We start from the raw sequence: 143,723 nt of genomic DNA on the forward strand, positions 1-143,723 counted from the left end.
AAATGATTTGATTGTTTGAAAATATGTTAAGGCAGTTGGTTTAAAGTTTTTGGCTAGTAAATGTTCCTCAAAGCAAGTGTCAAACATTGCTTTTCCCTTATAAATGGACATTCATTTTACATTCTTTTTTTTTTTTTTTTTTTTTAGAACTGGGACATTTTGAGTAGTGTCATGTGCCATCTCTGAATTTCTCCTCCAAATCATTGCTGCTTGTGTCTAAGTGAATCTTCTGAGCTCCCTGTTCACATAGAATTCTATGCCTCCCGGACTGGCTTCAAACTCCTTCGCAATCCTCCTGCCGCAGCCACAACTTCTAGGGCTGGAACTGGGATCCAGCAATTGAACTCATTTTAGAAGAATCTATTTCATTAGATTTGTAGACCGGATTTGCCAGAAATTTCCTTAAATATGTGGAGCAAAACAAACAAAACACAGCACAAAGTTCCTTTCAGAATGGCTCTGTGGCCTGGCACTGCTTCAGTGCTTAGCTAGGCACGGCTTGAAGGTCAGGGAGTGCAGGGAGGGGTTGGGGAGGGCTTCCCAAGGCTTTTCTGAGCCTGCCCCAGGCGTTCTAAGTCCCCTGGAACAGAAAGTGTCTTCCTTGAGGTGTGTTTTCTCTGACCTCTTCATTTCTAGGCCTTTTAGTCAACTAATCCTCCCTGTAGTATCCCTGCCCCTGCCGATAAAAGTTTATTAGCATCTGCTTCAAATATTTTCCAGCAACTCCACCAGGAAGTGGTCTTACCCCCTGGAAGCTCCGAGGCAGGTGCCACAAAGACAAGCACATCCTCTAGAGGGCTTGCTGGGTCCAGGCACAGGACGGTCATTTCCTGAGAAGCTCCTTATTTGGTACCAGCGTCTAATGCAAGCTTCCACCCTCAAGACTGCAGTCAAGTAGCCAGGCTGGGAGAGGAGAGAAGTTACCAGAAGAATGCAAATGGCCACAGAACTCTTAGGGGAAGGAAGCCCTGCCCTGCTAGCTATATGCTTTTGCTTAGGTTATAGTATTGGGAAAGTGATCAGTTTTGAAAGCCCATTCATTTGCTTTGTGAAGGTTTAAGTTTTTTGTTTGTTTGTTTTGCTTTTTGAGACAGGGTTTCTCTGTGTGTAGCTCTGGCTGTCCTGGAACTCTCTCTGTAGACCAGGCTAGCCTCTAACCCACAGAGATCCTCCCACCTCTGCCTCCCAAGTGCCGGGATTATAGGCATGGACCACAACCACCCAGCAAGATTCAGTTTCATGGTTCTTTTCTTGGCTAATTCCTCTGGCAGCTGTCCAAAGGAGAGACTAGAGAGATTCACTTGCTGTCAATCCATTGGCTGTGAGTCTAGCAAGGCTGGATACTCATGTTCCTGTAGGCTAGCAGTTCCACCAGAATGTAAACTATAAAAGCTTTCGTACATGATGAGGAGACACCCATAAAGATGTTCCTAACAAGATGGAAACTGCGCGTCTACCTTTCCCAGAGCGCTAGAGGCAAAGGTTTGCCTCCTTTGCTGAGCACTTAGAACTTAGTTGCAGGTGTAATTCCTTCATGAAGGCTAAAGGACAAAGAAGGAAGGGTTTCTTAAAATGACTTGTTCTCTTTTTTACTCTGGATAATTTTAACATATCATCTGACTAACAAGTCACCTTTAATAAAATAGAACTGGAAATAGATTTTATTTATTTCTCTTGTCTAGACTAATTTTATTCTCTCCTGTCATTGTCTACTCCCCAGAGAAGCAACTGAGTGTGAAATTTGTGGGAAGGATGCTATCCAAAGTTTCATTTTGTTGCAAAGTAACCTAGGGAAAAATCCAGCAGAAAGCAGAGATTTCTAGAGGATACTAAGAACTTTTTGAAAAATAGACAGGTCACACACAATTTCACTAAACTAGAGTATTCGACCATTGAGGTTAAAAGTTGAGGCTGGGCATGGTAGCACATGACTTTAGTCCCAGAGGCAGGTGGATCTCTGTGAGTTCGAGGCCAGCCTGGTCTACAGAACTAGTTCCAGAACAGCCAGAGCTACAAAGAAACCCTTGCTCAATAAATAAATACATAGATTAATTAATTAAAAAGAAAGAAAAAGAAAACTGATTAAGCAAATGGATGACATAAATGAGTTGTTGATTCAAATGTGATTTTGATGAAGTGGAAACAACTGACCTTGCCATATGTTTCTAAGGAATCAGTAGCCTTGTTTGGAATACTTCTAAAAGTGATATCTAATCCCCGGTTTGGCAGGGGAGGAGTTTGGTCACCGTTCTTTACAGCCCTTTGGACTGTAGTGCTAATATACCTGGAAAGCACACCCTGTGGTCTTCTGTTGAGAGACGGACCATGAGCACAGGGCTGGGGCTCTCTGAAACTTAGACCCTACCCCAGCCTACTGAGTCAGTCTGTAGCTGAGGACAGTCTCAGGTGACACAGCTGACACATGAAATTTGAAAAGCACCAGGCAGGCCAATGGTGGTGCACACCTTTGATTCCAACACTCGGGAGGCAGAGGAAGGTGGATCTTTGTGAGTTTGAGGCCAGCCTAAAGATATATCTATAAATCTATATTTATATCTGTCTCTATCTGTCTGTCTGTCTATATGCTCTTTTCTCTTCCAGAAAATTCCAAACAAGCTAGGCTAGTGTAATACAAAAGGTACCCGCTGTGTAAGTCATACTGGCAGCTATTTCCTCTTCTTTTGAATTATTCTGAAGCAAACCCCAGCTACCAGCTCATTTTATCAAGAAACTTTTCTATATACTACTTTAAAATAACCAAATTTCAGTACCACACTTTCCAAAGTGACCAATAATTCCTTGATTATCTTCAACTACTGATCGCATTGCAATTTTTTTTTTTTTTTACAATTTTGAAATGACATTTAAAATTTGTATGTTAAGAACAAGGGTTCAGGCCGGGCGGTGGTGGCACACGCCTTTAATCCCAGCACTCGGGAGGCAGAGGCAGGCGGATCTCTGTGAGTTCAAGACCAGCCTGGTCTACAAGAGCTAGTTCCAGGACAGGCTCCAAAGCCACAGAGAAACCCTGTCTCGGAAAAAAAAAAAAAAAACAAAAAAAAAAAAAACAAAAAAAAAAAACAAGGGTTCAAGTAAAGGCCACTTAGGATTTTTCTTTCTGTTTTTTTTTTTGGTTTTTCGAGACAGGGTTTCTCTGTGGTTTTGGAGCCTGTCCTGGAGCTAGCTCTTGTAGACCAGGCTGGTCTCGAACTCACAGAGATCCGCCTGCCTCTGCCTTTTCTTTCTGTTTTCTAGACTTCTTTTCATTTATGTGTTTCTCCGAAACTTTTGTTGCCCTTGGGATTTATTTGTGGAGTAAATCAGTTGCGACTGTGGTGTACCTACGGTTTGGATTTTGTTCACTGTGCTCCAGGGTGTTATAGTAATGTTTATTTCCTCCTATTTTCTGCATATTATTCAGCGTGATAAGGACAAAAAAATCAAACCTGTCAAGTTCTAACAACACCCCATGGGTTGGAGTGAGGGCGGTGCTGAGTTCATGAAGGGGTCATGTGTGTTAAGGTACTCAGTTCTAGCTAAACCAGGACCCCGGTTGGAGGCTGAGGTTGTCGGCATGGGTGTGTGTGTGTGGGGGGGATGGCACGGGTTCTGCCTGCTCTTTGCCTTACTTCTCTGAACCTCTCATGCAGAGTGACTGTGGTGAAGCTGTAGGACCTGAAGTTCCCGCTTTCAGGCCTTTCCTGAGGAGGCTGTAGATCAGCAGGTCCTTTCTGGGTGGTTCCATCCTAGTACACAGATCTGTTAACAAATCTGGCCCACTCTTCTCTTCCTGTGTTAAGTAGCTTCTAGAAAGTCCCTGAAAGGCCATGGGTTTCTGTGGAGAGATCTAGAAATTAGAGAGAATTCCCCTTGCCCTTCCCTCCCAAAGCAGCCATAAAAGTTAGCTGGCTGCCCTCTGGGACCCGTATCATAAGAGCTTCATTTCAGAGGAGCCCTGCCCTGCTCTGGGTAAAGGAATGAAGCCCAGGCATTGAATCTGAGTAGACAGGCTCTGCTAAGTCCCCCAGATTGTTACCATTGGATCAGACTTGTGTTCTTTCAATCATAGTTCTCTGTACAACTGTCCATGAAAATACAGTTTCCACCAGGCGGTGGTGGTGCACGCCTTTAGTCCCAGCACTCGAGAGGCAGAGGCAGGCGGATCTCTTGAGTTCTAGGCCAGCTTGGTTTACAGAATGAGTTCCAGGACAGCCAGGGCTACACAGAGAAACCTTATCTCAAGCAAAACAAAACAACAACAACAAAAACAGTTTCTAGGGCTGAAGAGATGGCCCAGTGGTTAAAAGTATCTCCTGCTTCCGCAGAAGACCCTGAATTGGTTCCAGCACTACTTTACTGTGCGTGTCCATGCATGATGTGAGTATGGGGCCATGTCACGGTGCTGTGGAGGCCAAAGGACAGCCTTGTGGAGTTGCTTCTTTCCTTCCACCCTCATGTGGGTTCCAGAAATTGGACTCAAGTGTCGTTGCCTGCTGAGACATCTCTCTGGCCCCCATGTTGCATAAAATCTACATTCAAAACATTACTGTGTACTCTTCCGTTGTTGTTCTATCCTGTTCTAGGGTCTTGGCTGTGATGGGTGAGGTAGAGACCTCTTCCCTCTTCCCTCTGAGATACCATTTAAGCTTTACAATGAATGAATGGTTTTCACAGTGGGCTATTGACATTATGTAGGCGTTTGTGGCCCAGGGCCTGACGTTTTAATAGCCCCAAGCTGCATTTTTTTTTTGCAAATTAGTTAATTTTATATGCATTGGTGTTTTGTCTGCATGTATGTCTATGTGAGGATGTCAAATCCCCTGGGACTGGAGTTACAGACGGTTGTGAGGTGCCATATGGGTGCTGGGAATTGAACCCAGGTCTTCTATAAAAGCAGCCAGTGCTCTTAGCCACTAAGCAATCATCTTTCCAGCCTCCCAAGCTGCTTTTTAAGTGGAAAAAAAAGTCAGCAGTAAAATAGGCGATAGGTTTGGTGTTTTGGCACCTCTGCTTGCTAGATTCACATCCCCTGTGGAGTCTGATGGTCAGGCTTCATGTACTTTGTGTACTGCGTCTTGGACCTGAGAGTGCTTCATACTGTTTCCACTCAGAATTGGTAGTTTCATGGTACCCAGGAATTAGGTTAGTGCCAAAGTCAAAACATGATTTCAGTTGCCTCTACAATCCGAAGACTGCTAAGCAATTATTAGGGTCAGATAGTTACTATCTCTCACTTTTTAAAAATGTCCCCACAAGACTGTAGGAATAAGTCCCGCCCCTTAGGGGGCGTGTTCGCCTCGGGCTAATGTTTACCTATAAATCTGGAGAGCGTGTTCGCAGCACTTGCTTCTGCTTTCCTGGTCTCCGCGGGAACGGTGGTTCTGTAAGTCTATTTCCCCATTAAAGCTGTATATATTTTTACAATCTGTCTGCATTCGTTTACGTCGTTACAAAAGACCCTTGGAACTTCCCTAGCGTAGGACTTTCAAGGACTTCCTTGACATTCGTGTGTTACCGATATCCTAACTCTTGTCTGCTCACTAGGTCCAGTTCTAGGCATTCTTGCTGTCGGTGGCATGGATCAATGTGGCTGTGAACTACTCAATGAGGTCCCAGAGGGATTGTATGCTAACAGGGGGTTGATTCTGCCTGAGACAAGTCAGGGGCCATGTCTGCCTTGATTGTGAAGGCAAAGTGCATTCTGCTTCTTTCACTGAGAGAAAAGGGCAATAAAAGCATTTCTAGATCATTAGCCACAAACTGGGTGCCAGGGTGTCTCCTTGAGCATTCCACCCATAGCAACCACACTGAGAGAAACCCACAGTGGTAAATATACAGCCTCATTTGACCACCACTTCCCATGTCCTACTGGGATCTCCAGATAGCCACATCCAGGGAAAGCAGATCCTATAGGTCAGCCTGTGGGACTCAGGAGAGGAGCGGGATTGTGGGAGAGGTTGCAAGCAGAAGCCACCCACAGTGCTGGCATAGTCCATCGCAACCAACTGATAAAGGAAACAACACGCACACACCCTGCTCTGATGTTAAGGGCTCCTTTCTCAGATGAGTCATGGCACCTGGTTGGGGGAAGCTCTCTGGGTCCCAGGATGCACGGGTTCACATGCTCTGGAGCAGGGGTCCCAGGATGCAGGGTACTCGTGCCCTGGAGCTGGGGTCATAGCATGCACAGGTTCACATGCCCTGGAGCTGGGACCACAGGATGCATGGGTTCACATGCCCTGGAGCTGGGGTCATAGCATGCACGGGTACACATGCCCTGGAGCAGAGGTCACAGAATACATGGGTTCACATGCCCTGGAGCTGGGGTCATAGCATGCACAGGTACACATGCCCTGGAGCAGGGGGTCACAGGACACATGGGTTCACATGCCCTGGAGCAGGGGTCACAGGATGCACGGGTTCACATGCTCTGGAGCAGGGGTCACATGTAGGAGCACTCTAGGATGTGAGATTCTGGGAAACTCTAGTGTCCTCTTTTGATTCACCATCATTTCAACAATCTTGTTAGTGGTTAGAACTTTGACCACAAAAGATGATTCTGCTTTTAAGTCAGGCCCAAGTATGTTCTTCCTTTTGGAATTTAGCAGAAGGAATTGGTTATTGAGACAATATGGATGCTTGGAATGGGGAAGCATGTTTGTCCGTCAGCACTGAGAATTGAGAGGGGCTGCAATTCTAGGCCAGTCTGGATAAACAAAACAAAACAAAACAAAACAAAATTAGCACCCATGGATGATTTTTATGGACATCACACTCAAAGAAATAAGTAAACTGTTCAAAGACAAACACTAAAGAATTCCATCTTCATTTGCCTGTTGTGGGTATGTCAAGCAGTGAGCTGAACTTGCAATAGTGTTCACTGATGTCAAAAGCTCACCCACCGATCAGACACTCACAGTCCTAATTCAAGGTTTGGTGGTTTCCATAGGTGTGAGTGACCTTTAAGTTCCCGAGAGACAACTTAGACAATGGTCACCATCAGCGCTCACACGTCAGAAGTACCCTAATAGGCTATGTGATTCTAAAGTTGGCAATTCGGGACTGGAGAGGTGGCTCAGTGGTTAAGAGCATTGGCTGCTCTTCCAAGGAACTCTGGTTGGATTCTCAGCAGCCACCTGGCAACCAACAACCCACGTGTAGCTGCAGCTCCCAGTCATCTGTCAACCCCTTCTGGCCTCTGTGTGCACCTACACTCATGGTCACCCCACCCCCCATAATTAAAAAATAAAATATTTTTTAAAATCTTGAGCACTCACAAAGTTTATTTCTACATATGCTTTTCTCCCAACACATAGCCGAGGATGTCTGCCTTCTGAAACAAATTGGAGCCCAAAGCAGAGGGGAGCCATGGAATTCAAGAAACAGGGAATTAAGTTAGGAACTAAAAGGGAAATCACAGGCATTAATATGTCACAGGCTTAAAAAACTGTAAGATCAAATTAAAACAGGAATGGAAAGACCTCTCCCCCCCCCCCAAGACAGGGTTTCTCTGTAGCTTTGGAACCTGTCCTGGAACTAACTCTTGTAGCCCAGGCTGGCCTCGAACTCACAGAGATCTGCCTGCCTCTGCCTCCCTGAATGCTGGAATTAAAGGCGTGTGCCACCAGCACCCAGCTAAGAGAAATTTGAAACTGTGTGGAAAACATTTTGTATACAAAAGTCCAATATAAATATAAATATAAAACTAAATAACCCACTATACACACACACTGTATGTGTGTGTGTGTGTGTGTGTGTGTGTGTGTGTGTATGTGTAGACTTAAGGTGCCACCAGAACCACTGACTTGTTTAATTACCCCTTGCGGGGAACAACTAACAGTTTTTCTTACTTTGTTTCAGAGAATCATACAAGAGTATGTCCACCGCTCTTCTGAACCCTGTGCTGGCACACGCTCCCAGCCCTAACCTCTGTGACTTAAATTTTTGGTTGTGAGCCTAGCCTTAAATGGCTGAGCCATCCCTCCAGGCCCTAGCCTCTGTGACTTAAACGAACTATAAGGTGCCTGGGGATGAATTCAGAGAAAGCCACTAAGATGACTTATAGCTCAAAACAGTCACCTTCGGGGAACAGGAATGAGTCAGCCAGGACAAAAGATGTCTAGAGGGTGACTGAACAAGGATTCCTTATACAAAGGACTGGAAGGACACAGAGGCAGGGAAAATGGAAGCCACTGGTCCAGTCCCGGGAGGCCTACCACGTTAGACAACCAGGCTGCCTCTGAGCACAAGCCCAGCCCTGGTTTTGTTTTCTGATACAACCTCACTAAGTAGCCTAGGCTGGTCTTGAACTGACTATGTAGCCCAGGCTGGTCTTGAACTGACTATGTAGCCCAGGCTGGTCTTGAACTGACTATGTAGCCCAGGCTGGCATCTAACTTGTTATCTCCTTCACTCCCAAATGTCAATATTTTTAGTTCTATACGGCCACACCTGGCCTTGTGGAATCCCTTTTGAATGCTGAGTATCCACCATGTTCCCCATGTGTGCAAGAGGGAAGGCAAATTCAGGAAAGGATGGGCTGGGCTGATGACAAGAGCCACTGGTGGCGGGGTGGGTCTAGGCCTTTCTGTGTTGGTGCTCCTCTCAGTGCAATGTTCTCTCTTTCCATTGATGTGTTTGCAATTGACTGATAATCAAATTCGTTTTGAAATTCCATAATCCAGTACTCTCTTCTGTACTCTGTCAAAATTATTCTCTCAAGTTGCCACACATGAGCTTTCCTATTTCATGCTGAGCATTTTTGGAATCATAAAAATGTTATTCTTCATAGACGTATATGAATTCTGGAAAGTAGTTATGCAGCGACTCACATCTGGACTCGGGATGGAAGAGAAGGAGATATAAAATGAAAGGAATTCATCAGCTTCAAAGTAATACTTGGGGATGTTATGTATGAATTAAGTTACAAATGAGGCTGAATGAAAGTTTTTTTTTTTTTAAGTTTCCTTTTATAAACTAGAGGATGCGCATTAAAACAAAATCCTTGTCAGGCATGGTTGAGCACACGTGCAATCACAGTGCTTGGGAAGAAGTAAGAGGAACAGAAATTTAAACACAACCTGGGATATTTGAGACCCCCCCAGCTTGAAAATCCTAAAAATAAATAAATAAAATGTCATTTTAGAAAATTGAACATTTTTGTTGTTGTTGTTGTTGTTTTTTTCAAGACAGTGTTTCTTTATGTAGCCCTGGCTGTTATGGAACTCGCCCTGTAGACCAGGCGGTCCTTGAACTCACAGAGATCCGCCTGTCTGTGTCTCCTGAGTACTGGGATCAAAGACGTACACTATCACTTGGCCAAAAGTTGGACGCGTTGATTATGAAACCTCTCTCTCTCACCTTAGGTCTGGCCACCTAGCCTATGCTGGCCTTGACTCATGATTTCCGTGCCTCAGCCACTGAGTCCAGGGATTCCGGGCATGTGCTATAAACACCTGGCATAAACGACTCTTATTAGTCCTTTTTGTTATTCTGTTATTTCTAAGCAGGAGACAGCAACATCCATGCCCATTTCAAGCAGCTGGTATGGTGGCAATCAGCCCCAATCAGACCACGCAAGCCCCCTGCCTCTGTGAGATACTCAGAGGGCAACCCTACTATCCTTTCAACTGAATCTTGCAGAGGGCACTTATCGCCCAGTGCCCAGTGAAAATCCTACATATCATGACCTCCAGTCACCTTTGCAAATTCTGAGTCATCTTTTACTGATACCTTATGACAATAACACCATTTATGACCATATAAGAACTATTTTTTTTTCCGGTAGAAAAACTAGCTATTCATTTGTGGCATATGCCTTTAATCCTGGCAGAGGCAGGCAGATTACTGTGAGTTTGAGACCAGCCTGGTCTACAGAGTGAGTTCTAGGACAGCCAAGGTTACAGAGAGAAAGCCTGCCTTGGAAAACCAAAAGAAATTAAGAAAAATCTGTTACCCAAATAATAGACCATGATGAACTAAAAAGAGACAAATTTCATATTTTTATTACAAACATAAAAATGAACTTTGCTATGACCGACACATGTTAGATAAAAAAGAAAAGGCAAACTATAAATTTATAGAAAAAATTAAGATAAAAATAGAAAACTTTCAAAAAGAACATTAGGAAGCTAATGTTCAAGGACAGTAGAGGGGCCAGCAAAATTACAGACATGTAAATTACAAAACCAGGAAGTGCAGATTGTTAAGGAATATGTAAAGTTGCTATCCTGAGCAAGCAAAGAAAAGCAAGGTGAAAGGGGAGATGGTTTTAAAAGTTTCCTGCTAACAAATATTTGAAAACAATACCCTGTTAAAGAGAAGTGAGGGAAGAAGAAGACCTCTGCTCCTGTCTGGGGGAGAATGTCCAGGTTTTTTCCAGAAGCTATGAGCCCCCGCCTTCTACTGAAGAGAGGGGACGCGTTCGGACTGTCATCACAAGCGTGAGGCAGTGGTTGGATGGCTAGAGTTGACATTAAAATTGTTTGTTTTGAGCCAGGATCTTTACTGTGTAGCCCTGACTGCTCTGGAACTTAAGGTGTAGACCAGGTTGCCTTGAACTCCCAAAATTGTGATGGTGTGTGTTTTTAATACCAGCCCTTGGGAGGCAGAAGCAGGAGGATCTCTGTGAACTCAGTGCCCTGCTCTTCATAGTGAGATCCAGGACAGCCAGGGCTATGTAGATATGTAGAGAGAACCTGTTCCAACACAAAACAACATGAAAAAAGAGTTCAAAGTAACCCTTGATTATGTAGCAAGTTTGAGCCCCTCTCAGGTTATAGAAGATCCTGACCTAAATAAATAAATTAGAAAGAAAGAAAACCCTTCCCGAAGGCAGCTCTGACCTGAATGGAGGTATGTTACTCTGCACTCATTTATGACTTCCTCCCCTATGACAGAAAATTCAGAAAGAATTAAGCATCAACTTGCCATATGCTAAGGATGCTTCTGAACATGTTACAAAGATATGTTACACTCAAGAGAGACTGGCTCAGTGGGTAAAGGTGCTTGCTGCCAAGCCTGATGCCCTAAATTCAATCCCCAGGACTTAGGTTATCTTCTGACCTCCACATGTGTGTCTCCACATATGCACACACAAAAAGTAAATAAATGATTGGAAAAAAATTCTGAGAACACAGACACGAGAACCTGGAAGCATGATGCTCAGTGGTTAGGAGTGCTCATTGCTCTTACAGAGGAACCAGGTTTAATTCCCTGAACCCACGTGGCCGGCCGGCTTGTAACTGTCTGGATCTCCAATTTTAGGGCACTTGATGCCTCTTGTGCCCATGGGTTCCTGCATGCACGTGATGCACATAAATACACTAAGATGTACACATGTACACATAAAAATTAAAAATGCACACTATAAAAAGAATGACGATTCACCCTGGTTCATACAGATATATAGTGACACGTAAAAGGCAGAGGAGACATAGAAGGTACAACTCGTTTTCCTTGCAAGATATGTCTTTCTCGGGACTTCGAACAATCCTACAGATCTTGAGGGAGAGAGAAAGACATGCCAGGAGAATGAAGAGCAACTGTAGCCTGACTCCTAATCCCTTGCCAAAACTCGGGTTCCCCTGAATGATAACGGGAGCTGCTGTAAGGACAGGAAAAACAGTTGTAAACAGACCATTCAAGCAACTGTGGGCAGAGGTGGAGGCTAATGGAAGCACCCTGGAAGGCAATCGACTTCAGGACGTTGGAATGAATGTGGAGGTGAACGGGGAGAGTGATGGTGCGGGAGTGGGGGTAGGGCTGCAATGAGAACTGTGTTTCTTCAGCAGGGAACGCCATGACCAGATCTGCATCCGGGGACAATGGCGGGGCAAGCATGTAGAGAAAGGACAAGAGGAGCACGGCCTGGAGGAGAAGTGGGGCAGAGGCTGGTGCAGTGAGGTGCTGGGGAGCCACGAGGTCCTGATCTCAAGTAGTATGAAGGTGGGGGTTCCGAAGGCAACGGCTCCATCACGAGAGACTCCAGAGAAGGGAATCGGGAATCACGGGCAGCCAGGGGAGACAGAGCTGGGAAGTCAAAAAAGAAACGGATGGTGCCTGTTTCCAGCTTGGGTGCCTGGTGGCTTCTGCCCAACTCCCCCCCAAGGTGCTCTAAGTAAAGAATGACCTCAGCCGCTTGGCTGACTCAGAGGGTCCACAGTGAGAAAGACTTACAGGAAGCAAGTGGCCAGCTCAGCGGCTGAATCACAAAACCCAAGGAGTGAGCACTATTGGTGAAGAAGGGGTGAAGGTACCTCTCTGGGAGCCGGAAGGTCCAGTATCATGAAGTAAGGAGGCAGATAGGCCTGGCATCAGGCTCCCAGAGCCTGTTTTATGCTACACACAGGCAACCTCATGCATTGTTTCTTCTGTATCTTTAAGCCATGACCCTGACGGCGACAGGTGATCTCCAACAGGTGATCTGGGAAAAAACGGGAAGGACATGGAAGATGGGGGCAGAACAGGAGATTCTGTAAGAAAGCCAAAGCAGTGAAAGTGATGGGTTCTTTGGATGTGCAGAGGATGAACAAACTCAAATCCACTACTTGGCATTCTGTCTTATCCGTAAGGGGGGGGGGGGTGTTTACTACTGTTTTCTGATTGTTGCTTTCTGTTGTGGAAGCACATATACCTCATGTAATAGTTACCGTTTTGGCTATTTGCAGATACATGATTCATTGGTTTTGACTGGGTATGGTCACCCATGCCTTTAATTCAAGCACTTGGGAGGCAGTGGCAGGCGATCTCTGTGGGCCAGAGACCAGACTGATCTACAGAGTGAGTTCCAGGACAGTTAGGCAGGACTATGCAGAGAAAACCTGTTTCAAAACAACAACAACAAACAAACAGACAAAGCAAGAGAAAATATCTGTGGGGCTGGAGAGATGGCTCAGTGGTTAAGAGCACTGACTGCTCTTCCAAAGGTCCTGAGTTCAATTTCCAGCAACCACATGGTGACTCACAACCATCTGTAATGATGTCTGGTGCCCTCTATTGGCCTGCAGGCATACACACAAACAGAATATTGTATACATAATAAATAAATAAATATTTTTTTAAAAAAGAAAGAAAATATCTGTGATTCAGTGGTTTTAAACATATCCACTGTGTTTTGTAACTTTGTAACTGTCACCTCGGTAGTCACTTGGAACGTTTTCATCTATAATGCCTCCCCCAGCGCAGATGCTGAAGGCTGGGTCCTTATCCTTTGGCGCTCTTGGGAGGTGATGGAAACTTGAAGAAGTGACAGTGGAAAAGAGTTATCTTTCCGGGGCTGGGTCCTTCAAGGGAGTATTGGGTGTTTCTCTTTAATTCTCCACTGCAGTAAAGTGTCTTGATCTCCTCTGCCACATGTTGCCATGGTCTCCCGTGTGCCACCACAGGCCCAAAGCAATAAGGGATCAGCTGATGAAATCTCTGGAACTGTGAGGCAAAAGAAACCTCTCTTCTTTATAAGTGAACTAGCTCATGTATTTATGTCATAGTGAAGGAACACTCGCACAAATCGTAACCTTTAAACGCTTTATTGCTAGCTAAATAAATACATTTTCAAAATGAAATGCTAAAGGAAAGCTTCCTTTACTCTGCTCCCCAGGCAGTCATTGTTCACATCTGAATCCATACTGTTCAACATTCTAGATCCAAGTTTGCATCTATTACCATCAATGCCATCATGAACGTTGTAGAAACTAGAAGTGTCTTTGGGGACAGTTTGTGCCAGGTGGTAAGCAGGCAGGAGACACAGCACTAGACTTGAGCTGTGGAGGGTTGACCTGAAAGATCAATTTTAGAATGTCTGGTATAGAGGCCAAGGAGATATCTTAGAAGTTAGGAATACTTGATGCTCTTGCAGAGGGCCTGGGTTTAGTTCCTAGCACCCATCCATATCAGGTACCTTACAACTGTCAGTAACTCCTGTACTAGGGTCTCTGATGCCATCTTCTGGCTTCTTCAGGAACTGCATGCACGTGGTGCACATAAACTCACACACATACGCACAACACACATAGGTAAATAAAAATAAACAAATCTTTTAAAAACAAATACAGTTTAATATTCCACTTGTACCATTCAGACTTGTACCATAAAGCAGATGCATACAAGTTGCTCCTGTATGTAATTCTGGTTAAAAACAAGTAAACATGGGTGTCCAAAGCAGAACGGAAGAGAAATTTCCAAGGAATTGGAGAAGACTAAAGTCAGTTCCACGAAAAACACAAAACAAAACCTGGAAAAGTCTAAGTGCTTCAGAAGTCACTTGCTCTTCCTCCGGGATGTGCTCATGTGACAGATCATATGGTGACTGATCCAGTCTCATTTCTGTCTGTGCCTTGAGGCTAGGACACTGAAAACAACTGCAGCTGGGTGGTGGTGGAGCATACCTTTAATCCCAGCACTTGAGAGGTAGGAGGCAGGCAGATCTATGAGTTCAGAGCAAGCCTGATCTACAGACTGAGTTCCAGGACAGCCAGGGCTACCAAAGGAAACCCTGTCTCAAAAAACCAAACCAAACCAAACCAAACCAACAAACAAGCAAAAACCCAAAACAAACAAAACAAAACATAATCACAGAGAAATTTCTGGGTTTGTTTCCACAATAACATCTTCCTTATGGCAGGCAGTGAGAACCTGTTGCCTCTGCCTGGTTACACACACACTTGAACTCTGACATTGCCTTTTAGGACTCTTTAAGGGTTCTACCTCCTCTTTTATGGGCTCTGACTGCTCTATAAGAGAAAGATCACACTTTCTACACATGAATTAAAGAGCAAGCATTCATTTGCCTCTCTGAAGAAGGTTAGCTATGAGCCAGGTGTGGTTGTGTACAATATCTCAGCACTCAAGAGGACATTTGAGGCCTTTCTCAAAACAAAACAGAAGAAATAATTTGTGCTCTAGTAATTTAAAAATATTGTTATATAAATATGCCTTGCAATTTTTTTTTTTTTTTGAGACAGGGTTTCTCCGTAGCTTTGGAGACTGTCCTGGAACTAGCTCTCATAGATCAGGCTGGCCTCAAACTCACAGAGATCTGCCTGCCTCTGCCTCCCAAGGGCTAGGATTAAAGGCTATATATACGCATACTAGAATAGTGTACCAAATCTCATTACAGATGGTTGTGAGCTGCCATGTGGTTGTTGGGAGTTGAACTCAGGACCTCTAGAAGAGCAACCAGTGCTCTTAACTCCAGAGCCATCTCTCTAGCCTGACTTATAAGTTTTTAAAGTATACATTTGTGTTGTTCAAACTTAAATTTTTTTTTTTGTTTATCAAGAAGATAACTTACACACAGTTTTACATAGGTTCTTGTACTTCGATGTGTATGGATACTTTCTTTGCCAAATCTATGTCTGTTTGCCATGTGTGCGCCTGATGCTCTCTGGATGTCAGAAGAGGGAGTCAGATCCCCTGGACAGTTGTGAGCTGCCATGTGGTTTCTTTGTGTAGCTCTGGAGTCTGTACTGGCACTCGCTGTGTAGACCAGGCTGGCCTTGAACTCACAGAGAACCACCTGCCTCTGACTCCCGGGTGCTGGGATTAAAGGCGTGTGGTATGCCATTACTGCCCGGTTCAAAACTTAAGTTTTAAAAAGTGTGACTGGAGAGATGGCTCAGAGGTTAAAAACATTGACTGCTCTTCCAGAGGACCAGGGTTCAACTCTCAGCACCCACAGTGCAGCTCACAATTATCTGTAACTCCAGTTCCAGGGGACCTGAAACCCATAGTAAAATACTAATACACATTTTTTTAAAAGTTTAGAAAAGTATGTGGTAAAAATGATTTCAGTATTGTCTTCCAGTTCTCTCACTTCCAGTTCCTCCATTCAGAAAATCATTGCACAACTGACTATCTAACAGTGCTCTCTCTTTCTCTCTCCCTCTCTCTCTCTCCCCAGACATGTTTGTGTGAGTACACAATGTGTGTGTGTGTGTGTGCATGTGTAGGCCAGAGGCTGATGTCTGGTATCTTCATCAGTCTACACTGCGGGCAGCTGAGGAGGCCCTGAGTGTGAGGTCCCGAGTAAACGGGTCTTGTTGAGATGGGTACAGTCCTATCCAGGAGACGCAGAGAAACACTAGCAAAGTCTTCCCTCTTGTCCTGAGATATTGACAGTGTGCGCAAAAAGAAAAGAAAAGAAAAGAAAGTCCGTAGTTGCTTTCTATGTCACAGAAGTTTACAGCCTGAAGACTGCTCCTCTCTAGAGACCGCTTTCCTCTAGAGACTGCTCCCCTCTAGAGACTGCTCCCCTCTAGATTAGCTAAACCTGTCCACTTAACCTACCTGTAACCTGTAAACCTGCCCCCTTGTGACCTGCCTGTAACAAGCCACCTCCTTTTTCAATTGTATGCATAATCCCACCTCTGTGTTCTACTCTAAATAAACTGAGCTTCCTAGAGACCAAGGTTTCTCTAGCCAAGTCTGGGCCTCCCAATACCCATTTTCTGTTTGCGGGTGTGTCTGTCTTTTCTTCATTCCCTCATGGCCCCTGTTAGGTCCATCCCTGGAGCTCTGCTGGATACAGTGCTACACCTTATCTTTTGAGGTAGGGTCTCTCACTGAGTCTGGAGCTCACTGATTTGGATGACCAGCAAGCCTTAGGGACCTGTTCCCACCTTCTCACTTCTGGGGTTGCAGTTATACATGCTTGTGCCTTGCTCTAGTGCAAGCGCTAGGATCGAACTCAGGTCCTTGTGCTTGCATAGCGAACACCTTTATCAATTTGGTCAGCTTTGGAGCGCCAGAAATTTCTTTATTTTCTGTATTTCTGAATTTTTTTTTGACATTGCTGTGTCTTGCTATTGTAATCATGTACTTTTTTTTTTCATAGAAAGAAGTGGAAGGGACAACAGTCCATTACCCCTGAGGACCCTGCTTGAACATTTTTGGAATTCTCCCAGGGGAGCACTGCCACTCAGCAGGCATCTTCCGTGGGCCGATGAAGGTCAGGGGGAAGGAAGGCTGGTGGGTGTCAATGTAAAAATCTAAATGTGGATGGGACAGTGGCAATGTGATAAGTCAGAGCCCAAAGTCTGCATGGCATCCTAAGATTCAGTTAAACTTGTGTCTCAGCAGATAGAAGAAAATCAGCCTGTGGAGGAGAAGAGGTGAGCTGCACTGAGGGAGAGTTTGAGTTCCGGAAGCTAAACAGCTGTGCTCAAGGCTTCCTCCCACTTGGGGGATTTTGTATTTCCAGAGTTATTTGAGTTGAGCAAAATGAGGAAGAAATGGGGAAACAGAAGCCCGAAGAACACAGAGAGGTCAGCAGGATATCACCAGGGCCAGAGGAAGCTTCACATTTATTGTGCTGGCTGGAGAAGCAAATGCCTTTATATATCCGAATTATCTTATTCCCCCTCAGTAGCGGGGATTGAACCCAGGGCCTCCTTCATGCTAGGCAAGTGGGATACATTGGGCAACATCTTAAGTCCAGAGTTTAGGGTTTCTCTGTGTAACAGCTCTGGCTGTCCTGGAACTGGATCTGTAGACAAGCTAGTCTCAGAGAGATTCGCCTGCCTCTGCCTCCTAAGTGCTGGGATTAGAGGCATGCACCACCACTGCCCGGCCTCAGAATTTAATCTTTATCTGCTGTGGAGTCGGACATGCATTTATATCAGTTTTGATTCATTCGATAACAACTATTTACTGAACATGTACTATTCTCTCTCAGTTGCTGTGAACAAAAATACCAATCGACAAATTTGACATGTAGGTTGAGATCTGATGAGGAAAGTCTCCTATGCTACAAAGCAGGGGAGGGGGCGAGTTCTAGAGAGGAGGAATGGTGAGTGTGGACACTCAGAGGCCCTCTGAAACTTGTTGGGATCTGAGGGAAAAAAAAATGGAGAGACCAGTGGGTGAGACAAGGGCCCTATGAGGGGAGGGTAGGAAGATAGGAAAGGGAAGGATCATAAGTGGGGGAAGAGGAGGGACACTGAAGAAGAATGGAGAGCATTGGAGAGATGACTCAGTGGTTAAGAGCACTGACTGCTCTTCCAGAGGATCCAGGTTCAATTCCCAGCACCCACATGGCAGCTCACAAGTGTCTGTAACTCCTGTTCCAGGTGATCTGATACAGACAGATATACAGGCAAAACACCAGTGTACATAAAATACAAATAAATTATTGTAAAACAAAGCAAAAGAAAGGGGGAAAGATAGAAGTAAGGGGGATGCTGCCTATGTGTGTTCAGTGGATGACTTACAAAGGAGAGTTATGTTTTCAGTGAACCCCATCATGCTAGAAACCACAATTGGCACTTGTCTAATCTGTCTCAAATGAGGATGTTGCCTGAATTTTTCAGAAAACTCCCAGCCCATGAAACTTGTCTCTTCAACTGGATAGCACAGTTTTGAAAAAGTCATTCTCTCTCTCTCTGTCTCTCTCTTTGCACTCAGTAGACTAGACTCACCTTGAACTCATAGAGATCCACCTGCCTCTACCTCTTGAGTGCTGGGATTAAAGGCAAGCGCCACCACCGCCTGAGATAGGTCTTCACTATCTTGCTGTAGACCAGGCTGACCCCAAACTCACAGACTCTCCTGCTTCTGCCTCTCAAGGGAAGCCTCCGACAGCTGTGCAGTTTTTTAAACCCCGCCCACTTTGGTTAATATGTGAAGGCTGTTTTATGTACTGATATCGCCCAGGTCAGAAATATTTCTCAGGGGGGTTGGGAGAGGCTGTAGATGAGAGATGTCCAAACACTGCTGCCCCCAGATCACCCAAACGATTGATACTGTAGCTTGGATTTTGACACCATTTTCTGTGCTTTGACAGGCCTGTTAGTTTGATTTCTTCTCTAAATTCTTTGCCATGTTTAATTTTGATGAACTGCAACGCTAAGATTCCAACGATATCATGAAAAACAAAGAACAATTTGTTTTTAGTTTTTTTTTTCCTGGTAGCATGGTTGGCCTGGAACTTGCTGCAGGTTTTAGGATAGGCAAGTGCCTCCACTGACCCCTGATGGATAATGACAGTGGCGGTCCCAGAGACTGTTGTTTAAGCTGGCATCACCGAGGGCCAGACTGTCCCTTTGATATTTGTATCGTCCGCAAGTCACTTGGCAGCATACCCTGCGACAGCTGCCGACAGTCCCCATGGCTTCGTCCAGCATCCCACCATGCAGTTTCCCCTTTGCTGGGACACCTCAAGCTTCCCCTCACCATTCCATGTTCCAGATGGAGAAGCTGCCTCAGCTTGTGCCTCCTGCGGAAGAGCTACACATTTTTCATAAATTAATGTCTCTTGCAACAAAGCCTGACCTTTCTGAGGGATGACGATTTTTCTTATTAATATATGTATGTGTATGTATCAATTATATATATAATCATATATATGTTATATATGTGTGTGTGTGTATACACACACACACATATCCCAAAGCATAACACGGGAACCACTTTATTGCTATTAGGTACAACCTGGTCCCTCACTGTATTGTCTCTTTCTCCATGCATCAAGTATCTTCAGTGGCCCAAAGCCCCTCCAGTGCTGAGGATCTGCTGGCCCAGAGGCAAGGGACACAACTTGACTCTTGAGCTTGCTGCTAGCCAATCTCTCTCATTCACGCTCTACCTTCTTGCACACCAAATCAGTAAATATGGCTTCAGGCATGGCCCAGGACAGCAGTGACAGATCTGTAAATCAGGAGCCAGATCCAATCACCCAGATCCTTCCCAAGCTTAGGTAAGTCTGATAAGCAAAATGGGCTGACCTTTGCCACATGTTATCAAAAATTCCAGATCCTGAGCTCCAGTCACCCTTGGCTCACATTTAGGCCTAGGTGGCAGATGGCAGGGTCCAGTCCTCTCTCCAGACTCCTCTGATGGAGATTACAGTTACTAGTTCTTTCTAGCTGCTAGGGTTGGGAGATGAGTGCAGATGTGTGTGTGTGTGTGTGTGTGTGTGTGTATGCATGAACACATGCTTGAAGGTCTGCAGTTAGACTGTAGCAGTCTGTCCAGTCCAAAGACTTGGATCAGTTCTGTCTTCCTGACAATCATGAGGGTCTTCACCAGTCTGTGTGGTGAGGTCATGGAAGGCTGCCCTGTTAGAGAAACCTACCTAGTTGAAACATCCCAAGCCACCTGGCAGGGCCAGTGAGATGGCTTAGCAGGTAAGGACACTTCCAAGATTAATGACCCGAGTTCAGAGTTCAACCCCCACCCCGATCCATATGGTAGAAAAAGAAGAAACTACTGCGCGCGCACACACACACACACACACACACAACTTACACAACTTCCAGGTCATCCAGCAGATCAAACTAAGCAGAGGCCTCCTGTTCGGTTCCAGAGAGGACAGAATGGCTGAGTTCCTCAGATCAGGAAATAGACACACTTCCTAATGGTCTGAATCATGCCATCTGGCTCCACAAGAGTGGAGATCTGTAGGAGAAACCTGGTGTGTGTGTGTGTGTGTGTGTGTGTGAGACCAACCAGAAGACACCTCACCCAAGGAGGCACCTACATGCACTCACTGATGAGCAGCTCCTGGTATGGATGACCACAGCTGCAGAGAGTGCCAGCAAGCAAAGCATGACTGGAGGGGTAGCTCAGGTTCTGTTGCTGGGCCTTCTGCTGGGTCTCCAGCAGGACCCTCTATGTCTGCTGAACTACGGTCTGTCTGTGCAGCCTGTGCAGAAGGCAGTTGGCAGCAGGAAGGACCGTAGATCTTCAGGGTCAGAACCGCCTTTTCAAAGGCAGAGCAGTTCAGCTGTTCTAACAGCTGAGGCCTGTCCAGCACTTTCTCAGTGCTCCTGAGTGTGCAGGTGAGACCTATGGGGTATACACCATGAGCAGCAGGACCTCAAGGAAGGAGATGCGGGAGTAGAGGTAGCAGAGGACGTGTCCCCCAGAAGTCACGGGGTGATTTGCTGCTGGCCTTGTTGCTGCCCACTGAGGCTGATAAAGAACAACGAGGAGTACCAACCACTGCCACCGACGAGGAGTCCCAACACCACTGCCATCAGACCTGGCCCGGGACATCTTTCTGGAGCCAGCAAAGCCCTCAGACTCCATGGAGAAATATCCAGAGGGCATGAGGAAGATGAGGGATAGGCTGGAGAATAGGGAAACACGGTTCTAGAGGTCCCAGCTGCCGGATGTGACAAGGCTTTCTGCAGCGGGGTGGCCACAGCAGACTACTGTGGATGGAGAAGCGGGGAACGGCAGAAGCAGGTGAGCTCCCAGGGTGACCACCAGGATACAGACACACAGCTCTCGCACCATCTTGTTGACTGGGACATCTTCACTACTCACTGTGGTGGTAAACTCAGCCATCAGAAACATGTGGCAGAAGATGTAGTGTCACCCATGGAAATATCTAGACGATGCGTCCTGGACCCTGTTGTGAAATCACTGCTCTCATCCAGATAGCACTTTGCAGCCAGCTGCTTCTGTATTTTGCTCAGCATGACTGGAGTGGAAGTGAGGTGTAAGGAGGGGTGTGGGGTGAGATGTGCGTGTGTTGAGGGTGGTGGGGTGTTGGGTGTGGGGTGTGGATTGTTTCTGAGCTCAGGGAAGGACCTTCAGGGATGAGGAAGCAATGCCTGCCAAACACCGGGACTCAGCCAAGAAGCCCTTACCCTAGTGTCAGTGACAGACACCTGATATAATCTCAATATATATACAATGAACGAAACCATGTTTCAGTTTTAAGTAGAGTCTGATAACCCCCTTCTTTTAGTTAAGTTACATCCCTAATTTTGACACTGGGGACTGACCTGTGTCAGTCTTGACCTTGCTAAGTATATGCTCTACCACTGACCCACACCTTACTCTCCCTGCGCCTTTCTTTAAATCTGAGTTTAAATACTGACATGATTTCAGACCTACAGGTTTTATGTCATTTTGAGCCTATATAAGACCTACACCCATAGTATAGATAACTCAACGTTATTTGCTGGATTAGAAGGAAGCCTTGAAAAGTCATTGCACCGGAGGTGTAACTCAATGGTATAATGTCTGCCTAGCTTTAAGAAGGTCTTGGGTCCCATTCCCCACACTGACTTAAGACTACCACTATTTTGATTGACACCTACTAGCAGCTGTACACACTCAGACCATATTAATAAATGCAACTAAGGAGGTTGATTCATTCGACTGTCTAGAGGTAGAGATGGGGGACCACAGACTGCAGAGACCGAGCCTGTGTAAGAGCGGTTTCTGTACCCAGCACCCTCGTGGTGACTCACAACCACCCGTAACTCCAGTTCTATGGGATCTGATGCCTTCTTCCAGCCTCCACGGGTACTGCATGCATATGGGCACACAAGCCGCTCATACATATCAAATAGAAATAAATTAAGTCTTAAAAAAGAAAATGCATTCAACAGACCACCTGTCATATGCTGGGGATTCTGAAGTGGCAAACTAAGCTTGAGGGTTTCATTTCTTTACCATTTTAATTAATTGTTGATGTTTTACTAATTCGTTTTTGACAATTTCATACGTGTATTATTTATTCTTTATATTTTTGATGCTGGGTCTCCCTATGTAGTTCTGGTTGGTCTGTAGACTTGCTATGTAGACCAGGCTGGCCTTGAACTCACAGAGATTCACTTTTCTCTGTCTTTCGCGCTGGGGGTGGGGGTGGGGGTGGGGCGGCTATTACAGGTGTGTGCCACTAACAGCAACTGACCATTTATTTTTTGAGACAAGGACTCAAGTGGTCCAGGAAGGCCTTGCTTGAACTCACTACATAGCTGAGGATGACCTTACCATATCAGGGTTTATAAAGCGCTGGGATGGAACCAAGGACCGCCTACACACTACACAAACTCGTTGCCAGCTAAGCCATATGTCCAGCCCCCACCCTGACCTTTAAAACATAGACGGTGTAGGCCCGTGCTCTCTACTCCATGGAGACCAGAGAGCCCAAGTAAGCAGACAAACACTGCATAGACTTGACTGGCATAAATCGGAGTCCAAGCTCCTGGCATGGTATCTACAGTAAAGAGGGAGACCCGGGCTCTATACAGGAAGGCACCTGGAGAAGAGGCAGCAGCCAGAGGAATTTAGCTGTACTCAGTGGTGTCCCCCTCCCCCAACGCTTACAATGGAATTGCTATGGAAACAGCATTCACGTACCAGGAATCTGTTTCTTGACTAAATTTTGTTCGAATTCTTTGGTTCTTGAATGCTTTGTATGAAGTGAGGCTTACCCGATTTTAGAGCTTTGCCCGAAGTTCCACAGATGGGGTGGGGTGGGGTGGGGTGGGGCGGGAGGCAGAGAAGGTTCCTAGCCTTAGACCGCCAATCAAAATAAATTACAGGCTTTCTAATGTAGCAATTTTTAAAGTTATCTCATGAATTTTCTGCCGGTAGAAAATAGGAAGGGGCTGTCCACTGCTAACACTACGCATGTGCTCCCCACATGCTGGCTGCTGCTTCTCTCTTTGGACATCACCCACCCACCCCTTTAAAAATTCCCACTGTTGATATCCCACTGTCAAGCAGGATTGACTCCCCTTCCTCTCATCCTCCCCCCCCCCACTACTATTAATTCAAAGAGTTAAGAAATTTGTATTTTTTTATCTAGTCTTTTCTTAAGAAGTTTGGCCCAGATGATTTCACCCCAGAAAAACATCAAGTTGTTTGGGACGCTTTGGCGGGGTTGCCTTCCAACCCATCCATACACAGTTTCCCAGACGTAGCCTTCGTTTTCTGTTTCAGCAGTGGGGCTGGTTGTACTTTAGAGCTGTGGGTCAGTCGTTCGGAAGGATGCTTGAGGTCACTGACGCCGCAGGGCAAAAGCATCGCGCTTTTCCCTCAAGACACGCTCACTCAGCTAAGGCAATGGCTGCGTGCCCGCGCTAGGACCCAGCAGCAGGCGGGACGCGGCGCCCGTCTCGCTCCGCCCCCGACGCGCACTGGGTGGAGCCGTCGGCTTCGAAGCCCGCTCCCTCGAGGGAGGGCGGGGCAGCATGGGCGTGGCACAGCGGCGGTGGGCGTGACGGCGCCGGAGTGGGCGGGGCTGCACGACGCCGGCAGGTCGGCCGGGCGGAAGGGCCTTGCGCGGTACTAGCTCCCTAGCGCGCTGGGCGGGGTGTGCGGCGAGCGGCTTCCCGGGCAGACGCGGGCCCCGAGGCGGCGGCTGCGCCGTGCGCCGGGGCGGAGCCGGGGGCGGGCGGGCCGGCGGGCGGGGGCTGGGCCGGAGGAAGCCTGAGCGCCCGCGGCGACGACGGCAGCGGCGGCCCAGCAGGCTAGAAGCGTGGGTCCACGGCGGCTCCGGGTGCGGCCGCGGGCTGCGGAGCGAGCGGGTGGCCCGGCTCCCCGCGTCCCCCGCCCGCCGCTACTGTCTGGAAGATGGCGCCGGGCGGATGGAAATCCTAATGACAGTCTCCAAATTCGCCTCCATCTGTACCATGGTAGGTGCGGCGGCAGCGCGGCCCGGGCGGCGGGTCCCCGCCTTCGAGGCGCCGCCCGCCGGCCTGCTCCTGAGCGAGCGGAGGGCCGCGGGGCCGAGCGGCCGCGGGAAAGGCGAGCAGGACGCAGCAGGCGGGGCCGGGACCTACCGGGACTCGGAGCTGGGGACGGGGAACTCGGGATCTGGGGACCGGGGATTTGGGAACTGTGGCTGGGTGCTAGGGCCTGGGGACTTAGGGACGGGGGTTGGGATAAGGGCTGCGGACTGGCTCTAGGGATTAGGGGTGGGGACTGGGGATGGGGACTGAAACCGGGGACTTTAAACTGAGGACTGGAGATGGGGACCAAGGGCTGGGGACTGGGTCGGAGGACTGCTGACTGTGGATAGGGTCGGGAACTGAGTACTGGGATCTGGTACCGGGAAGCCAGGGGACTTGGCCAGGAGACGGGACGCTGCAGCCGCTGCGTTTCCGTGGGGCCGAGCGCGGGGTAGGGCGGGGGTCTGCGGCAGGAAGGAAGGGTCTCGGTCCTGCGGGAGGACGGAAGTCCTGGCAGAGTTACTCCTCCGGCTAGGTGGAGCCCCGGGGCCCCGGCTCGGGAAGGGGGCGTGTGACGGTGGAAACTTTTAAGAGTGCTGTTGAAATGTTCTCTATTTTTTACTCGCCGGGGAAAAACGAACTCTTGCGGTTTCCAACCTGTGTCCGTCCAGATGGCAGCCTTGTCGCTGAGATTTCGCGTTCATCTTGAAAAGCTGCATTAACTTTCCTGTCATTTGTTTACTTTAATATTGCAGACGCGGCTGTGTGGGGTTGAAGTACACAGACCCCCGAATAAAGCGAAACGTGGGTGGGGTTCAAACGTTTTTGTGCATTGTCAAAAGCACCACGGTTCCCCACATGATGTGACAAATTCATTAGCTTCTTTCTGAACTTCTACGTAGAAGTTGCGATTTATATATTAATCACCGAAGAAGTTATTTGCAATGTGGACCTCGAGTTACATTACCAAAGATTTGAACCATTCAGTTCCGTTTTTATGTCCTGGATTTCATCTAGGAGATCCCCAGACTTTCCACTTGAAAGTGATCTGTGTTTTTCTTTAAGGAGTGGAGAATCAGATAGGAAAAGTGGATTCTCTACTGTATTTTGTGGAAAAGTATTAAAAAATGGATGGAATCCGTGGGCTTAAAAATCCACAGCATCAAAAAAGTCATAGCAAGATGGACTCATTGAAGAATCCATTTTCCCACATGGGTAATTGTTCTTTCCTGGTCTTCAAAAGGGGACTATATCAACAGTTTCTGGGATTGGTTGTACTAATTACTTTTCGACCTGCCACATGGGATGATCGAATCTTTACAGTGATAATTTTTACCAGATTGCTGAACTACAACACACCTTTTGGGGTCATAGTTCATTGTCAAAGTCTAGGGCTTCAGGAGTGGTGTGATTCCGGTAGACTGCTCATTCACTTAGTTGTGTCAGGTATACATCTAGCCCCTGCTGACCAGCACTGCGGTACAGATATGATCCTGACAGTCCCTGGCAGGACTTCATAGACATGCTTCAACGTCCAGGACTCTGGATGCAGAAAGATCACAGGTTCCAGGCAGGTGGAGTTATACACAGTGAGACCCTGTCTCAAAAGAAAACACAAGACAGCCCCTAGTTTCATGGTGTTTACATTCTATTTGAGGGAGACAATTCTCGTTTATATAATAATATAGTGTAGCTGGGCAGTGGTGGCGCACACCTTTAATCTCAGCACTGGGGAGGCAGAGGCAGGTGATGAGTTCAAGGCCAGCCTGGTCTATAGAGGAAGTTCCAGGACAGCCAAAGAAACCCTGTCTTGAAAAAAACCCAATAAATAAGTAAATAAATAAACAGTAAATAAATAAAAATAGTGTAATCAAATAAGAGCAACACAGGACAGACCTGCCAAGGTTCTGTAGCGAGTGAGACATTGATGTCAAGGATGTCCACTCCAAGCTCACTTAGGGCTGCTGCCCAGGGGCACTAATTGCACGTGGTGTGTGTATGTGTTTCGGCAAATATATAGACATCCATTTCTAGCCTGAGTGAGATTGTTCCAAAGGTGCTATTAAGATAGGGCGTGTCTTGTTCGTACTTGAACCAATTCTACTTCTCTCCCTGAGAGTAGGCCCTGGGTGTGTCAGAGTGATTTGCACTCTTGAGTGTGTGTGTGGGGGGTTGCTGTCCATCTTCTGACAATTATCAAAGTGAAAATCAGGAATGCAAAGGCCCTGTAGGTTCTGTTTTGCTTGGAATGAGAACTGTCTGTCAATCCATCGAGTATGTTAACTGTCTCTTACGGAGTTTGTCTGACCTGAGCACCACTCTGTCCAATAGCTTCATACAGTTGCACAGCGTTTTTGTGATCTCGGAAGTACTGTGCTGTATATGTCCCCCGCCCCCCAATCTTTTATTAGATTATGAATTTGTTTGTTTATTTATTTTTTTTCCTTCCTTTGCTTTGTTTTGAAACAGGGTCTTCCATAGGTCATACTGTGTTTGAATTTGGTGCTTAGTGATATCTGGCCTTGAACTCCCAATTCTCCTTCCTCTACCTCCCAGCCCCTGGGATTTCAGGTGTACACCACCACACCAGGTTTAGACTGTGAGGGCTTGAAAGTTAAGACCTTACCTGCCATTTTGATCAGGAGCATTAGCTTCTGCGTATAATGGGAAGCGTCCTTCATTTAGTCACAGGAAGAGTTTGAAGTAGAGGTAAGGCTGGGTGTGGAACAGCGGAGAGAAGGGGCCTGGATTTAGGATTGGATGCTGCAGAGAGTCAGCAGCTGCGAAAACATTTAGAGAAACACTTAGGGTGAATTGAAATTTTATTCTGTAAATATGGAAGTTTACATAATTTATTCACTTGTCAAAATAAGGTGCAGAATAAAACTGCAGTAGCTTAATTGGGTGAAGTAAATTAAAAATAAGTCTCTTCAGTTATGTCACAGTTTAGATCCCTGCATTTCTGCCTTCGTGTGAAAATGGGTTTCTCTTGGTACTGTAGCCTGGCTCAGAGAGTGTCTTTAGACACACTGAAGGTGCTCTGGAGAGACCCGCTTATCTGTCCACTGTTAGTGCTCCTGCAGGTTCATGTGGTGCTCTTAATGCAATTTCTGTTTTCACTGCCTGGTGCAGCTCATGAGATGGCTTTAGTTCTATACTTACTAATTGGCAAACAATAGGGAAAGTGGCTGGACATATGCAGAGGGGCTCTGGGTGGAAGTCAGCAGCATCTTGTGGCTAATCCTGGTGTTTGGGCATGTCTGCTGGAGACTCGTGCTGTCCACTGGGAGTTCATAGAGAGTGTGCTGCCGCTGGCCACAGTCTGGTTGTGAGTCCCAGTTGGGAAAGACTGGGGAGGGGAATTGGTTATAGCAGAAGTGAGGAGGTGAATGGTTTCTCATGAGATGGCACTGGTTTGGCTGCTTGCCTAGCTCAGTCACCAGGGAGGTGTGTGTGTCTGTGTCTGTGTGTGTGTGTGTCTCTGTGTGTGTCTGTATGTTAGACCATTAGAACATGGTGTGAAGGAAGTCAAAGCCACAAGGTAGGTGCTAGGTCAGTCTGTTAAGTTGTGCTTCTGAAAATACCCGTGCCTAGAACTGAATTCTGAAGTGAAAACTTTAAGCTCTTTCCTGACGCAGTCTCAGGTAAAGCTGACTAATTTGCTGCCTTTGGACTGCCAGGTAAATGTGTGAGTATGTGGGCCTGCATCTTACCACCCTTTCAGAAAAGGAGGAGACGTGGAGCTCAAAGCCTATGCTTTTTTTTTTTTTTTAAAGGAATGTGGAGAGAGAAAGGGATCCTTGCTTTGCCTTCCCATCCTCTGCTTTCCCTCTCCCTCTCAGTCTCCCCTGCCTTTTGTGTTTGGAGACAGATTTTCATATGGCTCAGACTAACCTCTTGTTTGCTACACAGCAGAGGGTAATCTTGAACTCTGTTTTTCTGCCTCCCCACCCCCATTGCTTAGATTATAGGGGTGCACTGCCATTCTCGGCTTTAATTCCTACTTGAGATCGGCAGGATTGATGCTTTGATTTTATAAGTATGGTGAGAAGTGAATCACATAAACATGTAGTGTGAAATGGCAGAAATATGTTTAGGGCCATGTAAGAAACTCTTAGACGCTCTGCCCTGATCCCAAGTCAAAATCCACTTTAATGGTGTGTCTGTGTGTGTCTTGGCGTGTGGAACAGAGGATGGAACTTGGGTGCTACATCTACCTGTCTTTGAGAGTGTGTCTTCATTAGCCGGGAGCTTTCTGATGAAGTGGGTGTTTGATTTTGGAATTAATTTTGGGTGATTGTTTACTCATAAACCCTTGACTCTTGCCCAGTTTGTCACAGCTGTCCCAGATTCAGTTCTAAGACCGTAGCCTGGAGACCCAGGTGAAGAAGCCTGCTGCCCCTTGCTGTAGTCTGAGTAAACCTGTTTTCTGCCCTTTTCCCCAAGCCAGGCTCTAGGTAGCAGTTCAGGTAGTCCCATCAGTGGCCATCATGTTGGTTTCAGAATTCGCTCAATAAGCATGGAGAGTTAAATGCTCTAATATAATAATTCGGCGAGGTCGACTGAGCTATGGGGGCAGATAATTAGGTGGCGGATAACTGTGTGTTTATGATAGAGCCGTGGTTCTCAGCCTTCCTAATGCTGTGACCCTTTAATACAGTTCCTCGTGTGGTGACCCCAACCATAAAATTATCTCGTTGCTACTTCATAACTGTAATTTTGCTGCTGTTATGAATCCTAATGTAAATATCTGATAGTCAGCCCTGTGTGGTCGCCACTCAGGTTGAGAACTGCTGTATTAGAGGGTAAAGTGATACAGTTACTAGACATGAAGTTGAGTATAAGATACCAGCTTTTGTTAATCTTGCACTCTTACGTAGATAGAGGTTCCATGTGAACCTGCAGTACAACAGTGCAATGTGGGATACATAAGGGGGTACATAAGGTGGCCCGGCCATACACCCTGTGGTCTTCTGGTGGGCTCCTTTCACCCACCTCTCACTAACACTTTTGTAGGAGATTCTGAGTTGGTTGATCACTGCCCTGTCCTGATCCACTGGCTAACTTCTCAATCACTGCATGTCAACTTTTACTCTAGGCCTTTTCTTTCTTTTTCTTTCTTTCTTTCTTTCTTTCTTTCTTTCTTTCTTTCTTTCTTTCTTTCTTTCTTTCTTTCTTTCTTTCCTTCCTTCCTTCCTTCCTTCCTTCCTTCCTTCCTTCCTTCCTTCCTTCCTTCTTCCTTTCCTTTCTCTCTCTCTCTCTCTCTCTCTCTCTCTCTCTCTCTCTCTCTCTCTTCTTTCTTTCTTTCCTTTCTTCTAGGCTTTCAACCAAGCTACTGCAGATCCTGGTCCCTGACCATATTCCTTTTTCCCTTCCTGTAAAGTCATGTTAACCTCCCTCTTCTGCACCTTACCGCCTCAGGAAAGACTGCACGTCATGTAATTCCAGAAACCTTCACCTCCCCCCCCCAGATTTAAACACTTGTTTTGAGGGTGGGGGGTGTCTTTCAGTAGTCACTTCAGAAACTTCTTTTTTGTTTTTCCAGGCAGGGTTTCTCTGTGTACCACTGACCGTCCTAAACTCACCCTGTAGACCAGGCTGTTCTCGGACTCATAGAGATCTGTCTGCCTCTGCCTCCGGAGGGCTGGGATTAACGGTGTGTGCCACCACCCAGGCCACTTCCAGAAACTTAATAGACTGTTTTATTATGTATTCTGCAGCATGCTCTAGTAAAAGAGACCTGTTGAGCCAGAAGGTAAATTCTAGATTTTGACATTTAGATGTTTGTGAGAGAGTGTTCTTACAACTCTGAGCTGCTTTTTTTTTTTTTTGGTTGTTTGATTTTGTATTTGTCATCTGTGGATGTAAGGATTGAGTGTCAGACATTTATTTATTTGTTTGTTTGTTTATTTAGGTTTTGTTTTTCGAGACAGGGTTTCTCTGTGTCTGGGCTGTCCTGGAACTCACTCTGTAGACCAAGCTGGCCTCAAACTCACTGAGATCTACCTGCCTCTGCCTTCTTAGTGCTGGGATTAAAGGCATGCACCACCACCACCCAACTCAGACATTTCTTTTAATTAAAGCAGATGACTGTTAGTGTGTGTACATGATGAGTGTGTAAGCATGTGTGCCCTGGTGAGCACGTGGGTGTCAAAGGACAGCATTGTGGAGTTGATTCTCCCTCCCATACATAGATGGACTCTGGAGATTGAAGTTAAGATTGTCAGGCCCGGTGACCGGCACCTTTACTTAGGGGGCCATCTTGCTACCCAGATTAGACAATTTTTGGTAAGCGTTGCATTGTTCCTTTTAGATCTGAAATTGAGGGCTCTGGTCCCTTGGGAATTTGTAAAAGGCTGGTGATGCTCACTTTAGGAGCTCATAACCATTTTTATTTATTTTTTTACTTCCTAGTGTTGCAAAATTTATGCAAAATCGCAGTCCAAAGTAAACATGTTTTTTCTTCCTTTCAAAGTCTTCACTGTAGCTTGGTGATCACAGTACTTCAGTCACCCACAGACAAATCCACATAGCTGCTTACTGCCCCCCCCATCATGGGATTCGAACTCAGGACCTTGTATGTGATAGGCATGCAATGCACTCTACCACTAAATTACATCCTTGATGCTTTGTTCTGGTTTTGGTTTGAGATAGGGTCTTGGTGTATAGCCCAGGGTGGCTTCTAGCTTGTGATCACTGCGTCGGCTCCTGAGAGCTGGAAGTAGGGGTGCACAGTTGTGTACCCTCACACTTGGTTCACTCAATTTGGACACCCTTTGCCTGTACTATTGGAAAGAAAAGCTTGCATTTGAATTGGTTCCCTTAGTTGAGGGTCTGCATCTATTTCCTAATTGTGAACATGTCTTTAGACAATGACTTCTTGAGCTAAGACAAGCTGCCGCTGAGAGGGCTCTGCACAGTACCTGGTGCACTGCTCATACTGTTCCTGCCACTTCCTCCCATTGCCCTGGTGAACCCTGTAGCCCAGCGAGCACTCGGCCAGAGTTGGAATTAATCAGTCCATCATTTGTTTATTAGCAGCAGGTGCCTTTGAGGAAGCACTTACTTATATCTAAATTAAATCGTAACATTAAAGCTAAGAATGAAATCGAACATCTTCTGCTTTGAATAGTTTATAGCAACTACTCTGTCTCATCTGGCCACAGCGGTGACTATCCAGTTTGTGAGGAGACAGGCCGATGCTTGCTTCTCACCATGTTGAGGGTTGAACCCAGTGTTTTGTATATGCTAAGCTCATGCTAAGCATATGCTCTGCCTCCCAGCAACAGCCAGCCCTACTTACTGAACACCGCTCTTGTCATTATCAGAAGAGGCCTGAGTGCTGCAGTCAGCCTTGGACTTCCTCCGGCATGTTCTGTTACTAGACGCAAGCCATGGCTTATACTGAGCTGCCTCATTGTCCATCCTTGTCTTCCTCGAGCCCTGTTCTGCTGGTTTGTGTTGCACCTGTTCTTAGGCACGTCTTGGGTTGAAGAGTATTTAAATACCTATATGTTACCTTGAGGTATTGGGAGAAACATAGTTAAGTACTAGATGTGAATATGGGCCACTCATTTGAGTACTCAGAGTCAGTGTTGTGGGAAATCCTTGAAATATCTGATTGTTTAATATGCATAGAAATGAAAATGAAATTTATGCCCTGGCCATGCTGAAGCATTGGCAGCCTGTGTGTGTGTGTGTTCTGTTGAACTTGTCTGTGTTGGGTTTCATGGTCTAAGTTGACGAGAATGACTGACCTCGAGAGGGCACCAGACCCCATTACAGATGGTTGTGAGTCACCATATGGTTGCTGGGAATTGAACTCAGGATCTTTGAAAGAGTAAGCAGTGCTCTTAACTGCTGAGCCATCTCTCCAGCCCTTAACATATATAGGATTTGTGTAAATGGAGGTAGGAGTGCTGTAAAGTGTTTGTTTTGAAAGAAAATCATCAAGGCGTGGCTTCCCATAGAACCCTGTTGAGAAGAATAAAATGGGATGTGGTGCCTTAGGCCTGAGACTGAGGCAGGAGGATCATGAGCTTTACCAGGAGGCCAACTTGGGCCGTGTGTTGAGACCTGGTCTCAATGGTGCAGTGTGAGACAGAGAGAGCCGTGTGTCTGAGGAGGTGCGAAACACTTTTATTTTAAATGTGGAGTTGGTACTTTGACTTGGTTCTTTGGCTGATACAACAAGCAGTTAATCTCTCTCTCTCTCTCTCTCTCTCTCTCTCTCTCTCTCTCTCTCTCTCTCTCTCTCTCTCTCTCTCTCCTTTGGAGCCTTTCCTGGAACTCACTCTGTATACCAGGCTGGCCTTGAACTCAACAGAGATCCACTAGCCTCTGCCTGCCTCCCAAATGCTGGAATTAAAGGCATGTGCCATCACTGCCTAGCAACCTTTTTTTTTTTTTTTTTTTTTTTTTTGTTCTCAAATGTTCGTGGCTGACCTAGAATTTAGTATGGTAGCTGAGGATGTTCTTTGGTAAAAAAGTTTGTGCTTTTGTGTGTATAGACACACACATGTCACAGTGCACATATGTGACACAGTGGAGGTCCGAGGACAGCCTTTCAAATTTGGTTCTCATGGGGTCTGGGGGTTGAAGTTAGGTTGTCAGACTTGGTGGCGAGTGTCTTAACTCATTGAGTCATGTTGCTGGTGTTTTTCTGAACTTCTGGTCCTCTTATGTGTATATCTTGAGTGCTAGAACTATAGGCTCGGACACCTTGCTTGCTGGCTTTATGTGGTACTAGGAATTGAACCCAAGACTTCGTGAATGTGAGGCAAGCGTTTTACTAATTGAACTGCATCTCCAGCCCAGGAATAGTTAGCCTCTGATGTCAGCAAATTTCCTATACCGGTGGTAACTTTTATTTTATTTTTTGAGGCAGGGTTTCTCTGTATAACAGCCCTGGCTGTCCTGGAACTTGCTCTGTAGACCAGGCTGGCCTGAAACTCACAGAGATCTGCCAGTCTTTGCCTCTGGAGTGCTGGGATTAAAGAAGTGTGCCACTCACCCAGACTACTAATATGTACAGTATTGGTCTACCTGGGCCTTCCACGGAATGATTCTTGAATAATTCCTCCAACTTAGAAAGTACCTTTGTGTGTCAGGAAAGCGGTGAGGAGTCCAGGGGCAAGGAGAGGATGGAGCGATGTCATGTGTGGAGCAGAAAGTCTGCTGAGAACTGGAGACTTTAGAATAGGCATCCTTGTGCTTTGTGGGTGATGATGATCTTAGCCCATCATCTCTGTTATGACTTGGAAGACATTTCTTTTTTCTAGAATTTTAAAATGTTTTACACATACACACACACAACACACACATTGTTTGTCTGTGCACCACATGTGTATAGCACCCATGGGGACCAGAAGAAAGCATCAGATCCCCCTGGAACTAGAGTTACAAAAGACTGTGGTCTGTATGGGCACCAGGAATGGAACAGGTCCTTTAGAAGAGCAACAAGTGCTCATCATAGCCATTGAGCTGTTTCTCCAGCCCCAATGTTTTGCTTTTGTTTTTTCCTTTGCTGACATTGCAAGGATTTGTTGTTGTTTTATTTGCTTTATGAAGATGAGCATGGTCCCTGGGCAAAGCTACTACACAAGTTTGTGATGTGCTCCATATTTTTATAGATGAAGTAATGTGAAATAGAGTTGAGTACTTTCCATGCTAGAATGGCATGTGATATGTTAGTGGATGAACACGCAGGCCCCCAAACAGATGAGAGTCACCATCAGACTATGCACTTGCAAAGTTTTTCATTTCTTTCTTTCTTGAATTTTATTTTTTAGATAAGGTCTCTCTACATAGTCCTCACTGTCCTTCCTCTCATTCACTATGTAGACCAGACTAGCCTCATCAGTGATCCGCCTGCCTCTGCCTCCCGAGTGCTGGAATTAAAGATATTGTGCCACCACATCCAGCAATTTCTATTTTTTAAAACAAACATTTTGAGGTCATATATTTCTTAAGCCTGTTTGTTTAAAAAAGCAACCAAATTCTTAAATATGTAATTCAGAAAGGTGAGCTAACTGTATACTTTTAAGTTTTTAAGATTATTAGGGAGCATTTGTTTGTATATGTAATGTCTACAGTAAACTGAAACATTGTGCGCGCATTAATTTCCACTGGCTCCTGTAACAGAGCACAGTAGTAGCTCACAACAGTATGTCCACCCATGTGCTCACTGCAGCCCATTTCTGCCTCTGATGTGGAGACCACAAGTTTGAAGTGGGTCAGTACCCATGTTCTTTGTGAGGGTTTGGGAGTTGCATGTTTTCTCTGTCTTCTGTTCTCATAGGCTGCCCTTGTTCCTTGGCCTCAGCCTCCCCTGTGTCTTAAGGTCAGCAGTGTTTGGTCGCTTTTACATCCCTCAGATACCAACTTCCTGTTACTCACTTAGACTTTACGAGGCCCTGTACTACACTTTGGGGTGGGCACTGGGGATGGTGTTCATCTGGACAATCCAGGATAATCTCCAAACCAAGGCCATTTGATTTTAGCAACCTTAAGCCCTTATGTAACCTTAATTTCCCCTTGCCCTGTAACGTATCTTGTTTGCATGTTAGAGGGGATTAGAGCATGGACACGGGTGGGGGAGTCTTTTCTGCTACCGTAGTCTGTGTACTGAGGACTGTAGAACGGCCTAGCGCCCGCTCTCCTTTACAAGCAGAGCAGAGATTACTTGAGTCCTGGTAGCACACTTAGTCACAGCAGAACAGTCTTTACTGAGGGGAGCCGTCAGGAAATCAGAAGCTCGGATTTTCTTTTTTTCTTCTTCTTCTTTGAAACAGGGTTTTCCCTATGCAGCCCTGACTGTCCTGGAACTCAGAGATCACCTATTTCTGCCTCCTGAGTCCAGGAATTAAAGGTGTATGTCAGCACCGCCTAGCTGAAGTTGGGATTTTTTTTTAATTAAAGATTTTATTTTTATTTGTGTGTATGTATTTGAATGTGTGCACATACCCACAGAGAGCCAAAGAGGGTGTTATGTTCCCTGGGATTGGAGGTGTCCTTTGTGGGTGATGAACCACTGAGCCGTCTTCTAGCCCTGAAGCTGGGATTATTGATTTACACTGAATAAAAGAATTATAGGACAAATCAGTGTGAACAGAGAGTTGGAAATTATTAAGAAAATGTTTCAATACAAACGGAACACGTGTTAAGGGAAGAGAGAATCGCATTTAAATGTTTTAGCCATAGGTGTATATATGAAGTTGGCAGCTTTTGAAGTTACACTATCCAAAAGATTTGAAAGATTATTTCATAGGAACTGGAGAGATGGCTCAGTAGTTGAGAGCACTGGCTGCCCTTGCAGAGGGCTGGATTTGGTTCCTAGCACTCCCATGGCATCTCGTAACTGCCCATAACTCCAGTTCCAGAGGATCCAGTGTCTTTTCCTGGCCTCCATGGGCACTAGGTGCACACATGGTGCATGCCACAAAACACTTATACAAAAACTAAAAGTAAACCTAGAACAGTGTTTTGATATGCTTGTTTTCGACCCAAGGAGCACTTCTTTAGTGAATGGGACTGTAAGGTGGCTGGAGGTTCATCTTGAAAGGTTTTGAGATTGTAGACCAGGAGTTATTAAGACTGATGTGGGTCAGAAAGGTCAAGAGAGTCCTTACTGTAAGCATGGCTCTCAATCTTGTGATACCTTCAGCCAGTGGGAGTAAGGCTCTCCTTCTCATGCCTCCTAATTTTCTTCATTTTTCTAACCAGTTTTAAAACTTCATATTGATCAAATGATGGGTGGGTTTCATTAAAACCTACCCTGAGGTTAGTGGGAAGACCGAACAAAAACCGTGCCTGTGTGGATGGCAGGGCAGGAAGAGGTGCTTGAGGTCTCAGGGTGAAAGGTTCCAAGACTGCCATGGGGAAGGAGGTGAGTTCCAATAGTTGTCAGCTGTTAGGACTGTCAGGATTAGATTTGGAATCTCAGTAAAGCTACTAGGCTAGGATGAAGCTGTAGGCAGAGTTTTCCTGTCCTGACCATACTCAGCAGCTGCTTCCCTAATTATCAACAGAGGCTTATATTAGTTGTAAATGCCCAGCCAATAGCTCTGGCTTGTTACTAGCTAACACTTACATTTAAATTAACCCATTTCTATTAATCTGTGTATTGCCACTTGACTCGTGTCTTTACCTGTGACTGGCTGGTTGGCTGGCATGTCTCCTGATTCTGCCCTCTTTCCCATCAGTTTGGCTTTCTTGCCTAACTTCCTACCCAGCTACAGGCCTGTCAGCTTTTTATTATCCAATGAGAGTAATACATATTCATATTGTAGAGGATTTTTTCTACAGCATGAGGCAAAAATTACAACAATTAGCAACTTAATTTTTCTCATTTTCCTTTTAAGTCTAGAAGAAATTCAACAAAGTAGGAGAGACTAAGGAAAAACTATTAAGGGGCGAGAGAAAACCTAGTAAATGGCTGTGTCTGAAGTGGGTGAGGACGAGCATGCTGGAAGATGAGAGGCAGTGGATTCTCGTCCAGCAGAGAGCAGTGTCACCAAGCGGCTGCTTCCTGAGAGTTTGGGAGGGGACAAGTTATAAGATCTGTAGCTGGACAAACTAGTGGGTGGTAGGCGCCTTTCACTGTTCCAAGCAGGGTGTCCATTCTTGTTAACCCCACTTTTAGAATTTATAGAACTTTTCTTTATTTATAATTGTGTGCTTGTGTGCATATGTACCTGTTGTGTACACAATTAATATATATTGAAGACTAAAACTGGATTTGAGTTTGGACACATTAAGTTTTAAACACATTGGATGTAGGACCTTGGGGAACATTGGATAGTTGGTGCCCATATTCTTTCTTAAAATAACTCCTCTCTGCTAATGGGGTGTTGAACCCTATAAACCCAGGTCCTTCCTCCTTCACCATACAGGTGCTCTCCCACCACGTTACACCTCCTACCTTCTTTTGGGGCAGGGATTTATTTATTTAATATTAAGGACAGGATCTTGTATGTAGCCCATGTTGGCGTAGAAGTGTATATGCCGCTGAGGAGGGGCCTTGAACTCCTGATCCTTCTGTGTCGCCTCTCAAGTTAGGATTACGAGCGTAAGTGCCGCTCCAGCCCTCTTCCCCCTGGTTTATTTTGAGAAGGGTCTGACTGAGTTGGCAAGGCTGGCCTTGAATTTGCCATTCTTCTCCCTCAGCCTCCACTAGCTGGGGTTACAAGCCTGTGTCATCAGGCTCAACCCTGAAAACATTCAAGTACATTTACACACCATATAGTTGTCTTACGGGATATAGGTCAAGGACTTAGCATAGTAACAGTCATGCAGTTATTGCAGTTATTGTCAGCTGTAGAGCATTTCTTCATTTCAGAAGACATTTCCTACCCTTGAGCAGCAGTCCTTCCACACCGTCCTTCCCCACTCTCTTCCCTTCCAGCCTTAGGCAGTTGTCCTTTGCATATTTTTTATATGCATGCTGTGACTGGCTCTTTGCATTTATATAATTTTCAGGATTCATCTATGTTATAAAGTGTACCAATATTTTATCACTTTTTTTTTCTTTTTTTTTTTTTTTGGTTTTTCGAGACAGGGTTTCTCTGTGGTTTTGGAGCCTGTCCTGGAACTAGCTCTTGTAGACCAGGCTGGTCTCGAACTCACAGAGATCCGCTTGCCTCTGCCTCCCGAGTGCTGGGATTAAAGGCGTGCGCCACCACCGCCCGGCTATTTTATCACTTTTTAAAATTTATTTATTTTTATGTGCATTAGTGTTTGGCATGCATATGAGGGTATGAGGGTGTCAGATCCCCTGGAGCAAGAAAGATAAACAATTATAAGCTGCCATGGAGGTGCTGGGAATTGAACCCAGGTCCTCTGAGAGAACAGCCAATGTTCTTAACCACCAAGCCATTTCTGCAACCCCAGTTTTTACTGTCTCTTATCTGTTGCTCATTGATGGACATTGATGGGTTTGAGTTGTTTGTGCCTTTTGGTGGATAAATGCTGCTATGAAGTCAGGACAGTAAGTTTTTGTGTAGCTAAGCATTTTCCCTTCTCTTGGGCATCTGCTTAAAATTGCTGGGTCAGGGACCATGAGAAGGTTCAGCACACATGCACGCACGTACGTACGTGTACACACACACACACACACACATACACACACACACACACACACAGTGGGATGGAGAAGGCAGGCTATTTCCTACCTAATAGCTTTAGCACTCTTGCTGAAAACAAGTTAACCAGAGATGTATGAATATGTGGGTTTATTTCTGGGACTTTGGCTTTTGTTTAGGGTGTTTTTTTGTTTTTGTTTTTCAAGACAGGGTTTCTCTATGTAACCCTGGCTGTCCTGGAACTAGTTCTTGTAGACCAGGCTGGCCTCGAACTCACAGAGATCTGCCTGCCTCTGCCTTCCTAGTGCTAGGAGTAGAGGTGTGCACCACCACCACCCAACTTGTTTTGTGTTTGTTTGTTTTTTTTTAAAATATTTATTAATTATGTATACAATATTCTGTCTGTGTGTATGCCTGCAAGCCAGAAGAGGACACCAGACCTCATTACAGATGGTTGTGAGCCACCATGTGGTTTCTGGGAATTGAATTCAGGACCTTTGGAAGAGCAGGCAATGCTCTTAACCTCTGAGCCATCTCTCCAGCCCTTGTTTTTGTGTTTTTGAGGCAGTGTCAAGGCTGTCCTCAAACTTGTTATGCAGAGGATGACCTCACAAATGCTGGGTGCCAGGTACGCACCTCCACTCCAGCCAAAATCTCGGCTCTCATGCGTTGAACTGTCCTGACCTGTCCGTGGGACCTTCCTCTAGTGCCACACTGTTTGGATTATGGGTGCTTAGTAGTGAGTTTGAAATCAGAAAGTAAGAGTTCTCAAACTTGGTTCTTTCCATGATCCTTTTAACTATTCTGGGTCTCATAATTCTGCATGAGTTTTAGAACCAGCTCATTAGTGTCTAAAGAGCTGGAATTCTGGTAAGAATTATATGGAATCTGTTAATTTGTAGAGTACTGTCATTTTAACAGGGTCTTCCAGGCAGTAAGTGGGGTAGTTTTCTGCTGTTCCCCTCAATAGCCTTTCATTGCTTTGAGTAACTTTGAGAGTTTGGAGAGTACAGGTCAGTTTTATTTTGTAGTCATCTAACAACCTTTTTTATTGCTTCTCTGTCTATTACAACAAACATCTAGTGTTATAAAACAGTTGTTAGAAAGGATTTTGGGGCAGCTAGCCCTTTGTGACAAATAAGTATTGATCATGCTTCACAGTGATGAGCAGTTTCTAAGAGAACCCAGCCTCATAATTTGGAGTAAGTTCTTTTGGAGCTGGTCTATGCTAGGTTATTAATTTGCCTTTCCTTCTGAAAAGCTACCCATCCGGAACAGCAGACTGGAAGAAAATGGGCATGCAGGAGGCCATCAGCTAACCAGTCGATTACCAAAGATTCTTTTCTGTAGAAAGTGTGTAAATTCAGTTCCTTGGCCCAGAGGCTTTTATCTGCATTGTTGCTTGAGTTTGATGGAAAGATCCATTGAGGGCTACCTCTGTCAGAAGGCAGCAGTGCGGCAGTTAACCTGCTGTCCTCTGGAAGGAAACTCCCTGGGAGCTTTGACAGCCACTCCGAAGGGAAGGAAGTTGCAGGATCTATTTACTATAATTACCATGGACTCCGGGATTGATCCGGCAAAGAGTAAGGCATGATGCCAAAACAGAAGGGAGGCCAGAGAGGTGAAGTTGCAGGCAGCAGGGACTGTGTGCTTTTAAACGGCTACAGAGCAATGTACACAACAGTTGGATTCTAGGATTAGTTGTTTTCTGGTACACAAGATGGCTGGACCGTCCCCGTGCCACCTCCACCATAAACTAGTACAGTTATTTATGTATAGAAGTCCTCAAGCAGAGGGACTTTGACCCATGGAGCAGCTGCCACTGCCATCAACTTTTCCAGACTATTCAGGGCCTGCCAGGGGCCAGTGCTCAACTGTCCGAGTTCCCCCATCTCCTGCTTAATAACGCCATTGTGTGTGACACACACACACACACACACACACACAGAGAGAGAGAGAGAGAGAGAGAGAGAGAGAGAGAGAGAGAGAGAGAGAGAGCTGGTATGCAAGTGCTTGTGTGTTTGGAGGCCAGAAGACAACCTCTACTGTAATTCATCAGGCATCATCCACTGCTTTTTTTGGGGGGGGGGGGGGGCTTTACTGATTTGGAACTACAAGAAGTAGGCTCTCAGTGTCCACCTCCGCATTACCCAGTCTGGCATTATAAACACACAGCACATTCTACCATGCTGCGTCTTTATTTTATTTATTTGTCTTTTTTGAGACAGTCTCTTTCTAGTCCTGACTGTCCTGGAACTTGCTATGTTGAGACTGGCCTCAAGCTTACAGATTCATCTGCCTCTGCAGACCCCCTGCCTACCCCTCCCCCTTGCTGTGTTAAAGGTTTACACCACACCACTATGCCAGACTTTAATTTTATTTTTACACATGCTTTCTGTGACTTTTAGCTCTGGTCCTCACGATTGTTTAGTAACCACTGACTGAGCTATCTCCACAGCCCACGTCTCCACTTCTTACCTCCTGTAACCTAGTGCGACCTCTTTTTCCATGTTTAACATGGCTGTTAAGCAGTTGGACTGGTTGTCAGACTGAGGACTCTCTGGGTTTGAGTGTTTCCTGTGGTCTTTTAATTTTCTTCTCTGCTCTTTGATTTACTGTAAAGTGGAAGTAGGTGCAGAGGTCCAGCACATTCTGGGAAGAATGCTTGGTGACTCATTGTGGGACAGAATGGGAGTATCACTACTGCCAACCAGGTGGAAACCATAAGCGTCTTCTCTTTCAGATAGCCAGCCGTCAAGGGCTTGCCCCTTGGCTTTGTTCCACAGGGCACGGAAAGAAGAAACACAGTAATTGGTTATTGAGTCAGCAGCCAGCTACGAACCTGAATAAGTGCTCCAGCATGAAATTAAAAATGAGTAGGCAGACTGGTAAAGGGAACTTAGCCACAGCATCTGTGAGCCGGAAGTGCCCACCAGTTGCCCACAGTAAGACTGGAAACTGGGGACTTGCGGCGAAGCTCCTCATGGAAGACGTCCACCAATCAGTATGGAAGGAGGAGAGTGGAATTGGGCCTGGGCCATTCCACAAAACTAGTGAAAGACTAAATCTGCCCTGGCCATGTGCTAAGAAGCAGTGCAGGATCTTGTGCATGCTAGTCACATTGATTTTTCATGCACAGTTTCTTCCAGGTTATGAATGGAGCCTCCTTCAGGGTGGCAGCTGTGTTAATCTAATCTGAGGTTTCAGGAAAGTTGCAAGTGTTGTATGAGAACTTCTTGGACATCCTCTACTTAGGTTACTGTTTTTATATTTTGCTAAATCTGTTTTGCAAATATTATGTTTGTGCATATACCTAGTTTCTTGGACCATTTGGTAATGTCTTTTTCATAGCCATTCCCAGCAGTTTTGGTCTCAGTTGACCTTGACATTATGAGCAGAACAAGCCAGCCATTCTGTGTGCTGTTCCTCAGTTGGCTTTGGCTGATGTTTCGTCATGATTAGATTTGGATTATACTCTTTTTCCAAGTAGGAATACTGGTTCGTCAGGTTTTTCCCCTGCGAAGTTATTACTGTGTTTTACTTTGTAATTAATTTCTAGGGAGATACTTTTGAGATGAAGGTAAATATATTGTTCCTCATCAAATTTTACTTACTAGATTTAGGGCTTTCCATGTTTAGTTAGCAGTTCATTTTAGGAAATAGAGTTCCTGTCCATTCATTCATTCATTCATTCATTCATTCATTCATTCATTCATTCATGTATTTAAAGCAGCTCGGACTTTGCCTGTACAGACTGTGATCCATGTCAGCATTGATGATAAAGGCTCAGATTGTCCCTTATAGGCAGCAGGCCTCAAAGGGCACTTTGCGCATCTCCCTGTTCTGTTTTTCTCTTGTAACTGCCCACCCCCCACCCCAGGCCTTGCACTCTGCAGCCCCCTTCAGTGGAGAATGGTGCTTAGAGACTGAGATGCTTCCTGGGGGTGTACTCCTCCCTCTCTCCCTCCCTCCCTCTCTCCCTCCCTCCCTCCCTCCCTCCCTCCCTCCCTCCCTCCCTCCCTGTGAGTTCTTCATAATTTCAAGTCACATTAGCATTAGTGACTGTTTTAGAAGACTTGTTGTGGTCTTCTGAAAGTCAGCAATACTCTGTTGTTTTGGCTGGATAGTCACCGCCTCCTTTCTTAGAGCAGATGAACATTTTGAAATTTGAAAATCTGTGTTTCAAGTAAAAATGTCAGGATTCATTATATCAAAATAATTTTTATTACAAAGTGAAAAAAGAATGTAATAAAAATTTGTTAGAACTTAACTAACAGAATACTGGTTTGTTATATATAAAATTAGGATCTTTAAAGAAGTTGTTTTGAGGATTAATTTTCAAAATTTTTTTTGTGGGTGCTACAAATTTATTCATTTGATAATAATTTTTTATTATTAAATTTTTTTAATTAAAAATTTCCGCCTCCCCCGCCTCCCTCGCCTCCCTTTTCCATCTCCCTCCCCCCACTTCCCACACCCCACTCCTCTCCCCCCTCCCTCTCCAGTCCAAAGAGCAGTCAGGGTTCCCTGCAAATTTTAAGGTGATGTATATAAAGTTTGTTTGTGTTTCAAATTCTGTGTCTGTCTGCTTGCCAGTCTGCCAGCTTGCTTTCATGTGGGCATGTGCAGTGCTTGTGAGAAACAAAAGAGGGCCTCAGATCCCCTGGAGGTGCAGTTTTAGGCAGTAGCCACCTGACGTGAGTTCTGGGAACTGAACCTGGGTACTCTGCAAGAGCAGTAAGCCCTCTTTGTTGTTGTTGTTTGCTTTGTTTTTTGTTTTCTCCTGAGACAGGATTTCCTCTGTTTAACAGTCCTAGCTGTCCTGGAACTTGCTAATTAGACCAGGCTGGCCTCGAACTCCCAGAGATCCGCCTGCCTCTGCCTCCCAAGTGCTGGGATTAAAGGCATGTGCCACCACCGCCCGGCTGAGCAGTAAGCATTCTGTCATATCTGCACCATCCCCCTTATATTTCTAATATATGATAGTTTTTCTATTATAGATGATTATTATGCTTATAGGCATAACAAGCATAAAATACATGTGTAATGTACTTGGTGATCATGGTAGTGTGAATGTAATTGGACCCCATAATCTCATAGGAAGTGACACTATTAGGAGGTGTGACTTTGTTGAAGTGGGTATGGCCTTATTGGAAGAAATGTGTCATATAGGGTCAGGGTTTGAGGTTTCTTATGCTTAGGATACTGCCCAGTGTCTCAGTGGTCTTCAGATTAAGATGTCTGCCTGCCTGTGTGCCACCGTGCTCCTTGTCATGATGATAATGGACTGAACCTCTGAAGATGTAAGTGAGCCACCCCAGTTAAATGTTTCATTTATAAGAGTTGCTGCGGTCATGGTGTCTCTTCACAGCAATAGAAACCCAAACTAAGACAGTGATATGTAGATTTAAGATCTCATAGTCTAAAACTTAACATACTACTTGACAGTGAAAACTTCACATAAACATATACCTCAGTGAGTTTGGGACTAAATAGACCTGTGTGACTAAGTCTCCTCACTTCAGACATAGGACTTGGAGGATGTGATCTGGGTCGAACCTGAAAGACTCCGCCTCCTTGAGGACAAGCTTTCATAGTACTGGAAGTGCTCTGCGGGCTTCCAAGGGAAGGGAGCAGCCAGTAGTGCTGCCCGACTGTCATGCCTATGAACCACAACACCGTCCAGCACGGCAGGGTGCAACAGTGGAATGCACATCTTGGGGGGAACTAAATGTAGCCAACTCCCTGTGGCTAGTGACATAGTGAACCCACCTCTACCTTACTAAACCACAGATGCGTGTAGCTCTTGCACCTCATCAGATAATCTTTACATAGGTAGAGACATTACAAAACCCACAGCTGATCAAAATGCAGAGAAAACTTATCAAGGGATAAGCCCCATCTGCAACACAATTGCTTGCCACTAAGGCTTAAGGATCATCACTAAAGCAGGTGTGGGAAGACTGTAAGAGCCAGAGGACCAGGAATTCTTGAGGTTGTGTCTCCGAAATGACATGGAAGTTTCAACATTACGGCTGCCTAAACAATACCAAAACAAGTACAGCAGTAATCAAAAGATTTTCCAACATGGAATGGCACATCTCACGGGGTTCACCCCTAGGTAAAGGGACAGAAAACTAATAACTACTGAGAGGAGAAGTTGTCTTCTCAGGGATGAGCCCCTAATTGGTTATCCAGTACCAGTTGATCAGCCCTGGAATGGTATACACACAAGTAACATTGTATGGACTAAGCGAGTTATCTTTATATATTTATGCATATGTGTGGCCATGAGTTTGAGAGAGCAGGAGGGGGCAGGGTTAGGTAGCATGTGGTCAGCCCCTCATGATTCCATCTTTTGCTGTCATAGAAGGTTGAAGGTGAATCTTAGTTCTCTTAGCAGTGAGTTGTATAGGCAGACTTTGCTCTGAGCTTCTGAGTCATTAGTTGGAAGGATGCACCTTCAGTACACATTTGATGGGAACTTTGAATTTGTAGTAGCTCTTCAGGTTTGGGAGTTAATATTGTATACCTATTGTTTTGTTGCTCATTTCATTAATGAACTATAAAAGGACACAAATGTCACTTGTTGCTTCTTTGTCACACCGTGTGGTGGTATGTATTCTACTGTTGGATGAGAATGAAAACATGGAGGACTAGGAATTAAATTTACAGTCATTTAACCATGAGTTTAGTCACAGATTACGGTTTTCTGAGTTTACTGATGGGATTTACATGCTCAGTATTCCCATGTACTGCTCTGATGTGATAGAAGAGAAAGCAAACCACTTCAAGTGCCCTTTGAGAAGATAGCCATTCTTAAAAACTGGGAAGACTTGCAGGAAACCTTCCCTGTGGGGTTGGAGGTTTTTGGGGTGTGATGGACAGTAGGCGGAAAGGTGAGATAAATGTGTATACACCCTATGGGAAACAATTAGGTGGCTTCTTCCTGCATGCAACCACTATTCAGAAGGCCTTGGTAGCAGTAGACTCAGTGATTATCATCATAGAGCTCGGTGATGGCCTGTATAGTGTTTGATCTCCCCCAGAGACAGCACCGTTTGCCGATGTAGGCTTTGCTCCATGTGTATGCTTTACCCAGGATTGCTTTGTGCTAAGTGAGTTCTCATTCTGGGATTGTTTATATTCTCCACGATGCCTACTGGGACACTGGGCACGTGCTCTCTTCTTCCTTTCCATGTTTCCAGAGAAGTGATGATTAGAGTTCTTTACTCTGCTTTGTAGCTCTGTAAATATGGAGCTCAACGTTCCTACTTGAGCTGTGTCTATGCTACAACACCATTTAGGATTCTGTGTGGTGTGCTGTGGGCTTGTAGTGCATTCATAGATCTAGTCTCTTTCTTACCGGGGAGGAAACCGAGACCACATGGCTGTTCCCGGTGATGCTGTGGTTCATGTGAGAACTAGGTCAGGAGTGCAGCCTCAGGATGGGCAGCTGTCGTTCTGCCAGTCCACTGCCAGCCTGCCTGAGGGCTATATGGCAGGGCCTTCATTTCCCAACCAAGAAGCTGTAGTAAACTTCCCCAAAGGGAAGACCCTGGCCTGGCTTATGTACTCTCCAGATGCACCAGAGCGCAGTCTACTGTCTTCACAGACTGGAATGGTCAGAGCACAGGCTTTTCTTTTTCCTTCCTTCCTTCCTTCCTTCCTTCCTTCCTTCCTTCCTTCCTTCCTTCCTTCCTCCCTCCCTCCCTCCCTCCCTCCCTCCCTCCCTCCCTCCCTTTCTTTTTTTCATAATTGTTTTTAATCATATGTGCATTAGTGTTTCGCATGTATGTATATCTGTGTGAGGGTGTTGAATCCCCTGGAGCTGGAGTTACAGACAGTTGTAAGAGGCCTTGTGGGTGTTGGAAATTGAACTTAGGTCTTCTGGAATGAGCAACCAGTGCTCTTAACCACTAAGTCATCTTTCCCGCCCCCTGTTTGGTTTTCTTTTTCTCTTTATTTATTTTCCCTGAGACAGGGTCTCAGTATTTAGCTGTGGCTGACCTGTATCTTATTACGTAGGCCAGATTCATGGAGATCTCCCCACCTCTGCCTCCTGAGTGCTGAGATTAAAGGTGTGCGCCACTACATGCAGCACTTTCGTTTTTTGTTTTTTGAGACAGGGTTTTTTTTTGTGTGTGTGTGGCTTTGGAGCCTGTCCTGGAACTCTCTCTGTAGACCAGGCTGGCCTCAAAATCACATAGATTGGCCTTCCTCTGCCAGCCAAGTGCTGGGATTAAAGGTGTGCACCACCACTGCCCAGCTAAGATTTTAATTTCAAAGAACATAGTATTTATACTAAAGTAAGTTAATTATTTTTATGAAAACATTGCAGTGTATCAGCCTGCTTTCGTGTGATTTTGTATTTCTATAAAAGTAGAGGAAGGCTTATTGACTGTGTTTTCTTCCCTGTGTCAGTGAGGGAAACCGTAAAATGGCATCCTTGCTTTGCCAGCAATGTCAGCCTGTTACTACTTTCTTATTGTCAGAGTGACAGGCCCCAGGTGTCTCTGCAGTTCTACTGTTAGCCTTTGGTGTCTGTCCTGGGTAGTCGAGAGGCACGCCTGGCACTTGTGACCTACAAATTCTTAATGTCTATGTACCTTAATTATTTATACCTAATATACTTTAGTATCTTAATATTTATAATAATTACATCAGCTTGTGATGCTGGCTCCTCCCTGTCTTTTGTTCTGGACTTTGGTTGTCGGTGGACTGTCTTACATTGTACCATCCATGTGTTAACGAAGTATCACAATCTGATATATCTCCCTGGGGAGGTATATGTATTTGATATATCTCCCAGATGGAGACGTATCCCTTCATCACTTGATGTTGTGGCCCAGGCCAGACTCTGGCCCATAGCTTTACAGCTCGGTGGTACCCTAGGAAGCCTGGTCTCTATAGCCCTTACACAGTGGAGTCATCCTTTCACGGGATCTTTTTTGTAAAACATTTCTAATTTTAATGAAACTTGTTTTAGTTGGTCACATGGCGACAGGAAATGGATTAAAGCTGTGACACAGTACCAACCTTGCTTAGTTCTTAGACATCACGGGTGTTATTGTAACTGCTAGGAGTGTTCCCAGAGTTCTAAGAACCCGGTTGATCTTTAGGGTCTTGGGCTCATGCCAAGGGGCTGCACATTGTTGGCGGCTTTCTCTCTGTGCTACTCTGGGCACTTCTGTCCCTTGCAGCTTTGTGATCTCTTGAGCTTGGGGCTTTGTTGCCTCTTACTCTTTATACTTTCTAGCCTGTGTTGGTAATTTTTGACTCTGAGTTTCAATTTCTTAGTGTTTTGTTTGTTTGTACTTCTTTGTGATGAATTGAATTCACTTTCCACAAGTGTGTTGATAGTTTTGCCGTTTGTGGGGTAGGGGAGCACTGCTCATTTAGGGCGTCATTGAACTTCATGTCCTGTGTGGGTTTGCTGCTGCTGCTGTTACATTGCACAGCCACACAGATTAGTGCCATGGGTTTTCATGAGGGTTAGCTTGCGGTTATGAATTGTTGGAAGGGATTTGTTTCTTCTTCCTGTTATCCCAATGGCAAGCACAAGTCGGGTACATTTCCTTGTTGTCTTCCTGGAGAACTGGATTATGTCTTGGCCAAAAGTAGACTGAAAAGGAAGAGGTAAAGAAATAGGATCAGGGACTGGGAGTTTGCTCAGCAGTTCAGGGTGCATGCTGTTCTTGCAGAGGACCTGAGGCTACTTCAGCATGTCGGACAGCTCACACACACCTGTAACTCCAGCTCCTGGGGATCTGGCTTCACGTGCATAAATACCCAAACTCAACACACATACACATAATTAAAAGTAGTAAAAAGAAATTATTAAGAAAATAATAAATATCACCAGATAAGTCCTAGCTCTCAGGAGGCTGGAACACTGGGGCCCAGCAATCAGGCTGGCCTGTGTTCTCTGAAGAAGAAAATGAAAGAGTAGCGGTAAACACAGTGGTGGTGAGTGAGGAGGTGGTGGGCAGGACAAGGACAGAGCAGGGCAGCCGCGCACCATGTGACATTGGGTGTTGAGCAAAGGGAGAAAGATGTGAATGGGAGGGAGTGGATGCTCTGTCTGTTGGAGTCTGGCTCTGTTTAGTATTTCTGATCCTGAAAGTGTCTCCTGTTGGAGTTCCTTTGCCTGCAGGGTCACTGCTGCTTACTCCTTGCACATCTGGCCGTTACTTCTGGGTCTTCCTCTCACACAATGGGTTATAGATACCTGTCCAGTCCTGGGCAGCCTTTCACAGATGGTTCCCCCATCCTTTAGGAGTCCCTTTGCACATGCGGGCTGGCCCTGTCCTGTGAGAGCCTGTCTTCCATAGGATTGCAGTTCCAGGGTGATTGCCATCAGATTCTGCCCTGTGAGAAGTCCTCAGTTCTCTTTGATTGCTTAGGAGGAAGGGGTGTATTAGGAGCATGCTTCCTGACTGGTTTCTGTAAACTGGGCTTTAGTTACGTGAGTAAAAAGCTGTTCATCTTCAAATATCATTCTTTGTTCTTTATTGCTGTGATATGAGTTTGATCTTTTAAAGGATGTCTCTGCTTATGTGATTGGACATTGTAGAAATATTGTAAATCCTGAGATTTGTGGTTTTCATTTTACAGGGCGCCAATGCCTCAGCATTAGAGAAAGAGATTGGTCCAGAACAGTTTCCGGTCAACGAGCACTATTTTGGATTAGTCAATGTAAGTATCAAAGACACCCAGCCTTAGAGAGTCACATGACACTTTGAGACATTGGTTGCGTGCTCTTCCTCATTCATTAAAGGAAACCCATTCATTTGTGCCATTAGAATGCCATGCTGGGACACTGTATTTAGGAATTTAAATTTCTTTGTAGTTGCCTGAGATCTGAAGACTTTCAGGGTAGTTTCAAAATTTTCGGCTTCATTTTCCCAATTCTGGCAAAAATTTTTCATAGTGAAAGTTTGACTTAAACTAGACGTGATTGTTTGATCCCGTGCGAGTCATAGCCCGCATGTGCCTGCATCAGTACAGTCATGCATATGCCTCTGTCAGGGGCTGCCGTTGTGCATCCATCCTTAAAGCCCAGCAAGAACTTTGGAGTTTAACCGAATGTGTTTTTTTTTTTTTTTTTTTTTTTAACACAACTAAAACTCAACAAAATAAAATTAAAAAAAACAAACAAGGGGCTGGAGAGATGGCTCAGAGGTTAAGAGCATTGCCTGCTCTTCCAAAGGTCTTGAGTTCAATTCCCAGCAACCACATGGTGGCTCACAACCATCTGTAATGGGGTGTGCTGCCCTCTTCTGGCCTTCAGGCATAACACAGACAGAATATTGTATACATAATAAATAAATAAAAAAAACAAACATGCTATTATTTTCCTAGTTCTAACTGTCATGCATATTTCAGTCTTGGTGGTGGATAAGTGCATAAAAATACATTTGATAGGAGAAGCGTGAAATCCACCGTGATGCTCCACAGCCCCGCCTGGAATGGCTGGCTGCTCAGTCTCTAGAAGTTCATGGGGTTGTATTGTCTTCAGGTCTGGTTAATTTTGAGGTGTGACTTCCCCCCTTTTCAAAGAATATCTGGAACCTGCGGGCCAGTGTAATTTTGAACAGTGTTTATGCTTCTCTTGAAGCTCCTTGGCAGTCAGGTCAGGGTGAACAGAGGATAAGCTAAGGAGAGCCCATTGAATTAATTGGATGGAAATAGAGCTTGTGATATTCATGCCTCATTTTTACAAACCGTGCCACTTCTGAGGGGCACTGGGACCCAAGGGTTATGGTGCCGTGGTCTTGGACTCGCAGAGTCACGGCTCTTCCCTGTGGTTTACACTTTGACACACTTCCAGCTCTAGTTTTCAGCTCGCTCTGCTTCTGTCTTGTTAGCTTGCCACTTTTTCATTTTTAGAATCATCACACTACTTACTCATAGGTGTCCCTTAAATATCAAGATTGGCTCAACTCTCTTGAGATGTACGCCCACACTTGGGGTGTACAACTGTCCTTTCCTAAAGCATGAATTTCTGTCTGTTCTGTCTTAATGTATGTGATTAAGTCTGTATTAAAACTCCAACTTTGCTTAAAAACAGCAAAACAAACCAGCGTTGACCTTGGGGGTGGTGATGTGGAGGATGGCGTGGTTAACTCAGAGGTCAGTATTTTAAGTCATATCCCCTGTCCCTGTAACGTATGTGTCAAGTAGGTAGTACTGTAAACAATACTGCATCTTTGGAGCTGTTTTAGAACTTTTGGAATGGGGTGGGATGTAGCTGGGTGGCAGAGCACTGTGCAGCTCAAGACCCTAGATTCTATGCTCCCGAATTGCAAGGGGGTAGGGGCGGGGAGGAGGACACTTCAGGGTTTTGTTTGAAGAAGAGGCATGTGGATTTTTTCCGTCAGCCTTTAAGTAGCTGCATTTCCAGGCTTAATTGCTTTTACAAAAAGCATGTACTAGAAGAATTGCTACCAGACCTGCCTTATGGGGGGGTCCCTTTTGGGCTATGAACGTTAAGGTCACCAACAAGCACTTATCTGTGGGAGTTAAGCACTTTGTTTACAAATCAATGAGATAACCACAGTTTAATTAGCCTAGCGTTGTTAATGATCACCTGGTTACAGGTTTTGTTTTTCTTTTAATCTGTTTTAAAATTTTTCCTAACTAAATTCTTTGAAAACCTTGTTTTTGGCTTTGATCGTGAGGTTGTATAGGTGTATCTCTGGTGTTGGCAGGTGAGGAATTTGCAGGAGAGTGTCTTCGTGGTGAAGGATGCGCTGAGTAGAGCTGACCGTAGAGGGCTGTTTCTTCACTGCTTTGCGTGAGCCTGCCCACCTTTGAACGCTTGGCCGTGTAGTTCTCACATCACTCTTCAGTACACACAAGTGAGTTAGGCTCAAGGACTCCATTGGGAAGCTCCTGTGGATCATTCTTAGCAAAATTGTGCTTGCTGGGGCTGGAGAGACAGCTATGAGGTTAAGAGCACTGGCTGCTCTTGCAGAGGAGCTGGGTTTGGTTCCCAGCATTCACATGGCTGCTCACAACCATGTGTAACTCCAGTCCCAGGAGATTGTACTTCCTCTTCTGGCCTCCCTGGGTACTGCATGGATGTGGTGCCTAGACAGGTGCAGGCAAAGCATCCATACATGTAAAATAAAAATAAATAAAATCCCAAAATGTTTTTAAAGATTATTATTTTCTTCCTAGATCTTATATCAGGCTCTTTAAACTGAGTTGTTTGGAACAAGGCCTGGTGTGAAGAAGAGAGAATAAAATGAACTTGATTAGGTGAAGGTGTGTCCTGTCTGTTTTTTTGTTTGTTTGTTTGTTTGTAGTTTTTTGAGACAGGGTATTTCTGTGTATCTTTGGTTATCCTGGACCTCATTCTGTAGACCAGACTCGCCTCAAACTCACTTAGATCTGCCTGCCTCTGTCTGGGATTGATTTGATTTCATTCTTGTCCTGCTTCTCTCCACCTGGCAGCAACAGCCTACTTGAAGGTTATACTTCAGAGATGCTAGAGGTTTTCTGGTCAAAGAAACATGGCCCAGAGACCCTGGCTAGATTGGTGAGGTATGCTGTCTACCCACGGATGCGAAGAGACTGGTGTGATCAGCACCGGACAGTGTGTGGATAAGGGGTGTTGGCTTGCACAAGGAAAGAAGCACGGGCCACTAGAGTAAGAGTGGGAGTGAGCAACATGTCCACAAGATTCAGTAACAACCTTGGGACCCCTTGGGGGAGTTGAGGTTGGGGTCACTTAAACCAGAGCTGGCTGGTTAAAGAAAGTAATTTCTTTAGTGGCCAGGGATAATGCTAGCTTGCCATACATGCACAGGCCTGCACACACATAAACAGTATTATAAATTTTATTTTATTTTTTATTTTTTGGTTTTTCAAGACAGGGTTTCTCTGCCTCCTGAGTGCTGGGATTAAAGGCGTATTATAAATTTTAAAGTATTTTTGGGGCTGGAGAGTTTGGCTTTTGACACCTGTGTCAGTTGACTCTCAGCCACCTGTAGCTCCAGTTCTAGAGATCTGACTTCCTGTTCTAATAGATATCACACAGACATAAAAATAAAACTTTTTAAAAACTTGTATTTCTTCTTAAAAAAAAAACAAACTTCTAAGCCAGGAGTGGTGTCACACACCTTTAATCCTAGCGCTTGGGAGGCAGAGGCAGGCAGATCTCTCTGAACTTCAGGCCAACCTGGTCTACAGAAAGAGTTCCAGGACAGCCAGAGCTGCATAGTGAGACTCTGTCTCTACCCCCCTCCCCCGAAGCAGGGGGGGTTATTAATTATGAAGATTGACTATTAACTGATTATTGGGAAAGAATTCTGACTCTTGAGTTTTCCTCAATGGAACTGATTAAAGTTAAATAGAAGAAAGCCATTCAGTGGCCTGACTTAGGACTGGGTGCATGCTACCTGCTGCTGTGTTCTCAGAAGAGGGCCAGGCTGTCTTGGTCCCAGTGGGAATTTGTACTAGATAGTTTTATGTCAACTTGACACCAGCTAAAGTCATCTGAGAGGAAGGAGCCTTAGTTAAGGAATTGTTGTAAGATTGGACTGTAAGCGAGTCTGTAGGATATTTTTTAATTAGTGATTAATGGGGGAGGGCTCAGCCCATTATGGGTGGGGTCCTGGGCTGGTGGTTCTGGGTTCTGTAGAAAGCAGGCTGAACAAGCCATGAGGAGCAAGCAGCCAGTAACCAGAATTCCTACATGGCCTCTGCATCAGCTCCTGCCTCCAGGTTCCTGCCTTGTTTGGGTTCCTGCCCCGACTTCCATCAGTGATGAACTACGATATGGAAGCATAAGACAAACAAAGCCTTTCCTCTCCAAGTTGTTTTTGGTCGTGGTGTTTCATTAAGTAACAGTAACCCTGACTAAGAGCTATCTCACAGTTTTCATGGACGTGTTGCAGATACCCTCTGGTTTCTCAGCCTGTGCTGTTTGCGGCTTTGAGTTTTACAGGCAGTAAGTCCTCTTTGTCTTCACTTTTCTGATGGAAGTTCTGATGGAACTGTGTTTTGCTTTTCTTGCATTTCTGTGGAAGTTGTTAAATTCCTGCTGCATGTCCTTTGATAAGGACGTCCAAATGCTGGGTATTGTCCAAATCATGGATGTTGTGTCTTTAGTTGCCAGCACCAGACTGTGCTGATGGTTAGATTTCTGTGGTTGTGGTATAGATTCTGCTTTCCGGATGAGGTGATGCTGGATGATTAATAATGGATCTTAGTGTTGTGCGTCCTGCAGGTGCTCTTTCTCTGGATAGGCGGGCTGTTGAGTGACCACAGCCTAGACTGCAGCAGCCATCCTGGGAAGTCTTCATTCACAGCGCCTTTCTGAAACAGTGCCAAGCAGGCATGAAGATGGGCAGCCACACGTTCTCAAAGGCTTTCATATCTTTTTCTCAGATTTCTTCAAAAAAGATTCTAATTGTGCTGTGTATCTTAGTGGATCTTCAGGTTTCTGTTTGCTTAGTTTCTTGGAAGAAGAGCATACAAACAGGAGGTTTCCTGTGGCCAGGCTTAAGCTTTCTAATTCTGGAACTGCAGGCTTTGCCTGGTTCTGCCTCACAGCCATTACTCTACACAGATTCTGCATTTGCTTTCAGTTTGACATGGGATGATCCCATTTACCTCAGAGAAGAGAGAGGGAGGATTCACTCTGTAAGGTCGTGTCTCCTGGGTGCTCTTTGACAGGAGGAAATAGAAGTTGAGACACACACAGCAGCACATGCCTGCGAGTCCACTGCTGAGGACCGACTGCAGCCTTCTCTGTGGGCTCTCAGCCTTGGTTGTTAGACAGTCTCCCCAAACCAACATTCCCAGCCAGCTTGATTTTTAGCTTTTGTTCAGCATTTGTGCTTAGTACATAGCACTTGAGAGATCTTGATAGAAAAATCTTACTTTGGCATATTTTGGTGAAGATTTTTGCTGTTGTTGTTGTTGTTGGATTTGAGACAGAGTTTCTCTATGTAGCCCTGGTTGTCCTGGGACTTGGCTCTGTAGACCAGGCTGGCCTTGAATTCACAGAAATCCTCCAGCTTCTGCCTCCGGAATGCTGGGATTAAAGGTGTGTGGCACCACTCCCAGCTTGTGAATTACATTTTTAAAAGCATGGTGTATAACAACTCTTGTTAGTAATCGTGGGAATTCAGAACAGAAGATTGAGTCCTCCACCTCACCCAGGCACTTTCTCCACAGCTGCACTCTTCATTTAACGGCCGCTCTTTCCTCTTGTAGTTTGGGAATACCTGCTACTGCAACTCAGTTCTGCAAGCACTTTATTTCTGTCGTCCGTTTCGGGAAAAAGTCCTAGCATACAAGAGCCAGCCCAGAAAAAAGGAGAATCTTCTCACGTGCCTGGCAGACCTCTTCCACAGCATAGCCACCCAGAAGAAGAAGGTTGGCGTGATCCCGCCCAAGAAATTCATCACACGGTTGCGAAAGGAAAATGGTAATTCTTCTGTTTCCCTGTGCTATTACTCCTGTGTCCTCGGAAGGTAGAGTAGGTAAAGTACAGCATGCTATAACTCAGGTGTTTTTGAACATGGTCTCTTTGTGTCTCCCACTGGGTTAGCTGTTTTGTTAATGACTGTGATGGGCACAAGCTAGGAGAGAAAGGACTTGTTAGGGTTTACATGTAGTCCCAGAGGGCAGTGTAGTCCATGCTGTTGGGAAAGCATGGCAGCAGGAGCAGGAGGGGCTGCCCAGCAGGGAGATCCTAGTTCAGCCCTACACAGGAAGCAGAGAGAGCACAGGAAGTGGGGCCAGGTTGTAAAAGTTTACATCTTCCCCAGTGTCTACTTCCTATAGGAAGGCTCCACTTCCTGAAGGTTCCATAACCTTCTGTGTAGATTCAGCAGTGATACCCAAGTATTCAAACACATGAGCCTTGGGGAGACAGAGATGTGGGCTCCTGTGTTCAAGGGGGTGTGGCTCAGCTCTAGTGATGGATGGGGGTGTGATCGTTTTTAGAGTAGGCTACTCAGGTAAAGTCCATGTGCCATGGAGTGAGAAACCCTTTCTCTTTTGTACCCTCAGGTGTTTGGTTTTTGTTTTTGTTTTTTGCCTTGTGTGGTAGTATGTGCCTGGAATCCCAGCACTCAGGAGGCTGAGACATAGACACAGCTTGTCTGTGGCCAGCCTGGACAACATAAGATCCTGTTCCCCACTCCTACCCCCTCCTAAAACAAAGCAAAAGAAAACACGTATTTTCCATGGAATGTGATTCTTTGGTTGCACAGAACTTTCCAATGTTAATTCATTTATCTTTTAAAAACATCTTAGAGAGTACATTGCTCTTTGGGGAAAGATTCTGTTTGTATAACCCACACCATTTATTAAAAAAGATTGATTCTATCACTTTTCTTACTTTGGCCGTAAAACAAAAAAATCACAGAGGTTGAGACCATTTGGCTTTAGAATTGGTAAATGTTAATTTAGTCTCATTTCTAAAAATAACTACTGGGAAGCCCCACCTCTTTCTTATTTGAGATACTTTTTATTTAATTTTACAAGACATTGCCACGGGACGTGCTGTAGTTCGCCTGCAGTTCCTGGGAGGTGCTGAGCTGGTGTTTGGCTTCCTTGACCCATAAGCAAGCTCTGTCTCGAGGTGCTGCTGCCTCAGAGGCATAAGTGGCAGTTGGAAAACCTGTGGGGTCCAGGCTTCTGTTCACTGTGGATATTTCAATCCGTGTAGAAGTGATTGAATTGTTGTTGAGTTGATCTATCAAATCGATACTCTCATAAGTATGATTGAAGAGGTCTTTGAGATTGGTGGTTGAACATACTAATGTGTAATTGAACCTTTACACTGTTGATTGAGTGAGCTGAAGTGAGCCTAGTAAAAGCCATCCTCTGTCATGAGGGGACCCCCACGTTGAGTGGCACAGCTGAAGCCGCTTCTTAAAGCTGGTAGGCATTCTGAAGAAGTATACATTTTCCTCACAAATACAAACATTTGAGTCCTGGGCACAGACCACATTTCCCTGTCGTGAGAGTTGTTTACTTGTTTAGATTCAAGATGTGCTTGGAGTTTTCTGTTTTTAAGAAACTCAGGCCAGGCGGTGCTGGTGCACTTTTAATCCCAGCACTTGGGAGGCAGATACAGGTGGATCTCTGTGAGATTGAGGCCAGCCTGGTGTACAGAGTGAGTTCCAGGACAATAGGGCTACACAGTCAAACCTTGTCTCCAAAAAAAGAAAAGGAAAAGAAAAAAAAAAAAAACCCAGAAAACTCCGATCAATCTTTTGGAATATGGATTAAGTTAATGGGATTTTAGTCCTCGTGTCTGTATTGACGGTCACCTTTGGAAGTGTATCTGGTGGGAAGCTTTTGTGCATGGAAATGAACCATGTTTTCTTGGTAACTGTTTTAGAGATGCCTACCATGCTTCTGTGTTTACACAGAGCCCATGTTATTTTCCATGTATAGAGTACTGTGCTTTTATTGGCTTTTAAAATTGATTGCCTGTACTTTTTAAGTGCATGATGACTTGTTTTTCTTAAATGTTGATTGACACATGCTAGACACAGGTCAAGCTCAGCGCGCGCGCACACACGCACACACACACACACACTCTTTCCTTCTGCAGAGTTTATGCCAGCCACTCAGCTGTGGCCCAGGTGCTAAAGTTAGTGTTTCAAACATCCTATGCAGTTATATACTTGAAGGCTTTTTAAATGTTTATTTGCCAAAACCTGCGGCACGTTTATAGTGTTTTTTTAATAGTTGGACATTTTCTAAAGTTTTTTGTATTTAGGCAGAGTAAATTCATAAAGCAGCAGACCCACAAAGTGCTTGTTTCAATGAGAGGGGTGCAGAATAAATATTTACAATAAATGTGATTTCTTCTAAGTTTCTTTGTTTTTCAACTTTAGAGATAAATTTAGTAGAAAAGAGTTCTCATTACTTGATATTGATGACATCTGTAAATATGTTTTAGAATCCATTAGTGTTTGCCTCAGGCTTGTGTTTCTCCTTGAGATTTGCATGTGGGAGCACACAGATCAAAGGGAGTTGACTGCACTATCCATTACATGTGTTCCTTCTGATGGTTTATGGAAATCTTTGGAAAACATGTCGCTCATCTCAGTGTTGCTGGTAATGCTCTGGGCCATCCTGCCTGACTCAGCCTCCTCATGCTCTGTTAGAAGCATCTGCATTTTCAATACGCACTCATCCAGATCTGTCCACACCTACAGCTTTACATTGCTAATTGTTTTGGTATTTGGGGAGAGAGCTTACGTTAACTTCTATTCATTAGTAAGTCTGGTTTTTTAAATTTTAACTCCTGATACCTGATACATAAGGGTTCCCCAAATGTAGTGTGACTACTTCAGTACCACAGTTGCGCTGCCTTTGATGACAGATTGGACACTAGGTCATTGTTGGCATTGGTTATTATTATGTACTGATTTCCTGGTGTTCACTAGTTCTGTGGAGGGCCTGGGAATCTAAAAATGAGCCTCTGGGGGTTTGACCATTCACAGGGGAGGACGGGTACCGGCAACTGTTTATGCAATGTGTCTTTGCTAAGAGGAGAAAGGAAGCCTGAGTGGCCTTGTTGGTACAGCTGTAGGTGTTGAGCAAGGGCAATTAGAGACTTGACTTGCAGAAGCCTAGGGTAAATGTGATAGAAGAAGACAAACAAACAAGCAAAAAGCCACACAAGCTACAGATACACTAGAGGATGGCCAGAAAGTTCACTTGGCAAGAGTATGTGGTACCATAATGACTATTTGATACAGGACAGGACCCAGAGCTTGGGAAGCTATCAGAAGCTGTGATTTTCATTAGGGGAAAATCCCTATTGGTGGGCATGGGCTGGCATGGGCAGCGTATGAAAGGCAGGGTGAGGGTTGGGAGGAATTGGAGGCTGCTACATTCCTCGAGGAAGATGAGCTCCCCTGGCCGTTGCTACTTCCCATAGGCTCACCATTATTACTGTGGAGGAAGTGCAGCAAGGTCTGTACTGATAGGACTGGGTTAGCTGGTGCTTACTGTCAGCTGAACAATTTGTGGGCACTGAGGCCTTACCAGTAGTTTCATGAACTTTAGCAATATATGCTGTGAATATCATGTTTATGTATGTGTGTATGTAAAATGTATTTCAAGTTGTTATGAGCCATATCTCCTTTTTACATATCCTCGTATCTGATAGAGCACCTACTTTTTGTTCATTGTTCATTCATTCATTCATTCAAAAAATGTTAAGCGCATCCAGGATGCTGCAGCCCGGTGTGCTAGCACTGCAGCTGTGACGGAGCTGAGGGTCTTGTTCTTAGGGAACCTGCATGTGAAGGGCTCTTTCTCAGGTGCTGTGGGCTGATCTCAAAATCGTGTGAGCCTATAAAAGCATAAATACATGGATTCAAGCCTGGGTGTGCTTGAAGGAGCAGATGGCAGTTGTGTACAAAAGACACCGGTTAGAAAGACTGAGGAAATTTCTCAATATTTACTTCATCCAGTTTGTTCACACCAACACCACCACAGAATGTTTTATGAACGCTCTAATTGCTTCAGTGTTCGGAAGAAAACAGCCGTTGTAAGCAGTATTGTTCTCTTGAGTTAATGTTGAAGCACCCTGGGGACTGTAGTAGCTTCTTTTCATACATTATTTAATACTGAAATTGTCTGTCTCTCCCCCTAGACTGTCAGTTCCATGATGGAGGGAACCCATTTGTTTTTCCTCACCATTGTCCTCCCAGCACATAATCCAGTTCCTGGCACATAGTAGGTGCTTACTAAATACGTGTTGAATGAGCAAATGAATGAATGAACTTGTTTAATTTACTGAAGCAATTTTGAAGTCCATTTTTGCCATTGTGAGATTAGTAGAGTGGAACACCACCCATAAGAAAACCGGTGTTTCAGCCGGGCGGTGGTGGCACACGCCTTTAATTCCAGCACTCGGGAGGCAGAGGCAGGCGGATCTCCGTGAGTTCGAGGCCAGCCTGGTCTACAAGTGCTAGTTCCAGGACAGGCACCAAAACTACAGAGAAACCCTGTCTCGGAAAAAAAAAAAACCAAAAACAAAAAACCCAGTGTTTCAATATGAAACACAGTATAGCTCTGGAGCCCTCCCCAGCCCTCCCCAGCCCTCCCCGCCCGCTCGTGTGCTGCTATTGTGTAATTCTACGGGTACCTTTAGCACTGTAAGTAGTTGTCTTTCAGGCTTTGCCAGATTCTGGCATACTGCACGTAGCATTACTAAAAACACATTACAGCAGAGTCTAGAGAGGTCGATGCGTGTCATTCTTAAAGGTTAAAGATATTTACGGTATTTCAGTGGATCTGAAGTCACTGTTATGTGGATTACCCCTTTCCTCCTCCCCCAAAAGATTTTAATTAAAAACTCATTTGCCTTTTTTACAATAAACAACAGTTATTTTGAAAGAACATGTATATATGGGGGGAAATTACCATTATAGAGGTGGCATTGATCCAGCATGTGCTGCCCACTGCAGTGAATTAATCATCCCTAGCTCGTAACTAGGTGTCCCGCTATTCTTAGAAAACCTTCCCGACTCCCTTAAGTCCTTTCCCCTCAGCCCCTGCTTTGTTACTCCTCTCTGTGGCCTCTCTTCTGACGCCTAGACTGGCCTTGAACTCTGTAGCTCCTATTGGCGTCAGACTTGTTGTGCTTCAGCCTCTTAAGTATATGGCCCTCACATTCTGTTTCTGACTTTCCTAAGTTCTTTTATCAATTCTCTAGTTCCTAAACTAGTGAGCAAGTGAAAAGTTTCTTGTTTTGTTTTGTCATTTTTTAAAAAAAGAAAACCAGTTTCACCCATGGAAGTGACCTATAGACACTGAGATATTAAGCTCCTGTGGATGTTGGGGTGGTCCATGAATCAAGCCATCCTTGGGCTGGGAGAAGTTGGAATATAGTGTCAGTAAAAGGGTAAGGCTCTCTGTATGACTGACTAGATCTTGATGCTTTTCCTTTGGTGGTGGATTCTGATATTCAAGCAAGAGTAGTAAGTTAGAGATGGCAGCTGCAGGCTGGCAAGCGTCACGGGTAGATGAGATGCAGCTCCTTTAAGCGGCAGGGAGGGTGGACAGTAAGTAGAAGGGAGCTCCGGCATTAGGATGTAGTGCATCAGTAGAGGATAGGGGACTCGGAGAGAGAGGGCGAAGCCATTGGTGCTTTCCGGGATGGAGGATTGACCTGCACTGGAGGAAAGGTTAAAGATGATTGACTTTCACTATCTAGCTTCACTTTTGAGCTTGCCGGGATGGAGTTGTCCTGAGCTCTAGTGGGGTTGTAGCGTGAACGGCAGCTGCACTCTCTGTAGGGGCAGGCTGCAGTGCCCTGCTGGGCAGGAGTGGGACGTGGACCACAGTGCTTTGGATCTCCTGTCCCGATGGGCAAATTCCAGCTTGCGAGTAAAGCTAAGGATCAAGTATGAAGTCAGTTTGGGCTCAGGCATGTGGCACATTGGGACTTGGACAGTTTTTTTTTTGTTGTTGTTGTTGTTTTGTTTTGTTTTTTTTGAAACACGGTTTCTCAGTGTAACTTTGGCTGTCCTAGAACTCGCTTTGTAGACCAGGCGGTGGCCTTGAACTCAGAGATCCACCTGCCTCTGCCTCCTGAGTGCCCCAGCACTAAAGGCACGTACCAGTACCACCACACCCATCTAGAAACAATTGGATCATAGCAGAGCTTTCTGTGTACGCTTAATCATGTCCAAATAGAAAGCTCAGATTGGGTTTGATGGCGCCTAAATGGGATCCATTACATTGTCTAGCTTCTTTCTTACTGAGTGTCTCAGAAATGTAGCCATGCTCTTTGACGAGGACCTGTTTCCCCATAACAGAGCCATACTGTTGTAATATGAGCGGCAGGGCTGCGTCTCCGGCACCCGGCCGCCCGCATGGCTAGCTTATGCCCCGAAATAATTACATTGGAATTGTATTTTTTTAATTACTGTCTGGCCCATTAGTTTTAGCCTCTTATTGGCTAGCTTTTACATATTGATTTAACCCATTTTGACGCAGCCCTGCCGCTCATATTACAACACCATACTATGATTTAAATAAGCTACCCATTCTTTTCATAAACATTTAGCGTATTTTTAGACTTATGCTGTTATAAGTGAGCAACCATGCCTGGCCTTGCTCCACTGTATGGTGTGGATTCGCATAGTTGCGAGAGCTAGACTGCGTTCTGTTATAACCACCACTCAAACTGCTCTTCAGAACACGCTGTGCCATTCCACAGCCCTGGCATCATTGCCAGAGAATGCCTCTTTCCGTTCAAACCAACTAAGTCATGCTTTTATTTTGCCAGAGTGATGGGCAAAGTTGTGATTGCTGTGCTTTAATTTTTGTCTGCCAATTACTTGTTGAGTATTGTTTGAGTTTCTGACTTTTCAGTCTGCGTCACCTGTTCATCTTCCTTGCCTGTTTTCTTCTACCTTTGCAAAGGAGACTTAGGAGCTGGTTTTACTTTTGTTCTAGGACACTCGGATATTGGTATGTAGATGTGCACTCTGCCTTTGCTGTCCCTTTGCTCGTGTTCCCTGACTTTATCATCGACAGGAACCCTGATAGCCAGTGCTGTGTTCTCAGCTCTCAGAATCTTCACGACAACCTCATGAGGTGGGTGCCTTAGCACCCTGGAGTTAAAGGACAGGCCTTCGACCATCATGTATTTGGAGGTGGTGCCGTGGTGCTGTCAGATAATCTCACTCCAACAGCTGCACTTGCCACTGGTGCTTTGTAAAGACCTTGGCTTTGGGAATGATCCTAATGCATGACTGCGTTCATCAGTAGCTCTTAAAAAAAACATATTTAGGTTGTTTCTTAGACATTCCCTATGTTTTTCCCTCAAATATGTATTATTATTTTTCCTTTGTGTGTGCTTGTATGTGTGTGTACTCCTGGGTATGTGTGTGTGCGCGTGAGCATGTGGATGTATGTGTGTTGAGATGCTAGGAAGCCACCTAGGGTCTCATGACAAGTACTGTACCATTGAACTATATTCTCAGCCCTGTTAGCTTTAAAAGAAACATTTGTGGTCTTTTTGTTCTTATTTTGGTTTTTTCAAGACAGGGTTTCTCTGTAGCTATGGATCCTGTCCTGGAACTAGCTCTATAGACCAGGCTGGACTTGATCTCACAGTGATCCACCTGCCTCTGCCTCCGGAGTGCTGGGATTAAGGATGTGTGCCACACATGTGGTCTTTCTTAAAGAGCATTGAGGATGTAAAAATAAAAGTCCCCTAAGTAGAGTTCTTTTCCATTAGTAGGGCCTACTTTGTATATTGCCTGGGGGTATGTGTTTAGTTTGATTGGGGGGGGCTCTTTTTTTCCTGGCAGGAAGACTTTACCTTCTCCAGTTCTTGTAAAATAAGGCCCCCAGCAATATGCAAAGCAAGGCCTGAAGCTGCTGACTGCAAAGAACTCTTGTGTGCTCAGAGAATCCAAGGAGCAGGCGCCAAGCCCAGCCATGATGTTACCACTGTCAGTGTTTGTGGCTGCAAGGGACATTCATGGAGCTCTGACTTTAGTGATCATGTGGCCTAGGTAGACAGTTCCTCATTCCACACCCATGTAGTCACTTACCTGCAGGAGTTTTGAAAAGCCTCAACCCTCTCATGGCCTGGTAATTAATTCCCTTTAATAACCTGGGCTCTCAGCGTAGGTTCAGCCTAGTAGTAAGTGTGCCGCGCTCCTGAGGACAAGCTTGCCTTTGGTGAAGTGTTTGTGGGGAACAGAGATGATGACGCTCAGCTGCTTCTCGTCTTCCGCTCTCATGGATTTGTTAGTGCTGCTTTTAAAAAGCCTTCTTCTTTATTTTCTTCTAATTCAGTCATAAGTTTTAGATGTGGAAGTTGCCTATTTTCTTGTAAAGTATAAATAATTAGTGTGTACTTCTAGTTCTGATAAAATGTCAGATGCACTCATTTCTTACTTTATTTCCAGAGCTGTTTGATAACTACATGCAACAAGATGCCCATGAATTCCTAAATTACCTACTCAATACAATTGCTGATATTCTACAAGAAGAGAGAAAACAGGAAAAGCAAAATGGCCGCATACGCAACGGTGATGTGGACACTGAGGATAACAACAGCACACCAGACCCGACATGGGTCCATGAGATTTTTCAGGGAACATTAACTAATGAAACCAGGTGTCTTACTTGTGAAACTGTAAGTCCATCAGAATGCTTGGAATGGAAAACGGTGTGATTTGTTACATTCAAGTTTTTCTTTGAGAACAAGGGTGTGGGAGATGAACTTGAAATTGGAAATCTGAGGTGAGAAATGCGTGTTCCAGGCACTTGTCAATCTAAAGGCATCCACCTATACTTTATGTTGCTGTGCCCGGTGGTGGGTGCTTTCATAGTGCAAGGGTGTTCACTGTAGTTCGAATATCTTGATTTTGTTTTTAGAATCATGTTATTGAAACTTTCCGTTAAGTAAGACTATAGGGGACGTACGGGTCATGGACACATAGGAACCTGCTCTGAGTCAAGCTTGGTTAGATAATTTCATTGCCGTGGGACACTCCAGGGTCTCCTCACACAAACCTTACAGTCTGAACGGTGTGTTGGACCCTCCGTGTTGAGTCTGAACAGCATCAGCTGACATGCTCAACACGAGAGTGCGAGGTGCTGCACATAACAGCGGTCTTCTCTAGGGAATACTTGCTGAAGAGCACTAAAGGAATGTAAAAGGAAATCACAACCCAGAACGTCCAGTGGAGGGAGTGAGCATGGAAAGCTGACAGCCGCTTAGTGCTTCTGTGTGACTAGCAGCACAGTAAGCTTGCCGATGCCATTGTCTCCAGTGCCTGAGTCAATGCATTGCTCACACGGTGAGATGGCTACGGGTCGCTGGGTGATGGGGACTTACTTTTCAGTCCCCTAATAATCTTACAGGGCCACTGTCTTCCTCGTGGGCTGTTAACTACAGCAGTGTGGCACGTGACTGAGTTAATTTATTTCCCCTTTTCTACGGTCGTACACAGTGTTGTTGGAATAGAACAGTACTGTGTACCCTCAAGGAGAGGCGTACCTTTGGGTGGACACTTGGTAAAGATGAAGCTTCAGTTGGCTGCCAAGAATCAGATAGATCTACATTAGGAGATAAATAAATTCTTTTCATGAGTAACTCTTAGTGGTGGATCTTCCCGGGTCACGGAAGAGGTGCTGGGACAGCAGTCTGTTCAGATGCTTTGCGCCCAGAGAAAGGCCGCCGTGGTGAGAGCCTCTTCATTGTCTGAAGCAGCAGGTCCTTGTAGGACAGTGTTTGATTCTAGGTATTACAGCAGCATTTCCATTGGAATAGTCGATATGGTCAGGGAATTGGACAGATTTTTTATATTTATTATAATAGACTTTGATCTGTTAGGCATCAACATATATATATATACGCATATGTATGTGGCACATATATGTATATACACACACATTTCAGTCTTCAGTGAAACAAAATGGTTACTTGTTGAGAAATGTAGTAACAGGTGAGATTCATCCTGGGAGACTTGTGTAGTGCTCTGCCAGGTCTTTGAAGCCAGGTTTCTATCAGAAGGGGGAGGATAGAGAAAAAACAGTTTAAGGAGAAAGTGGTAACAGCCATCCTGTTCAGTGTTTGACTATTATTCATGTAACTCTTTTTCTACCAATAAGTTCTTCTGTGGCCTGAAGTATGTATTGCAGAGAATTTCCTTAAGCCTAAACCATCAGTATACATATTCACAGCAAGTAATCATGTTCCTGCCTTTGTCAAAATAATCTAGAGGGGTGATATCTGGGTTCCTTCCAGAGTGTGTCAATATCCATTGTTTCTTTTGGTATCACACACATTTAAGAACCTGCTCTGCCAGAGAGAAGGTGAGTAGAGGGTGGTAGACTAAGCTGGAAGTCTGACCCTCATGATGCCTAGCAGGAACAAAGACTGCCCAGTAATATCCAGACAGTGTTATAGTGCCGGCAAGGATGGCTTCCACGGGTCCTATCATGAGTACATGTGCAGTGGATCCAGTGGCGGGTGTCGGAGGGGAGCCAGCCGACACAGGAGCTTTACCTCTGTTCTCTGAAGGTTACTCTTGGTCGTATTCCTTGCTTTGTCTTTTTCCATTTTTCTCCTTAAATGTGGATGTTTCCTGAGTTTCATTGCATGTTGGTTGTCATTGTTTTCCGTGTTCATTATCACATGTCCCAGTGAGTCCCCTCTGGATGTATCTCCTGACTGGAGTGTCTATATAATGCAGTTGGGCATGTTCAGAAGTGAAATTCCGCCTCACCGGGAGACAGCTTGTGCTTCTCAGAATGTGTGATACAGTGTACCCACACATCACCGCCTTGGGAAGCTGTGAAATTATTTTCTTCCTGGCCTCAGCCAGTGAGCTCCTCAGGGGCCTTTGATGTCTTTCCATACAGGAGATGTAACAGGTGGTCACTGGTTCAGTGCCTTTAAGTACTCCTCTTCAGGTGTTGTCTGTTGAGCGTAAGGAGGAAGAATTGCTTAGTCTGTTGGTAGATAACTTTAAGCTGGCAGCTGAAAACCCTGGTTCTTGGCAATTGAAATCACTCCTATATTTACAGATAAGCAGCAAAGATGAAGATTTTTTAGACCTTTCTGTTGACGTGGAACAAAACACATCAATTACTCACTGCTTAAGGTTTGTGTAGAATTATTTCTTTGGCAATTTACTATTTACTATGAAGTGAATTTTTTCAAGCATCCCTAACATAAGTTCATTTTGCACTTTTCGCAGAGGTTTTAGTAACACAGAGACTCTGTGCAGTGAATATAAATACTACTGTGAAGAGTGCCGGAGCAAGCAGGAAGCACACAAACGGTAATGTCGTGTCTTCTGAGTTAAAACAGAAACCAGAGTGTTAGATGATATTGTTATTAGGGTGTGTGTGCGTGTGTGTGCATGTGTGTACAATGGCACCAAGCATGGATGTCAGAAGAGTGTGTTCAGGGATTGTCTAGCATGTACGGACTGAACTTAGGTTTCAGGCTTGCATAGCAAGCACTTTTACCCACTGAACTATTTGCCAGCCTCTTTTGAAATGATTTTAGTGATTCTTTGGCCATAGATGTTGGGGGTAGCCTTTTCTTTCTGAAGTGATCTGTAGGAGTGTCCATTGACCGCTCATTCTTAGTTGTGTTTGTGTACTCTTAGCATGTGTGAATGTGTGTGTATGCAGAGACAGAGGACGACACTGGACATTGGATTTTCTGCTCCAATGCTCCGATGTGGGGTGTCCTTCTGTATATGTGTTGCTTTGTACCTCAGACCATGCCCTAATAGTCTATAGGCTAAATAAATTCCCTCAACAGCTCTCTGCCTTATTTTCCCTCTGGCAGGGTCTGTTACTGAACCTGAGTTCAGTTGGGTTTACTGTTTTGTGACTAGCCATCCAGCTAGCAAGCCCAGGTGATACTCACATCTCTGTGCTCACCCCCCCCCATGTGTGTTGCAGGGTCTCACTGTGTAGTCCTGGCTGCGTTAAACTCCCTGTGTAGATCATGCTTGTCTGAAACTCAGAGATCCGCCTGTCTCTGCCTCTTGAGTGTAGTGGGGAGCTGCAGGCTGTGTTCCTGCCGCCCCAGCTCCTGGTCGCCTGGCTAGCTTATGCCCCGAAATAACAACACACAAACTGTATTCTTTTAAACACTGCTTGGCCCATTACATCTAGCCTCTTCTCGGCTAACTCTCGCACCTGGACTAGCCCTTTTTTTTTTTTTTTTTTTTTTTTTTTTTTTTTTTTTTTTTTTTTTTTTGGTTTTTCGAGACAGGGTTTCTCTGTAGCTTTGGTGCCTGTCCTGGAACTAGCTCTTGTAGACCAGGCTGGCCTCGAACTCCCAGAGATCCGCCTGCTTCTGCCTCCCGAGTGCTGGGATTAAAGGCGTGCGCCACCACCGCCCGGTTGACTAGCCCATTTTTAATAATGTGTGTAGCACCCTAAGATGCGCTTACCAGGAAGATTCTAGCCTAAGTCCATCCTGGGTCGGAGCTTCATCGCGTCTGCCCTGGCGATGAGCTGCATTGTGTCTGTCTCTGAGAGGAGCTGCCCTGCATCTGAGCTCACTTCCTCTTCCTCCCAGCATTCTGTTCTGTTTACTCCACCCACCTATGTTCTAACCTATGAGGGCCAAGCAGTTTCTTTTTTAATTAACCAATGACCTTCCTCCATCATTTCCCCTTTTTCTGTTTAAACAATAAAAAAGGAAGGCTTTAACTTTAACATAGCAAAATTACATATAACAAAACAGTTATCAAGTAAAAATTACAATATTTACATCTATTTTATCTTTATCATAACTAAGGAAAACTATAACTATAACTAACTATTCTTCAACTCCATCAAAGACTCCAGAAAGATACAATATTACCTAAGCAAACAAGAAATAAGCAACTTTCAAACTCTAGAAATGACAGAAACCCAAAGTTGCTCTGTACCTTTGGGGCATCCATCTTTGGCCTACGGGCCCATAGTTTCCAGCAGACATTTCCACGAAGCAGGAAATTTCAAAGGCAGTTCAGTCACTATCTGCTGTGTCCTGCAGAATGTCTCGTAGGCTCTTTCATGAATCAGGAACCCCGAAAGATCATCTCACTTTTAGGCAAGTTCAGCAGTCCTCTCTCTGCAGGTTCTTTGTGTCCAGTTTATGCAACAGTCCAGGCAAGAGCAGTTTCTTGCCCAAATGGCTATCAAACTCCATAAGGATCCTCTTCGATGCCCATCTTCTTCTTGAAGTAGATTGGTGCTGCCAGGAGCAGAGTGTCTCATTGTAATGAAAAGTCCTAAGTCATTAAAACATTAAATAGCATATTCCGTAGTCTTTGAAAGATATGAAGAATGTCTATCTAAAATATATCTATGTACATCTAGAAAATCTAACATGACTACAAACTTGACTATTATAGATAACTATTCATTAACAACTTATATACATAACATTTTTACATGAGCTACACAATCACAATACCTTAATCAATATCAGAAATACATATACATATAACAAAATTGACCTTAAATTTAAATCACTAAAGCAAAATCCATATCAATGCAAATTATTCATGCCTATATCATATCCCCCTTTAAATGTAAAAGAACATTTATAAACAATATTTGGGAATATGGACGTAGTTATTTCTCTCCAAACTGCTTCCTGCTGAATGGGGGCGCTGTTAATCAGGTCTTTCATGGTATAACCTGTGTGCTAGGTTCCTCTCAGTCAGCAGTTGAGCAAAGTAATTTTTTGAAGGTATTCATTGCAACCTTTCAGGAGGGCGTGGTCTATCGTACCATATTGGGATGGAAGCAATCCGCAGGGTCTCATCGTCTGTGAAAACAAAAGAAGAAACTCCTTTCCAAAGCATCATATGCTTAGATCCAAATTCTGAAGTCAAGGTATTTTCAAAATATCTATCTTGGATTAGTTCAGTAGCATTTATAAACAAATATCTTTTAGCATCTGTTGCTCCTTCCTCAGCATTCAAACAATTCAAACAGAGCATAATAGTATATAGTATCAAGATTCTCATTGTATTTTCCATCTTTGTGCGGCTTTATTTTAACCTCTATTTTGTTTATTTTTACTTTTATTTTATATTCTCTGTGTATCTTTGTCCTGGAATAACTCTGTAGACCAGGGTGTCCTTGAACTCTCAGAGATCCATCTGTCTCTGCCTCCCAGGCATTGGGATTAAAGGTGTGTGCTACCACACCTTGAAGTCACAGAGGTCAATCTCCCTCTGCCTCCCAAATGTTGGGATTAAAGGTGTGTACTACCACACCCAGCTACTCTCTTTCTTCCTTTTTTTTTTTTTTAACTTTTAAGTACTTTAACTTTTAGCCTGCATATATTTTTAAACACACTGTAAATCATTTAAAGGTTTTCTTTGTCTTTGAATCTCTCTTTACTGTATATCCCTCTTTTTCTGACCACACGAGCCTTGAAATTACTGAGCAATATGGGTAGGTTTAAAGTTGTGGCTTTGATGGCTGGATCCAGCCCATTCCTTAGCTTTCCAGCCTCATGCTGTAGCCATGTTTATAGCCACTACTCTGTGGCGTTTAAAAGTCCCTGCCAGCAAGCAAGCTGCAACAGACAACACTCAAGTCCTCTCTCTGTAGTCAGCCCTCCTGCCTCAAACAGTCAGAGTTTGCCCTGGCAGGACGGCCTAGAAAGCTGGCATTTTTAAACGGCGAAGCTTTTTTCCTGCTACGGCTGAAAACAAACAAGCATGCAGTCAGCTTTTCATCAACACCGGTTAAGTGTTTCATGGCAGGACCTCTTAAAAGAGCTGCAAGGTTTTGCAGCTAAGGCTGAGTCAGGAAGCCTCTCTTACATGAGAGTGCTTGCTTGCCTCTAGCAAGCAGAGCAGACCTGAGAAATTGCTGCTACCAAGAAAACATGCTTTACTCTATTCTTTCCCAAGCTTTCTCAGGCTTTCAGTGGATTCAGTCATCCACGTCTGGGCGCCATTCTGTAGTATGAGCTGCGGGCCTGCTTTTTTGTCCCGCCCAGCTCCCACATGGTTGGCTTTATACCCGAAATAACAACACACAAACTGTATTCTTTTAAACACTGCTTGGCCCATTATATCTAGCCTCTTCTCGGCTAACTCTCGCACCTGGACTAGCTCATTTTTAATAATCTGTGTAGCACTGCTAGGTGTGCTTACTGGGAAAGATTCAGCATGTCTGACCTGGTGGCTTGCTTCATCGCGTCTGGCTCTGAGAGGAGCTGCTCTGCATCTGAGCTCACTTCCTCTTCCTCCCAGCATTCTATTCTGTTTACTCCGCCTGTCTAAATTTTGCCCTATCAGATGGGCCAAGGCAGTTTCTTTATTGACCAATGAAATCCCACATCACTTGAGTGCTGGGATTAAATGTGTGCACCACCAAACCTGGCTTTGGGTTTTGTTAACATGTTTTTTAAACATGTGGATACTAGGAATCCAAACCCAGGTTCTCATGCTTGCATAGCAAGCATTTTTATCTGCTGAGTCATCTCTCCGGTCCCATATTCTTAGTGTTAGTGTTAACAATTAAGGCTCAGTGAGAATTGCTAGCTGAGCGATGCCCAGTCTGCAACCATATATTACTTCTATGATTCATGTCTCCAAGTTTTTGGCTTAGATGTCTTGGAAAGGAGTCCTGTAGTTATGTGTCTTGTTAAGGGTTACACAACTGTAGTGTGTCCTAGGTGTTTGAATGTTCCTGTGCTCGGTGATTTCCTAGGGCTTGGTACTTGGTATATAGTCACACTCACTGCTAAGATTATCATGGAAAAGATATAGAGCAAAGGGCAAAGCCAGGCAGGCTTCCAAGAGGCCCTGTTCCAGTGACACAGGACACTGAATTTCCCCTGTCTGATGACATCATGGGAAGCTCTTTGCCGGCTCCATGCCCAGGATTCCTATTGTGTGCTTGTCGCATAGGCATTCTCTGCTGCCTTGCTCCAGATTCCAGGCTCTCAGAAGGGAAGCAGGTGTTCAGAATAAATGATCCTGGGCAAGCAGTTGGGCGCAGGGGTAACTGACATGTGTGGGATTGGAGGTGTTCCTTAGACCCAAATTCCCAAGTGCTACTCACTGTACTGCTCCTAGAGCCAGGCTTCCTGAGGGTGGGCTGGCCATGCTGGGACTCTGCACACAACACTGCCGTTGCCCCTGCCCCCGAACTCTCCATTAAGATGGTTCCTAGAATTCTCCATGGAAGCTACATTTTCCTGTTGTAATTTTTAAGTACTTAGTGTAGAGCTATGTAAGATTGCAAATACTTCATTCTTCATTAACCTGCCGTTTGAAAAGCTCCGGGTGCACTCAGACCTCCCTGTTTGAGTGGGTTATAGTCCGCCACTGTTCTGTTTTCTTGTTCCTGTTATTTGTAGCTCAGCCGGTGGCAAGCGGTTCTTTGGTGGCTCCTGTGCCCCATTGCTTCCTTACATTCTGAGTTCGACTGAACTTCTTGCACTTACCTGGAAACTAGGCATTTCTGTGAAGGGCTGTGTTCCTGTTCAGGGGCTCTGTGGACGTGTACCTTGCTGTTCAGATGTCACTATTCCTGAGCCCTTCCTGAACTGAGCAGAGGATGTGTGGACATGCAGAAGTCTGCACCTGCACCTGTCCATACTGAAAACTGAATTTGCTGGTGGCTTCCATTGCAGCTGGCAGCATGGGCTTCATTGCTCTGTCTCTTTGTTAACATTTGTAATTCTCCCTGATAGTGAAGATTGGCTCCGGTCATTTTTGATTGGCAGCCCTGTAAGTAACCAGTCTCTTTCCCAGCCTGACCCTTCCATCCTCATGCTAATGCCCACAGTCTGCAGCATCTTCCTCCTCCTTTGCTTACACAAATAGTCCAACTGATTGCTCATAAAAAGAAGAAAAATAAGCCAAGATTGGGGCATGGAGCAGTACTAGGGGTCAAAGCCAACATGTAATGATTAAAGAGAATGAGTGTGAACTTTGCTTTTATAAGAATTGATTACTGAGCCGGGCCGTGGTGGCACACGCCTTTAATCCCAGCACTCGGGAGGCAGAGGCAGGCGGATCTCTGGGAGTTCGAGGCCAGCCTGGTCTACAAGAGCTAGTTCCGGGACAGGCACCAAAAAGCTACAGAGAAACCCTGTCTCGAAAAACCAAAAAAAAAAAAAAAAAAAAAAAAAGAATTGATTACTGAACAAGGATTGAGGCAACCTTGGGAGAAATAGCATTGAAGAAGAAAACAAATATTAGAATGTTTCACAATTAAAAGCCAAACTCTTTAATCCCAGATTATTTTATCCCCTTCTAGAATATGTCATTGTTAAACCTGGTGATTTTTAGACAGTGCAAACACCCTGAATTAGTCTTTAAAACTGTTGTGGGAGTTTCCATGGGAAGATAACATTCGTATCCAACTCAGGTCCTGAAGACATACCAAAGAAATTTCACCATCTAACTTGGTGTAGCCCTGAGTTTGTTGGGGTGACTCTGTGGGGCGTGTCTGACAATATAGGGAAACTAAATCCCCAATCCCCCTGCTCAGCATGCAGGCAGCCCCCATGAAGAGTCTTCTCTTTGCCGGTGTAATTACAGTTCTCAGGGGAAGGTACCAGTGGGATTAATGGTAAGAGATTTGATTAGATTTAAGATTTACTGCTTGTTGGACGCTATATCTGACACTGTCAGTGAGCCCAAGAACCTCAGTCTAGGCCATGGCCTAGGAAAATCCTACCCTTACCACTCTGCTAAATGGGCATAGCACTGTAGACCATTATAATGTAAGTAGGCCCAGACACATATTTGCCACTCAGAGTAGAAATCAAAACAACACATTTTTGCCAATGAAAAATAGGTTTGTTTATTCCTGTAGTGTAAAAATCTGTGTTTGACATCCATTTCTGTACCCTGCTCCTTGTGGAAGTGTCTTCCCTGCACAGTGTTGTCAAGATGCCTGGAAAAGTGTTGTGTGTTGTTCTGCTTTGTGGTGGAAGAGAACTGAGCCCTGTCTGTTGATTGTCGGCTGCAGCAGTGCCCTTTGCGGAGCATTGCCTCAGTCACAGTGGTTTTGCTGGATCCAGAAAGTTGCAGTGGCTCACGGCGCCACAGACCATCAGTGACAGACCTTGGACAGTTGACCTTGGGCTGTGCTCTGAAGTTGCCAGTGGCCACACTCCACTTCAGGCCACAGTCAGAACAAGAAGTGGGCATTGTTGCATAGAAGGAGAGAGGACAGTGCCTGTCCTGCAGCTGTAAGAGGATCAGGCACTCTCAGCTGGTCACCTTCAAGGCCCTCCACTCCCTGTGAAGCCTCTTCACCCAGCACTGCACTGTGCATTCCTTAGCAGTTCCTGGGCCAGATGAGCTGCTCATGTTGTCAGTGGTCTCTGCTGCCTTATGACTTGGTTTGTACCCAAATAAGAAAACCTCACATTTGCCTTTGTTTAACAGCAGTTCTATAGTAGAAAATAAGTGTAAAGTAAAGTAATCCATTAGCAAAAAAGCATGAAGTGAGAAGTGTGCTTGAAATGTTGTGTGTGGAAGCATATTTATTAAAAATGTATTTCAGTATCAACATCATATTTCAACAGGGCCAAAAGTGTAATTCCTTTTGCACCAACTTAATTCTTTTAATTCACAGTGAGTGTTTTCTGAAATCCTGTCTTCATATTTATTTTTTAGGATGAAAGTTAAGAAACTACCCATGATTCTGGCTCTACACCTGAAAAGATTTAAGTATATGGACCAGCTTCATCGATATACAAAGCTTTCTTACCGGGTAGTTTTTCCTTTAGAACTTCGTCTATTTAACACTTCAGGAGATGCAACCAACCCTGACAGAATGTACGACCTTGTCGCTGTCGTGGTTCACTGCGGAAGGTAATCGTGACTAGGGCACAGTCCTAGTAGAACAGAGCATGCTCAGAGTGTTGACAGTGACTGGGCAGGGCTGGGGATGACACTTGAGACTTTTTTTTTTTAATTAATTTTATGTCAGTGTTTTCCCTGCATGTCCATTTGTGTACCGTGTGTGTGCCTGGTGCCCTTGGAGGCCTGAAGACTTGGAGGCCTTGGAGTCAGATCCACTAGACGTAGAGTGACATCTGGGTGCTGGGAACTGAACCCTGGTCCTCTGCAAGAGCAGCCAGTGCTCTTTATCACGAGCAGTGTCCCAGTCCCACCTGACTCTTCTAGACTGAGTCTTTGCTGCACAGCCCAGGATGGCCTGAAATTTCAGTCCTCCTGCCTCTGGAATTACACTCTCTGCTACCACACCTGGCTGGACGCTAGCATCCTTCATCTTTTTCAAGATCAGTTTGTTTAAAATCAGTTTCTGACATAGGTATTTTATCACTCTTCTTTAGAACCTTTATGTATTTTAGATTTATGCCTTCGTTTTTATTCTTTTTTTTTTTTTTTTTTTTTTTTTTTTTTTTTTTTTGGTTTTTCGAGACAGGGTTTCTCTGTAGCTTTGGAGCCTGTCCTGGAACTAGCTCTTGTAGACCAGGCTGGCCTCGAACTCACAAAGATCCGCCTGTCTCTGCCTCTCCAGTGCTGGGATTAAAGTTCTGATTTTACCTCCGTGCACATTTATCATTTCCAACCAGCCAGATCACACAGTCCCACTCTGGTCCTCTTTTCCTGCACTCTGCATGGATACATGCTTGGACCCTTTCTTGCGGGTCAGGGGACAGTGTTGTGATTTGGGGACTGGACCCAGAGGCTTACACATGCCGAGTGTATGCTGTACCCTGAGGTACATGCCCAGATCTTTAAATGTGCGTAGCATTCCTCCAGAGTACGGGAGTTAATCCCCAGCACCCATCTCCGGAGGCTCACAAGGGTCTCTAAGTAGCTCCAGGGGATTTGAAGCACTCTTCAGGCCTGTTGAGGGCCTTTGTACTCATGTGCACCAACACACACGTGCACACAAATTTTTTTTTAACTTTAAAACTTAGGACAAGAAGGTAATATGACTATAACATTTTTAAAAAGTTAACTTTTCTTCTTTTTTCTTTTGTTTTAGTGGTCCCAATCGAGGCCATTATATTGCAATAGTTAAGAGTCATGATTTTTGGTTGTTGTTTGATGACGACATTGTAGAAGTAAGTAGCTTCTTCGCTTCTTTGGAGTTGTACATTTTTCCTTCACAGCTGCTCGCTCTTGTGTGACGGATGGTAGGTATTAGACAGTTGTTCAGGGCTTTAGATTACCAACCAGCCTTATACAGCCCAGAATAACAAAGGAAGATTTAACAGTCCTGTCCTGTCGTTTTGTAAAAATGTTTCTTTTTCTTAAAAGATATTGAGTGCAGAAGTTAACACTTGTATTAGTTAGATTTTGTTACTATGATTAAACACCAAGACCAAGGCATCTTATAGAAGAAAGAGGTTTGGTTTTGGTATTGGTTTCTTGAGACAGGGTTTTTATGTTTAGCCTTGACTGTCCTGGAACTCACTCTGTAGACCAGGCTGGCCTTGATCGCACAGTGTGCTGCTTGCCTCTGCCTCTTTTGAGTGCTGGGATTAAGGGCGTGCGCTGCCACCACCTGGCAAAAGAAAGAGTTTAATTGAGCTTATGGTTTCAGATGGTTAGAGTCCATTATGGAGGCAGTAAGAGTTCACATCTTGATCTGCATGCAGAGAGAGTACAATGGGAATGAGGAGAGTCTTTTAAAATGGCAAAGCCCTGTCGGGCGGTGGTGCCACATGCCTCAAGAGGCAGAGGCAGGCAGATCTCTTGAGTTCAAGGCCAGCCTGGTCTACAAGAGCTAGCTCCAGGACAGGTTTCAAAGCTACAGAGAAACCCTGTCTTACAAAACAAAACAAACAGATAAATAAAATTGCAAAACCCACCCCCCAGTGATACACTTCCTCCAACAAGGACACACCTCCTAATCCTTCCCAGACTGTTCCACCAGAGACCAAGCATTCAAACGTGCATGCGAGTTCATGGGGGCCGTTCTCATTCAACCCACCACACCTGTTATGAGCTTTTCTTTGTGAAGGTGTACACACTCAGATGTGTGCTTGCACACCAGCCGGGTGCAGTGTGGTGGGTTTTCAGCACCCCAGCAGGCTCCCCATCCTCTTTGGCCAGCACAGCGCTTCATCTTTCTGTTTTCCATCCCTTGGCACTTGCTGTTTAGACTTTTGCTGTGATGATTAATTTTTGTTCTGCTTCACAGTGACTCTAGGCCTGGTTCTTGTCCTTACTCTAAGTGAGATTCATCCCCACAGTGCACAGTGCCCACTGTACCACGTGGTACCTGTTCAATGCTTTGTGATTTTCTGCTGGTGGGTATAGCAGCTGAGACATGACCTTTTGTAGGTTATGGACTGTTATGAGCAGAAGTGCTTAGATCCTCCTTGTCCTGGTCCTTTATTGACAGACACTCTCATTGCTCTTGACTCTATGTTAGGCTAGACTGCTGGAGCGTGCCATTTTTACACATCCAAAATAGTTGACAATTAATGTGCTTCATATGGTTCGACTGACACTGGGAAGGCGAGGTGCTGGCTCAAGGGTAGCTGTTGTATTCAGCGTTGGAGTTGGAGCTATTGGGAAAGGTGTTCCCGGCGTGACTGTAACACTTCACAGCATGTGGCTGAACACTGTTTCCCCGTCCTTAGCAACCTTGGATACTGTTGTTTGTTGTAGTTTAAAGCATGATCATCATAGCTGAATGTGCTAATGTTTTTGTTCTTCCTCACAGAAAATAGATGCACAAGCTATTGAAGAATTTTACGGGTTGACGTCTGATATCTCCAAGAACTCCGAGTCTGGGTACATCCTTTTCTATCAGTCTCGAGACTGAAGGGAGCCAAGGCGGAGAGAAGCGGCTGCATGCTTCTCTGGTGGTTCCGGAAAGGATCAAGAAGAGAGAGGTGCAGGACGCTCAGGGCAGTAGCACACTTTGCATACAATAAAGCAAAGACCGTGGATTAACATGCCCTTCCGATCACAGTAGTTGAATTTTTTGCTCAGGAATCATGCTGTCTGTGCAGTTCCACACAAGGAAGTGAAATCAGAGATACCAGCTCCTCTTGTAAAGCAGCTGCCAGCTGCCGACACACATTTTCTCTGTAACCGCACCAATGATGATTTGAGTTCCTCGGGAGGGCAGTGGAAGAATTAGAATGCTCGGTTGCTGGAGCACGCACGGGATGCTCACACTGCGGATGGGAGCAGCTGAGTGCTGTTTTCATACGTACCTTTTGGAAAGTACCTTTGGGCCCAGCACTCGCAGTTGCCTTCCTGACACCCAGAACTAGCAACACAGAGTCCAGTGTCAGGAAGTCAAGGATACTCTGCTTCTCTGGAGAAGCGTGTGATGATGTACAGTGCGTGTACACAGGGGACAGTGGGTCACAAGTGGCTTCTTGGTTCCCCCAGGGGAAAGACTGGCTTTGTAATGATCATTTTCCTTATTTATTTTATTAAACTGGTGGAGTCCGAGCATTATATGAAGTGCCGGTGATTCTGTCAGCAAATCCTAGCACATTTTCCCAGTGTGTCAGGAGGTAGTTCTGTTGTCTGTCTCTGTAAGGTGAACTGAAGAGTCTAGTAATCACTAAGATAATCATGACATGATCACAGTGGGTGGCTAGATACTGTCAGGAGGGCTCTCCCTGGCTGAATAGTTGCTCTTTGTCATAGTTTGTCACTTGATTTTTTAAGGTTTTTTTTTTTCAGTGAAGTAGAAATTCCCTGTTGCTAGAATGATAAAGGAAACCCCAGTGTGATGTCAGCACACTGTCGGCCAGAACCCCAAAACTGCTAGCAGTTGTTAGTCTCTTTAGCCTTGGGAAGGACTGCTGGGCCCAGGCCCATTAGAACCTCAGCAGCCAGGGAGCAGCTAGAGCCCTTTGGAAGATTACAATTTGGTGACAGACCAGTTATCTAGAGGAGAAGCCCCTCCCCCTCCTGACCTGCCACAGCCATTAGAATGGTGTTCAGGAGCTTGTGACACAGTGCAGGGAGTCTCCATGGACAGCTGAGCATCAAGTGGTATGGCAGGGCTCAGTGTAACTTGCAGAAAGCAATGGAAGATTATGGTCCAAGTCCCAGCAGCCCAGCACTGGGTGGTCCATCACACAGCACTCTGCATGCCGTGGTGGTGGCCCGTTGATAAGCCCCTAATTTTCTAAAGTTATTTTACTAAAACTGTTGACTGAGAAGCAAACAGCAAAACGAAATGTTTTTGTGCTGCTATTAACATTTATTTTCTGTACCTTTTAGCTCAGGAAATGACCTCATCTAGTCATCCCATAAGCCGATTTATAACAGGGTCACTTAGCTAATTGGGCTTCATAGACAGATGTGTTGGGAGAAAAACTCATTTTATAGTTTCTGAAGCCTTACCTGGCTGGGGTTTGTGATCTGCCAGCACCGCACAGAGAGCACAGCCAGAAGCATGGGGGAGTCAGAGCCGTGAGAGCAGGCACACATCGAGGGCTTCAAACAAATGGTGCGGGAATTCAGAACTGCGTAAAATATGGCTGAGTCCTCGAGGCTGCCCCTTGCAGCACTAAAGTACTGTGCTGTTGGTTGCACACAGTTTTCTTGACTTTAAAACGTATGCAGAAGAAAGCCTAGTTCCGCATGGCAGCAAGTCCTAGCAAGGGTGCTGAGCTGGCAGTCAGCCACTCCCCCGCTCAGGTCCGCTCTGGACAGTCTGCAGGGGAAGGCCTGCTGACTGTTGCCTCTGCTCCTTTTCATTCTTAGTGAGATGGAGCTAAGTAAAACATTTTGATTTTATCAGAAACTCAGTAAACTTTAAAAAAAAAAAATCCAGGGTTTGGGTTGGGGACTGGGAATATCAGGTGTAGTAGGTGGAAAAGGTGACCCGGCCAGCACGTATTCCCAGGCGATTGTTCTTTGCCTGTGATTCTGATGAGGCCAGGTGCAAGTTGCGAACAAGCCTAGTTGCTGTGTAATTATGTACATGTTTGCTGGGGCAGCTGTCCCAAATTTTGTATATTAGAACAAAAGTTTCTATGAATTATCGTAACTAAAAGTAAATATTCTAAGTTAAGCCCCACTTCTGAGTCATGTGACTTTTGCCATAGGAATTTTACCTTTAGAAGGTCACTTAAGACAGGAGCCACACGGCTTAGGAAGGGGGCAAGGAAATGTGCTGTAGTGGCCTCATGGCCTCAGCCATCAGTGTAGGGTTTTTCTTTCCTTGATGGCCGTAGGAAGACCTCACTTTCATATACGCCTGATACTTTCTGTAAAGATTCTTTTCATTAAAAATTCTCTTTGTGAGGGATGTGGCTGGGAGCTGGGAGGCAAGGTGCTGGAGTCCTGGCTCTCCAGTGAACTTAACTGTGTGACCTCGGGCAAGTCACTAACCTCTCTGTGCTTCAGTCTCCCTCCTGTAAATGGGAGTAATACCTACCTCACAGGGTTGTTGTGGGGATTAATTAGAGATAATGTCTGTAAAGCATTTAAGGTTCTTGAAGAAGGCGCTATATAAATACAAAATAATATCTATTAAAGTTGGCTTATTTGTGATTGTTGGCTTTTAAGTATATATTTTTTCTTTTTGCCCAAAATGTATTTGGAATTAGAAGCATACACTTTAGGACTTGTGTTAGTCTTTTTATGTGAGTTAGAGCTTTTGTCACTCAAAGTTCCTAGAAGCCCACGTGTGTATGAACAGTGGTTTGTGGGCTCTCGTTCTGAACAGCTGTCTGCTGTGTTTTCCGACACCGTGACAACATACTATGACTTGTGGTTCTGGGGGCTCAGTTGATGGTCAGTTGGCTCCATGAGTTGGAGCTGTGGCAGACGGACTACCTGGCCCACAGAGCTGGGGCCGCACCTGAAAGCCATATCCAGCCCTCACTCCCCACTGTTGGCCCTGCCTCTGAACAGCCCCACCAAGCCTTCCCCATGAACCTCAGGGAACTCCGGGTCCAGACCTGCCCTTGTGCAGAGATGTGCCTTTTAAGAGAAATCCCTAGTTTTTACATAGAATCAGGCTGTAAGAGGGACATTGCAGAGGTGTCTGTCTGTCCCTCCTAGCACACAGACTTAGCTTCTGTAACATCTGCTCATGCGCTCTGGCTCTTGTCTGACACTGCACTTCCCTTGTAGAGTCTGATCATGCTAGAGTGATGCTGTCCTCAGAACGGGAAGTTGTCCCTGTTAGACTGTTTGGATGAGTTCCGAATAGCAAAAGCTGTTTTCTGTTTGTTGGCTTTTAACTAGTAACTAATACTTGTAAGTCATCCTTGAGGAGTTGGAGGCATACACAGTCTTGTCATTAAAGCACTCACTGAGGAGCCAGCCGGTGGCCGTGCACGGTTTTAATCCTCGCACTCCGGAGGCAGAGGCAGGCGGATCTCTTGTGAGTCAGAGGCCAACCTGCTCTACAGAGTGAGTTCCAGGACAGCCAGGGCTACACAGAGAAACCTTGTCTCGAAAAACAACAAAAGAATTGTCTTAATGTTAAGAAAAGAATCCTCTTTCTCTGACCAGATGAGCCATTCCTAAATCTGAGTAATTGTAGAATGTTCTGGTTTCAGAAATAAGTTCTGAGAGATTTTCCTTCACAGAGGTAAAGAACCCCACCCCAGTGGAACTAAGCAGATTCTGGGCTTCCGGACTTCAGCATATGTGGGGCTCTGCATCTCATGTCTGTGAGCCACTGCCAGTCCAGCGTTGAGCTGATGTGAGAGTTACCCACTACTTTCTCAGCCTTGACAGAGGAAGCTTACAGAGGGGAACAGACATAACACCTCAAAGTTGCCAGTGGGTTGTGCCGAAGTTGAACTGGGACCACACTGGGAAGTGGGGAGAGCATGGACCTGCATTTCTGGCACTGCCGTTTCTGCAGTGGGAGGAGCCCACAGTAGGAAATGAAATGTCAAGCCAAAACCATTGGAACCTTTTTCTTTTTGTTTTGAGACAGGGTTTCTCTTTTGTAGCCTGGCTGTCCTGGAACTCACTCTGTAACCAGACTGGCCTCGGACTCACAGAGATCCACCCGCCTCTGCCTCCTTCCATTAGACGCTTTCTAAGTGGGATTCCTAGAGCGAGCTACAATGCTGTGCTAGAGTCCCACGCACCTCCCCAGATGTGGCAGCCCACTAGAAGCACACCGAAGGTTGCAGGTAATTGGCCCCATATCTTCTGTTCCCGTGTCCACATTTCCTTATTCTGTTCTTTGCTCTTCACATTAGATGAGGGTAGGTTGCTGAAGTTTACCATTGGAAAATTGCCTCTGCTTCTTCCTCTTCCTAAGAAGAGAGGAGGGTGAGCTGAATACACCAGGGCCGAAATTCAACGAGATTTGAGCAGGCAGGCTGGTCTCAAAATCAAATCAGTGGCATTGGGCACATCCACTCCACATCCACAGAACACTTCACTCAAAGGCTGTTTAGGTTTGGAGGGTTGAAGAAACTTTACAGCCTCTGTGATGAAAGACTTCTATTTTTTAAATGCAATCCCAGCACTCTGGAAGTGGATGCCAGAGGGTCGTGGGTTCAAAGCCATCATTAGCTACACAGGAAATTTGAGGCCATTCTGAGCCACATGAGACCCTTTCTCCAAAATGAAGGATCAGAAGCATGCCCTTCAATGTGATAGTGTTATTTTGTAATACTCCCTGTAAAGTCCTGAAAGCACATTGGGTCACTTGTAAACAGTATTGAAGAAAAATAAAACCATCTTACTATGTTCCTAAAAACTTACACTACTCTTGTGTTAGTTCCTATTCTATTACTGTGAAAACACCATGACCAAGGCAACTTAAGAAAGAAAATACTGAATTGAGCTTAAAAATTGGTTTCTAGAGGGTTGGTGTCCATGAGGGTGGAGTAAAGGCATGGTGGCAGAGACAGCACACTGTAACTTGAGGAAACTCAAAGCCTACCCACCAGTGTTGTACTCCCTAACCCTTCCCAAACAATTTTACCAACTGGGGACCAAGTAGTCAAACAGGAGTCTATGGGGACCATTCTCTTTCAAACCACTATACCCACCAAAAAGAAAGGCCCGTTTTAAATGCAGTATGAACATTGTGGTGTCGATTTGTATGCATGATAGACTTCCTATTCTGCATGCTAAACTATCAGAGCTAATTGCATATTACATTCGTTTAACTTGACGTTATGCAGGGTGAGATGGTTTATGACCTATGCCAAAGTGGATGGGTGGAAAGCCGCTCCTGGACTGCAGTCAGGAGACGGCATGGAGCGCCTGTGATGAGACTCGGGAGATGAGACTGGGCTGAAGGACAGGGACAGGAGTGCCAGAGATACTTCCTATTTCTCCAGTTTCCCAATGGGGTGATGGGAAAGACAGAATGCAGGGAGAGGACCATGTCTGTGGCTCGCGTTTGGTTACAAGTATTTGCTTCTGATAAACTGACCTTGCCTGGCATTTTCAGCAGCCTGGAGTTCATGACAGCTTGTCATTAGCTAGATCCACCGAGCTTGTACTGCACTTTAGCCTCTGTCTCCCTCCCACATGTCACAAGAGCAAAGCTGTCCCGTTGGGACTTGAGGTGCGGTAGAGTTGAAATGGGCTGATATGCTCCGTAAGAAGACGGTTTGGTGTCCTCCCTTGCCGGGTGTCGCAAAGACTACCGATTCTGGTTTGTGTCGAGTTGACAAAACCTAACGAGCACACTATGGCTTTCCGATACTCTTGATAAACACTACAGTTGAAAAAAGTTTGCGGTTAAACTGGTTTGAAAACTGGTCTGTTTCCTATGGATTCATGGGATCTGGAGACATGGTTTTCAGAGGGTAAAAGCACTGGCTGCTCTTCCAGAGGACCCAGGTTCAATTCCCAGCTCCCGCGTGGCAGCTTATAGCTATTTCCAGTTCCAAGGGATCTGGCACCTTCTCAAAGACATACATGCAGGAAAAACACCAATGCAAATAAGTTAAATCTTAAAAAACAAAACAACGCTCCCTTCCCCCCAAAAAACTGGCCACATTACCTATGGGCTCTTTATAGCCCAGCCCGTCTGTGTGGACATTGTAAGATTTCAGTAAATGTATAAAAGTTCTGCCTCCATTTTGGACATATATCACACTTTCTCCGCCCCCCTCGTTTTCTCACTAAATATTTATGAGCCTCCTATGAAGACCAAAGCACAGAGTTGTCATGCCCATCGTTGATGTCCATCCAGAACTGCCTGCAAACAGCAGACTGTCTCAGACTTGCAAAGTCAGTGTCAGCATGGGGCAGCCATCTGTGTCTATGAGACCTCTTAATTGACCTGTCCTGTGGATGACCACGTCCCCTTCACTGCTGATATCAGCCTTGACTACTGAAGGCTATAATTCTTCAGTTTGCAGAAAGATACTGTGTTATTCTGGGTTCTCTAGGGGGCAGAACTTAAAGAATGAATATATGTATTTATTGAACCTGGGTCCTCTGTAGGAGCACTGTTGAACCCTTCTTTATTTTTTTTAATGTGTTTTTAGGGCTTGGAGTACCTACAGTGCATGCATACACACATACATATACACACATTCATATGTGTGTGTATATGTGTGTCTGTGTGTTCTAATGAATCATATATTTATTAGAATGACATGCAGGCTTTGGCCCAGCTTATCTAACAATGGCCGTCTACCAGTAGAAGGTCCCAAGAATCCAGAAGTTGTTCAGCCTACAAGGGCTGGATGTCTTTGCTGGTCTTCAGCATACACTTGAATCCCAAAGAAATGGCTGTAATGCCAGTGAAGGAATGCGTGCGCTAGTGAAAGCAAGAACCCGCAGGCAAAGAGAGCTGGCTTCTTTCTTCCATGTCCTTTAGGCTGCCAGTAGAAGGTGTGGCCCACATTAAAGGTGGATCTTCCCACCTCAAAGATCCAGATTAGAAGTGACTTTTCCCACTTCAAATGATTTAATCTAAAAAAACAAAACAAAATCCTCCACAGGTGTGTCCAGCCATTTGGGTTCGTTTCTTCCAGATGTCAAGTTGACAAGCAAGGAAAGCCATCACAGGTGTTTAACCTCATAAACCATGTGTGACTCAGAGTACTGGGTAGTGCCACATTGGCTAACTCAGCCGAGCTCTTCGGTTTCCCAGCAGTAGTTACAGAATTGAAACAGTTTGGCTGTTACTGACAAGCCTCTAAGTCAGATAATGAGATGGAGAAAGTCTCCCCAGAAGCCCTCTCGGGATGAAGTCACCTCAGAAGTTAAAGGGAGTCTGCTCATTTGATACTTTATGTGCCTAATTTCCATGTCTTGGATGCGAGTCTTGTCAGCCATGGGCATTGCAACGAGTCTTCAAAGTCAAGGTCAGAAAGAGTTTAATAGGGAGAACTACTATTTTCCCGAGGATTAAACTAAGCAGAGAATGGAATTATTACATAATCAATTACACCGGCTACTTGATTAAAAACACAAATGCGATTTAGCCTGGAATTATCCTCTGGTTTGCTGTTCTCCAAAATGAGATTACAGTAATAAGGGAGCAAAGCCTTCAGAACACAAGCAGCTACCGTGACACCGTGGGTCCCTGGGGCAGTACACGTCTGACAAGGATTGTGTGTTCGTGAAATATTAGGGGAAAGAGCTGGTAATTCTAAGGCTGAGTCGTAGCTCCTATGCCCACTGAAGGTCGTCTGAAGACAATACGGCATGAGCACAAAGCCTGGAGTTTTGGAATCAGATGCTGACTTCTCTGTCTAAACAGCTGTGTAAAGTTGACCAAATTACTTAACCTTATCAAGTCTGTTTCAAATAAACCTCAAAGGGACATAACGGTAGCTGCTCAGCCAGATCGATTTTAGATTGTTGAGACACTGGGCATAAAAGGTGTGGTGACCAATGCCTGTAATCCCAGTGCTTGAGTGACTGAGGCAGGAGCATTGCCTTGAGTATGAGGCCAGGCTGGGCTACAAAGTGAGACCCTGTCTCAGAATGAAACACTGAGACATTCATACGTGCTGAACACATCTTCAGCCTCCATATATGGGTAGCCAACAGTGGATGCACTTGGTGTAACACAGGTCAGGAGACAGTCGGGACTCACTCCAGAGTAGGAGGTCACTTCTGCACCCTGGGAGGGGAAGCGCATAGAGTCAGTGGTTCTCAGTCCTAAACACCTGAGGGAATCTTTGGGGGCTTTAGAAAAAGCCAGTGTCCCAGCCTGCTTGCAAGCTCTGACTTTAGCTCACCCGCTTTGAGGATGGGTATCCTTGTCTTAAGGCCCTGATGGTATTCAATGCAGGGGGCAGGGGCTGAAAGAGGACTGCACTGGTCCCTCAGCAGACGCTTACCGGCCAATGTCTGGGTGGTCCTCAAGGAGATGTTGCCTCGCCAAGGTCTGGTTACACGTGGATGGTTGTGAGCTCCAATGTGGGTGCTAGGAACTGAACCTGGGTCCTCTGCAAGAGCAGCCAGAGCTCTTGACTACGTAGCTCTGTTTGTTTCTTAATTTTAGTGTATGTGATGCTGGGCGGTGGTGGCACACGCCTTTAATCCCAGCACTTGGGAGACGGAGGCAGGTGGATCTCTGGGAGTTTGAGGTCAAAAACAAAGTGAGTTCCAGGACAGCTAGGACTGTTAACACAGAGAAACCCTACCTCAATAAATAAATAATAAAATATAAAAGTAAAAATAAATAAGCAAAATCCCATGTATGTGTGGGGAGTGTGCACGTGAATGCAGTCCCTGCAGAGGTCAGAGCCTCAGGCACTGAAGTCACGGAGGGATGTGAACACTAGATATGCTGGGGACAAAGACCTGGGATGGCTGCCATCATGGAATCTCAGTGCCAGAGTGGGGTCCTTTTGAGAGTCACAGATGTGCTGGTAAGCTGTCTGCTGGAAGATCAGCTGCAAGCCAGGCTGTCTCGGGTAAAGAGGGACACAGAGAGCACCCCAGAGTATATCAGAATGTTTCAGAAATCTTTGTAATGAAAAGCCAGGTTCTCCACCACTTCCTGTTACAGCCCAGCCCTCATCCTGGTGGGAGTGTGTCCCAACCACCTGTCTTTCTCCAAAAGCACCCTGCAGGGCACCCCAAGAGTCATTGGTGTTTGGTATCTGTTGTAATAAGAGCAGCGGGGCTGCGTCCCCGGCACCCGGCCGCCCACATGGCTTTACCCAAAATAATTACACGGAAACTGTATTCTTTTAATCACTGCCTGGCCCATTAGTTCCAGCCTCTTATTGGCTAGCTCTTACATATTGATCTAACCCATTTCTAATATTCTGTGTAGTACCATGAGCTGGCTTACCAGGAAAGATCTTAACCTGCGTCAGTCTGGAGTGGGAGAATCATGGCGACTCCTGACTCGGCTTCTTTCTCCCAGCATTCTGTCTGTTTACTCCACCCACCTAAGGGCTGGCCTATAAATGGGCCAAGGCAGTTTCTTTATTAAATGAAAGTAACTCCTCCATCAGGTATCTTAGGGATGGGCACAAGATCACAAAAGACACATCACAGAGTGTGTGGATGGCAGAGGCACCCAGCCTGGACTGTGAAGTGAACAGAGACTGGGAGGAGCCCGTAGATGCCTGCTTGTAGTCAGGGCAGAAAGGAGGAGGAAATGGAGTGAGGATTTTCTGCAAGGCTGGAGCGGGGCTGGCACAACCTGCTGTCATGTCGTTCCATGTGGAATGCTGAGCTCCAAGCATACGTGGGACTGGGACTCACCCCTCTGCGCCCTTTCCTCCCGCTGCCTTATGGCTGCACAGGCGAAGAGTCACCAGCACTTGGGTGTTTTGGAGTGATGGCTCACAGCTCTGTTCAGCTTCACACTTTGCCAGTACGTGCGTCACCGTTTTAGTCCTCCACTACGAAAACCAGCCATCTGCTCCCACGGACAGCTATTCTGTTATTTATAGTTTAATTCCGTTGCCTTTTGTACAATTTCAGTTTTTAAAATTTTGTTGAGTGTGATTTTTTTTTATGGCCCACGTGTAGTCTATCTGGATGTTTCATGGCGCTTAAAATAAGCATTAGCTGCTGTTCCTCTAGGCACTGCTCCCTGTCAGTTGGATGCGGTTGGTTGATCTATAGTTTAGTTCACGTATATCCCTATTTGCTGTAGAGACTTGTGTTGCTACGGATCTTGGTTTATTGATACAAATTTAAGCTCAATTTTGATATATGATATATTTTTGATCTTGATTAAGGTATAGTGTTAGTGCAGCTCATTTAAAAATGTAACGTATAATTAAGAAATGAGAGATCCGCCTGCCTCTGCCCCCCGAGTGCTGGGATTAAAGGTGTGCGCCACCACCGCCCGGCTGCGACTTGTTTTCTTAGAGTGTTCTCACAAGCGCTCAGACTTCTCTCATGGCTCCATTCCTGGACCGTGTTCTGACACCATGTCCTGTAGAGAGCTGCGTGGAGTCACACCTGATGGCAATGTGTAGAGAGCTGCGTGGAGTCGCACCTAATGGTGCTGGCTCCCGCCCTCCGCGATCCCGAAAGCGAGTGCTCTCTGTGATAATCAACTCCTAATATCAACTAGGCCTGACTTATGCTATTATCACGCAGTGATCGTCAGCTGCCTGCATATACGTGGACCTATGGACCGTGCCCAGGTAGCAATCTGGGGTTGGCGGCCCATGCCTATTTAAGGACTGGGAGAGGTTTGTCCGGGGAGAGAGAGAGAGAGAGAAAAGGAAAGAGAAAGAAGTTGTGAATAAAGTTCTGAATAAAACTGCTGCAAGAAGAGCTCCGGTGTTGCATCTTCCTTGCTGGACGAGGGGGGGCGCGACAATGTCCGGCCACTTTTTTAAAAAAATGAGAAACCCACAGGCTATTGAGTCATTGTCCCCTTTGTGTGATAAGTTTATTTACTATGCTGTCAGCTGACACGGTCACTGGTACTGGCAGCTTTAGGTCACCATATGAAAGTTGAACACAGAGCCTGCTTTCTCTTCCAGGACTTCTATGCTTTAGTCTCAAATCTGATGCCATCAAAACTTTCGTGTCCAGATATCTGTGTTTTGAGAGAGAGAGCCTAGGTGTCCTCCTGAGCTTGCATCAAAGCCGCATCTCTGTTCGAGAACCTTCATTCTCCTTCAGGTTGTCTCCTGTCATTCTCCTAGCCCCCTTCCCCTTCCTGTCAGTGAGGGACACTTGAAGGGGGACCTCACGAGGCCTCTTCTACATCGTTTACTTGGCAGTTAGCATCCTATCTCTGTTGACATCATCAAGTGACTAGCTTTTCGCCTTTTGCGGTGAGATGAACTGGAGAGCCATCCATAGAGACTTGTAAAAATGACAGAGCTATAAGGCTAAGACATGTCCAGGCCTGAGGGTGACAGCAGGAGATGGTTTTCCCAGACGCTTGTTAAACAGAGAAGAGACAAAAAAAAAAAAAAAAAGGTTGTGAGAATTCATAGGCCAATTAAATAGAGCGTTTCTTCTCATCCCTGTGCGGCTTTCCCAGGGCTGTAGAAGCAGCTGTGACTTCATGGATCCCATGTTTCTCCAGATACAAGGTGCGTGAGAAGGTCTGAAGAGCAGTACCCATGCTCGCGACAGCATAGTCTCCCTGGAGTGTGACACAAGTGTCGGCGATTCCTTCTTTTTAAGACAAACGTAAACATGGGCTTCCGTGAATCACACGCTATGCTTTCTGCCTTTTCTTTGCTTCACCGATAGAGTGTCCTCCACATTTATCCACGTTGTCAAAAATGACAGGATGTCCTGTTTGTCTTGGGCTGAATGCCTTCCACCATGTGTACACAACACCGTGTCTGCCTGTGTGATGGGAGGCTCTTAGGTTGGACTCCGTGTATCCAGCTTCCGCTCTCATTCATGATGTAACTTCCGGCCTCTCTCCTCACCATCAGTGTAACAGAGGTTTCTCTAGTTGATTCGTTCCTAGAATCGACTTTGATTACATTGCTTTTTCTCAGCCTGAGCAAGCCATGGGGAGCAAGCCAGTGAGTGGTGTTCCTCCATGGTGTCCACTTCAGTTCCTGCCTCCAGGATCCTGCTTGAGCTCTGACTTTGACTTGCCTCATGAGAGACTGTAAACTGTAAGATTTTGGAAGAAACCTTTTTCTCCCCCGGTTGTTTCTGGTCATGATGTTTTATCACAGCAGTAGAAACCCTAACAAATACAAAACGTATAGCAACTTTCAAATGGTTGGTTATTTCCCAGTCCTTCTTCCCATTGCTGGTCTTTAATATAATTCTCTGTGATTGGCAGGGAATGGGTGCAGAGTCCACACTATCTCCTTTAAGTTTGGACTGTTTTTTTTTTTTTCTGGACTAAAATATGGTCTAACCTGGAAAATGTGTGCACTTGACTGTGATTCTATTGTCTTGGGAAGTAGTTGTTTTCAAGGGTCTTTATATCTCTGCTGATATTCTGTCTCTCTGTTCTATTGCTAAGAAAGGAGAACTGAATTTTCCAATTTATAGCTGGTTTGGCTTTCCTCCTTGAGAACATTTTGTCAGTTTTCACTGAGTATTTGGGGCTCTGTTGGTGGGTGTATGGATGTTTTCAATTGCTCCATCTTCCTGATAGTTGACTGCATTCTCTTAGTGAGTATTGCTATTCCTTTTTTTTACATTGCTATTAAAAAGCTTTTTGTGTGTGTGGTATAGTTTTTTCTGTTTTGTTTTCTCTTACCACAGTGCTGGTGGGCTCCAGGGTTACTTATTTTCCTGTGTTAGTTTTACAAGCTGCCTTTTAGGCATTTTCGTTTGCTTGTTCATTTGAGACAGGGTTTCTCTTTGTAGCCCTGGCTGTCCTGGAACTCTGTAGATCAGTCTGGCCTCAGACTCAGAGATCCACCTGCCTCTGCCTCCTGAGTGCTGGGATTAAAGGCGTGTACCACCAGGCCCAGCAGGAAGGAATAATATTAACACCCCGGTCCAACTTCATCTCCTAATGTTCTTACTTTAGCCGGATGTGGTGATGCGCACCCGCATTCCCAGCTCTTAACATGGACCACTTAGCTAGTGACATTTCAGCCTGGACTCTAGCCTGGGCTACATAGTCAAAGAAAGAAGAAAAGAAGAAAATCTTTATTCCAACTTTAGCCACATCAAAGTGCAGGACACCTACATTTTACCTCAAGACAGCTAAGCTGTTCCTTCCTGAAGTGTCTATTGGAGTCTATCCACATGCGGCACACTTTCAGGAAGTAGTCACTTAGGGATGAAGTGGAGGCTGGGGCGTGGACCATGGGCAGACAAGAGGCATGATGCGAAGGACCAGAAAGAAAAGGTCTGCAGGACGGAGTGAAGGCAGGGGAGGTTCTGTGGCCTGGGGAGGAATCTGCAATCTTCCACTCTGACCCAGCTCCCATGGTGATACAGTGTGTGTAAGTTTGTAAGGGAGAGAGAAAGACGTGTGTGTGTGTGTGTGTGTGTGTGTGTGTGTGAGAGAGAGAGAGAGAGAGAGAGAGAGAGAGAGAGAGGGTATCGGTAAGTCTCAAACCCTGGGATAAATGGCTGAGATGCCTATTTAACATCACAAAGGGGACCTGGTAGCCAGGTTCTCCCAGCATCCCTCAGTTCCTACCTGTTACAGGATTTGATTGGCGTACCTCACCCTCTACCCCCAAACTGGGCTGCCCTTCCCCCAGAGGCTCTTCTCTATATAACCCAGCCATTTTGGTACCTCTGCCTTTTTGGTTGCTAAGATGCCAGTCGCTGACTTCTGAGGTCATCCACGGAGGTCCAAAGCTAGAGACGGAGGCTGACTGCAGATTTGCGTGTCTTGGAGGGAAGAGCAGCAGGTGACACTGGCCTTCTTTGCGTATAGGAAAGACTGCCTTGGGATCCCCAGAAATGGGTAGGAGTGAGGAATGGACATGGGTGCTAGGAACCACAATTGTGTGGGTCCTAATTCTTCCATCTTCCTCCTCCTTCTCTTCTTCTAAATAAATTTTCTTATAAAAACAAAAGCCTTGCAAGTAAATAAAACCACCACACCAAAATTAACTCTGTGTTGTTACAAACTACAAGCAGCGCTCTGTCTTACCCATGGTGGCAGCTGTACAGGGGCAAACCAGGATTGCTTGAGGCATCATGACGTCACATTTTTCCTTTGTCAGTATTTAGGAATAGACACGTGATCCAGTTACGGCCAATGAAACTCGGGGAGGACAAGTCCGGTGCTGTGACCGTTAGCTTTAGCATGAATTTGCCTCGGTCAATGAGTACAGGCTATTTGCCAAGATGACTGTGGGCAGTGGATAAGATGGCTGTTTCAGGCAGTGTGAGTGAACCTCATACAATCAGTTGGAGGTCGGAGGAGAGACGAGATGCCTTCCGTCAAATGGTCTCCAGGCTGTGCCACTCGGGTTTTTCTTGGCTTTGGATATGAATTGAAACTTCAACTCTTGGGTTTTGAACTTTCTAGAACTACATCACCCACTTTCCTGAGTCTCCTTCAGATCTTGGGACTTATGAGCCGACTCCTTGGGACAAGGCTTTTTGTAAGTGTGGGTTCTGTTTCTGCAGGGCGCATTCTGAGGAAGCTCTCTGTTGCGAAGAGCGAGCCTGTGAGGAGATGCCTCCGCGGTCCTATTGATGACTCTGTTACTCTCTCGGGCTAGGACTGCCATCTTTGGTTGTCAGAACGCCAGCTGAGGCTGAGAGCTGTGCTGGGAATGGCCAAGGGGAGAGCTGGTGTCTTTAGTGACATTGTTGGGTCACTGAACCTGTTAAGGGCCAGCTTGGTCCAGGCTCCATGCTCTGGGAGATTAAAAATAAAAAAACAAAAACAACTCTTCTTGCTTAACTCTTACTACCAAACGTGTGTTCGCGTTGAACAGGCCCTGACAGCTCTGAGAACCGAGAGTGCTAATAATGGGTGCTGCGTTTCAAACAGACACGCGCAGGCTGCTTCTGATTTTTCCAGAGCCCTCGCTCTACTTTTCTGTTATGGATTTCTTTTATTGATTGATTTTTGCCGCACTGGGGACTTCATACACACTAGGCAAGTGTCCTACCACTAAGCCACACCCATAGCTGCATCTCTCTCTTCCTGAGACAGGGTATCACTATCACTCCATAGCCCACTCTAGTCTGAAACTAGGGATTCTGTCTCCAGCTCCCGAAGCCCCCTTGTTGTTACGAGGTCCCCAGTGAACTGTGTCCACACTGGGGTTTGATACATGTAGACTTCAGTGACTTTCAGCTGTGAGTTCTGCTCCTTGGGTTGAGGCATGTAACCTCCCTGGGATCCTCAGATGGAAGTTTGAGAGTATGTGCTTATGTTTTCTAACCAAGCCCTTGGGTCTGCTTGATTCTTGTACAGTATTATCTCCTACTTCCCCCTCCCTAATTTTCCCACGTGTTTCATGTTTCCTTCAAGACTTGACCAAAGCAACAAAGCCACCTGGAAGCTCCTGAACACAGTGTTCCATGTCATGTCATTTTTTTTTGTTAAGTATTTGTGTGTGTGTGTGTGTGTGTGTGTGTGTGTGATGTGGGTCTGTGAATGTGAGTGCTGTCTTGGGATTACTATTGCTGTGACCATGACCAAAAGAAACTTAGGGAGGAAAGGATTTATTTGGCTTACATGCACCAGGTCACAGCCCATTGACGGAACCAAGGTAGGAACTCAAACTAGGCAGGAACCTAGAGGCAGGAGCTGATGCAGAGGCCATGGAGGAATACCGGTTTGTTCCTCATGGCTTGCTCAGCTTCCACTTTTATAGAACCCGGGACCATCAGTGATTGATGGTGCCCACAGTGGACTGGTACACCAATCATTAATTAAGAAAATGTTCTGCAGGCTTGGCTACCACTGGATCTTACGGGGGCATTTTCTCAGTTGAGGCCCCCTCCTTTCAGATAACTCTTGTGTCAGGTTGACATGAAACTAGCGAGTGGTTAGAGCTGGAGTTACAGGAGGTTGTGAGTCATCGGTGTGGGCGCCAGGGATTGAACTCCTGTTCTCTGTTCCTAACTGCTGAGCCATCTCTCCAACCTCTTCAAGATTCACTGATTTTTACTTTATGTGTATGAGTGTTTTGCTTGCATGTGTGTATATACACTACATGGGTGTGGTGCCCAGTCATGCCAGAAGAAGGCTTTGGATCCCATCCCCTGGAACTGGAATTATAGATGGTTGTGAGCTACCATGTGGGGGCTAGGAATTGAACCCCCATCGTCTAGAAGAACAGCCAGTGCTCTTAACCCCTGAGCCATCTCTCCAGCTCAGTGTCATGTGTTAGTCATTTGTTTTCTTATTGGACCCTTCAACCAGAACCTCTGTACCCTGAGGAAAACCCATTTTTCCCTCTTTGTGTTTTCTGCTCCTGTCTTGCGCCTGGAACTTGTTAGGTATTTTCAAAGACGAAATGCGTACTGTGTGGCTGATCTACTCCTTGCTCCCATGCCCTCCCCAAGGCAACTCCAGGCTTTTTGTGGAGGCACTGCTGTGGCAGGAAGCCCAGAGGGATTAGGGAATTAGGAGGCCTGCTGGTGGCAGCTGCCTCTCCCATCTTGCCCCGTGGCTTTATTTCCCCAGAGACCTGGGTGAACAGGCAGCTGAGTGCTCTTCCGCCCCCCCCCCCCACTTCCTCAGGAACAAATGTCACAAGCCACCCAACAGCTGAGGAAGCAATGCTTTGGCATAGAGGGCAGCCTGCCAATTGAGATCCCAGGGCTGCAAGCACTTGCCTATGCCTCCACCTGTGCAGAAACCCATGCGCAGAGGCCGCCCACAGGAGCCCTACTCTGGCCACTGTGGAAAAAGAGCTCGAAGGTGATGAAACGGAACCCGGTGTGGAGGCCATAATGGCATCCACTCAAGGAGGTCAGTGGCCAAAAGATGATTTAGGATTGAAAATTTCTCCCTTGCTAGATTCAACGCACTCCATTAATATGCTGAGGTTTTTTTTTTGTTGTTGTTTGTTTTTTAAAAAACTGGACTGGCTTTGGCTTGGGATGAGTGAATATGTCTGGGGAAGAGTCTGAGGGGGTGTAGGAGAGAATAGCCCAGGCCTGAGCCAAGGAGCCCTGTGCTTGGCGGGCAGAGGTGAGATGTGCTCATTCCCCAGCAGGCTGAGGCCAGGGCTGCTCTCCTCATTAGCAGGGCTTCTGCCTCATTTGCTGTGCACGCGGGCTCTGTGCACTTGGGAAATCAATTCCTGAGTTCAGATGCCCGCTCCAGCTGGTGCCTGCCTGGCCCAAGGGGCAGATGGAGTAACGCCTCGTTCTGATTTCAAGAAAGGACTGGAGAGAGGATGTAGTACAGGAGAGCCACGGTGTCTGTTCCAGAGAGGCCCCAGAGTTACCCTCCAGTGGGAGCCGGTGGAAACGGAGACACCACAATTCATTCATCCATTCGGCAAACGTCTGTGTCTGCTGAGCTACTCAAGTGGACGGGGGCTGGGGTCTGTGGGGGCCCTTGGAGTGCATATCTAGAGTGCAGCTCCTGCCCTCAGATGGCTTCCCATGCAGGGGGAGACACATCTATGATCCCACGCGGTCAGAACTGTGTTCAATAGAGCATGTAGAGCGTGTCCCTAAGGGGACAGCTAACCCAGACCAAAGGCAGAAACAAGGTGCCAGTGAAGGGGCACATGCAGGAGAGAAAGCCAACATTCTCAGTGCCAACCGTGTGCCAGGCACCCGCCTCTAGATGGGGACCAGAGGCTCATGTAGGGGCCACCAGAGCCCAACTCGGGGTCACATTATCCCCACTCGTGCCAGGAACAAAGGAGGGACCATCAAGGTCATATTAACTACATTATTTTAGACCCTACACTGGATGTGTTGACACCTGGGGTCCTGGGCTCGCAGGGCCTGCCTGTAGGGCCAGTAGTCGCCCGCAGAAGACAAACCGCTTATTTGTTCAGGGGCGTGGGCGAGCCCTCACACTCTGCCCCTTTCAACCTCGGGGTGTCACGTTCAATGGCCCCTACGTACAAAGTGAACCAACCTCACCTCTCAGCATCCGCTTACTCTGCATCCACTCTCCCCACAGAGCCCATAATGAAAGCTATCTGTGCCTTTGCCTTCCCCCACCTCCTGACCAACCCAGCACTCCCCTGCCTGGCCCCACGTGGTGTGCTGTGGCCCCTTGGGGGCGGTCTGCTAGTAACAATAGCATCCCAACATTCTTAGTGCCAATGGCAGCTGTCTCCTGATCCATTAGCCCTGCCACAGCTGATTAATAATACAACCCACACTTAAAGTCAGTCAGAAGGAGTAGCTGGGGTCACAAGATCAGCACGTCTTGCATGGACCCCGAGCTAATGGGGCTGAGCATGTAGGGCGGGGCTAGAGAAGATGGGCAGAGGATGGGTGGTGCTTGGCAAAAGCAGCCTTGCGTCTCGATCTTGGGTTGCCTGATTCTGGGTTTGTCACACACATGGGAGGGTCAGAGATGGGCTCTTGGGGGATGTTCCACTGCAACCAGAACAAAGTCCACCTGGGGTGGGACACTGGGGTAACGCAGAGTGGCAGATGTCACTACAACAAGGAGAGAGTCAGTCTGGGACAACGGGGTAGCATGGAGCAGTCTGTCCTGTCCGGGACCAGCCCAGACCATAAATTATTTCTCGGACCAGAGGGGAGGCATGGGAATAAAGACACAACTCACATGACTTCATCGGGAGGGAGTTTTCAGGGATCCCTCATGAAATCCTGAGTTCACATCCTGAAAAATCACCCGAGTTTATTCTCCAAACAGCTTTTATACCAAAAAGTAAACTGAGGGGGAAATTCATTAGCACTCTGTTTCCTAGATATCCAGCAAATGACGTCTTCCTATCTATGCCTGCTCAGTCACGTAGACTAAATTAACACCTCTTTCCCGGGTGGACTATGGCCCTACACAGTCAATGTCATTGCAGCAAGGAGAGCGTGGGCCTGGGACACTGGGGTAGCGTGAAGTGGCAGAAGTGCGAGGTCCTGAGGGAATATTCAGTTTGGTGACGGGTTTGGTGAGATAAAGTGACAACGAGGGAGAAGTTTGGACAGATGTCTTATCCCACCAACTTGTGCCGCCCTAACGGAAAACCTAAGGCCGGATGCTACAGGAAGGATGGAAACGTATCTCTCCTGGTTTAAGAGAATGGGAAATCAACGATTAAGTGGCTGCACCTGGCCAGGGCCTTCACTTGGTTTCCCACTGTGGTGGAAAGTGAGTCTGCAAGAGAGAGGAAGGGGTCAAGCGTGCAGCCTCAACCCCTTTTCCAGTCAGCACCCAGCTGTGGATGAGGGGAGAGCCTTTCTGGGCTACAGGCCTTCATCCAGACTCACCTCCCAGCCACACAGCCCTGGGTGACGTTTCACCATAGAAATTCCAAATTCAAAGTATATCAGGGCCAGTATATCATGTGCAGCATGAGGACCTGGGTTTTGATTTCCAGCATCCACACAAAAATCTGGGCACACATCTGTTACTTCAGCACTGATGGCAGTAGAGACAGGCAGCTCCTGGGTCTCACTGGCCAGCCGGTCTAGACATTGGTGAAGTCCGTGCTCAGTGAAAGACCCCGTCTCAAACAACAACAACAACCAACACAAACAAACAAGAGGGGTTGGGGCTGGAGAGATGACTCAGCAGTTAAGAGCACCCACTGCCTCTGGGTTCATGTCCCTGCATCCAACTCTCTGTAATATGGCAGCTCACAATTGTTTGACACTTCTGTCCCAGGAATCTAGCACCTGCTTTGGGCCTCTTCAGGCACCAGGCACGCCCAATGCACACACAAGCAAAACACATAAAATTATAAATAAATAGAAAGCAATGGAGGAAGACTTCTGACTTTAACTTCCGACCTGCACACATACACTCACAAGCAAGCGCACTGACACGCATACATGCAAACCCACATGTGTGCACGCATGCACACACACACACAGCACGGTAGCAAGCAAATACATTAGTGGTGCCTGTTGTTGAGACAGTTTCTTCTGCATTGTGGCCTCAGAACATTCAGCTGGCAGAACTATTGGCCCCTCTCGTTCTAAAATTCTGAGCTCAGGGAAACAGATCAAAGTAAGGGACTAGAGTTACAACATCTGAGACTGTTTTCTAGATAATATGTTGTATCTATTGGTCTGTCATTACTGGTTATTGCTCAGCATGTCTCACCAAACTAATAAAAGGCCTAACTGTAAATGATCGTGCAATAACAGGCACCTAGAATATACGGAAATCCTTCTTCTTGAGAACCTTAAGGATGCTCTTTGTCCACATCCCTTAAAAACGTACCTCACCCGGGGAAGATGCCAATCAATGGGAGCTGAGTGACGGGGACACACAATTCCTTCTGTGCTGTTGTGCAGTCAGGAGACTACAGGTGACAAAAATTGGCTGCACACCTCAAAATACTGATAAATATTTGAGGAATTGAATATATACAACCTCACTTTAACACCATGCATCAGAACAACACGGTGCCTCACAAAGGTGTGTATGTGAAGGCTTTATATTAGTTTAAGAAATGGCCACCACCACCCATGTCAGAGAACCCTAGGAAGGGTGTAGATGGGGAACAGCTGTGAGGAGGGATTTGAGATGACTTCTGATTTGACATCTGAGAGGGATTGCAGTGCCCTGGAACCTCAACACTCAGTTCACATATGGACCAAAGGTGGCCGAGGCAGAGAAGAAAGCACCCATATACTGACCAATGGCCAGGGAACAGGGACAGGCCACAGCTGGGCCGTGTTTGGTGTGGAAGAGCTGTGGGAATTGTTGGAACTGTCTGGTAGAGTAGATTTAGGGTGGGGATCCTGAGAGGGGATCTGTAGCCTTGACAGTGGCGGACTGCTCCAAACAGACCTGAAAAGTATGTGTGTATGAATGAGTGTGTGTGTGTGTAAAAGTGTGAGTGTGTGGTGTGTGTGAATGAATGTGTGTGTGTGCATGTGTTTAAGGGAGAGGATAATGAAACTGGATGTTTCGGTTATGGATTCTATTTCTGTGAAGGGACACCATGACCCCGGCAACTCTTATAAAGAAAAAACATTTAGTTGGGGCCGTTTACATTTTCAGAGGGTTAGGCCTTTATCATGATGGGACATGGTGACTGCAGGCAGGCATGGTGCTGGAGCTGAGAGCACTACATCTTGGTAGGCAGCAGGAAGTGGTCTGAGACACTGGGTGGCATCTTGTGCATGTATGAGACCTCAAAGCTCACCTCCACAGTCACACCAACAAGACCACACCTACTCCCACAAGGCCACGCCTCCTAATAGTGCCACTCCCTTTGGGGCCCATTTTCTTTTAAACCACCACACTGGGAGGTGATAAATAATCTTCATGCCCTTTCTTGTTTAATGATTGATATGGAGAGGCTAGCCCACTGTGAGCGGTGCCCTTTCCTGGGCTGGTGGTCCTGGAGTACATAAGAGAGAGGCTGAGCAAGCCTTAGGGAGCAGGCCTGTGAAGGACCTTCAAATGCTTCTGAGGCCAAATGAAATCTGTGGAGAATTTGGGCCGCAGCTGTGAAGCTGAACCACTGCTTGGGTGGTGTAGGGAAGGTGCCTGGGGGGGGGGGGCACACGGCTCAGAATGGGGCTCTGTGTTTTCTGTGATTATGGGGGAGGGGGGAAAGCAGTTTCTGTTGCTGTTGTTGTCAAATACTTAAGCAAACCAAGAAGGATTTCTTTGGTTCAGTTTCAGAGTTGTTAGGCCACCATGGCAGTGTGTGTGTGGTGGAGAGTGAAGAATCTCACTTCTCAGGGGACAAGAAGGGACAGGCGAGGTACCTGTTCCATTGGGCTTTCTCCTTTTTCCTCTTTTATGCCATGTAGGCTCGCAGCTGCCGGTAATGGTGTCACCCACGTTCAGTGTGCATCTTCCCTCTAGTTCGTTCTCTCTGGACACACCTATGTATCTCACCTCCTAGCTGGGTCTCCATCCTGCTCCCGTCTAATCAAGATCAGCCAGAACAGGAGCCCCTTTCAGCCCGCCTCTTGACCTGGACAGACTCCCAAGAGCTGAGCCACGAGCTGAATTCAGGCTGTAAGAAATCAATCGTTGTCCGTTCTCCGTTCGAAGATGCACTTAGAGCCAATGACAGAGTCCCAGGCAGTAGGGGGTGCCAGGTGCCATTCTTCCCACGGCTTCAGAACTATAGGAGTTACATGATTGAACCCTCAGAGGGCATCAGAGCCTGTGGAGCTAGAATTACAGGTGGCTGTGAGGCACCACGTGAGTTCTGGGAACTGAACTCGGGCCCTTGAGAAGAGCAGTAAGTGCCCCAACCACTAAATCATCTCTCCAGCTCTACGTGTTTCTTATTGAAAATGTGAAAACTCTTTGGGGTGAGGGCTCTGGAAAAAGAGCTGCGGAGCTGAAAAAGCAACCTCAGGGCAACACAGAGAATACTGTGACAAAAGGCAGCAGCTGAGGACTGGAGAGATGGCTCAGTGGTAAAGAGCTGCTCTTCCAGAGGTCGTGAGTTCAATTCCCAGCAACCACATGGTAGCTCACAATCATCTGTAATGAGATCTGGCGCCCTCTTCTGGCCTGCAGGTGTACATGGAGGCAGAATGTTGTATACATAAATCAATAAATCTTAAAAAAAAAAAAGCAGCTGATACCCTGCTCCAGCTGCGAGAACGTGCACACACATGCACAGGCAACTCAGCGTAAAATAGAATAGTTTTGTAATAGTTCATCCTTGAGCAGAGACCTGAAGTGGCACATCCGAAAAACCTTTATAGTTAATGCAGTCAGCTTTTGGGTCCAACAGTCTGTCTTCTTTTCTCTAACAGCCAAGGCAATCAGCCACTCTAGCTGGCTCTCCGGCAAGAGTCACACGCTTGAGACAAGCCCCTCTTCCCCACACAGACTAATTCTGCAGTCAGCGCACTTACTGGCCACACTGGAATCTTCCCCTAGAAAAAAGATGAGGTGGTACCAGCTGAGGGATTCAGGCTACACATCATCATGACCCCCACCCGCCTGCTGCAGCCTTAGACGCTTGTCGTTGCCATGGCTTCCCTGCAAGATACACTCCCTTAGTTTCGTGGCTGTGGTCAAATCTTCTTTGGAGAATCTGTAGAACAGGGGTCATTGTAAAACCTGCCACCATGGAGATGTGACAGTTAGAGAGGGCACACACTGCTTCCCTGGGGCCCAGCCAGGGGACACACACTTAGCACTCTCCGAGAGTGATGCCAGCAAAGACATAAAGGCAACCACAGGCTCCTGCTCCATACTGTGGAAGGCACCTGAAAGAAAACAACAGCAGCAACAGAAAGTACAGTTTCCCAGGTGTTGGTGTGTGAACCTCAGGGAATAGCAGTGATATATGTGTGCTTGGAGTTGCGCAGCTCACAGTTAAAATGGGGGCTCATGGGAGAGGCTGGAATTCGTTGAAATCCTTGTCCTAAATACATTCCTTGGAGCAGGAGACCTAAGAGGGGAGGGGCCCAACTTTGGTAGCCAGGGATATTACGGACAGGTGAATTCAGAACCGCCGGCTTAGCAGAGACCTGGCGTCCAAGGAACCTTGAACTTTCAGTATGCAGAAATTTATATTTTCTTTATTTTGGTTTTGGTTTTTCAAGACAGGGTTTCTGTGTAACAGTCCTGGTTATCCTGGAACTTGCTCTGTAGACCAGGCTGGCCTTGAACTCACCTGCCTCTGCTTCCCAAGAGTTAGGATTAAAGGTGTGTGCCACCACTGCCTGGCTCAATTCATATTTTTGTATACACACATGGGGTGGAGAGCAATATCACTATGCCTTTGGGGAATTTCTGGCTGCAAAGAGAATTAATCACATTCTACCCTCTTGGCTTTCTTCCTCCTCCTCCTCCTCCTCCTCCTCCTCCTCCTCCTCCTCCTCATCTTCCTCTTCCTCTTCCTCTTCCTCTTCCTCTTCCTCTTCCTCTTCCTCTTCCTCTTCTTCTTCTTCTTCTTCTTCTTCTTCTTCTTCTTCTTCTTCTTCCTCTTCTTTTTCTTCTTCTTCTTCTAAACATTATTTAACTTTATTTCATGCACACTTGAGTTACAGACAGCTGTGAGCTACCATGTGGGTGCTGGGAATTGAACAGTCAGTGCTCTTAACCACTGAGTCATCTCACCAGCCCCGCCCCCCTTTGGCTTTCTATGTTTAAGTCTCAAAAGCATCATAGATCAAACTGTTGTTTGTTTTCTAACTTAGCAGATCTTTTCTAGTGGGGGCGCAAGAACAAAGAATCTAATTCCCATGAGTGGTCTTAGATAGATAAAAGGCTAAAGTAGCAGTTGAAGTAATTCCGGTAAGACTTTTGGCCCACCGTATTTTCAAGGACAGCTGCATCCTTTCACACTAAATTTTGCCTCAGAGATCTTTATTCCTTGGCTAGGCAGGTTGCTTCATGGAGAATGATTGGTCTTACCCTGCCACCTACTGGCTAATCTGGCAGTTACATGCTGTTGTGAGTCAGTTTCGGAATTTACACATCCACTGTCTTAGTCAAAAATCACCTTTTAGTTCCCGTCACATCCGGACCCTGTTCTGGAGCTTGAGGACTCGAGGGCGAGGCGTCTTGTCCTCTCCTTCCTCGTCACTGTCACCAGCCTTCCCTGGCAGCCTGACACGGACCTAGGAAGCATCCCCCAGCACCTTGTTGTGTATACCAAAAGCTCCTGTCGACTTTCCCACTAATTTCCGGGCCACCATCCAGCCCTGGCGCTCCATCTGTCGGCCATGGCTCTCGGAGAGAGCAGAGTGCAGTAGCCTAAACATAGCCACTTCTTTCTGAGCCTAGAGCCAACCTGGTTTCTCGCCAAGGATTGAACTCATTCAGGGAAGGCAATTCCAAACAGGCTCCCCAGAATCTACTGCAACTGCTAACATGTTTGAGCCATGTATATATACATCCCTCCAGCAGGGACTTTGAGGATGGTGGGAAGGTCATATCTGTGTGCCTGGGGCATGGACAAGGTTAAGTGTTGATTTGAATAGAAAAAAATAGGAGAGAGATGTCCAGACACCCAACTTGTGTGGTGCGGGGAGCAGAAGCAAACAGAAAAAGCAGCCAGGCTTCTGGCAATCTTAGCTCTTGGCAGGATGAAGCAGAAAGATTGAGTTTTGGGTCAAATGTGGCTACATAGCAAGACCTTGTGTCAAAAAAAAATCACTCACCAATGCAAATACTATACATAGCGAATACACAAAAATTGCAGAGATATAATGCTAAAAAGCCAAGACATAAGGGTACGTGGTCTGTGAATCCATTTATTTTAAAATTTAAAATCAGATTCCACAAATCACTGGTGCTAGAAGTTGAGACAATACTTCTGGAGGGGTGAAAGGCCAAGGGGAATAAGGTTGGAAGGGCACCAGGGGACAGGAAATGCTTTTGTCCACAATCATCTGGCTGCTGCATACGTGGACATGTGCACGTGTGGAACATTCTGTCAGCATGTCGCACGTTACCATTCAGATGATGCCAAAATCTTTTTAAAGAAGTAAAACCAGTCTCTTTGGTCACCGAATGATACCACCAACTGGCTGTCTGCTGGAAGCATGGGACAAAGCCCAGGGACTCGAACAAACCTTGGGCCTGGGTCGGTGGGAGCAGCTATCCACACACCTCATTTCAGCCCTGTAATTTAAGATTTAATCAGGGGCTGGAGAGATGGCTCAGTGATTGAGAACACTGGCTGGCTGCTCTTCCAGAGGACCTGGGTTCAATTCCCAGCCAACTCACAACTGTCTGTAACTCCAGTTCCAGGGGATCCAACACCTTCACATAGACAGATGTGCACATAAAAAAAAATTAATCACATTTGGTTTTCTCATGGTCATAGTTCTTTAAAATAGCAATAATTGGGGCTAGGGAGAGGGCTCTGTGGTTAAAAGCATTGGCTGTTTTTGCAGAGGTTCTGGGTTTAGTTTCCAGCTCCCATATGGTGGAGCACAACCATCTGAAACTCCAGCACCAGGGGGATCTGATGCCCTCTTCTGGATTACTTGGGTACTGCATGCATGTGGTGAACATACATGCACGCAGGCAAAGACTTAAAACACATAAAATAAAAATAAAATCAGTTAAAAAATGACAACAATCTTTACCTCAGTTGGCATGTGGCCCCTTTCCTTGTTGAGGGGGTGGGGAGGTCTTTGCCTCAGTGGCCTTCAGAGTCTTTGAAGGGTTCTCACTGCCCCTTAACTCAGGCTAGTCAGACCCTGTGGTATTCCAAATGACCAGTTCATTTGTTTTGGACTGAATGTGGATGGATCTGAGCTCTGAGAAAACTACCTCCAGGAATTGCCAGTTCTCAGACATCCACTTTCCAGGAAGTGGAAGGCCTCGCATCTGCTCCACGGCTGTGCTGGCTTGAGAGTACTCAGGCTACGTTGGGTAAGGAAGGCTGCTGATTACAAAGCCATTTGTAACTCGTGGTCGGGTAATATAACCATCCCTTCGTCGGCGTGCTGGCCACAGTACTCTGCCAGGGCAGGAGTTATGGGTTTTTTATTGGTGCTGCAGGGGTGACATTCAAGCAGCCTTAGCGTTTAGTCATCCTGGTTATCAGTGAACTGTAATGTTTCAAACTGCCGGGGACGGTCAGAGATAAACTTGGGCCAGCTGCAGACTGAGTGGCGCCTGCCACTGGCTTCACGTGTGCTGTGGATTCTCTTTTTCTATATGTCTCTTTCCTTCCTTCTCCGCCACCCACCCCTCTTCATTCCTTTTAATAAGTTTAATAAGACACATCATTCTTTTGACCTGGAAATATACATGCAAGGTATAGGCTGAAAAAAAAATCTCAAATCTAAAGGTGAGAGACTCCTATCAATAACTAGCTTTCTCTTTGTTTTTTACTTCTCTGTAGTTGAGGAGATATTAATAGTCGGTCTTTTGACCTAGGTCAAATGTATTTGGAGACAAAATTGACAAAAGTCTAAAAAGGGCAGTCAGTCCAGGGCTGGAAGGGGGCATACATCTCTCAAGATCAGAATAGGAAAAGCATTTGAGGTCACATGGAGTTCCTAGATACATCGCAAGGGCTGCTGGGACAGAAGTTAGACTCTGACCTCAGAGTGAAAGGCAAGAATCACGTCCAAACAAAATGAGCCTTGGAATCTTTTAGGTGTCCCATGAGGCGCCCTGCAGCGGTTCCAGGGTAAGAGCTCCGTGGAATATTTTTCTGTACGTGTCAGTTTGACCTCTATGGAAGGCCTTCTGGATGCTTCCAAGAGAAAGCCGCAGTGCAACAGGTGTGGACGCTGAACACCTTTAACCACAGAACTTGGGAGGCCGAGGCAGGAGGATCTCTTTGGGTTTGAGGGCATCCTGGTCCACACAGTGAGCTCCAGGCCAGCCATGGCTACCTAGTGAGATTTCCAGAGTCCTCCCATTGGCCTGCAGAGGTCCCTTACTTTGTCTACTAATCAATTACCTTCTCTCGCGCACACCTAGCAGTGCGTGCGCGTGGTCGTAGGAGTGAGGAAAATTCCCCGCTGTGCAGTAAAAAGCGCCAATGAGGCGGTTGCCAAGGAGGAGACACTGACTTCCAGCAGGTCTTTGAGCACAGGCTACTGACAAGATCTTTGAAGACTTTAAATCATTGATGTCATTACCAGGGCTTGTGGGAACTCCGTAGACAGCATCTTTTTCTCATTGTCTTTCTCTAAAGAATATCTTTAAAAAACCCTGTCGTACCCAACTAATGCCAGGCAGGATCTGAGTAGCCATGCCATGGTGGACGTCCAGCCAGTCTGGATGTTGCTAAGGGACAGGCTGGTGGGGCCCATCCGTCCACACCTCTCTCACCCCTGCAGCAACAGGGCACTTCCTGGTGGTACTTTTCACTCTTTTGGGAGCTCCCGGAAGGCTAGATTCCACAGCCATCTTCCATGCGCTGTGCAAAATCTCAGTACTGGGAAACTTTTGGGTTCTGCCATTTTATTTAAAATGGTAGAACGAAACAGCTTTGCCCCCCAAGGCACCCTAAATGGGACCAGGGTTTGACTCTTTCAGAAACAGCTAGGGACTGGGGAGATGGCTTGGCCAGTAAAGCACTTGCTGCACAAATGTGAGGACCTGAGTTCGAGACCCAACAACCCAAGAAAACAGCAGACGTGGGGTTGAGTTCCTGTCATCCCAGAGCTGGGAGGGGGAGAGACAGGATCCCTGGGGTTTGACCACCTGTCTGTCTAGCTGAGTGGGTGAGCTCCATGTTCAATAGAAACCCTACCTCAGAAAATAAGACACAGTGAAAGAGAGAGAGACACTAAACATTTACCTGTGGCCTTCACACACATACAGACACACACACACACATGCACACGTGTGCGCATGCGCACACACACGTGTGTGTATACACACATACACACATACAACCAACCAAACAAACAAAAAAAAAAACCAACTGTGAAACCAATGATGCCAATGGTTAAGCTGAAAGACTCGAGGAAATGCTCTTTTGTAAAACAAGCAGATAAACCGTGGAGACGCTGTACGTTGCCAAGCAAGGCTGGTCTTTGCCCTGCCAGCCATGCCTGTGACAGGCCACCCACTGGCTCTAAACGTCCCCTTGGCACCCGCTCAGGTTTCTAGAAGCACAGGTAAAGCATACCTTGGGGTAGATGGCTGTGCTGCGTTTATTTTTATTATTTTTTTACTTTTTTTTTTTTTTTTTTTTGGAGACAGGGTCTTTCTACATAGTCCTGGCTGTACTAGAACTGCTATATAGACCAGGCTGGCCTTGAACTCGTGGAGACCCACCTGCCTCTGTGTCTCGAGGTCTCGAGTGTTGAGATTAAAGGCTTGTGCCACACGCTTTTTGCTCTGTTGATTTCGTGGCGTTGAGAGGTGAGAAGCACATCCAACCAAGTCACCATTCTTCCAGACTTTTATCTTGCTCAGTTTCATTCCCACCTTTGGGTTTCAGAACCCAAAGTCTTCCTTTTTATTCCTTTGAACACACTGATTACTGATTGATTGGTTGGTTGATTGGTTGGTTGGTTGGTTGGTTGGTTGATTGGTTGGTTGAGATTGGCTCTCTTACTGTGTATCCCTGGCCAGCTTGACACTGGCTGTGTGGACCAGGCTGGCCTCGAACTTAGAGAGATCCACTTGCCTCTGCTCAGTGCTGTATTAGGGGCATGTGCCACTACACCCGCTTGGGTGAACAAAGTTTAAACAAGTTGAACGAGGACAAGATTGTGTCAGAAAATGAAGTGTCCCATAAATTGCACAGCACCGCAGCTGCCAAGTTCACAGTTTCTGTCACTGGAATGCCTTCCCGGAAAGGACTCTGTGACGGATCATGTGGAACAGCCCAAACCACGGTAGATCCCAGCCTGTCGGCATCTGCACACTCGTTGAAGAGGGGAGAGATGAACTATTGACTTCAGTCTCTCATTTTCCTCATGGGCCTACGAGCCAAAACCCATCCCCGTGGAAGTAGCAGATACCCACACACAGTTTTAATTCAGAAAATTCAAGCACGCACAATTGCACTCAGATCTGGTGCTGGGCCCACACAAGCATTTCTCCTGGTCCCGTGCACATGAGGCTTGGGTTTTTTCCTAGAACATCAGAAATCATCCTAAAACTCAGAAATCATCGGGGTGTGTGTGTGTGGGGGGGGCAGTGGTTGACTATCCTGGCTGTTCCTGAACCCCCGCTCCCTGCAGTAAACCAAAGGCCCAAAGATGAGGGTTCTTTGGGCAGTATGAAAGGACCAAACACTGTTTCAAATGAAACAGACGCTAAGGTAAAAGCAAAAGTTGCTTGTTGTCTCGCCCTTTCAATAGCCACTCTCACATTTCCAGAACCTGCCTCCTCCCGTGCCCTGTGTACACACTTTTATGCCTTGATGGCCAGCAAAGAGCTGGGGAGAGATGACGGCCCACTCCATTCAGAAAGACAATTTACACGACTGTAGCTGGGCTACAAATTTTAATGCTTGTAAGCGTCACCTGTGGAGCTTGTAAAAAAAAAAAAAATTTCCAGTCCTGACTCAGGAATTCTGCATTCCACAGATGCTGAGAGAGGAGACTGTTGTCTCAGAAGTGCACACCTCATACCCCAGGCTGGTTTCCAGCATCCCTTCCTAAGCTTACAGATGCCAGGGCTCCCTGGACAGGCCATGCCTTTGCGTGAGATCCCGTGGGGGCCTTCACTGAGATGGGAGGAGGGACAGGGTGTTCTAGGTCATTGCCCAAAGCAGGCAAACCCTCCGAGGTCGTGGCTTTTCCAGGAAGCTACAGGGAATGGTAGGTGTGGGTGCTGGCACTGCCTCTGCCTGGCTGCCTGGCCTTGACCCAGCCACTTCCCCCAATGCCAGCTTCCTCAGGTGTGTCAGGCACAGTGTGGCAGCTCTGTTCCCATAGAGTCACAGCTGGGGTGGTGACATAATGGCCTTCCTGCTGCTGTCCTGGCTTGACTCATCTAAGTTCTTGTGTTGAGTGGTATCACTGGGGATTGTGGAATTGGGTTATAGACAACTGTCCTGGGGGCCAGGTCCTCAAGAATTCCCAACTAGGACATGTGGCCAGGGACAGATCTCATGAGCCTGTGGTGGCAGCAGACAAAATAGGGGCTTTGAAAGAATCATGCACTTCCAGTTTCTTTCATTTGAACCACTTGGCAGCAGAAGTATCTCAGATTCTGGAGTTTGTGGGGTTGGGGGTGGTGGTGGTAAAAGTCTTTGATTCCAATACTAAGGAGGCAGAGGCAGGAGACTCACTGTGACTTCCAGACCATCCTGGTCTACGTAGTTCTTTCCAGGTCATCCAGAGCTATATAGTGAGACCCTATCTTTGAAAAGGGAGTGTGGCCTAGGGGTGGAGAGATGGCTCAGTGGTTAAGAGCACTGACTGCTCTTCCAGAGGTCCTGAGTTCAATTCCCAGCAACCACTTGGTGGCTCACAGCCATCAGTAATGAGATCTGGTACCCTCTTCAAATTCACACTTTTAGCTGAATCTTTAAACAAGAGTCATATATTTATTGCAGCATTTTGGGGTTTTGCATAGATTCACATAGCACACCCCTGCAAGTTAGGACCCATGGTTACCTCGTGTTGCAGATGAGGAACTGAGGCCTTCCCGGGATGCTCTGTTCCCATGACTGCACTTCCTTTCATTTCTCAGCATCTTCAGGGCAGCGATGAGGTCGATGCTAATGGACTTCTACCATGCACCTCTGACCTTTTCTGTCCTCCTGGGCCTTGCTCCCGTGGGCCCCCTTGACCTCTTGACCTGCCTGACACAGGCTGCTCCGTACTTATGTAAAGCTACTGCTGAGTGTTTGGAGACCCAAGCCAATTAAAACAAAACAAAGCAAAAACCAGAAACAAACAAACAAACAAACAAAAAACAGAAACAAAAAAACATGAAGTAGGGGATGCTGGGATTGCAAAGGAGGCCAGGAAAGGCAATCTTACTGCGTAAGAACTTGGGACACGGCTGAGTGAGGAACACTGGGTATGCAGAGGGTAACAGGCACAAATCGTGGCTTCTTGCTATGCCCACAGAATTGTGACGTAGGCAGGCAATACTTCTCACACTGGAATGGACTGAGATGTCTCCCGCAAGCTGATCTGCTTGAACAGAACATGTAACTGAAGTCAGTGTCTGCACATGGTACTAACACATGAACACAGGCCTCGGCCACAGGGAAGAGTTTGATTGGCTCAGGAGGAGAGAATCTGGTCCATTTCCTGGATTAGGGCCCGATCTTGCTTCTGTGCTTCTAGTCCAGCACAAAGAGATTCCTAGGGATGTTTTGCATGACTATTGAGGATTTCAGCCCCTGGGCCCCACCAGATGAGGCCTGTCTTAGAAGTTAGTGGGTTCGCTGATTGCTGGGGGAGAAAATAATTAGCAAATAAGCCATGGTCAGTGTGGAAGTGGGTGTGGGGTCCAGGCAGTTTCTGTTAGCATCTATTTTCTGCAGCTTTTGCTGCTATCAAAAATGGTCCAAAGACAGGCTAAGTCGTGTCTTTCTTCGGGGCATAAACAGGATTGAATATCTTTCCTCTAACCCATCCTGTGTTCACCTTAAAGGATAGTCCTAATCGATAGTCCCCAACTCCCAGGTCTCCAGGGGCTCCCCACAGCCTCCATGGCCTTGGGTGGGTGTTAATTGGATGGTGTTTTGGATTCAAGCCCATGCGTGTATGCAAAAGGTTTGCAAGTATTTTTAACTCTCAAGGCACCAAATGTTCACCAAATCATAGGAAAGAGTGGATCAGCCCCCGCCAATCTAATCAGACAGGTATCGGTGTGTGCACAGCTTTCTCTAATCTGGATCTTCTAGTTGCTACACCAGGTGCCTCTTGACATCTCGTCTGTCTCTAGTCTTCTAATTCCAACAAGCTGGTAATTAGATCTAGGGCCTGGATGGATTTGATTCTTTTTCTTGCCAAGGCGTGCCAGTTAACCTCCCCTGACTGTCACGCCCTGCTCTGCGTATGTTGTATGCATGTGTTAAAATGTCACAGTGTACCTCACAGATATGTATAATTCTATATGCAGATTAATATGTATACACTATGTGTAATAAATATATAGTAGGTTACTACTGTTCTGCATATCTGTGACTTAATCAGTAGTCAGTAATTAGAAATAAAAATGCCTGACTCTAGGTGGTGTTTTATTAATTAATATTTTAATTTATTCTTTGAAAGTTTCATACATTTGCACTAAGTATTTTCTTTTTTGATTATATCTGTCCACCACTATCTGCCTTTGGTTCCCACTTAGGTCTCCCCAACTCCATGACATCATTTTCCATTGTTGTCATTTTGTTGTTGACTCCCCAAGTGTCCCTCCTTCAGCAACCAGTAAACGATGGCTCCTCCGCCAAGGATGAGGCCTCAGTGTCCCGCCGCATCCCTGCTGAAATTCTGACTGCTTGATTTTGTGCGGGTGAGCACAGCGGCTGTGAGCGGATGTGTGCAGTGGCCACGTCGTGTCCCGCAGTCTTCCTTACGCAGTTCTCCTCCCCATCCTCCAGTTCTTACATCCTCTCCGCCCCCACGTCTGTGACATCCGCTGAGACTCGGATCCGGGAGACTGATATAAACGACCATCCACAGCTGAGTACACACAGACACCTATACTTGGCACTTCGGCCAGATCCAAGTCTCTGTGTTAATTGGTACCTCATTGTAAAGAGAACTTTCCCTGAAATGTTTTGATTGTGACATGTTTATAGCAGCAAGCATCTATGAGGGTTTTTTTTTTTTTTTTTTTTTTTGACTTTTCGAGACAGGGTTTCTTTGTAGCTTTGGAGCCTGTCCTGGAAGTAGCTCCTCAAACTCACAGAGATCCACCTACCTCTGCCTCCGGAGTGCTGGGATTAAAGGCATGTGCCACCACCGTCCAACACATCTAAGAGTATTTTTTTTAATAAATGCACATTTTATTTATTATGTATACAGTGTTCTGTCTGTCTATGCTTTCTGGCCAGAAGAGGGCACCAGGTCTCATTACAGATAGCTGTGAGCCACCATGTGGTTGCTGGGAATTGAACTCACCATGTGGTTACTGGGAATTGAACTCAGGACCTCTGGAAGAACAGTCACTGCTCTTAACCTCTGAGCTATCTCTCCACATCTAAGAGTATTAACAGATTTAGAACGCATTTTGACAACATGGCCCTTTAGCAAGAACACAAGAGCAGGTTTCCTGCCAGGGTCAATGATTTCCCCAGTCCTGGGCTTTGGACCAGCTTTAGAGTAGCAAGCATAAAATCCCTCTGAGGGAGCAGGCCTCATATCCCATGAGAAACTGGTTAGTCAGCCCCGTAGCAGTCAAACCACTACTGAACCAGTGGGCGCATCTCGCCAGGTAGGTTGTATTGTAGCATGCAGGGTCCAGTGTTGGATGAGACCATTAATATCTTTGGTGTTTTAGTAACCTGCACAGCACATCTCAGGCAGGAGGTGTTGTGTTCAGTTGAGGCTGATTTCTCTATGTCCTGTATCCAAAATCAATGGTGTCTTCAGCAATAGGGTCCTACTATCCTCTTATGGTGGGCAAGTGAGAGCAATGGCAACAATCTTTGTTCTTTCGGGGGTTTCTGGGGCCTCCCTGATGAATAATTTATAAGGAGGTATCCTATACTAGACACAGAGATGTTCAATTAATAACCAATATCTTCTAGGAGCAGCATTGCTTGCCCACAAAGGGTACTTCTGCAGCATGTTCTTCCCAGCATGGTCCACCTGGGGGAGACCTGTGGTCCGTGTCCAGTGTAAGCTAGCGTTCCGTCCTGAGTGTTGACATCCTCATGCATGGACTCTGCTTTATGATTTTGCTTGTACCTGCGGGTTTAGGGCACCCCGTTGGTCATCATCTTTAAGAGAGGCTTCTAACTGTTTTATTTTGTATATTTGTATTTTTAATCGTATGTGTGTGTGTGTGTAAATGCAGTGCCATGGATACCAGGAGAGGGCATTGCATCCTCTGAATCTGGAGTTACAGGTGATTGTGAGCTGTCTGATTTGGGTTCTGGAAACCAAATTCCAGCCCTTTGGAAGATCCAGAACAGCTCTTAACTGCTGAACCATTTCTTCAGCCCTTTGTTTTGTTTTGTTTTTTGAGGCAGGGTCTCGCTACATAACCAGGGAACTCTCAAACTCAGGACCCTCCTGCCTCAGCCTTCTGAGGGCTGTATAAGTTTTTAATTATTAGTTTTAAACCCTCTACCTTCACCTTGCTGCCCCAGTGGAAGGATTCCTTTTTTTACTGTGTGCAGGAAACCTCAAGAGTTCACGAAGCAGGGGTGTGGGAGACTGAATGTAAACTGAGGTCCAAGTTCTTCTTGACTTTGGTTAGGAATCTCAAAGGAGTTTCCAAATTAGGACATCTTAAAGGGCAATGAGCATCCTAAGGGGAAAAAAAAGATCCCAACACTCAGGAGACGGAGGCAGGAGCACTGCCAGTCTGAGGTCAGTTTGGGCTACACGCCATGAGCCTGTCTTTAAAAAAAATGAATGAATTAATTAAGAGAAGGGGCAAGAGGAGGAGAGGAAGAATTAGGAGGCAGAAGATGGAAAAGGAGGAATATGGAGGAGGAGGAGGAAAAAGACGGAAGAGGAGGAGGAAGAAGATGAAGGAGGTGGAGGAGGAGGTGGAGGAGGAGAAAGATGGAAGAGGAAGAGAAGGAGGAATCAGCAGCACCTGAAAAGTCCCCTGAAAGAGTCCGTTCCTACTTTCACTGGAACAGAAAGGCCCTCTGTGCCTTAGGACAAGCCAGGCTATAAAGATAAGCCCTTAAGCCCTTCTACTTGGAAAGCCTTATCAGTCTTGGGTTTGGGGAAATGCAGCCTCCCAGGAGGACTCAAGTGCTCACCTTGGACTTTATAAGCCCGTTCTCTCAGTCTGTGGTGTCAGGGCGCCTGTGTCCGTGAGGGAGGGGAGGGAGGCCCCCACTCTTGGGTGGTTGAAAACTACACCCTCAGCGGGGGCGGGAAACTGGTTAGCAGTGATGCCAGGCCGGCTTCTTCCAGGCCCTCTGTACTTGGGGTAGGTTTAGGGGAGCTTTCTCATTATCACCCTGACCTCCAGGGGCCCCGGGCTGCTGGTTAATCATTACTTAACAAGGGCTGTACCCCTGGCTCCAGGGTCTGTTTTCACAGCGCTGGGTTTATTACTGGCCAAGGGGCCTTGGCCATGTTTGGATTATGCACTGACAGCCAGCCAATTGGCTCTGGTTCAGCTGTCCCCCAGGCCAGAGCCTAGCCTCTCGTGGGAAACTGGGGTGTCTGGGTTGGTTGAATCCCCTTCCCTATGCTGCCGATAGTCACTAAAGCACCTCAAGTCTCCACTGTGAGAAAGCCACGGAACAAAACTGCTGCACTGGGGGGCCCAGACTGTGAGCAGGAAACCAGTCAGAAGGCCAGAGATGCCAGCGTGAGTCATGGCCACCTTCCTCAGGGACTCTGATCCTGATCTGACATCTGGACTGACGGTGCATCCTGTCCTGAGAATTATCTGCTTGGTGATTTACACACACACACACACACACACACACACACACACACACACCATCCACAAAGGAGCAAAGATAAGCCTGGGATACTGAACACATACCCTGAAAAAGAGCTCTCTTCTACAGTGCCCCTGATAACCACAGGGAAGCCCTTAGTGATTAAATGTCATTGGGGAAGCTTGACCCCTATGTCACACTGTATGCAGAATGTGGCACCCACTGGTCCATCTGCATCTGAGCTTCAAGCTCCATGGCATCTCAACGCCTGGGTCCATGGGGACCCTGACAGTCTCTGTCCCCACGTCTGCTTTCTCATTGTCCTGTGATTAGCCATCGCCTAGATTCCTGTCCTTCCGGTTTGTCTCGTCATCAGAGTTGGGCCACTGCGGGGTATCCTGGGCTGAGGGTACCTGGCTGCCCGGCTCCTCTCTGCAGGAACACAGGGCACAGCTCAGGGTTGTAAACTGTGAGCTGCCTTGAGTCTCTGGGCAATGATTCAGGTCTAGGGAGGTATTGTCCGTGAGGTCAGTGCTCCTGGCTAAGGCCTGGCTCCCCTTTCCTTAGAGAACTTCAGGTAGGTAGCACAGAAGCGAGCTGAGTTCAAAGGGGGCCCGCATCCCGTCAGAGTTGCAGGGGTAGAAATTCGTAGAAAACAAGAAGGACTAAGCCACTCTCCTCTGCTTCCTTCCCCATCTGTGTTTGATGAGGCTGGCTCAGTGATGGACATTGTGGGGGGGGGGGGGGTTGAGGCTTGACCACCTGCTGGGATCCCAAGCCCCTCCATGGCCTTCAGCTCTTTAGCTGCGCGTGTCCTTTGGTCACCGAGCAGGGCTCTGCTATACGAAGACAGGTGAGAAGGTCAGGTGGGTCCAGCATTACCCGCCTGGGCAGGCGCGCCTTCTCTTTCTCTTCGTCCTATAGACACCTCATCTCCCACCCTCTTCTCTCCCTTGACAGCAACTCCCTGCTTTCTGTGGTCCAGGCTGGCTTGGCGGGGCTGGAGAAAACAAATTGCAAAGGAACCAATGTCAAGACTTAGGGAATACCAAGGTGTTTAAGGAGGAATGGGGTTCCAAAGACGGCAAGAGGCCTGGGCATTGTTTATGATGTGGCTTCTTGTATAGCAGAGCAGTGAGCATTTTGCTGATCTCTTTAAAGGGGCAGGGTAGGGGCTGACTGGTTGAGAGTCACTGTGTGCTCACTGTGTGCAGCGAGGCCCAGCTTCCAGCACTGTCATGGCCATGGCATTTGGCTTTGTGTGTGTCCACTGTGAATCAATAGGAAGGTGGTGGGGGTGAGGGTGTCATTCCCCTCCAGAAGAGTCCTTCCGCCCTCCACCTCCGAGTTTGTTTGAGTGGAGTGATGACTGTGGTGGCAGACAGTGACTCTGAGAAGCAACTCCTCGGGAGCCTGTGAGGCCTCACATCGACGGCCCCTCATAAGCTCTTCCTCAGGGTTTGACTTAAGCTCGTCAGACCAGAAGACTTGGTTATTACAAATAGGGCTTCCTTCTATTACCCAGTAGATAGTGTCAACTTCCCGTAAGACTCCCTTCATCAGCCTCTGTTTTTATTAATCCTATGGCTGTGGATGATAATGATCTGATAAAAATAGCTGGGTGAACTATTGCCGCAGCAGCCTCCTTAGATATTTGCCACCGTGGTCCGCATCCTGCAATGTCGGAGCCCAGGAATTTACAGTAAATGTATGGCTGAGAGACCGATAGGCAGATCCACGGGAAGTGTATACGTCCACGTCCACACGGAACAACCCGTTATGCAGAGGGGCTCCAGCACCGCAATAGACACGTGTAGTGTTTGAGCAGTCTGAGTCTCTCTCTCCCCCTTCCTGTCTCCCTCTTTCGTTTTTGAGGTTGGGTCTCACTGTGTAGTCCAGACTGGCCTGGAACTCACAGAGATCCGTCTGCCTCTGCCTCCCAAGTGCTGGGATTACAGAGGTGTCCGTCTACCCCCAACCCCTGCCCGGGGCACCGCCAGTAGTGAGAGCTACAGCAGTGACCTTCCCGATGCTGAGACCCTTTCACACAGGTCCTCGTGTTGTGGTGACCCCATCCATAAAATAATTTTTGCTGCTACTTCATAACGCTACTTTGCCACTGTTATGAATTGTGATGTGCATATCTGATAAGCAGAATATCTGGTATGTGACCCCTAAAGGGTAGCGACCCACAGGTTGAAAACTGCTTGTCTAGAAGGCTCGGCTCTGTACATTTTTCTGCAAATGCAACTGATCATGAAAAATGTTCTTAGCGAGCAGGGCGGTCTGTGTTCCCTTGGAGAAACAGGACAAATCCAGCTGAGACAATGAGGAGACCAGTTTGAACCTGTGATGACACTGAAGACAGCCCAGCAAATAGCACCTCAAGGGAAACAGGGATCTTTGAGATCTAAAGCTTCCTTCTCCCTTTCTAGGTCTCTGGTTTTCCTCATCAGCTACACTGGAGGGGAGGAAACTTGAGGCTTATGGTGGTCCTGCCTATAGCAGGGCACACACCCGAGCTTCTCTTGGTTTAGTCACAGCTTTGACTCTGTATTTACATCGGGCACCTGCTTGTTGATGGACTCGAGTTAGACATGGGACTCGCAAATAAAAAATGACTTTAATTGCTTTGCATTTTATGAGCGAGGTATGTCTCAGGGCAATAGAAAGAAAGCTCCATAGAATGCTGAGACCTGATTACTTTCTTTTTCTTTGTCTTTCTTTTTCCCATGCCGGGATCCATCCTAGGTGTTGAACATGCTAAGCAAGTGTTCTACTGCGAGGAGAGAGAGAGAGAGAGAGAGAGAGAGAGAGAGAGAGAGAGAGAGAGAGAGAGAGAGAGAGATCAGCACCATTTCTTAATGCTGGCTTTTACAGTGAACGGGCAGAGAGACAATCAGGGAAGCTCTGCCTAATCTTTCTTCTCTTCTTGTCCTAAGTTAATTGTGGACAGTCACATCAGTGGTTTTTAAGAGAGACGCCCTCTCCCTGGGTCCTTGGTCATGGGTAGAGCCTTTGCGGAGTTCTCCGAAGGAAAAAAATATTGAATTCCTCGCAGTGGTCACACTGGGAACCCACTGGTTTCTAGTCAGATGATGCTTAGTGGTTGGGACAGAAGGAGCCTGGCCTAAGGACAATGAGGAGCTTGTACCGATTCCTGCTTAGGAGGTGACAGAGGCCCATGAACTAGGGACATGAGACATACCTGAGTTTTCACAGCCTCTGACAGCATATAAGCAAAGCGGGGACGAAGCGCCCCATCTTCTCATGGCTTTTGAGTCCATTGCTACCAGGAACTTCCTGCTTCTGAGCTTCAGGGACAAGGGAAGTGATGTAACAGCCCCATCCCAGTGACCCCAAGGCCTTCCTCTTTGTCCAGTCAGTGTGCCGCACACACTGGACACTCTTGGTTTGGTGTTTATTTATGCATCTTTCTGTCTCCCTGTCTCTGTCTGTCTGTCTGTGTGTGTGTGTGTGTGTGTGTGTGTGTGTGAGAGAGAGAGAGAGAGAGAGAGAGAGAGAGAGAGAGAGAGAGAGAGAGAGAGAGAGCATGTTCCTGCGTGTGAATGCAGGAGCGCGCATGCCTCTGTACATCCTTGAGCATCCGTCCTCAGTTTGCACCCCGTTTTGGGGTCATGGGGAAAGTTTTCTCTGTTGGTTACCACTGCACTATGTGTTCCAGGCCAGCCGGCTGTGAGCTTCGGCTGTGGGTTCTCCTGTCCATCCTGCTCTAAGCACGTTGGGATTGCAGACCCACACCGCCTCCAGCAGTGGTGTTCCAGGATGAGAACTCAGGTCCTTAGGCTTGCGTGCCAGGCCTTTTTACCAGCTAAGCCTTCTTCCTGGCTCCCACACCAGACACGCTTTCCACACCACTGCATTCCACATACTTCTGCACACATAGCCCCTACGTCTAAGTCACATTTATGACCCACTGGCTGGGACTTGGCCTCTCTTTCTGTCTCTTCATTTATTTCTGCTTGTGCTGTGTAAAAGTCAATACTACATGGACATTCCTTTCTCAGACTCTGGGCTGGCTAACTCAGAAAAGAAGTGTCTTGCAGACCCAGCTCTCATTTAGTCCCACCCAAATCCATTTGTCCCCAACACAGATCCCTTTGTTGCAACTTCCCCATCACACTGTGCCCTGGCTTCTTCCGCTGCAGCCCAAAGTAAGCATCAGTCGGGGAAACACAGACCAAGATTTCCAGTGTGGCGTGAGTGTACCAAACTGTGCTACATCTGAAGACCTTCCCACCTCACAGAAAGCCCCACAAAGGCCCCGCTGTCTTTGCAAAATGGAAACAGAGCAGGCAGGCATGACTTGTTATCTGTAGCAGGGCATCGGCTCCAGGACCACGCAACTATCAAAAGCCCAGGATGTTCTAACAATGTTAGCAAGAACACACGAGGGCTTGATTTTTAATACCTAATATAATGTCAGTCCAATGCAAATACTACTATACTGTGTTGTTTAGGGAATGCTGGCAAGGATTTTTCCTTTAATCTATACATGTTCTGCATAGACATATATTTTCTCATTATTTTTGATCTATATTTGGTTCACTCAGCAGTGCAGTAGCCAACCCACGAAAAATACAGGCACAAGCATTTAAAAAATTTAATTTTATGTATATGGATGTTTGGTCTGCATGTGTGTCAGTGCGCCATGTGCATGCATGCCTGGTGCCTGCAGAGACCAGAAGAAGGCTTTGGCTCCCCTGGAACTGGGGTTACCAACAGTTGTGAGCTACCATGTGGTTGCTGGGATTTGAAATGGGGTCCTCAGGAAGAGCAAGCAGTGTGCTTAACCACTTAGTTGTGTGTCAAGCCTCTGCACCTGTATTTTGACATATGCTGGCCAAAACTATAGACAGCTCACATTCCCTGGGGAAATAAACTGATTGGAACAGTACACGTCATGTTGCTGAGAGAAGCCAGATGCAAGAGAACATCCAGGAAACACATAGACAGGCAAGACTCATCTGGGGCTTTTGGTGGTGGCCAGGGTAATGGATGTCACTGTGGCTTGGGTGAGAAGGGACACCTGGGGTGCTGGCAAAGCCATGTTTTGAATCTGTTCAAGTTAGGTAAGCAGGCTCACATGGTGGGAAATTTGAGGATTTCTGTACGTGGGTTTCTTTATTCATCTTGTACTCTAAGATTTTCCGGAGAAAGTCCCCTCATCCTCCAATTTTACAGAGGGTGTCTAGGGGACTATTCTTTCAGTCGGTTCCCTGTTGGCAAGTGATCTACTTTTTCCTCTTTTTCTTTTGCTTAATTTGAGACAAGGGCCTCTCAACTCTGGCTACTCTGGAACTTGCTCTGTAGACCTGACTGGCTTCAAAGACACTGAGATCCATCTGCTTCTGCCTCCCGAGTGCTGGGCACACACCACCACACAATGGTTCCCTCCCACCCAGTTCTGCCCCAGAGCATAGGAAGTTCCAGTGTGATGAGCAGAAAGGCAGGTTTTCTTCCATCCTGTTTGGAGCCACAGAGAGGACGTCCGAGAGCAGGAGGCTCATCACGATGGCCGTGGCTGCTGTCATGCTAAGGGGATGGGCACAGACACCCATACCTGACGGTGGACAACCTGAAACTGACCCCTCTGCTCTCAGAAAGAGTGATCTCACTTTGCTCATCTTTAGCCTGTGGGGAACTTCAGCTTCGGGCGTCCCACTTTGCAGTGAGTGTGTGCTCCAGTGGAGGGTGACAAGGCCCCGTCAGGTGGAGTAGGAAGTGAAGAGCTGGGACACAAGGCTCAGCTGCCCTAAGAGTGGCACCCACTCAGTTACGCATTAACCAGGGATCAGCCTCGTGGCAGGCCAGGACTGCAATAGAAAACCGAAAGGAGATGTTTATAGCCGGTGGCCTTCTAATAAATTACCTCTCCTGCCAAAAATGTGCCCTCTCCCCTTTTCCATGTCACCTTGTCTCAAAATTGAAATGACAGGTGAGCAAACAGCAAGGTTCAACAAGCAAAGAGACCCAAGGTCCGACAAGCAAAGAGACCCCCTCCTCACCTCAGGGGGCCACAAAGCTTCCCTCAGTCTGACCTGGGAGTTTCATTATCGCTTGGGAACAGTTTGTGCAGATAATACTGCCTTGGGGCTGGGAGAACCCGGGAGGTCTGGGAGGGGAAGAGGGCTGATGGGCAACCCCCTGCCTCAAAGCCTCCTCCTCCGGGATTGGGTCTTCTGAGTTTCTTGTTCTGTGGCAGCAGAAAGCATCAGGGGTGAGGCGGGATGAGTGACTTTTACTGTGAACCATGATGCCACTCACACTGAACAGGCACCCCGAGGAATGTGTACCATCCCTTCCAAAATTCAGGGCAGTAAGACAGAGACAGGAGATATCAAGTCCATTGAGGAAGGCCCAGCAGTCCACTGCCAGTCTGTCCTGAGGCCGTATTTGTACACGTGAAGTGGTGGTGGGTTCCGGCTGATGGCGTGTGTGTCTCCATTCTGTCCCTCTGTTCTGTTTTCTCACACCTCCTCTCCCGCCGCTCTTCACATTTCTCCTCCGTATCTTTTAAGCACCATGCATAGTTCACCTCTGTGGCGGCAGCAGCATGGAACACAGAGGGAAACCAAACCGAGCGGATTTTGCTGTGCGCAGTTCCCACCAGTTGAGAGAGAGTCAAGTATGTGGGGCCACCTCTGACTCCACAGGTGGCCAGTGGCATCCCGGAGAAGCACCTCCCTGGGCAGAGCCAAGCCTCAGGATCAGGGCTGGAGGAGCAGGCCCAAAGTAATAAAGTTTAGCCAGTCTGAATCCCTGAGCCAAACCAAGTCTCTTTATAGGATGCTTGGCTCAGGTACTTTTGTCGCAGTGATGGAGAGCTAACTGACCTCCATTTCCTGTTTCCTGTGATAACCCACTTGACGTGAGGTGGAAGTAGCACCTGACGCCACTCTCCTCACTGTCCTCCTTTAGCTCCCCTTCATTTACGCTGGAAGAGATTCATGCCGTTTCTGTGCCCTGACTAGCCACGCTATGTAATCTTGAACATTGAGGACTTCCACTGCCTTGTCTGTAAAACACTGATGATAATTATACCCATTTCATGTGTGGCTAGTAATCATGAGTGTGGAGAGAAAGTTCAGTCAAAATGTAAGACTAGATGAGAAGAAACAGGGACGACAACCTTTGGGCAAAGTCTGAGCTTCACCCTGAAGAGGCTGTGGTCCTCGGGAAACACTCAGGGGTTACCAGTGGTTTATTCTGAGCATCAATAATCAAAGATGCTAGTTACAGCAGTAGGAACCTCCACATCATCTGACCCCACTGATTTGTGATCCTCAGTGTTTACAGATGAAGAACCTGGGGCTCAGAGTGTGATCTTCAAGGTGTTGAGTGTGGCACACGGATGAGGACCGGCACCCTCGACAGAGACTATACTCAGGGCCTACACACGCCAGGCAAACATCATCCTTCCGTGTCTCATCCCAGACCTGCGTGTGCACTCCTGGTCACCTCACTTCGCCGATCCTTGACTGAAGGAAGATGTTGGGTGACTTCCTGTCCGGATGAACATCACCTGCATTACAAGGGTCACTATCCCGGGAGCTGTTGATTTTCTGTCTTCCATCTGGCCCTCCCTGGACTGCTTAGAGGTGGCAGTGGGCAGAAAAAGGCCCATCTTACCAGGGTTGTCTGGAGAATGCCGCTCCCTTGAGTTGCAATCCCCATGAGAAACCAGCTTTAACTGTTTTTCAGGGACGAACCATTGCCTTTTAGCTGAAAGCATTGTGTGTCTAAAAAGATGCATTGTTTTGGTCTACTTTAACGGCTTGTGTGCAAACCAATACTGATTACTATTTACAACTAGCACTTAGGGACATCTTAGACACAGCCAACACGCTGTGTGTCCTGCCCTCACTCTCCAGCGACAGCTGAGCCCTGTGTCCACTTTTTCTGTTTCTACTGTTTACAAACCCTTACTCCAGTGGCCTGGACACTGAAACCCACTTGATCTCACTTGTCCATGGAGCCTACCTCACCTGCTGCCAAGGTACTGCCCTGGCAGGGCCGACTGTGGAGCCTGCAGGTCCTCATGGTTTTAGCATCTTCCCTGACCCACATCCCCATTAGCTCTAGGAACCCAGTGCATGCTGGGGCAGGGATTTTACAAGGTTCACCAAACAGTGCTGCCCTGTGACCTCAACCTAGGAGCACTGACATGGAGAGTGGATGGGGTAGACGTGCAAGGATCCCTAAGGATTTACTCTGTGTTAAGCAATGAGTGTGAAAAGACAGAGAGAAGGGAGACCCAGCAGACTAAGATACAAGGGGAAGCATTGGCTACCCTCGGGACACGGAGGATATCTTGTTCAGGGGAGTTGCTTGGCCATTAGGCCCCTGGAAACTTCGTTCTTTGCTTAGCCACAGCAGACTAGGACAGGGGTGGGGGTGGGGGGCTGGAAGACCTCAAATTCACACACCCCTTCCTCAACCAGTCCTACTCTGTTTAGGCTTTGTTACTTCTTATCATCTCCAACCCAAGGTTCTAAATGAAGGTGTGCTCATATGTGCTGTGTACAACACCCCCCTCCCCGCAACTCGTGTCCGCTAGTGTGCGGTTTGTCTTCCTGCGCCTTGGCAGCACCGCATCGGTAGCGTGCATCGCTCATTGCTTCTCCCACCCAGCTCCCCAGCGCTCAGCACACCAGCCTTCTCTGCTGTGGAGGGGCTTGTGTTTCCCAGGGCTGTTCCAGTTTTCTCCTCTCCACTCTGGCTCTATTTGCTTCTGAAACCTCCTGGGTCCAGCAGCTCAACTCTGGGATACTTTCCCAGGAAAGTCCCCATAGTTACAACTCTTGTCTGACTCCTCTCTCTTCTGAGAGCCTCATCCGCTTCCCCAGAACTCGTTTCCCCTATTTAGAGACGAGAGCAAACAGCTCCCAAGTTACAGAGCCAAGGCTGACGTCTCTTGCCTTGCCTTCCTTGTCTGAACTCGGTTCTGGGATATCTGTTTACTTTGGGGTATTAAGTGACTCTTTATTTCTTCGGGACTTGTATTTATGTCACCCTTGTGCTTGATCATGCCTGGTGCTCTTAGCTGTGGCCTCCACGCTGAGAATTTCGAGCAGCGGGAGGGGAGGGGCTCTCTGGATCTGGGTAAAGAATCCAAACACTTTCTGCTAATCGCAGGGTTTGTTGAGGCTCTTTGCTTAGAGGCTTTATGACCAGTGGGAATTGATGCTTTCTGTTTGCTTTCCAAATAAAGGAACCTCGGAGGTAGAAGAGGGCATTTTCTGTGGATCTGCTGACTTCTGAAATCTCAAGCCCTCTTCCTTATCTGCCCGGTTTATTACAGGTTTCATAAATGTTTTATGAGGGACTGCTGAGGCTGCTGACTAGGGGCGGTGGCAGCTGTCCCCAACTTTCCACATTGTTGCCAAGATCAAAGGACAGATTTACCACCTGATAAGATAGTCTGGATAAGATACAGCAGATCCTGTACTGACTTCTTGCCTCCATGCACACAGGCAAACAAAACTTGCTAGATCTGAAGCCCCCACGCCCACCTTCTGCTTGGCACCATGTATAGGGGCCACTGGGCCTCCTGGCAATTTTGGCGCCTCAAAGCTGACAATAAATTTTCCCTCATGTCAACACTTTTCAGAATGTAAGGCAAGAAGGTATGTCTTCAAAACATAAATACGTTTAGTGATTTTATGGAATCAAAAATACTGAGCATGCCAGTCTCTGCTCTGCCGGGGCAAATACCATTCATTTGAAAGTGTGTGCAGTGTTGGGCTGGGGAAAGAGTATATGAAAATAATTTATGGCCAAATAAATCATCTCGAGAATGTTTATACTTTCAGGTAGAGAAATTGTATTGACTTTATTTCTAGGCATTGTTGACTTTGCACTACAACTGCCTTAATAATCTTTGACAATGTTCTTTTAATTTGTCCCAATACAATTGAATACTAGGAACTCCCTTTATCGCTAGAAGGCTTTAAAGGTGGTTTTATTAATTCTTTCTGTTCTTTTTAAGAAGCAAAGCCCCCACCCCATCTTTTTTACCCCCCTGTTGCCTTGCTGGCATTGCACAGACCGGGGTGAGGGTGGTGGTGGAGGGGACAGCACAGACATTGGGGGGCACAGTCGGACATGGATCCTGAGGCATTTGCCTCTTAAGAGACCAATTGGAAGGAAATGAGGGGTGTTTCCACAAGGGTAAAGCAGGTACTGGGGCAACTCAGCAGCTTCCAGAGCCGACCTAGGTCATACAGCAGGTGCCCAGGAACCCTGTGTTTTCTTTGTGGTGCTTTTCCCACACTCCACTCCCTTCCCCCATCCCAGGTTCTCCCGGTGCCCCAGCACCCTGATTTTCCTTGGATGTGGTCACCTTCTGTGTGTTCTGAGGACCCCTGAGGATGCCGGAGGACACACTACACACTCGTCCACCCTCTCATTTACAGGTTCATAGAGAATGAAGTGTTTGGTGACATTGCAGCCAGGGAGGGTCCCGTGTGTCTCCTCACAGGCACATACATCCTGGGACTCCTGTGTATGAAGTGTGTTCATCTCCCCAGCTACATCTTTGACTCCTGTGGTCCAGCACTGTGGTCCAGTTAACAGGTGCACATCAGTGATGCTGTGGGCCTAGAAGCAGGCAAGAACTCCATCTTTTCATTCCTATGTGGGAGAGAAAATCACACCCTTGTTCTGTCCACTCTTCCTGGGGCTGGAGTTGTCTATTCTAGAGGCTGAAGATCCAACCTTGGAATGGGTCAGGCCTGGGGATCCTCATAAAGCAAAGAATTCTTGGAAAAAGATTGGGGGCGGGAGATGGATAAAAGCAAAGGTGGTTTTGGCTTTGTTTTTAAATTTTTAAAAAAATTCATTTACTTTTATGTGCTTTGGCACTTTGCCTGCAGGTAAGTCTGTGTGATAATATCAGATCTTGGAGTTACAGACAATTGTTAGCTGCCATGTGGGTGCTGGGACTTGAACCTGGGTCCTTTGGGAAAGCAGCCAGTGTGCTTAAGCACTGAACCATCTTCCCAGTCCCCTTGTTTTGTTTTTAAAGATCCATGAGAACCTTCAGAAGCATTCATGTATGCCTAAAAGGTAGGGAAGCCTCTCCCTTAGCTTTCCCCAAATACTCGTTCAAGAGCCCAAACAGCGCCCCCCCCCCAACTGTGTAGCAACAAAAGGTGTCCAAAGACACTGCCTCATCTCCTCCACTGCACGGGTATTTAAGCCCTTAATTAAGACATACTAAGGACTACGTGTGTCTACTTAAAAGGCTGATTCCCAGCTCACAGAAATTTAGCTGGCCTGGATGTCTGCCTCAGCATACAGGACACCAGTTGGCGCCCTGGGACTTACCTGGTGGGACGAACAATCCAGGTACCTTCTAGTCTCCTGTTGGCCTCCAGTCGGCAATGACTGGGGACAAGCCACTCGTATCTATGTTCAGAAAGGGCACACAGTGTATCCTCTGATCCCAACCATGGTCAGTTCAGGTCAGTTCAGTTTGTCGTCAGCCTTCCTGGGCTCAGAAGCGAAATGTTCTAGATCTCAGAGAAGAGGATGGTGAGCAGGGAGGCTAGATTAGCAAAGGAAGGTTCTGGCTCTCCCCAGTGGCTCCGCATGCCAGGCTGACCTGGGTTCTTGGCAAGGCAAGCTGTGTATACTGATGGTGTTGTGTCCTTCTGAGCCACAGAGCCTTCCTCTCCGGTGTGTCAATGAGCAACTGCACTCAGGACACAGAGCATTCAGGGTACCCCAGTCATTTACCATGTATGTGGCCTCGAACTCCTGCGTCATCTTCCAACCTCAGTTTCTGCATCATTAAAACAGAGATGATGATAATGACGATGATAAATTCTCTCATAGATTTTGGGGGGAAATACCTTATTTTTATTTTATGTATATGGTGTTGTGCCTTCGTATATGCCTGTGTACCACATGCGTCCTTGGTGCCCACAGAGGCCGGAAGAGGGTGACAGATCCCCTGGAACTGGAGTTACAGATGGTTGTGAGCCACCGTGTGGTGCCGGGAATCGAACCCAGGTCCTTTGGAAGAGCAGTCAGTGCTGTTAACTGCAGAGCCATCTCTCTAGTCCCGGAGGAGAAATCTTTAAAGGTGTCAGCGGTTATAAAAATGCTCAGCTGGGCGTCTGACTTGTGATGTGACTGCTTGCTTGGTGTAGCTTCTGTTTGTCATCATGATACACGTGACAGTTTACAGAGTTTCTGCTATTTCCCGTTCCCTGTGTCTTTTCACAAGGGCTTCCGCAGGGAGTAGATGGGTCAGGAATTCCACAGATAAACTGCTGCTGCTGTGATGATCTCGGGACTCTAAACCCAGGGTCTGCTGATGTACCAGGAGCCTCCTATTGATGGTGGATAAGCCCCTCTTTTGAAAGGATTCTAGTTCATGGTCTTAAAGGTGTTTTGTGCCCACAGTTGTTTGGGGAGCTATTGTCTACCCAAGCATTCCGTTGCCCCTCAGCCCTCAGCACTCTGGTAGGTAAAATTGCTACACTTGCCATTGGGTAGGATAGGGACATCTCTTTCTCCTCCATCCCTGTCACTGTATCCCAGGCCGCCAATCCCTACTGGGATAATGATGCTGACAAATGGGGAAGGGAGAGCAGGAAACAACCTCCACACAGCCTTTCTGCACAGACAGCATCACCATGGACTCTATGGGGCTAGCGTTCCCACGAAGTTTGTGGGTGTCACTGAGCTCCGACGCAGGCAGTCAAGGACCCCAGAACTGCATCTGCTTCAGGAAAGGAGACCTTTCTTCTAGATCAATGAAAGTATCACATGGGAGATACTTGGAACCCAAGGCTGCACAGGCTCAGCCACTGTTTGGAAGCCTTTGAGTGACAACAGGCTCTCAAGCTCTTAGGAGCTACGGGGATCACTGGCTCCTTTCCTTCCAAGATCCATGAAGGACTCGAAAGGGGGTCCCTAAAAGCAGCAGCACCTCAGTACTGTGGTCTCAGGGCTGAGGGACACAAGTGAGAGACTGTCAGGACGTAAGTGTCCCTTACACCGAGCACCACTTGGGGGACATTGGGGCAAACTGATAGTCTAGACAGTGAGAGAGCTCAGTGCCCCTGAAAGAAATAGGGGCTGAGTGCGGCGGCACACACCTGCAACTCCAGCACGTAGGAAGTAGAGACCAGAGGAGCAGGAGTTCAAGGTCAGCCTCGGCTACTTAGTGAGTTTGAGGTCACATGGTCCCTGTCTCCAGATAAAACAAAGCAAAACCAATCAAGAGGAGAAAGAAGGAGAAGGAGGAAGAAGAGGTGGAGAGAGGAGGAGGAAAGAGGAGGGAGGAGAAGAAGAAGAAGAAGAAGAAGAAGAAGAAGAAGAAGAAGAAGAAGAAGAAGAAGAAGAAGAAGAAGAAGAAGAGGAGGAGGAGGAGGAGGAGGAGGAGGAGGAGGAGGAGGAGGAAGAGGAGGAGGAGGAGGAGGAGGAGGAGGAGAAGAAGAAGAAGAAGAAGAAGAAGAAGAAGAAGAAGAGAAGAAGAAGAAGACGAAGAAAAGAAGAAGAAGAAGAAGAAGAAGAAGAAGAGAAGAAGAAGAAGAAGACGAAGAAAAGAAGAAGAAGAAGAAGAAGAAGAAGAAGAAGAAGAAGAAGAAGAAGAAGAAGAAGAAGAAGAAGAAGAAGAAGAAGAGGAAGAAGAAGAGACCATGCCTCCTTTCAGGAGTGTATTGGTTTCAGGAACACCAACACTGACCGTGAGGCCCCTCCCACAGACAACTGCACATCTGTGGGCCACACTGCAGAGGGAGGTCTTCTGGGGACAAATGGTCCAGGGGTTCATCTTTGCCTGAACACACTCACAGCACAGTTCTCTCCAGGGTCCCCTATATCAGTGTTCTCAACCTTCCTAAGACACTTCCTCATGTTGTGGTGACCCCGACCATAAAATTGCTTTCATTGCTACTTCATAACTGTAATTTTGGTATTGTTGTGAATCATAATATAAATATCAGATATGCAGGATATCTGATACGTGACCCCGTGAAAGGATCGGTCAATGCCCAAAGGGGTCACAACCCACAGGTTGAGAACTACTACCTTGGCTCATCATCCACTCAAGCAGTAGGAAGCCAGAGAACTGGTGGTCTTCCGTGTAGAGGAACCACAGAAGGCTCCCAGACCCATCCTCGTCTAAGGGAAGAAGCCGGCAAAAGCAGAGGGAGCCGAGTTCAGTCTTCACGGGGCCAGCTTCCTGTGGTGCAGTCTGGGGAGATCGCTCTTGGGATTGGGCAGAGCGGGCGCTGAGGAAGGCCAGGAAAGGCACTTTTATTATCTATGAAATTGTTTCCGAAACACTATCAGCTCAGATTATTGGCCACACATTTTCATCCTTAAATCAGAGAGTAATAGGTTTTTACAGAGCTGTAAAAAGCATACGAGCTGGTCCTGGGGTTGTCTCTCCTCCCATTGTCTCTAATGTTTTATCAATATTGCCATAATTTGACACTTGTGAATAGAGGAAGATTGTAAAGTGTCTGTCCATAGATCCCGTAAACCGTACTGAATACAGATTAGTATTACAACTAAGTTTAAACCCTAGTAAAAGATAATTAAGTTGATGGATGTGGCTGTAAATCTCTCTTTTATCAAGTGCTTACTCGTGCGGGAGCAGCCTGTAGCTTATTATTTTACAGCACCATTAATGCCTTGGCAGTACCAGCATCTTACATGGATGCTGCTACCTGCGCAGTGAGGAGACGGTTTGATGCACCGGGCGGACGCCTGTCTCACTTTCTCCCAGATTTACGGTGGTGCTTAGCCGTGGTGTGAAAGTACATGCAGCGGGTTACCTGGTGCACACTACCAGGCAAAGGCAACCCAAGAGCATCTCCCAGCCATAACTCATTTGCATCCCCATATTTCCCCTAGAGTGCATAGAGACTACTATATCTGACGCTCTCGAGTGGGACGATTTTCTAGATGCCCCCCTGGGGCCTCTGCTTGCTACAGAGGTGGTTTCTTTTGTGGCATAATAACGCTGGGTGTGGTGAAAATAAATCAGCCAGAGCACCATGAAGCGGAGGGTCCTGAAATACAAACGTCTTAAGTCAGCTGCAGATGGTGCCACTGAAAGGGGTGGTCCCAAGACGGTGTTTCTGAATGGTCCAGCCCTGGCAGATGCCCCTCACACCCCGGGCAATGGGAACGTTCTCCACCTTGACAAGGTTCCGTCTTGAGAGCAGAGCAGCTTGGCTGGCACTGTGGAGCCCTGGGACTGTCCCTCTTTTGAGGACACATCTCTGGGGCTGCCTGCTAAGACATTGCTGTGGAGAACCCTTATCCCTACTCCATCTTTCCCATGTCCACAGGCAGATTCTGTGATGAGACTTGGTCAAGGGCAGAAACAGTGAGAGCCAAGGAGCGCTACCTGGGACTGACTTTTGGTCAGGGGTCAGTGCTGGCCAACAAAGCATTTGTCTATCTGCCCAAAGGCAGTTCACCCGCCATCTAATTCCTTCTCTCAAGGGTGCCTAGTACCCACTACCAACCAAGCTTCTTGCCTGATGGTGCAGCAACTGGACACAGGGCCCCAGGGCAGGTCGAGAGAAGGTGAAGCAGGCAACATGGGGCCATTGTGTCTCTGGTCTTACACTGAGCCTAATTCAGATCTTGCCTGGTGCCGCTGAGTGTCCAGACACCATCTTCTGCACATGTCAGCTTTCCTTGGCTCACCAGAGTGCCAATTCGTCTTCAAGAAGGGATTTATTTATTTAGATACCAATCGAGAACCTTGAGGTCAGAGCGCTTTCTCAGAACAGCCTCTGACTTTGACTGTGATCTCGAATGGGGACATTGGGAACCGGGTCCTGCTGCCTCCATTGAGAGGCTGGGTTCTCAGGCTTTCTGGAAGAGCTACCCTGACTGGCCTTGACTGGGAATTAGGACGCAGAGAACAAGGAAATAGCTTGCTGGAAGAGTCATCTGGGAGAGACAAGATTTGACTCCAAAAGATAAATATACTTCTTTTTTTTTTATTGCCTGAACCTGAGCGATATGGACCTTGGTTGGAATTAGCAGGCTGAAAGTTCAAGCGATAAGTGCTTCTCAGGGGCAGGAGGATCAGTGGGGCCAGCTTGAGGCTCGTCAGGAGGCCCTGGCTGGGGCTGCTCACCTTTTGAACTGGGTGTGGGTGGATATGAGCTGGCTCCCTTGGCCTGTTTCATCCCAGCATGGTTGTGAGCAGAGAAGGGGGGGTGGGGGAAGGAAAGTGGGGGGGAGTGGGAGGGGAAGATGACTGGTTAGCCCCCTAGTCTCTCATGGTTGAGTCCTTTTCCTTTCTGATTCTGAGCAAGCCTGGGCCACTAGGGAAGAGGGTAGCCAATAAGCAGAAGCCTAACATGGTTCTCAAGGCTTTGGAGCCTTTCCAGGCCTCATCTTGGAGGAACGGAAGCGGGGTTGAGTGGCAGACTTGTGAACCACACTTCTCTTTGTGGGGTCTTGAGAGGACAAAAGCCTGGTTGGAGTGACGTCCTTGGGAGCATCTGCTAGTTCAAAAGTGCACATTTCAGACTCCTCTCTGGGCCTGCCATTTATACCACCAGGCTGGGAGCCACCAGGAGGCCTTGAAACCTGACTCACTGACTGAAAGTCCCAGTCTCGACAGGGATCGTTCCTCTCTTTCGTTCATAATCTGCTTGCCAGAGCTGAGAGTTCAAGTTCTCGGGGTTAGTTAAATCCCCAGCCTGGCCTTCCTGGACCTTGAAAGAGATAAAGGAGACAGACTGTGTGCAGAGAAGAGTGACAGTCAGCGCATTGTCCCCTTGCCCCCTGGACACACAAATGTGTGGGCATGTGTGGGGTGGTCTCTGGATGGCATGCCTGGGGATAGTGGGTGCTCGTGGACTCTCTAGACCTCATTCTGCTCCACTAATCCAAGGCAAGTCCTAAAACCGCACACACAGGGCTAAGGCTAACTGTAACGTGCCCTAAGTGACTTAAGCTAATAAACCCAACTATCTTGAAGAGCAAACAGCGTATTGTTGTGCCAACTATTAGCTCTTTACTACTCTCCAATAAAAGCAAGCACTTTATTCCTTTCAAATAATATTCCGCCCATTGCTTCCTAAAGATTAACAATTGAAAGAGGTGTCAACAGGTCTCACTCTTTAAATTAAGTATAATAGGCTTTTTATAGCACAGCATAAAGATATCAAGGGGAAAAGCTGCAATCACTACGGAGGAACCACTAGGTCTCTTTATCTGTCATTGCGGCTCCAATGTGACATTTGTGGGTTGAGCAAAAAGATCAGCAGACCCCAGGAAGGCGGGAGCGCTTAGATTAGCATTAGAGCTGATTGCAGGCGCAGTAAAGTTGTGATTTAATTAACTAGTGGTGCTGTAAGCAGAATCTGTAGGTCATTTTCCTTTCCTGTAAGCAGGAGCCTGCACCTAAATATGCCTCAGACCATGCGTCAGACAGGAAAGGAACGTTTGCCTTAGGGTCCCCTGTCCTCGACTTACTTCTGTTCGGGGTGTTTCTGTGAACTGGGCAGTTTATCAGTTTAGTTTAGTTTAGGTGTATGAGCGTCTTGCCTATGTGTATATCCATGTGCTGCTTGTGTGCCTGGTGCCGAGGAGGTCTGAAGAGGGCATCGGATCCCCTGGAACTGGAGCTGCAGACGATCGAGAGCTGCCATGTGGGACTTGAACCCCGATCCTCTGAAAGAGCAGCCAGTGTTCTTAACTGCTGTGCCATCTTGCCAGCCTCCCTCATTTTGAATAGTTTCACGGAGACTGCAAGCATCTCCCCTGTGGGTGTTGGCCTATGATTGCCCATGTATGCCTTAAGCATGTAGATGTCGGGGCCAGTGTGCTGACATGTCTGTGATATGGAATGGCGGGTCTTATAGGGAACGTCTGCCTTCTGGCTTCACCTCTGCTACCAAAGAACTGGCTTCTCTAACCACTTGGTTAGGACTTGCATGCCAGCTGGGCTGCCAACTCACCTTCTGGCAGAGGGAGAAGTCTGGGCCAGGAGTCTTAATTGCCAACTTTGGAGTCTTTCCAGAAAGGTCAAAATCCCTCCAGCGAACAACCCACTGTCCCTCAAGGTGCCCTTCTCTTCTTTGGGGGCCCAAGAGGACAAAGAGCCTGGAGAAGGGGAAATCAGTGTCTCAGGCTAGGGCCCACTGAGCCCCCGCTCTCTCACTCTCTGAGGGTGGTAGGATGGCCAGGGTTGTAACGGGTGGGTGCCAGGGTCAGGGGCTATTAGGTAGAACTCTGGGGAAGGTCAAGCCTTTGGCTGCAAGTTGACAGGAGGAGGTCACTGCTGAGTTTGAGCCAGATTCTGTGGGAGGAGAGGGACCCTTTTGATTGAAGAACCATTATTGAGTTTGAATTTTACCTTACGTCTTACCCAGAGCCACAAGCTCTAACCACATGGACCTGTAAAAGCAAAATACTTCTTCATAATGTAGTATTTTAGTTTGAGAATTTCATACAATTATATTCCGACATTGGCTCCCACTCCTCCCCCAGCTCCTCCCAATCCACCCCATCCACCTTCCTACTCCTCTCAACTCCATGTCCGTTCTTTTTTTTTTTTAATTTTAAGGAAGATACTCTTTAACTTTGATACCATAAAACTGACCACACTGGCCATTATCATACGGGCAGTTCAGGGGCGTTAGGGCCCTTTGAGTCATCGTACAACCCTCGCCAGCCATCCAGCTCTTCAGTAGGCAGAACCGAAACTCTAGCCAATCTCATTAACCATTAACTCCCTGCCCCCCTCCTGCCAGCTCCTGGCGGCCAAGGGCCTACTCTTCCTCGTAAGTCTGACCTCATTTAAGGAATCTTCCTTTAGGGTCTGGCTTACTTCAGCTGTGTCAGTCCTCAAGCTCCAGCCACGCTGTAGCCTGCATCAGAATTCATTCCTTTTAAGGCTGGGTACTATCCCATCGGACGCAGAGGCTACTTTCTACTCACGATGGTGGTGATAAATGCAGGTGAACTGGAGTCCTTAATTCATCCTACCTGCAAGGGGACACATTCCAGGACCACGCTCCCACCCCACCCCCAGCCCCCGCCTAGGATGCTTGAAACCGCAGGGTTCTTGGGCACAAGCATTATGATCCTGCGTACTAGGACAGTCAGTCTGAGAACTGAGCTATCTACCAAGTGATTAAGAGGAAGGTAGCAGGGTTGGAGAGATGGCTCAGAGGTTAAGAGCACTGACTGCTTTTCCAGAGGACCTGAGTTCAATTTCCAGCAACCACATGGTGGCTCATAGCCACCTGTAATGAGATCGGGTGCCCTCTTCTGGCCAGCAAGCATACAGAAAACAGAACACTGTATACATAATAAATAAATCAAAAAAAAAAAAAGAGGAAGGTAGCATATACTGCGTGGAAACACTGGACATACGGGTGGAGGAGTGGTATGACAGGAGACATCATGCCACTCAGAAGGGTGCGCAGTATTCTCCGTTTTGTATTTTCAAACGGCAGCCGACCACAGGCAGGGCAAAAGCACAGGAGGAAGACTGCGAAGGAACTGAATGGCTTTAAAGATTCCCCGAGAGGTCCCAGCGAGCATCTGAGTCAAGAATGCCCAAGGTTGGGACTGGAGAGATGGCTCAGAGGTTAAGAGCAATGACTGCTCTTCCAGAGGTCCTGAATTCAATTCCCAGCTACCACATGGTAGCTCACAGCCACCTATAATGAGATTTGGTGCCCTCTTCTGGAATGTGGGCATACATGGAGGCAGAATGTTGTATACATAATAAATAAATAAATCTTTTTTAAAAAAATGGCCGAGGTTAAGGACTTTTGAGAACGTATTATACACCACTGGGTGCCGTTCAAAATATTGAATGGGTGTTTGCAAAATGGGTGTTTGCTCAGTAGCTCCTCGGCTCAGTGAAGTGGGACCCATCATCATTGTTGCAGTCAGAAACAAGACACGAAAAAAGAACACTTGGCTTGCATGCGGTGGGACTAAGGTCCAATTGCAGCTGGAGCTCAGGGCCTCTAGACCCCAGCGCTATGCTATTCAGTCCCTGACGACCTGGGCGCTTCCACTTCAGGAGAAAGTGTAAAGGGACCCTGGGGTAACTGCTCTGGTGGCACTACGACTTAGAAACTGCGTCAGAAGCCGGGCGGTGGTGGCACACACCTTTAATCCCAGCACTTGGGAGGCAGAGGCAGGCGGATCTCTGTGAGTTCGAGACCAGCCTGGTCTACAAGAGCTAGTTCCAGGACAGGCTCCAAAACCACAGAGAAACCCTGTCTCGAAAAACCAAAAAAAAGAAAGAAAAAGAAAAAGAAAAAAAAGAAACTGCGTCAGAATGCAGTCTTCAGCTCCACCCTGGAAGGGATTTTTTTTTTCCCACATCAAATATTTAGTGAGGAATTATTTAAAAAGGTTGTTTAACTTATGTGATCATAGTTATTTTGTTTTTAACTAACAACCTCATGGTTACTTTGTAATACTTTATTGAACTAGGATTCCTCCCTGGGTATTTTCTGAGGTTCTGGAATGTAGACGCTGTGTCCTGTGCCTCAGGCTTTGTGTTACCTGTGACAATACTGCCCTCCTGTGGCGGCCTGGAGCACCGTCACGTAGCTAATTCTGCATCCATTCCAGCCAGCGCAGGTGAACCTTCAGGCCGTGTTTAAACGCGGTCTTTTCTGCTTGAGGGCAGTCAGACCATGCACTTGCTGTTTCAGAGTCCAGGGCACACACAGTTCCTGCTCCTTTTGTCACTCGGAGGCTCCTGCTCAGAAGATGAGGCGGGTGCCCGGGGTGCTGGTGGGAGGGTAACGGCAGCCCACCTGCGACCACAGGCACCAAGAATCCAAGTGAGGACTGCATTGTGTTCTATCATTAGTTTTAAGAGGTTTCTATCGGGTGGGATCTTTCCTTCCCTCGCCTTTCCTTCCCTATGTCCCCTACTCCCCCTCCCTCCTCTTTTCCACAAGCAGTTCACTGAGATATAATCCATATGCTGCCCAATTCACCTATTTAAAGTGTATGATCAGGGGGGCTAGAGAGATGGCTCAGAGGTTAAGAGCACTGATTGCTCTTCCAGAGGTCCTGAGTTCAATTCCCAGCAACCACATGGTGGCTTACAGCCATCTGTATGGAGATCTGGTGCCCTCTTCTGGCATACAAATACACATGGAAGGAATATTTTATACATAATAAATAAATAAATCTTAAAAAAATAAAGTGTATGATCAGGGGCTGGAGCGATGGCTTGGCAGTTAAGAGCACCTCCTGCTGTTTCAGAGGACCGGGGGTTCAATTCCCAGCACCCACATGGCAGCTCACAACCATCTGTAACTCCAGTACCAGGCGACTCGGTGGCCTCTTCTGGTCTCTGCAGACACCAGGCATGCATGTAGTGCACAAATATGTGTGCAGAAAACAGCCATACTCATAAAACAAACAACAAACAAATAAAATGAAGTGTATATTCAAGTAGAGTTTATCTCGCATGGCCACAGATTTTGCAGTCATCAACAGTCAATTCTAAAACATTCTTGTCTTGCTACATAGAAAGGTCAGACTCTTTAGCACCCCTCCCCCCTTCCAATGCCCTGTCCACAACTATGCTGTCTCAATGGTTGAATAAAGACAGGGACTCAAATGTCTCCAATGTTCCCAAAGACCACCGCCATATCAGAGGCTTTGTCAAAGCATTGCTGTTAGAAAAAGTGCATTATGGGCATTAGCAGGGAGGTGTTGTGGGGCCAGGTGGACGGGGTGGACAAGACACCAGGAAAGGGCGTGAACTTGAAGTAAGAGTTTGGTGGAGGAAGGCAAAAAGGCAGAGTTATGCCACTCCTGACAACCATTCTGCCCTCGGGGCTTGATGCTTACTATTGTTGATACTCAAGAGTTACTTTTAAATTTACTTTATCTTTAATTGCGTGTATGTATGTGAGTCTGTGTGTGGGTATATACATGTGAGTCTGTGTGTGTGAATCTGTGTGTGGGTGCGTGCGTGTGAGTCTGTGTGTGCGCGTATGTGAGTCTGTGTGTGTGTGTGAGTCTGTGTGTGTGCACATGTGAGTCTGTGTGTGAGTCTGTGCATATGAGTCTGTCTGTGTGTGTGAGAGAGAGAGAATGAGAGAGAGCGAGAGAGAGAGTGAGAGAGAGAGCGAGAGCGAGAGCGAGAGAGAGAGAGAGAGAGAGAGAGAGAGAGAGAGAGAGAGAAGGTACCCTAGGAGTCTATTACAGGCAGTTGTGAGCAACCTGACATAGTGCTAAAAACCAAACTTGGGTCCTTCGCAAGAGCAGTATTTGATTTTAATGGTTGAGTCTTTTTTATAGCCCCAATACATGTTATTTTCATAAGTTAATGAATATGAGACATAGAGCAGAGTGTGAGGGACTAAAAGAACAGTAAATCATAAATGTAACAAAAAAAGAATATTTGTATTAGTTTAGGTGTTTTTTCTGCATGGATGTATGTGAACCACATATATGCCTGGTGCCTACAGAGAACAGAGAGGGCATTGGATCCCCTGGAACTGGAGTTATAGATGATTGTGGGTCACTATGTGGGAGCTGGGAACTGAACTCAGATCTGCCAGAGCAGTGGGCATTCTTAATTCCTGAGCTATTTCTCTGCAGCCCATATAAAAGTTCTAAAGACGAAAGGAACAAGACATCCACAATTACAGTGGCTACCATCACCTTGGCCAGGGTGCCCTGGATCCATCCAGCTTACAGTCTGTGGGGGATTTGTGAGCTCAGGGCAACCAGCTACACAACCAGTGTGTGTGGTCTTTCCTCTCGACCTCTCCTCCCTCCTTCCCCAGTAAGCTGGACAGACACACAAACATGCCCCTCCCATCTTTTTCTTTTTTCTTCTTTTCTTTTCTTTTCTTTTCTTTTCTTTTCTTTCTTTCTTTTCTTCCTTTTTCTTTTTTTGGAGACAGGGTCTCACTATGCAACCTTGACTGGCCTGGAACTTTCTGTGTGGACCAGGCTGGCCTCAAACCCGGAGATCTGCCTACCTCAACCTCCTAAGTGCTGGGATGCAAGGCATGTCTCATCACACCTAGTCTTTCTCTGCTCTTCTCCTTCAGACCTGTCCTCTCCTCTTCCCTAAGACCTTCCCCTGAAGTCCCTGGGTTTCACTTTGAGTCACTGCCCTGTGCTTCTCCCTGACCCATGTTGGGTTCCTTAGTGGTCTAACATGCAGTGGACTCACCGGGACTAAGGGGGCTGTAGAGAAAATGGGCAGTTTTCAAAACAAACATCCCCAGGGTTGGGGAGACAGCTCAGCAGTTAAGAACTTTTGTTGCTTTTGCAGAGGAACCAGCACCCATACTGGGTGGCTCCCAACTGCCTGTGACTCCCATTCCAAGGGATCTGACACCCTCTTCAGGCCTCTACAGGTACCAGGAATGCACATGGTGCACAGCCATATTTGCAAACAAAATACCCATCTACATAAAGTAAACTAAAATGCATAAAATATTAAAAAGGAAAACCTCTTTCTGGGGTCTACAGAAACCTTGAGCGCTGTGAGCTTCCCAGGACACGGGATTGAGGTTAGAACCCGTCTAATCTGGTCCCACCAGCTGGTGGAGCTCACACCAATCCTTCAAAGGAGGGTCTGCTTATTTGTAAGTAAACTGAGGTTCAGAAAATCTTAACCATTTGTTCTATGCCCCAAGACCCAGGCTTAGAAATTCTGAGCAAAGGGCCAGCCCCGATTTGTACTCCCAACTCCTATATCCCCTTTATGTCAACTTGACACAAGTTAGAGTCATCAGAGAGGAGGGACCCTCATAGAGAAAACGTCTCCATAAGATTGGGCTGTAAGCTCTATTGGACATTTTTAGTTGGTGATTGATGGGGGAGGACCCAGCCCATTTTGGGTGGTGCCATCCCTGGGCTGGTGGTCCTGGATTCTATACGAAAGCAGGCTGAGCAAGCCGTGTGGAGCAAGCCAGTAAGCAGCACCCCTCCATGGCCTCTGCATCAGCTCCTGCCTCTAGGTTCCTGGTCTGTTTGGGTTCCTGCCCTGTCTTCCTTTGGTGATGGACTGTGATGTGGAGGCGTAGTGAAATAAATCCTTTCCTCTCCAAGCTGCTTTGGCCACGGCATTTCATAACAGCAATAGAAACCCTAACTGAGACAGGGGATGATGGCCGGCTTGCTTGTCTGTGAGAGACAGACCCATTCCCATGAGCTAATGACAAAGATCTCCTTAATGCCGCATTTCTAATAAATGCAATTTCTCTAGAAACTTCCCTTCATAAATCCCCAAATGCCTTCTTCTTCTCAGCCATACAGTGACCTTTGTTACTGAGGCAGCACTTTTGCTGCCCTGAATTCTGTGTGATGCATCAGAATGGCTGCCCGTGGTTCTTCAGAAAGAAATTTATTAAGCACAGCCAATTCTGGAAAATGATGAAGTTACCAACCATTACCACTAGAGGGAGCTGAAGCACAGCTCTAGAAGCTACTGAAAAATAACAGTAATCGCAATGATTGATTGGCTACTGTATTCTTGGCCTTGTATTCAGCCTTCTATGGATCTTCCATTGAGTTCTCCCAGCAGTCCTATTAGTACATTAGTCATCCTATTCTTGGAATCTTTCATGGAAACGCAAGCACAGAGCCCCTGATGTGCACAGAAGTCTGTTGTGGGATTTCCTCCCCTGCTGTGGCTAACAGGAAGCCCCGTGAGTACAGAGGGCTGACTGGGTAGACAGATGCTGCCCACAGAGACCAGAGTGGGTGTCAGGTCCCCTGGAACTGGAGTTATATAGGTGGTTGTGAGTTACCAGATTTGGGTGCTGGGATCTGAACTGGGTTCCTCTGGGAGAGGGAGTGCCCTTAAGCAGTGAGCTGTCTCACCAACCTCAAGAGGTGATAATTAATGGCCAATAAATAATTGGTGATTGCATATGGAGTAGGGAGCTAAGTGATTTGATTCATTGCTTCTAAGGCTCGTGACAACCCAATTACAAGATATTGCCACATGCTCGCTGATATTCTTAACTTTAAGAGCAGGTTGTAAATGCACCGGGGCGGGGGACCAGAGAGAGTAGAATGCAGACCCTCAAGTTCATCATTTGATTTCTTACTCTGTCACCTGTGGCCGCGTTTGACATCATCATCATCATCATTATTGGCCATCATCACTTGGTTGTTATCTTAGAAAATGGCATTTCCGATAAAGACACCGTAATATTGTAATGAGTGAAATGAGCGAGAATCTTGTAACATCTGTACTCAAAGTATAGACTCAAGTTGTCCCTCAAACGTCCTTCTTAAAAAATAATAGTACTGTGGCTGGGCGAGGGTAGTGCACACCTTTAATCCCAGCACTCAGAAAGTAGAGGCAGGTGCATCTCTGTGAGTTCGAGGCCAGCTTGGTCTTCAAGAGCTAATTCCAGGACAGGCTCCAAAGCTACAGAGAAACCCTGTCTAGAAAAACCAAAAACCAAACCAAACAAACAAACAAAAAAGTACTGTGTATGTGCATGTGAGTATGTATATATTCATATGTCTGTGTGTGAGAGTGAGCATATGAGGGTGTGTGAGCATGTGTGTGGCGTGTGTGTAGATCAGAGAGCATCTTTGTGGAGTCCATACTCTCCTTCCGTTTTACCTGGGTTTCAGGGGCTGAACTCACACTCAGACTTTCAGGATAGCATAGTAGGTATTTTAACCAGCTGAGTCGTTTCACTCCACTGCTCTGCCCAAAATGTCTCTCTCTCTCTTTTTTTAGTCTTTTAACAAATGTTTTATTGACATGATGATTGACAAAATATTAGCACCTTCATTTCTGAACTTTGTGGCCACCTATAGACTGCATCTTTGGAAGAGGAAGAAAACAAAGATTCTGCGTCCCCACAGCGGTAAAGCTGTCTTACTCAGTGAGGGTGCAATGTACAGCTAGGGCAAGATGCTCTAAGCCCACAGGCTCGCTCCCTTTACTGACTTCTCGCCATCTGCTTGGATCACTCACAAAAAACATTGTCAACATTAATATTTAGCAGCACATTCAATATTCACCTCGCCTTGAATAAAGAAGCCGAAACCATCTCATTGGTCCAGTGATTTCCACATGATCACTACTTCTATGCAGAAGAGACGATCATCTCACACTTCCTTAAGTGAACATTTCCCTTGTTTTTTTTTTTTGGTTTGTTTTTTCCTTGAGAATTCCCAAAAACTTTAGGGAATCCTTTTTAATCGTTTTTAAACAACAGAAGGTACAGAGTGGGTTCAAGACAGTCAGAGCAGCCGTTTCACAAAGTGAGCTCTCTGCCTGGCTCAGTTCCCCTGGTTCTCAGTCTGTAGAGAGAGGAGGTTAGAGGGATACAGGCAGAGACTATGGTGTTACCGAACAGCTTATGAGGAGAGCGAGCAGATGAGACAGGACACGTCAACAGAAACTAGGATGTCTGAGATCAGAGGGTGGAACAGTCGCCGTGGAGAAGCAGTGGCTGAGCGCAATTAGCATCAATTCAATTATCATCAAGGAGGGCTTGGCGGAGGACAAGCCAGGACCACAGCTCTCCAAGTTCTCAGGCTGGCAGTGCTATGGTTCAACAGCCTGTGGAAGGTGGCACGGACCAGAGATTCCACCACCATCGCGTGTAAAAAGATTCCGATAGCAGCGCATGGCTGCAACCCATCTAGAGTATGGGCTCCACACTGGTGGAGATCCAGTTTGGGCTTCTGCCTCTGCAGAGCTCTGCGTTCTTTTCAAAGGCAGGAGGAGGGTATCTTCATGGATGCTTTCTACCCACTAGGTTTTCCTCATTACTTCATTCACTTAAACTAGAGAAGATGCTGCAAGCTATCTTAGCTAGCTCCTAATTTGGCCAGGGCACCAGGACTACACGCATGATTGAGTGAACGGCCACGTCTTCTTGGCTCTTCAAGGGCAGGCTCAGTTTGCTTCTTTGGACTGAATAGGTGCGATCTTGTTTGGGAAAAGTGTGTAAACGTAGGGCCATATTTTGTTCGTCTCCGTCCCGGAGAACTGGTGGAGCACTCCGCGGCTCTTGTACAGTTCGATGACGGGTTTTACTGCATCCTTGTACCGTCGTAGTTTGGCAGCAACTGCTTCGGGTTTATCATCTTCTTGTTGGACAAGTGGCTCACCAGTGATGTCATCAACCCCCAGCACTTGTGGAGGGTTGAAGTCCAAGTTATAGACTCTCCCGCTAGAAGGGTGAATCCATCTTCGGCTCAGACGATCTTTAAGTGTCTCAAAAGGGATATTCAGACTAATCACTAGGTCCACATCACAAATTCTGTCCAAGGTTTCTGTCTGTACTAACGTCCTCGGGAACCCATCTAACAGCCAGTGTTCGGTGCTCCGGGTCTCCAGTTCTGACACCATGAGGCGTGTGATCACATGATCTGGAACCAAAAGACCTTTTTCTAGGTACTGCTTTGCTGTGTCGCCAACTTCCGTGCTGGCCTTGAGGTTCTCCCGCAAGAAGTGGCCGCTGGAGAGATGCTGGAGGCCAAAGTTCTGGGCGATCCTCTGGCATATGGTGCCCTTACCCGAGCCTGGCGGCCCGGGGATAACCGCGCGCAGGAGTTTGGAAGCCATGGCTTTGGAGGGGAGGGGATGGCGTGGACGGCAGCCCGCGCACTTGGCCCGACAGCCCCTGCCTCAGTACCCTCCGTAAGCGGGGATTTGCCTGCCCCAAAATGTCTCTTATAATTAGTTTTTTTTTTCAACCAGAATCCTAACAAGAGCCACTCTTAGACATTTCTTTGAAATGGAGGCCTCTACCACCCTTTGTTTTAAAAATGGCTTCGGGCTGCTCAGATGGCTCTGAGGGTGAGGGCGCTTGCTGCCAAGCCTGACACCCCGAGTTTGATCCACAGAACCCACATGGTGGAAGGCGGACACTGACTGGGCTTACAAACGGGAATTCATTTCAACTCTTTTGTAACCTACACAAAGCAATGTGACTTAGTCATGGGATCAGATGCATGTGTCTACTGTGAAGATGGTAAGATACATTTCCTCTTTGAGAAGTCCACACCCTTGCTTGGGAAGGCATCGCAATCCATTTTAATAAATTCCAACTCCCTACTGCTGTGTCCCAACATTCCCCTCTCCCCCAGATGAATCCAAGAATCCTGGGCTTGCTGGAATGGAAGCCTCTGGAAAGAAGCCCTCAGGAAAAGACCTCCAGGATGTGTGCCTCTGTTCTTACCACCTGCTGACAGTCCCTCACTTGTCAGGATTGTGGGAAGTCTCTTTCTTAGGGGCGGCTTCCTCCTCTGGCTGGCAACCAGCTACAGTTTTTTCCCCTAGCATGAGAGTCCAGTGACATTCATTTTTTGGTGTGTGTGAGGGGTCTGCTGTTTTAATAGTCTGACAGTCAAAGGGAGGGGCATTTACCTCTTCAGAAGCTTTTCATTCCTGCCAAGTGTTTATAATTCTCCACTCTGTTTTTATATCTCAGTCTTGAGGTGAACTTTGCCTGTGTTTGGAAAAAACAAAAAATGAAAAACAAAACAAAACACCTCCCCACAAAACCCTAACAGAATACAAGAAGGAGATGTGATTGGAATGTATTCAGTTAGTGTCAGGAACCCCAAGAACCACACCGTGGACTGGAGTGCCAACCTAGCAGTTAAGAACATTGGCTGCCCTTGCTGGGGACCGAGGTTTGTTTCCAGCACCCACATGGGGTCTCACAACCACCTATAACTTTGGTTCCAGGGGATCCAATGCCCTCTTCTGGCTTCTGCGTGCAAGTGGTATACGCACACACACACACATACACACACATATACAGGTAAACACTCACATAAAATAAAAATAAATAAAATATCTTTAAAAATACCTTCATAACCTCTTGACCTTAGTTTTGGAAAAGGCTGGCATAAGTGAATCCATTTTTGTTGTTGGCTTTGAGACAGGGTTGTGCTATTCCCCACAGTCATATGGTATCGGCCTTACCACCCTATTCTTTGACGTTGCAGTCTGTGTCTCTTTTGAGCTCGGAAAACTTTCATGTTCTGAGCACCTGAAAGAAAGGGCCTGGTATGAGGGCTCCTCCCATCACAGAATTATCCCAGGATGTATGTGCCAGGTTGGTGACCACAAATGCCATGATGGTATTGGCAGCAAGTCTGTCAGGGGAGGCTCAAGAATGAGAATTTCACCCTGAAGCATCAGGTCCTGGTGTTCTGTCCTCGGCAAACGCCTGACCTCACAAATGGCTCTCGGCCTTTTCCCTTTGCCCCGGGTGTGAACTTGACTATCATGGCAGCGCCTTGGCCTCCTTTGGCTCTGGCCCTCTGAGCTTTCCTTTTGATTTTGTGAGGAGCCCTTGCTGTTCTGTACAAGCTACTCAGTGGGTTGCTGTTATGACACCCACAATGCCTGGTGCAGTAACAAAGCCATTGAGAGTCCAGGCATGGCATATGGCTGCTTCACCCGGCAGGAGTCTCAGCTGAGGGAGCTGGAGATTCAGACCCAGAAACCTCCATGGTTTGCCTCCTTGTCCGGGATGTTACCAGGGAATGTGGAACACGACCCGGTGTATTTACTGACTTGTGTGTAATTTTCCTACGGAAGTCAATTAATACTTTGGATCCCTTGATGACTTCAAAAATCTCACTGGAGCCGGACAGTGGTGGCGCACGCCTTTAATCCCAGCACTCGTGAGGCAAGAGGCAGGTGGATCTCTGTGAGTTTGAGGCCAGCCTGGTCTACAAGAGCTAGTTCCAGGACAGGAACCAAAAGCTACGGAGAAACCCTGTCTCGAAAATTAAAAAAAAAAAAAAAAGCTCACTGGGAGCAATGAGAAACAAGAGTAGGAGAAAACATACATTTTATTGTCCTAGATGCAGGCCCACTTCTTCACTTGATGTGGCTGGCCTTGACTCTGGGGCTGCGACCTGAGCAAGTACGGAAGAAGCGACCTCATTCCTTCAATACTGGCTTCCTAACCTGCCTCCCCCCCACACGCCCACCCAGGTTGGTATTCAGCTCTCCAAGACTTCCCGTGGCCCTGTGCTCATGCCAGGCTGCCAGCTGGCTCCTTCTGGTTTTCTGTTTCTTGTCTTTCATCTCCTTGTTCACAGCACTCTGAGCACAAGGAGCTTGTCCCTTCCCACACAGGACCATGGTGCCAGATTTATCTTTTCCTGGAATGCTACCCTCGGATCATCTTACATTTTGTTCCTTCTTGCCTTTGAGGTCTCAATTCAAATGTCGCACCTTTTCTGTCTGTTTCCTTCGAACTGACTATTTTTTGTTCGGTGTTTTCTCCATCCTCCTCCTCCTTCCCCTCTCCCCTCCAACCTCTTCTCCTCCTTCCTTCCCTTCCCTCCCTCCTCCCCCTTCTCCTTCCCTTCCCCCCCTTCTGCCCTTCCTTCCCCTCCTCTCCTTCCTCCCCCTCCCCTTTCTCTTCCCCTTCCTCCCCTTCCTCCCCCTGAGACAGAGTCTTTGCTTTGTTGATCAGGCTGACTTCAAACTCATAATCATCTTTCCTTTGACCCCTGAGCACCAGGATTACAAGCTTGCTCCACCACGCTGGGCAGGGCATGTCATTTCTTAATTCTCTTATTTCTTTATAGACCCATGCCTTCTGCACGGCAGTTACTGAATAAAGTTTTGCAGAATAAAGAGACATGAGCTAGTAAGCAAAACTTTTGTGTTTGTGGGTATATTTGAAAAAAATTAAATTTGTATCATATCTCAAAATATTTCTGTTCATGTACTATAAAACTATAAGTTACCTTAACACATTGGAAGTTAATTTACACGAATGGATAAATTCACTATTTCGGGAATGAATGAGCGATGAAGAGTTGGTGATCTCAGGGAATGCTCCAATTTTATCCTCAGGCATCTTGTGCTTTCTGGCACAGTATGGGGTGCACAGGCCCCAGAGAACACAGTCCTGTGGATCTGCAGGGAACACGATGCTCTGTCAGCCTCTCTCCTCCTTATGGGGAAGA

General features: G+C 46.5%; 2 protein-coding genes across 2 annotated transcripts; one reads left to right on the plus strand and one right to left on the minus strand.

The window, feature by feature from the left end:
* The first annotated feature begins 24,018 nt into the window (after positions 1–24,018).
* Positions 24,019–79,460, plus strand: Usp12 (ubiquitin specific peptidase 12). Its single transcript, XM_057765049.1, has 9 exons — positions 24,019–24,374; positions 49,109–49,189; positions 54,722–54,935; positions 63,415–63,644; positions 66,044–66,120; positions 66,217–66,300; positions 73,633–73,830; positions 74,978–75,056; positions 76,667–79,460. Exons 1-9 carry the CDS (start codon positions 24,327–24,329, stop codon positions 76,766–76,768), a joined length of 1,113 nt encoding a protein of 370 aa, XP_057621032.1. The 5' UTR covers positions 24,019–24,326; the 3' UTR covers positions 76,769–79,460.
* A 60,193-nt stretch (positions 79,461–139,653) lies between these two features.
* Positions 139,654–140,346, minus strand: LOC130871927 (adenylate kinase 4, mitochondrial-like). Its single transcript, XM_057765646.1, has one exon. It carries the CDS (start codon positions 140,344–140,346, stop codon positions 139,675–139,677), a length of 672 nt encoding a protein of 223 aa, XP_057621629.1. The 3' UTR covers positions 139,654–139,674.
* Between the last annotated feature and the right edge of the window lie 3,377 nt (positions 140,347–143,723).

This window comes from Chionomys nivalis, chromosome 3 (assembly GCF_950005125.1).
Source record: "Chionomys nivalis chromosome 3, mChiNiv1.1, whole genome shotgun sequence".
Lineage (NCBI taxonomy): Eukaryota > Metazoa > Chordata > Mammalia > Rodentia > Cricetidae > Chionomys > Chionomys nivalis.

Excerpts from the sequence above, each read along its gene's own strand:
- Usp12 (XM_057765049.1), top strand. The coding sequence starts at position 24,327 with ATGGAAATCCTAATGACAGTCTCCAAATTCGCCTCCATCTGTACCATG. Across the intron at positions 49,190-54,721 it reads ACTATTTTGGATTAGTCAAT|TTTGGGAATACCTGCTACTG; the intron begins GTAAGTATCAAA and ends TTCCTCTTGTAG. Across the intron at positions 63,645-66,043 it reads GGTGTCTTACTTGTGAAACT|ATAAGCAGCAAAGATGAAGA; the intron begins GTAAGTCCATCA and ends CTATATTTACAG.
- LOC130871927 (XM_057765646.1), bottom strand. The coding sequence starts at position 140,346 with ATGGCTTCCAAACTCCTGCGCGCGGTTATCCCCGGGCCGCCAGGCTCG.